Source organism: Juglans microcarpa x Juglans regia, chromosome 2S (assembly GCF_004785595.1).
Source record: "Juglans microcarpa x Juglans regia isolate MS1-56 chromosome 2S, Jm3101_v1.0, whole genome shotgun sequence".
In the NCBI taxonomy this organism is placed as follows: Eukaryota; Viridiplantae; Streptophyta; class Magnoliopsida; order Fagales; family Juglandaceae; genus Juglans; species Juglans microcarpa x Juglans regia.
The window spans coordinates 6,644,780-6,781,754 of NC_054597.1; the positions used below are offsets into that span (position 1 = coordinate 6,644,780).

Sequence of the window (136,975 nt, forward strand, 5' to 3'; positions counted from 1 at the left end):
TACCATTGCTCAACCGGAATGGTAGAAGCTGTGACAGGTACCCCGCATACTCGAGAGTTATGAATCTTGACGGTTCCATGATAGAGGACTAGTATACTATGCAGGCTCGTTACGATTATACTGCAGACGCATTGAAACACACGGCTTCGTGTTATGAACCCATTAGGAAGAACTCACCTTTAAAAACTAGCTTACAAGGGAAGGGTGCCTAAGGGCTTATAAACCATCACTCAATTTCATACTTAGTCAATGTGGGATCGTCCACGGCGGTCCAGGTGCTCACACAGGCTGGCTGTGTGCTAGGTCTTTTCCTAGTTCCAGGCGAACACTGCCATGCCGACATCACTCCCGTGTAGGACGATTGTAACTGTCGCAACATTTAGACGTGGGGTGCCTCTGATACCATTTGTTATGAACTCATTAGGTAACATTTACCTTTGAAAACTAGCTTACAAGGGAAGTGTGCCTAGGACTTATAAACCATCAACCAATCCCATACTTAGTCGATGTGGGATCGTAGTACCTCGCTTCTTAGGGAAATTCTGGCTAGTGTTAGTGAAACTGAGATCGATGCTACAATCTCCTGTCCATTCAAAAATTTGAATTTTGGTGGAACATGGATCAGTTGTCTACTTTTTTTGAGCGAGCCTCGAAGGCCTCGGCTAATGCAAAAGCAACAGCGAAAGACTTAGAACTGTTACCACTCAAGTCTCAGTAATCACATGGGGTCTTTTGGTGTCTGACTCCTTATGAGACAATTGTAATGAAGAGAAAGGGAACCTAAGATATTTTATAAGAAAACTTATGACTTAAGGTCGCAACTTTTTAAAGAACAATATTTTGAGAAGGTCTCATGTCTTGGGAGTTTAAAATACACTACGCTTTTGGGATAATAAATCTTTATATGATGCATGTTTATGGGAAAATGACAATATTGGGTATTTTGCTTAATAATGGTATCATGTACTTGTAATTGCTTATCGCATTGTCTAAATTATCCGACTTTTAATATTATTTTATAGTAATTTTATTACACTAATATATTTAGATGTATTGCATATTATCTATTATGTATAAGAGATGTATAGCCATGTGTTATCTATCCCGACATTTCAGTCGCTCTCCGATCTTAAATGGGAGATGGGGCCGCCACAGTGACCGAGACAGTCGACTAGTAAAGGCAGAGACTTCATCGAGTATGCATTATGATTGATTCATTGAAAGACAAAAAAGGAAAAATCCTAGTAAACGCGTAGTGATTATGTTTTTAGGTAAATTATGTGACACTCACGTTTTCTTTGGCGAGTGGTAACATCCCCCGGAAGACTCCAGCTCCAAAGGATAGGGACAGAGAGAGGTCCCATCTCAGAGAGATAATCTTGAGAGAGCGAGAGGGGGTTGCTACAGTTCTGGTTCGCTGTGGTGCTCGATCTGGGGGTATATGATACCCATTTTTTCTCCCAAGCTACGTATGTGTGTTCAGAGAGGTTCGTTTCCTTTCAATTTCGTCTGTTTCCGTTCTGTACTCAGAAATTTCATTCGGTTGACAATGGGTCATGATTTTTGGTTCTGGGTTTGTTTACAAGTGTGATCCATCACTTTATATATATATATATATGGAAAAAAACTCCACATGTGCGCACCGGTAAATTGCCGCTTGCCCATTTCAATTCTTTACCAATATTACCTGAATTTGGAAGTGTTGGCCATATAGATTACTTATGATGCAATGTTACTGGTTCAGTGTACTAGAGTTCAATGGGGATCTTATGAAGAGTTTGAATTCGGTGTGAGAATCCTGCTGATTTTGTACTTCAATTTAAAGATGTAATTTCAATCCCAAGATTTTTATCTCCTTTTGTTCTACAGTGTAAGTGAAATGGTATTTCTAGAATTCCAAGATGATTAGACTTTTTAACGAGCTATATTTGGTGTTCATGAGAATCTTTCGAGTCCCTACAAATTCATGAAAAGGGATTTGTAGATAAAATTGTGGATATATTCTGCATCCGTGTCTCTCTTTTTAATTTGCATCACAGCCTTAAGTTCTGCTACATGGCTCGAGCCTCTTTTACATTCGGAGAAAAACTTTGATGTACTTGTGAGTTTGTGTTGCTTGCAAACTGCTTTTTTCCATTTAAACACACAATGGGGACATTGACCTCCAGAACTTGATTAAGAAAGAATTATTTATTTAAGCCAAATGGTGCAATAATCTGAAGTGCAACTTGTGTGTTTGAATCCACAGACTCAATTACCAATGGGAAAGGAAAACTTGTTGCATACGGTAAAGGATGAAATGAGCAACAAGGATTGCTTACCTATTGAGAGTGAAGAATCAGGGACTCACCCACGCCATAGTCTAGACAAGGAGGCAGGCTTGCCATGTTGTCGTGTCTGCCAATGTGCTGAACCTGACATAAGGGGAGATGCTGCATTAGGTTTGTTGGGAATCACTCCTCCATTACAAGAAGCAAGTAAAAGCTATGGGGAGGCACGGCCTAATAGAAAAGAAGTTCTGAAAGACGTTGAAAATAAATTTTCTCTCAAAAAGAACATTGGAAGAGAAGCTGGGCTTGTGGATTTTATTAGTCCCGATGGGGAGGTTTTCATTTGTAGTACAGATTTGGAGATGGGACCAGGTCACCATCACGACACATTGGTTGAGCTTGGTTGTTCTTGCAAAAATGACCTTGCTTTAGTACACTATGCCTGCGCTCTAAAATGGTTTGTTAACCATGGATCCACTGTTTGTGAAATTTGTGGACATGTTGCAGAAAATATTAGAACTTCTGACTTCAAAAAGGTTGTGGGTTCTTTAAAGGAATTTGGATCATTGAGAGAAAGGACTGCTAGTGGAGAACCAATTCCTGCACTGGTGCCTACAAATCAAGGTGCAGATCCCGATGCTGTGGCTGCCATCCGAAGGCAACGACTTAGTGAGATTTCATTGTGGTTTAATCCGCATAATAATAATAACTATAACAATTCTGCTGCAGTTTCACAGGTTGTTTCTGAACAACCTTTGAATACTGTCTCAGAAGATGTTGTCCCTGATGAAAATCCTGCAACCAAGTGGGCTGTGGAAGGTACTGGAATTCTGCTTGCTACAGGACTTCTTACTGTTACTCTTGCATGGCTCATCGCCCCTCGTGTTGGGAAGGTGCGCTTTTTTTTTTTTTCCCTAAGTGTTGGTATGGTAGCAGATTAAGCATTGTTTTAGCTTATTATGACATAGTGCAGACAGAGAACTTTGCGTTCCCATGTTAATCCAATTAGTGTGGTTATTATCTCATCTTATGTGTAGAGGTGTTTTTAACTCTTGGTCTGGAGTTGGGACTAAAGTACATGCACAAGTATAGGCACCTTGTGCCATTCAAGGCGATACAGAAGGTGATGAAAATGATAGGAAAGTTAGGAACGTCATTTTTTTTCTTCTATTTTGTTGTTTTAAAAAGAAAGAAGAACAGTTTATATATATGTTATCATGTTAGTTATTGTCCCGCTGTTGGAGGTGCACATGCAACTTGGGATGAGAACAAATCAACATATTTAGGGAGAGGTCTTGCATATTTCAACAGATGCATCCCCAAAATTGGTGCTGTGAGACCAAGTCTAGAGGGACTAGAATGTTGACAGTTACAGCTTTATGAGCTGGAGAGTTCCTGTTGTGGACATTAATTTTGTGAAATATCTCAAGTGTTGGGATGCATTTATTTTTTGGATTGATTATGTATTTTCTTATTTTTCCATGATGAGCTACTCTTCCTGAACTTAATATGCTTCAATAGTTGAGGAGTTGAGGATGGAATTTATACAATGCAGCATTGATTCTTTACCCGCTTCTATTTGATAAGACTTTCTTCATCTTTACAAGATGTTTTATTTTCACTTGATTGCAAAATGGCGCTTTGACCCGTTTGCAAGACATGATGTAAGATTTTGAATGAAACTCTGAATTTGACCATATAGACTACTGACATATTGTTTTTTTTTTTTTTTTTCTGTCCTAGTTATCAAAACAAATATTGGTTGCTTACGATTTTGGTCAGAAGCTATTGCTTTTAACTGCTAAGAAATTGCTTGCATTTGAATGATTTTTTTTATACAATTAATGTATCCATTTATAATGATTTTGTGATACTTGTAGAATCACCTTAGTCACCATGTCTTAACCATATGCTTTATTTGATAGATTCCACTTTTATGTGCAGAAAACTGCCAGAAGCGGCCTTCATATTCTCCTCGGAGGCATTTGTGCCCTAACAGTTGTGGTTTTCTTTCGCTTTGTAAGTAGCTTATTCTCCTCCATTTCTGTGCTCGTTTGCATTGGGTTTAATATATTTTTTTTTATCAACTTGGTTTAATTTATTGGCATATGTTTGATATATTAAATAAACTTAATTAGGCTTTACAAACTTTCTTGATCAGCAAATAGGCACTAGAGTGCTTATGCTTTTTGAGGTCCTCTATTGCTAAGGTGATGTTGAATGTGTTAGCCAGTTGTTATTGCTTGATGTGAGTGACAAAAGGATAATAAAAGTAAAAGAGAGGATAAGAGATTGCTTTTAAATATTTGTTGATTAATATCTATGCTACATATTTTCCTTAATTTGCAAGTACAAAAGTGCAGGTATGTCTTAGAGCTATCTGCCATTGACTTCTCAGTCTTTAAAGCTACATCTGTTCCTTTCTCTCCAAAGAAAATTCTTAGATTCCAAAAAATAATGAATTAGAAAAGATTTGTGTGTGTGTCAGTGTTTGTGTCTGCACGGGAAAATTTCCTTCGCAGAGTTTAGTGGTTTTATTTTTTGTTTCTAGCATATTTATGTTTCTCCTCAAAAGTGCAATCTAGTACTTGTTTATACTACAAAAATAAGCGTTTTGGATAATAGAATTGTATTTTTCACTCTTGGTATCCACAGTACAAAAATAAAAAAAGAAAGCTCAGACCTTCTATGTGCACATTTCATTCACTCATTCACTCACATGTGCATCTCAAGTCTCCTCATCTGAGACAAAAACATTAGTTGGATTAAAAATGGGCAAATGATTAAGACAACTCTTTTGGAAAAAGGCCAATAATCCCAAGGGGTTGGAATCATCTAAATCTAAGGTCTCGTTTGAATAGTCAAATGAGATTAGATGAGAAATCTGTGAATAGTAGTGAGATGGTTTGTAAATAATAGTGAAATAGTTTGAGTTAAGATTTTTATTGGGTTTTGCGAAATGAGAGAGAAAAAGTTGAATAAAAATATTATAAAGTTAAAATATTGTTAGAATATAATTTTTTAATACAATTTTTGTTTTGAGACTTGAAAAAGTTGAATTGTTTTTTGTGTTTTATATGAAAGTCTAGGACAGCTGTAATGATTAGTAATGATTAGATGAAAAAATATGAAAGAGAAATTGAAAAGTGTTTGTGTTTAAGTAGTAGTGTTTGGATGTTGAGATGGGATGCAATGAGACTAACTGCGTATTCAAACGGGGCCTAAGGCTTTTTCTTCTAGGTAGGTAAAAACCTCAAGGTTTCAAAGCCCTTTTTGTCTGCCTTATGTTCCCGCTGAACCTGCATCACTGTTCAAATTATCAGCTTCCTATATTCTAGCTGTCTTAACACAGATTTGAGGGAATGATGCAAATGGGAAAGAACTCAGAACTTTATCTGGAGGACGACAGTAGAAGTTTCTTAGATAAGATGATGGAGAAAGAAGTGGGAAGGGACCAGGGTAGGGCGCTTTGTAAGTTAAAAAAAAAATAAAGGTCAATTTCATCCATTCTGTTCATGCTCTTGGTTTGTTTTCAGTTTAAAAGGGAGGTTTTATCCATCATACTACTGCTGATTCTTCAAATCTTCAAATAGACACAGTCATGCACGTACACTGATACACATAATACCCAGAGAACATAACAATAGGCCTATGAATGTGCAATTTGTTTACTGTTAGATAAAACCTGTGAGTATCTATATACGGCTGTTCATTATGGAATAGAAGAGGCTTTTTAAGGCTTGCAGGTGTTTAAATTAATATCATTGAGGGAAGAGAAGAAGATATGCTGTATATATGCTGAAAATCTTGGTTCACCTTTGGGACGTGGCCTAAAACTGTAACGTAGGTTTCCCCCCCCGCCCCGTCTTCTGTTTAATGTGTCCAGATTTTTTCTGTGAATTAAGTGAGACACTCCAAACCGAACTGTTACTTGAATTATCAAATGTCATTCAAACCTTGAAACTATATTCTAACTGAACTCCAAGTGGAACAGTACCAACTATGGACTTCCTACTGTCTGTGTACAATCCGAGTCTGATAAATTTGCTCATGAATTATGCAGTTTGTGCTTACCAGAATCAAGTATGGACCTGCACGCTACTGGGCAATCCTGTTTGTCTTCTGGTTTCTTGTCTTTGGTATATGGGCTTCACGCACCCATGGCGCTCATGCGACGTGATTATGTCAGCATAATGTTTATTCCATGTTAATCACCTTTTTGTTTCTTTTTCTTTGTTTTGGGGGGTGGGGTGGTGGTAGAACTACATTCCATTTGATAGATGTCTTCAATGCATAAACGAAAAAATGAGTTCTTGGTAGACTATTTGAAATGCGTTCGTGTATAAGCCCATTATTGTAAAGTAGCCCTTTCACGGCCAATATTATTCATGTGCAAGCTATCTCAGTGTGTGTATTAATTGCAGGTTCTCGGCTTTACTAGTTGCATGGGAAATGTTGAATCTTGAGAGTTTCTTAAGGGCTTTAAGTTTTGTAGGTAACAAATCCAGAACGCATATTTTCAATTTGGAAGAGATGCTGGGAGTAAATCGATTACTGTTTGGTTCATAGGGATTTCTGCTTGTTTCTTCTCCATATTAAAGAGATCCATGGCTCTCACTGGGACATTTTCTCTGGCAGCAGTCATCGGAATATAGCCGAGAAAAGAGTGTTGTATGTTTCTGGAAATTATACCTTACCCGATCAGGACAATCTCGCGTGGTAAATATACACTCACCAAATTCAATCAAACTCAACTTCAACGTAGTCATGCTTCAAGACTTCTAGATGCTAGCTGTTGTTTGCCATGACCTTCAAAAGCTACTCTTGCATGGATCACCCGTAGTTCGGTGGAAGATCGCTCTCCTTGCTGCAAAAAGGGCCTCATCTTTCAACTCTGATAATCTCATCCGAGAAGGTGACTCCATGGATGTCATTACAACAATTTAGAATGATTGCATGGCGTGACTGGAGAATCAAAGTAACTTGCTTTTGATCAGCTTCACAAATTCACAGAATTACCAATTACCTTGCCCACTATCTCGTTAAATGGCCATCTCCAATGGCTGCATTCCGAAAAACCTTTGAGAGATGAATATACATGTCATCCAAACCAGCTTTACTCAACAAATATTATACATTATTACTTCTACTACTAAGAGAAGAAAGTCCGGCTATAGTATTCGAGAAATCTCATTTTTTAGGTTGGAGTGCAGATCATGTGTACTGTTATCATTAGTGGTTCACACCATGTCGTGAATGGGGTGGCCAAATTTAGAGGATATTATAGTATTGTCTATTTTAAGAAATACTTTAGCCACAAAGTGATTTTACGAAAGTAAATTTACAAACTGACGTGGTTTGATACAGTATGTCAAATTGTAAAGTCATTTTTATTGTAAAGTAGATCTAATAGATCACATAAGATCATGTCAGTTTATGAAATTACTTTTATACATGTAATCTCTTTGTATCTATGATCAAGTATGGTTCACAATCTCACCCCACGGTTTTCTCTCTCTCTCTCTCTCTAATTACATGGGGACCAGCCTGAAGATGTTATGTTGTAATCAAGTTGTCCCAAATTGACTCCAACAAATCGGATAAAACCAAGAATCTTCAACGTTATCTGCATTCTCTTGTGCATGGTGATTCAAAACCAGACTCTCAATGCAAGTGACTTTTCGACACTCAAGAAGGAATATCTAACTATGATTTTTCTGTTACCAATTATAGGAGGAGGCTAATCTGCAACTCTCTCTTCACTCTTTAGTTTTCATTAAGAAGGGCATGGTCTCTATCCAGCTATTGGAAGACTGCAGGTATATGTTCTTCTTCAAATTATCAACTGTTGTTCAAGTAAAAAATACAACTTTAGACGGCTCTAAGACCTTCCAAATACTCTTCCACGAGGAGAATGTGGGCTTTTAAACTTGGAGAATATTTGTGTGATTATGGTAAGCACTTCTTGTGGCATGCTATGAAGTACCTATGAAAGATCCTAAATTTCTAAGCTTTATAATTTTTGTCGCATGTGAATTTGTATTCTATCAAGTACCTGTGGAAGATTCTAAAGTGTATAAAAATGATTTGGTAAGGATTTGCATTTATTTGTGAGAACATTTTCTTTTCGGTAATAAAAACATATACCTTTTGCTTTTGGTAATAAGAATCTATCACTCCTCAAAATCCCCAAATTAAAATAGAAGAATGACCAACCAACGACATGCATTTGCTTAAAAGAGTCCACCTAAATCCATAAAATCATAAACTTTGGACTCCAATTTTCACCTACCTATATATCCACAAGGAAGGAAGACAGAAAAAGTTGAACAAAAACAGCCAGCTAAAACCATAAAGTCGCCAACTTTAAAGAGAAGGACAATGGTTTCTTTTCGTAGATAAGATAAGATGAATTAAAATTAAAGTTAAAAAATTGAATAAAATATTATTAAAATATATTTTTAATATTATTTTTATTTTAAAATTTTAAAATATTAAATTATTTATTTTATTTTATATTAGAAATTGAGAAAGTTATAATGATTAGATGAAATTAGATGTTTTCTGAAAATAAACAAGACAACAAGGCAAGTAGCGGAAAGAAAACCAAGAATTATATCAAGTAAATACCATTAACAAGCCAGATAGAAGATATCGTTCGCCATTAGAACAATGTAAACCCGCTTACAAATACATCAAATTGCCAACCGAAACTCGCCTATCCCCGGAATCCGGAGATGGGTTTTGCTTGGTTTTGAAAAGGGTCTAACCCATATCTGCCAGAGACCGAGAAAAGCCATCCATGGTGTCTATTCGACCATCTGTGAGTAACAATTCAACTTGCCAGCGGAAAGGCTAGTTTGAAAAGACATTTGGAAAGCGTAACAAAGGATCGGAGGTGAGACAGAGAGAGAGAGAGAGAGAGAGAGAGAGGTGGGGGTGGGGAGTACAAGTCCACGCCTATGTCTCTGGCTATGGTGGAGAGTCTGTACATGTTGTTGTGTAGTCTTTGATGCAGTGATGTTGTTCTCCTTCTCCATCCTTTTTTGATTGTGATGGGAAAGAACAACATCATTGACATCTACAGCAATCTTGTCATCGTCAAAATGAGCGTGCTGTTGCCTGTTGCGTCAGAAGGAGAGGGGTAGCTATTGGTTTCTCCCAAGACCGGAGAAGGTACCAGCTTCTTTGGTGGGAGCGTGAGCACCTCTTTACTTTTCCTCTCTCTCTCTCCCACGATGCAGCACGTCTCCTTTTTCTCTCAGTGACAAACTCAATATCTTGAACGATCTTGACCACTCAACCGAATCATCTGTACATGTTGATCAAAGAGACAAGGGATAATGGTTTTGTTTATTTTTGGCAATGTCAACATGGATCCTCGTCCCTCAAATCTCGCTTTCACAAACCTCATATACTCCCTTTTTTGTTAATTTTTTTTGTTCATAACTTATCACATTTTAAGGAATATAAAAGGTGACAAATGATGATACGTAAAATCATAACGATTTAATTTATATAATTATATGTTATATAAGTCTTGAGAATTATGAGGGTCTTGGTCTACTTGTATTAGTTTGATAAATTTGATAGCGGTCTAGTTTTTTTTTTTTTTTTAGAAACACTGCTCTCACCGAATATATATATTGAATTTTTCTACCAAATTGTATTTTAATTTTTTTTTTTACTTAATAGTTAATGAAATGTTTTTTAATAAATTTATAATTTTTTTTAAAGTGATTTAAAAAAATTTATTTAAACTATTCAGTATCTAATCAAACTTTTGATGAGAATAACACCTCTCTATATTTTTTAATTTTATCTAAACAGAAGATATATGAGGACGATAAGGCATTAAATTCAGATAACAAGTACTGTTAAATGTGGTGTATGAACAATAAATATAAAAATTCAATTAATTTAGAAAGAACAATATCATACACCATACTCTCATCTTATTTTGATCATACTAAATAGTATGTAACACATTTATCACCATTACATGATAAAGAAACATATAATAAATGATCATTTAATTGTGATAAATGTGCTACATCATATTTAATGGGATAAAAGTAAGATGGTAGTATAGTGTATATAATTTTTCATATATATATAGAGTAATATTATACACCATACTATCATTATATTTTGATCATATTAAGTAATATGTGACACATTTATCACTATTAGATAATAAAAAAGTATGTAATAAATGATCACTTGATGATGATGAATGTATCATACATACTTAATAAGATAGAAATAAGATGTTAGTATAATGTATAGAATTTAATATATATATATATATAAGAAAAATAGAGAGTGAATTCCCCACCTCTAATACTCAGTATAAAACTGGCCGCTCCTGCCAAGGGTCCATTGGTTTGGTAAGCGTATGGGGCCGCTGCAAGGGACCCCCGAGGAGAGGGTTGAGTACGCGGGCTGGGATAGTCCCACATCGGTTAGTAGTGATCATGCTAGTGACTTTATATTTAGAGAGGCACCATCTCTTGCACAAGCACTTTTGTAGGATGAGTTCTACCTCAATTGGTATCAGAGCCAAAACCGATATCGCCGGGAGTAGTAGGGCCGCTCCTGGCAAGGGTCCCTTGGTTTGGTAGGCGTGTGGGGCCGCTACAAGGAATTCTCGAGGGGAGGAGAGGGTCGAGTATGCGAGGCGGGATAGTCCCACATCGGCTAGTAGTGATCTGTTAGTGATTTTATATTAAGAGAGACATCTTTTCTTATACAAACGTTTTTATAAGATGAGTTCTATTATATATATATATATATATATATATAGTGTTTTTACGTTTGATTATGAGTCACAGTTTCCCACTGTGGTCATTCGCGTCCTTTTTAGCTATCTGTCACTATCTGATAGCGAAACCCCTCAAGTGGGTGGACACAAAAAGCACCATTATTGTTTCACGGGGACTGACACGAGCGGTTAAGTAGAGCGGTAAGAATGCGTGGGATAATAGTTTTTTTTCTTATATGTTAGAAGAAGAAGAAGTAACTGCGTCAAATATTCTGACAAATCAAAGCTTCTTCGACGTTATCTTCATGTTTTAATGGCTGAGAGAGATCATTGTGTTGCGTTTTTTGTCAGGTCATACAAAACCACGTTTTCAATGCAGATGATTTTTCCAAGCTCAAAAGGCATTTAAGCTTGCTTTCAGCGACCATTCTGTCTTTCACTCACTCCCTCTTTCCATCATGGAGAGCATCACCTTCCAGCTCTTGCGGGACTACAGGTATGTATTTATTCTTGCTTTCTTAACCTGATGCTTCTGCAACAACATCATTCATGACTATCTGATTTTTACAACTTATACTGCAAGGAAGGAACCGTGGAGTTTCTGAACATGGGCATGACTTTCTTGTTTATGCAATGCTTTCGGTCTTCTTTTCAATTTTCCTTTCCTCTAGTAATTCACATGATTTTACTAAAGGAGACTTTAGATGCAGAAGAATCTGAAAACTAAAGGAGACTGTAACTGTAACTCACACACAAGGGAAGATAAGTGTTAACTGTTTACAATTGTGGCCTTTCACCCACACCCCCCAACCCCCCCCCCCCCCCCCCCCCCCCGCCGCCGCCAACTCCAAAAAGTGATCTCTAACATTTCCACTCACGGGTCCATCAGATCTCATGTGGCTTACAGTCTCTTGTTCGTTGTTTATTTTAAAACTCAACTGTTGTGTGAACTAGAGAATGATTTTGAGATACTGTAGACATAGTATATTTTCTTCTTTTTTTTTCTTAATCTTCAGTTGCAGAATTACTGCTGTATATATTTAGCAGAAAATATATGTAGTAGAAATTGAGCAGTTGAAATTCCATGATCAAGCGAAGAGACACTACTCTGTTATACACATTAAGCGCTTCAGAGAACCGAACAGAGAACGCAAGCAGATGCTCATGAGACTTTGTTTTTTGTCTTATACATACAGTGCAGTTGGTTTTGGAGCTAACAGGGCATTCTCTTACCGTTTTACAAGAAAGAGCAATCAAACACGAGTTTCCTTCCCCAAACTTATCAGAACATCATCTGGGTAACCTGTCTTTCTATCTTTGCACTTTCTTGGTATCCACAAAATACTGATTCCTGCGCGCGTCCGCACCTGTTTGTCTGTATGCTGTAGCTTTAAAAGTTGTTCAGCCACTCTGTCATTGATGGTGGAGGTGGAAGAGAAACCAAAGTTTGACGCAGACAAAGCGGCTCTACTAGTTAAGGAGGTCAGGAAGAGCTTTAACTCCGGCAAGACAAGGAGCTACGAATGGAGAGTGTCCCAGTTGAAGAGCATTGAGAAGATGATAGAAGAAAAGGAGATGGAGATTACCGAAGCTCTTCATAAGGACCTCTCAAAGCCCGCTTTCGAGGCCTTTATTTCCGAGGTACTCGTGTTTTATTCTTTTATATGAATATCAAAAGCTATCATACCGCTGGATAGATTTGGAAGCTAGAAATATATGAAATTTCTTGAGATTTACATAAAAAGGTAGGCTGTCTTTGAGACCCCTCCACATGAAGACCAAGATAACGATGGATAGATTGAACATATTATAACTTAATCTTAGTTAAGAAATTCAACTCTGTCCTGTGTCAACCTTATCTCAACTCTCAAGATTGTTTTCCTGGTACGTGTTACTTGCATGTGGTTGAAAATGGCAACTCCTCTCTCTCTCTCCCTGAAATTATGAGTAGTGCAATTTGATTAGCTTTTTAGATCAGAGCTAATTTGGGGAAGCTAGAATATAATGTTTTTCAAGGGATCATTGCAGAAGAGAACTAACCTGACAATAGATTTAAACACACACAATATATGAATGCAGGTATGTATTTGCAGATTCTCCTTTTCTTTGTACTTCTTTGCTCACCTATTTACCTCTATGAGCTTTGCTACTCATCATCCCCACACACCACATTTTTTTTGATTTTTTCTTGAATTTTTTTAAAATTGTTTTTGGGTTTTATTCTTCTTAAGCTAATTAAATTCTTCTACTCATCATCCATATACTACACATTTGGTAAAAGAAAAAAAAAGTGTGGTGTGTGGTGTGTGGTGTGTGGGGATAATGAATAGAATTTTTCTACCTCACATGGTCTGTAGTCAATATGCTTGATGTTTGATGCAGATTTCACAGGTAAAATCCTCGTGTAAGTTAGCACTAAAAGAATTGAGCAGTTGGATGATTCCAGAAAAGGTGATTAATTGTAGCTACTCTTATTGTTGTTAACAACTGTGATATGTATTGTTGGGACTGTCCTCAAATTTAAAGAATCACAAACATTACTTAATGCAAATTGTCAATATTTTTCAGGTCAAAACTTCACTTACCACATATCCTTCATCAGCAGAAATCGTGTCAGAACCTTTAGGAGTTGTGTTGGTCATCTCGACATGGAACTTTCCTTTCTGTATGTTAAAGAGAATGCGGTTTCATGCAATCTGAAACTTATTACACACCATAATTTTCGTACTTCTGAGTTCACGGCCCTAGAAATCACATTTGTTTTCTTGTGTTTATTTAAGAACTATGACTACAGTACCTTTGCTTTACTGTTTTAAGATATTGCTGATGACTCTATGCTTCTGTGGTCTGCATAGGTTTAAACTGCTATCTTCTAGACAGAATTAAACAGACCATTTTATCATGTTTAGTGGCTTATGATACTTTTTACGATACCTATCTCTAGAATCACTAGTAACTTGTAGAGGTAGGAAGGTAATGAGCGTGATCAATTTATCAGGTCCAATAGGATCCTATTCAAATGCATCATTTGAATAAGGTTCAATTCCAAGAGCTTGTAATCTAGCCTTTAAAGAAAGAGGTGCCTGTTTGTTTATTATTAATTTATACTGAAACAACCCCATACATAAAAACTGTTTATGTAGACGCACAATCAAATTTTACAACTGGTGTTCCTCCCAACTCCTTATGCAGATCCCATCTGTTACATAGCACTGATCTAAATAAAAAAGAACTGTCGCTGGAAACTGAAATTTGTTCCTACACCTTTGTTAGAACTTAGATCTCATAACCTTTGAATTTCACTAATAGCAAGAAATGTGAGCATGGGGCAATACACTTAAGACACCGGAGCATGCTTTGCTGCTCAATGTCCACCTGTTGGGATTCATGAATTTTGTGAACTTACATCCACGGTTCTATTACTAGGAACCTTAAGAACATGTAATCAGCTTCATAATTCAACAGCTGGACCTTTTTTTTCCTTCTTTGAATTGGTTAACTTGTACTCATCAATGCTACATGACATTGCGAAATAAATTTAACTTTTTTTTTCCTTTTAATTTAATTCAGGTTTTATGGTGTCTTCTGCACTGCTGACATAATAGGTTCCTATTATCAATCTATCCTCATATAAAGTAAATTTAAGTAACATGTATTGTGTCTATTTTCTAGTGTTATCTCTTGATCCGGTCATTGGAGCTATTTCAGCTGGCAATGCTGTGGTCTTAAAACCGTCAGAAATTGCTCCTGCCACATCATTGCTGCTCTCAAATTTAGTACAGGAATATCTAGACAATTCTGCCATAAGAGTTGTTGAAGGGGCTGTTGATGAAACTACTGCACTACTTGCGCAGAAGTGGGATAAGATACTTTATACAGGTTTTTTTATTTCACTTTATTGGTTTTTGTAATTTCTTCTGAATCCTAGGATGTTGAAACGCTGATAGTAGTTATACATATAAACAGCAGTTGCAGTAAGATACCCTGGCATGCCTGACTTGCTCATATTTAATATTCTATGATGTAACTTTTGAGTTTTCTGCAGGTAGTGCAAGGGTTGCTCGCATCGTGATGGCTGCTGCTGCAAAGCATCTTACACCCGTAATCCTGGAACTTGGAGGAAAGTGCCCTGCTGTTGTTGATTCAAACATTGACTTACAAGTAAGATTTTTCCTTGAGCTCGAATTATGTTTTCCGTCTTAGTTTCTATAATTGATTTCACTTTTGCATGCATAAGGTTGCTGTTAGGAGGATAATTGCTGGCAAGTGGGCATGCAATAACGGGCAAGCTTGTATCGGTGTTGATTATATTATAACAACAAGTGCCTTTGCTCCAACGTTGGTAAGGTTGTCTCTTGGAAGACAGTAATGATATGTATCAGTGGCATGTTTCTTAATACATTCCTGCTATATAGATACATTCTTTAAGGCATGAACTGGAGCAATTTTTTGGGAAAGATCCAATGAAATCAAAAGACATTTCCCGCATTGTGAGCTCATCCCACTTTGCTCGTCTGGTAAAGCTGTTGGATGAGGAAAATGTATCTGATAAAGTTGTGTTTGGAGGTCAAAGGGATGCGAATCAATTGTGAGTATGGTAGTTAATTACTTGTTTGATTTAACTTGTTGACAGTCTTATAAAAGTTAGATGAGCCATCATTCCATGAATTGTCATTTTTTATTTCAGAAAGATAGCTCCAACCATCTTGTTGGATGTCCCAGAGGACTCCCAGATAATGCAGGAGGAGATATTTGGGCCTTTAATGCCCATCCACACTGTGAGTATTATAATTACTTAAAGATTACATCTTCCTCTGCGGCTATGTAAAGGGCTTATTGTCTGTGGAGAAAACTATCTATTTTGATAGTGTCAACTAATGACTCTATCCAGTCATCTCGTGAGTACAAAGAACTGTCCTTGCTACTCTACCCTGCTTCATCCTTCCCAAATGATAAAGACCAACTTTGAATGTTCTCTCTCACTCTCCCTGTATTCTTCCTTCGCAAAAGTTAATGGTGGTGTAACCATTGCTCTTCTTCATGTCAAATGGAAGACCTTCTCCCCTCAATTCTTCTTCCTGCATAATTTTTGCTTCACGTTGCCAAGATTTGTGCACAGCAATGGATTCTAAAAGAAGTTATTGTCAGCAGTGACTTTAGTGAGATTCAGGACATGTATAAATGTTTCAACTTTTCTTCCGGTTTGTTACAGGTTGAGAAGTTGGAAGACAGCTTTGAGGTGATAAACTCGAAACAAAAGCCTCTTGCTGCATATCTCTTCACTAATGATGAGCAGCTGAAGAAGGATTTTGTGCAAAATATATCTTCAGGAGGAATGCTCATCAATGATGCCGTTATACATGTGATTATTCTCATCCTGAAACTTATAGATTAGCCAAATTTATTCCATCATGATCTTATTTCATATCTATAGCAATGGTTGGATTCTGATATCGATACAAACCAAAATAGTTATCTTCTCATTAGTTTAGTCTGATCTGGATAATTGATATCTATCTACTAGACATGTTAATACCTTTTGATGATTGGCTGATATTTAAATCAGTAATTGGGTAAGACCCTACTAGTGCATCAACTTTCTTTCTGAGTGAAAGAGCAGATTAGTAAATTTGAGCAAGTGAACAGAATCATTTAATTTCTGGATTTAAATTTCACAGGTATTTGTGTTATGCTTTGTGCAGTACAAAGCATGACATAGACATTTAAAACACTTCCCTCACAGACTTGCACTAAGTAATGGATATGGATGAGGTGTACAGATTTAAACGAAAGAGTACAGATGAGGTTCCAAGTGTCACACATACTTATCACCAATTTTTACTTGGCCACTTGTGACATTGGTATGCAAGGAGACCATGAAAATGCATGAAACATGAGTGTCTTGTCCCTTCAGAAATGATCTTCAAAGTGCTTCACAGGAATAATTTTACATACAACCGTGAAGTCGTAAACGCCGCATAATCGCTTTGAAAAAGAGTGGGGTCTACTATTAAAAAATTACTTTTTAATGTGAGTTCCATGTTTTATTCACTTTTTTTAAAGTGATTATGCGGTGATTGCACAATTCACGGTTGCAAATATCTTTTCTCGCTTCAAAATATATATATATAAAAAAAAAAGAATTAGCTTTGAAGGATTGCAGAGTTTGTCGATTATAGAATAAATTATTTTACAAATATACAAGCAAAAACTATTTTACAAATATACAAGCAAAAACGCCTCTACATGCAGACACACACACCCACACATGTTCCAACATCTGGACAGACATGCATTCATTTTTTACCTGTGTTCTAGCTAATTGGCCATTTCTTTATATGTTATAAACTTCACAATGCAGGTTGCTACGGAGGGTTTACCTTTCGGTGGAGTTGGGGAGAGTGGAATGGGCTCATACCATGGGAAATTCTCTTTTGATGCTTTTAGCCATAAGAAGGCAGTTCTATACAGAAGTTTTGCTGGAGATACATCCATAAGGTACCCACCATACTCACCCGAAAAGCAAAGACTACTGAAGGCCCTGATCAGTGGTAACATAATTTCCATAATACTTGCTTTGATTGGATGGTCAAGAGATTGAAAAGATAGACGCTGACAAATCACAACGAAGATCTGTTTTTCTCCAGTTGTTCTCTCATGCATGTCTGTTTCATATAATCAATGTCCAGATATGTTCTGCCATAATGCCTGCCAATGCACTAATGAGTCTGGAGTTTTTAGTTTCAAGGTTCAGTTTGATGCAAGGTTAGTTTATGCCAATCGCATGGACAGTTGTGAAATATTGGGATTCTAATTCTAAGCCATATCTTTGTAGTGTGCCATCATTTACCTATAGAAATTAGAAAATTCTAACACGTATAAAGAGATTATCTTCTATTCATTTCTTTTTGTCTGTGAAATATCCTGAAAAAGGATTTTAGCACAGGTTATTTTAGTTGTCGATAGACCTGGTATGTGATACACCATATGATAAGGATGAGGGTAGATGGTGTATGAGATCCCACATTGCTCGGAAAGGAGAAATTATTGCTCTTTATAAAGTTCTAATGGAACTCCAATTATATTATTGACTAGTCCGAGGCATTACATGGTATCACAAATATATTAGGTGGGATGCTTGCTATTGTAATCTGTAACCAGTATTTGGCATGGAGTTGGACTTTGTGAATTAAAGATGGGAAGTTGAAGTACTGTTAATGTAAAGTACAATGGAAAGATGTTGAAAATAGAAATGAAAGATGTTGCCTGCATGTGGCTTGGTCAGCAAGCAAGAGGACTCAAAACTCTCATACTTCTTTCATTTTCTTTCTATTTTCAACGTATTAATTCCTTTAGAATCCGAAATGGCAAGACAAGAAAAGATTTGCCTTTTTTCATGCAACTCTACTAAGATCAAGAGGGTGCAAATCTTATCTAATCTATACATATTATATATATATATATATATATATATTTTTTTTTTTTTTTAAAACAAATATTATAATCAAAACTCTTTGAAAACATTATAAAATATAGTACTTTTTTTCATTCATGATATTCCTATTCAGAAATGATATTTGAAGTGTTTGCACTTTTTTCATTTTTTGAAAAAAGTGATTAAATTTGGGATCTATAGGAAAAAATTATTTTTTAATAATAGATTCTATTTTTTCAAAGGGAGTGCGTGAGATTTGCACAACTCTAAGATTGTATCTAACATTACTCATTTCTATTCTTTTTTGAGTAATGTTGCTATGCTGCATAATTTATATCATTCACTTTATCCTTTGATGTGGCTTGACATGTGGCTTATTAAAAAAAACTTATAATATATATATATATATTCAAAATAAAATGGGGCTCGAAAACATAAAAAAATGAAGATTAAAACCCCAAATTTCCTTTACTCTTTTATATTTGTATTTTAAATTTTTTTAAAAACCATGTGGCACCACATGTACCACATCAAGAAGATAAAATGAGTGATATAAATTAGAGAACATAATAGCATTGCTCTTATTTTTTCTATCAACATATTGATATAGTGGTTATATTCTTATCAATTTTTTTTTTCAAATTTATTTATTTAATAATCTCAACCATTACTTAAAAATCATTTATGACGTTTTGCATGTATCGGCCCAATATCATGATATTAAATACGTATTTTCTAATAAAAAAGAAAAAGAAAAAAACGTATCTTCTATCCAAATCTTCAATTAAGGCGTTGAGATATTAAAATGAATTGAATTGAGTTGAGATGATAAAATATTATTAAAATATTATTTTTTAATATTATTATTATTTTAAAATTTAAAAAAGTTGAATTATTTATTATATTTTATATTAGAATTTGAAAAAGTTGTAATGATAAATTGAGATGAGTTGAGATGAGTTATAGTTCTAAATGAAGTGGTGTCGTTTGGATTCAAAGATGAGTTAAGATAAATTATGAATAATAGTGAGATGAATTGTGAATAGTAGTGAGATTTATGAGTTTAAATTGATGAATAGTAATGAATAGTAGTGAGATGCGTTGAGATAGATTGCGAATACAAATCGGAACTTTAAGGAACAGTTTAATGTGAAGGTGGTGACGTGGAGCATTTTATTAATAATTACAAAAACAAAAACAAACACAAGCAAACAGAAGTGTCACAAAGAGCGTTTCTGGGCATAGCAGAGCATTTCTGACCCAGTGGTTCTTCTTCTTCCTTCTTCTTCAACAGCCGCATAGCATTTCTAGCCGTTGGTGGCAGAGGAAGGTAATCATAATTTTCCTTTCTAATTCTCTCTGATCTAAACAGTTTTTACCATTCAAGAACGAAAGGATTGAACAGCCGCATGGCATTTCTGGGCACGGCATTAATGAATTTTCCCGAATAGAATTTGGTCTCTTTCTCTCTCCGATCTTTATAGCTCCAGTTGCATACAATGTATTTTCGATTGTGGTATTCGATTTATTAGTTTCACAGCCGTACACCATAGCAGAACTGATTGCCATACTTGAGACTTTGCCATCCTCATTTTTCCTCTTTGTTTTTCGGAAAACTAAAATTCAAACGTAAACCAAAAGGCCCTAAAATCCCTTATGAAAATCAAACCCAGGCTTCCAGTTTTACTCGGAACACTCTCTCTCTGATCTTTATAGCTCCAGTTTGATTGTGATATCCGATTTATTAGCTTCAGAGGCGTTGGCAGCCATTCCACCCCCCTCTTTTCCTTCCGCGGGTGAGCTTCTGGAGGAGAAGAAAAGGCTCCCTTTGAAATAATGATAAAAATGACAATTTACATTGCAGACGTGGAGGGTGTGCAGGATGTGTTAAATACCAAGCTTCCGAATAGAATTTTCTTTTAGGAAAGATTACCACAATCAATGGGAGCAAGGGAAAGTGCATGGCGTTTCTTCCATCAGCGCCCTCCTCTTCCTTTCTTGAGGCCACTCGTGGGCCTATGAAGGATACAGATTATTGCCATCGAACCCCAGCTGAAACTACCTTTGTTTCCCATTCTCTGTTTCCAAGTGCCGTTTGGAACGACTTGGGAATAAGATGCAGCCGGCGGCACTGTAGATTCCTTGACCCGAAAACCGACAAAAACCTAGGACGAACATCCTTAACCAAAACCAAACAATTTCAGATAACCAAACCGACAGCTCGCTTTCTAAATATGGTCGTCCACTTGAGATATGTTATCCAATTGATCAAAATTATTAACTTTGATCGAGAATTCCAATTTGTATAAATAATTGACGCTAGGATTAACATTCTGAAGTTCAGTTCTGATTCTGCTTGACAATCAGAGTGATAATGTTCGGATTCTTGTTTTTTTCTTTCCCTTTTATTTCCGGGTTTCTTTGTCTTTTGGTTTGAAGTTTTTCATATTGGATTATCTTTATTTTAACAGTCAATGCAGAACGCAGAAAATAAACAAGCAAAAGCAGGGGCGGAAACTGATGGGGGCCCGTATCATGTAGGTTTCTCCCTGTCCAATTCAGTGCAATTATTCTAAATGTGATTTTTATTTCTGGGTCTGTCAAATTGCCCCTTGTACATGCACGCACACACAGGCATACAAACATTTATGTACATTCTAAATTGGGTCGCTTGCTTCAGTTTTTGGTGCAAGTTCATATTCATAACTAAATTGTGGCTGTTATAACTCATGCTTTGATAAAATGCCCAGAATTGTGAAAATTTGTATAAAACTGGATTTGGATTGTACCTAAGATTAAAAGACAAGGCTGTATGTCTAAAAATTACGGGATTTAAAGGCCCATTGGTTGGGAAAATGTTGCTCCTGAAGCTGTATTTGGAGCTTGGAGATGAAGAGTCCATTTGGTTGGTAGAGCTGTTCCTGGGGTTGATTGGGCTAGTCCTCCTCTAGATTCATTCCTTTTACTAACATATTTTTGTTAACCTGTTTCCTTATATACTCAAGAGATTCCCCTTTTATTTCATAATCCTTATACACTCATAAATAACTCAACTTAATTTGGGAATTTCCTCAAAATATGTTTGACATTAGTAGGTATTTTTTTTTTTTTTCCAATTCCCTCTATGGAAAAGGTGCCATTGGGGTGGCAAAGAAGAATGAAAAGAATAGAGCGAATTTGTGCTTTCATTTATTCTGATCTCGGTCAATGGTCTGAATATTTGTATTTGGTTATACATAGGATTCATTTTGCCTCTGCGTGTCTATGGGCTATAATGATATCACAGTGTTCCTTGTCAATAAAGTGGTGGTTGGGCAGATTGAACACCTGTAAACCCATGTCACATTGCCAGCCACACTTCAAAGTGGTAGAAAACACATATCATTGGAGAAAGAAGAGCACGGTAATCAGAAGTTATGTTTAAAAATTATATGGGAAAGTGCATTTTGCTTACCCAACTACTACCCTTTTTTTAACTTTGGCCCCACACTACCAATTTTTGGCAATTTACAATTTTACACCCTTGATTTAAATCTGGCTGTTTAGATCAATGAAAAATAGGACCCGTGGCACAATTTTGCCAGTGAGATCATGATCGATGGTGTAAACTCCAAAAAGTGTTAGTTTGGAGTGAAAATTGATGGCTTTTGTTGTTTGGGGGTGCAAATTGAAAAAATGTTGGTAGTTTGAAAGTACAAAATGTGCTTTCCCCAAAATTATATACTCGATGCTCTCCATTATCTCAAGTTTACCCGTAAGGCATTTGTATTTAGATTTTTTTTTTGGTTTGGTTTTAAAGCAATGTGGTATCACAAGTTCACTATATTTTTAGAAGTTTGTAAGATTATTTGTATTTTACTATTAATCGACAAAAAGGCCTTTAACACTATAGGAAAGAGTCTAGCCTGAACTAGAAAGAGTTGGAATAAGTAAGATACAAATTCATATTACATTGCTTCTTGATGATGCATCTATCGCAAATGATTTTAATCCTTCCTGCTAAATTCATCTCCATTAATATGCTATCATTAATTAAGAGCCTTGTTATCCAATAAAAAGACCCACTTGTCATGTACACAGTGTGTGTCCTAACCTTTAGCTTTATTTTTATGACACAGCTTAGATGATTTAATGGCTCAGCCATTCATACAGATGGCTGAATCAGTTATTGTTGAACTGTTATATGGGCTAGTTTATATTTTGGGTTTACACATATTTCCAAAACCCCTGATGACAACATATTTTTTATGCCATGCACAGAGACTAAAGTTAAACAAGATCATTGATGCTGCAATGAGAAAGTATAGAAGTTTATACACCTACAATACCCTCAGACCAGATCTCAGGAAGCACATTGAACAATGTGTTTGCGAGAAACTCTCTGATTTGCACACTCCTGATCATCCCACCTATGCTCTGGTATTATACTTTTGTCTTTGATGGTGCTCTCCATTAGTTCTCTGATGATTTTTAGATGTCCTGCCTTTACATCTGAATTCGCGTAGATGATATGGAGAGCAATTGAAGGATTGAATGAGGAAGAGGGCTCAACTGAGGAAGCAATTTCCAAGTTTATCAAGGAAGATGTTAAGGATTTGCCATGGGCTCATGCAAGTTTTTTGAGGCATCATTTGAATAAGCTTAGTGAGAGTGGAGAGATTGTTAAAACTTCTGAAAATTGTTATAAGCTGCCTGCGGGAAACAAAAATTCTCTGAAAAGGAAGCACTGGCAGTTGAATGGAGCTGAAGGTCAAGTTAAACCAATAGAAGAACAAAAGTCTGCAGAAGAACGAAGTGAACCAGTGCCACATGCCAATTATATTGAAAAGCAGATTCAGTTACAAGAAGAACGAATTCTATTAATTGAAAAGTTAATTGAGCTACAATGGCAAAAGAATGAAGCTATTGAGAAACAAAATAAGCTGCAAACTGAAGTGAGGAGTGAGATGGTTGGCCTTAGGTTTGCCCCTTTCAATTTATTATTTCTGCTTGTTGTGCCCTTTTTTGTCTGTATTCCTGATTTTACAAGCCCCCCTTTATTTGTTTAATAAACAGTGATCCGAACCTATCCAAGGAGCCAGAGAATGGTGAAGCTGTTGTGAGATCCCAGAGTTCTTATTTTGCAGGCCGGAGATTGGAAAATGATGGCTCATCACTTCTCTCAAAGGTAAATATTAAGAATTGTGTCTGAATATTTTGATGACCACTTTCTATTCATCTTATCAAAGCTTTGGTTTTACTAAATTACACTCTGAATGATAGGATAAGTTTATAGAATTGCTGAAGAGGACAAAGAAGATTGAGGAACATCTGATGGATATTATTAACTCATCAAGTGTCAGTCAGGTGTCAAAGCATGACACTCTAAAACCTGTGATGGAAGAACAAGAGAAGGAAAATCTAATGAAGCCCGAGCACAAGCAGCAAGTTGAGTTTTCTAATCAAAGAAGGCCTCCACGACATGAAGTAGAAACATCACAGAAGAAATCTAGAAAAAAGAAAATGCAAGTTAAAAAATTCTGTGGTCGGCAAGAGGTGCCAGAATGCCAGAAAAAACCAACTAGAACTTCCTCTGATGTGCTAACAAATTCAAGACAGCTCAAAAATGAGCTGCAGCAAGAGCTTCTGGATTCAGAGAGAGTATTAGAATTTTGTTTAAAAGCAACGGAAACAGAAAATGTTGAGCAAGAGGCGTCCATATCAAGAACTTCTCTCAACGTGGCCTCAGGACAGCTTGGAATGAAGCTACTGGACTTTCCTGAAGACCATTCAGAACTTTGCAGCCACCCGATGCCATTGGAGTTGTTACCAATTATGAGTTCTCTTGATGTACTCTCAGACTCGCAGGAGCTGGGGTATGTAGAGCAACTAGAGCTTCCATATTCGGGGGGTCCCCTGTTGCTTAAATCATCAAGGCTGGAGCCATCAGGTCAAAAGGAGCAGCAGCTGAAGGCTACACTTAGTGGCAAGGGAAAGGCACATGATTACCAGGTAATAGAAATGATAATTTGTCCAGATTTCTTTACAGAGAGCTATTTACGAGGATAGGGAATAATCAGTAAATAAGTATTTTATTGATAATAGGCGAAGTCAAGTACACGGGACATATATAAGAAGAGCCACACCTAGGCATGACTGTCTAAAGTTACTAGAAAATCATGTACGTTCATGCCATTAAAGTCTATTAGAATCGACCAATGGAATCAAGTGTGCAGAAAAAAAGTTTTAAGCTCATCCATTGTCCATTCACGATCCTCAAAGCTCCAACCGTTCCTCTCCATCCATATGCATTGCCATAGACAGGTCGGTATCATCTTCCACATAGCTGCAATTTGAGAATTACCCTGGATTCCTTGCCAACTGACCAAAAATTCAACAACCCTTCTTGGCATTTCCCAATCGAGTCCCACGCTCGCGAATATATCGTTCCATAAACTCATGGCTATATCACAATACAATAATAGATGATCCACAGACTCACCACTTTTCTTATACATGTAGCACCACTCCAATACAATGAAGTGGCGTTTCCTTAGATTATCTAAGGTGAGAATCTTCCCTAATGAAGCTGTCCATACAAAAAAAGAAGCTTTTAGGGGGACCTTAGTCTTCCATATGTTCTTCCATGGGAGTGTTCTTGTAGAGTCATAAGAGATTTATAGTACGACTGTACATTGTATCTCGCCTTCTTGGATGGTGACCATATCATCTTATCTGCTCCTCCAGACATACTACAAGTGTGTACATGATTGAAGAAATCTGTAAATGTGTCAATTTCTCAATCTTGGGCGGCTCTAAGGAAAATGATGTTCCATTGGGGTGAACCACTAGAGAGATCCATAAGCTCTGCTACTGAGGCCACCTTTCTTTGTGCAATGTTTTTTAGTATTGGGTAGGCTTCTTTGAGGATTCGATCTCCACACCATAAGTCATTCCAGAATTTAATTCTAGACCCATCCCCAACTATACGAGGCAGGGAAAAATCCTCTTGAGGCATGAGGCATAAGCTTTTAGAGTTTTAGGATCCTATTGTTGATTGCATGAGAATTTCACCCATCAAATACTTGCAGATAAAATACTTTTGAAGAAGTTTTGAGAAAAGTAAATAGATCCGAGTAACATATGTGAGTAAGTCAATTTGTTGCTGGATAACCTTGTGGCAATAAGAAATTCTGATATACAGGTTCTTGGTGAAACTTGTTGGATCGAGATTTATTTTTTTGGTGGAATGAGATATTAGTAGTTAGACAGAAACAATATTGCATTTATCTTTGGTAAACTGCCCCAATTAAGTTAACCCTAGTCTTTTGGAGAAATTTCCTTTTGGGGAAAATACACAACCACCCAACAAACGACCACCAATTTTGCAATCCCCCCCCCCCCCCCCCCCAAAAAGATAGTCATCGAATACCCTTGCTCAAAAATAAAAATCGAAAATATAAGAAAGTTTTCAATAAAGTAAAAAGGCGAAAAAGATAAAAATGTTATTAATATTTTGAAAATTAAAAATAGAAAAAGAAAAATAGTTTTCTTAAAAAACAAAATATTAAAAAAATGAATAATTCCTCAAGCAAAAAAAGAACAAATAATAAAAAGTTGAAAAAATCAATTTATATCTTTTAATAATTTATTCATTTTTATTTTTAATAAATATTTTTATTTTAAAATATAATTTTTAAATGACTTAAAATAAAGTAATTTTTGTATGGACGTCAGCTTTAGGAAGTTTTTTTATGTGGATAACATGAGGAAGTGGCAAGTTGTAGTAGTTGATTGGTGTTGCATGTGTAAAGAAATTGGGGGAAATAGTGTATCATCTTTTCTGCTCAATTGCGAGCTAGCTAGTATATATTATGGAACATGATCTTTGGCCTGCTTGGGTTAGATCACATTGTGCCATCTCGAGATGTCACCAATTCAAGATTTTTTTGACCAATTCTTACTCTATTTGTGACCAATTCAAATTTTGTTTTTAAACATATACTCTATTTGTAACCAATTAGTATACGTTATTGGATACTATAAAATACAAGATAGAATATCATCTTTGAAGATATATATTGAGACGAATTTTTATGTGATTTTCTAAGAGGTTATAGAACAAAATAACAAATATTAGTTTTTAAACATCTCGATGAGATTTGCAGGACTTAAGCAAAGTATTTAAAATATTTTGCATTAATAATTGGATGTTTTACTTACCATATTTTCCATTTGAAACCAATTCGTGATTGAATCAAACTCTAATTCACTGTATGATTGTATGGATTTCTACCTATAAAAAAAATGATTGTATGGTTTTTTGTAGGCAATGTCTGTTTAACAACTTGAATTTTTAGAACGTCTGAATTTCAGGCAGCTTTGATATACTCTGTATTTGAGCTTCCTCCTCTTTTGGTGAAAGATGTCTTTGCTTATCAAAAAAGACAGAAAAAATAGGAAACAAATTAGTAATTGAATTCACAGTTCAATTAATTGATAAAATAAAGCCATAGACATGGCGACAACTGCAAAGACAGCTACTGCCTGGAGCCATCAGCTGTCCAATGGTGGCGAGTCAGAGGTACTTTAATGCTTGGTAGCAATGATGTTTGACTTCTTTTCCTATAGCCATTCGCTATCCATATTTAGTATGAGTATAGAATACATTGGGGCTCAAACTCCACCTCTGAGATTTTATGAGAGTCACTTCCTTGACTCCTTATCAGGATAACGTAGTAGTCCACTACTGTCAATCATCCCCACCACGTACTGTGTACAATAATTCACCAAAAATATTACATATTATTAATATAACAATCAATGAAGATACATGACTTCGTTTCCATGGGAAGCCGGGAATCAATGAAGATACATGACTTCATTTCCATGGGAAGCCAAGGAAATGATTGTAATTAGGCAAAGGCACTTGAGTGCAAGATGGCATCATTTAAAAGCTTCTGTTGATCTCTTAGCTAATGCCCATTGATGATCGATGTAATAGTAAAGTCCACAGATTGGAATCTTTAATTAAAGTTCAAAAGAAAATATAGAATATGCCAAACATAATTTCAAGTTCATTTATATTTGGCAGCTTGAGCACGGGCAGCAGGAGCAGCAACCAACTCAAGGCCAAGACGCATACCAAACTGAACTGGCAGTAGATAATGCCATTATAAAATCGTTGCCCTCGCAGCATCACTACAAGCTGCAACAACTAGTGCATAAAGATCAAGCGAGTCCTCTAAAGTTAAAGGCAAAGGAGACAGCAATTGGGGAATTATTATCCTCACATGATATGCATCGTCGTGAGCAACAGCCACAGGAGGGCCAAGGCTGGCAAAGGCCTCACAGACAAAACGACGGTGAAGATCACACTGCCACGCCGTTGTTTCCCCTAGCACATAGGAATCAATGTAAGCAGCAACAGCTGGAGTATTTAGACCAGGGGAGGCAGTTAAGTCATCAAAGCCAAGGTGCTTCCCAACCTGAACAGGCTGTAAATGATACCGTGAGGGATTCATTGCCTTCAAAAAATTGGCACAATCAACAGCAACAACTTGAGCGCAAAGGCCAAGCGAGGCCTCCAAAATTTAAGCCAAATTTGCAAGTGGCTTTGGGAGGATTATTGCTCTCAGATGATCAGCATCATCATGGGCCTCAGCTGCCAAAGCATCGAAGCCGAGGGAGGCCTCCTAAGTCAAAGGGAGATATAGATCCTACTACTACTGCCATGGTAGCACTGCCCACAGTGCTTCAGAACCAAAATGATCATCAAATAGCAGAGCGTCAAGGACAGACGGAGCTTCCTACAACCATGTCAAAGGCAGATGCAGATCTGCAGGTGTCAATACCCTTGGGTAATCAGAAACACAATGAATTGCAGCAGCAACAGCCTGACAGACGGGGTCGAGGGAGGCCTCCCAAACGAAAACAAGTTTTAGCTACAACTATGGAAGCATCAGTACCTTCACAGCTGCAGGAGCGATTAAAACATAGAGGACGAGGGAGGCCTCCGAAAAGGAGGTTGGAGCAGAAATCGTGATGAGACAGCCATTGTCCTTGAAGAGCAAACCGAAGCAAGCGAAGCATTGGAAAGGCCTTCAAAAGTGGACTGCAGCAATATGAGGATAGTAACAATAGTTACTTGAACGTTCTGTTTTTGTAGCATTAGCATTATAACTTGCAATTTTGTTACTAGAGTTAGTATTTGATGGGTTTTTTTGTTTTTGTAGAATCACGGACGTCAGTTTTTATTTCTTCTAGTGAAGATGTGCATAAGAAATATCTAACCATTCTCTCTTTAATGGTAATGTTAAGAGTAGCGAGTTGTTAAAGACGATTGTGTGATGAAGTCTTTCATGGCTGCAATGATAGAAATATTATATTAGTGTAATCGTTACATACATTAACATTGTCTGATTCATTTTTGCTTCTGTTGTTTCACTTTGCATTTCAAGGATCAAAGCCAAATGGAATAACATCTTGCATTAGATTTTCGCTGAGAGTTTGTTGCTATCAATAAGCTCCTGTAAACTTATGCTGGCTTAGCTTGTGAATGAAGGAGAGGCAAATCTTCCAAGATTTTCAGGCCGTGTTAGTGCTAGTGCAGTCTTTTGATCCCTTTCTACTTTCTAGAGGGCTCAACTGCCTTTTGCTTAATCTGTCAAAGAGGTTTACATGTAACTTGTGAAACTGGTGAAGGGTGATATGCTTTGAGAAGGACGGACACCTATACTTTTTTTCCTCCTTTTGATGAATGTGCATAAATACAAATGTGTTGCTTAGATTCTTGAAAGGAGCATATATTCTAACTTCTAACAGTACTCCTATCTTTACTGCTGTATTTGTACCTGATGCTGCTGCGCTGGTCCTTAGATCCATGGATAGTTGAACAATTTCATTATTGATAGGCCTTGACTTTGCTGTTTTTCCTGCCACAATAGACCTCAGAAAAATATCATCACGCTAAAGAAAAATTAACAACCCCTTGACCAAGAAGCTGAAGGTTTTTTGGGTGCTGCTCGTTTGTGACTTGTTTATTTTCCTACTCAAGTACGGTTTATTTTCCTACTCAAGTACGAGGGCTCATGATGATCAGATTTTCATTTTAAGCTTCTATATGAGCATAAAGTTGGGATAAAAGTGGAAAAATGGATAGATTTCCCATCATTACGTTGGATACTCTGGGTGGATTGAATTCATAACATATTTAGCATGTTTCAAACTTCAATGCTTTATTACTTTGCTCTGTTGGTTATCAAGAGTAATATGTACTGCTCTTTTCAAATGTATCACATGTTTAGGATCAATATTAATTTTTGATTGAGTTTCAGAGTCTTCGTTAGTTTTCGCAGATGAGATGAGTTGAGATTAAAATTAAGAATTGAATAAAATATTGTTAGTATATATTTTTTTAATATTATTTTAATTTTAAGATTTGAAAAAGTTGAATTGTTTATTTTATTGTGTCAATTTGGTAAAGTTGTAATGATTAGATGAGATGATATAAGATGAATTGAGAGGAGTTATAAAAACAAACAAGGAGCTTTGCTTCCAACTTTCCCCTCCCCAAATTTTAAACCAGAAAAAAATATTGGAGTATGTGTTTTTATGTATACAGTATCGTACGCTTAACATTGTAAAGAGCATGTAATACCTGTCTTTGTATAAAGGTTTAAAGGTATAGCAGATACTCCCATGCATCAAGGATGGAAGCTTCCTTTTCCTGCATGTGCTATTATAATAGAGAGAGAGTGAGAGAGAATGCTTATGCACAGGGAAGTTTCCGAGAAATTCCCATATTTCAACTGGAAGTACTTTTCTCAACATTGAAACCCACATGCCTTTTTAATTCTGAGGTTTCTCATCTTTCTATTTCTACCTTTCTAATTTGTGCAGAAAAAATAAACAATTGCTGACTTATTCTTTTCCTATAAGACAAAACTACTTTCAAAAGCCCACTAATACAATCCTCCGATCTCATAGGAGGGAAGGAATAAAGAATATTAGAAGAAATCTCTTCTCTTTTCTTCTTCTTTTTTAGTCCAAAGAAGGGTGTTTTAAATAAACCAAACAGCAAAGAAAAGAATGGCAATTAAACAGAGTTAAGGGAGCAACCGCCAAGCAATACCTATCCATCCTTTGATCAGAAGCAATGCTAATATCCTAAAACTAGATGACCCATTTATCCACACCCACATAGTATATATATAGCTTTCCACCCACAAATCACCTCAAAATATAAAACTGGGTTCATGCACAAAACTCCAAGAACGTACGATTCATTGATCCTGATCCATCTTATCTGTAATTTTTTCTATTTCTATCAAACACAGTTTCGGTCATTACAACTCGCTCTTTCTCATAATTTGCTAACTGAGGGAAAGAGTATACACAGAGAGAACGGGAGAGATGAAGCAAGAGAAGGTGGGGGTGTTGCTGCTGCAAGTGCTGGTGTTTGCGCTGAGTTTATGCGAGATATCATCGTCATCAGGTTCTTACTTTGATCAGCAGCAGCAGTATCATAGGAGGAAGTCTATGCTACCAACGGAAGCGTCGTCGTCCCTGATGCTCAATCGAGCTGGTTCCTCCATTGTGCTTCCCGTTGACGGGAACGTGTATCCTATTGGGTACGTACGTACTTCCTATATAATTCTTCCCCACTTTCAGAATTTTCCATTTAATGTGTCAAGACTCCAAACCCATATCCAGCAATCTGTTGAATTTAACACTTTTCTGTTGTATTGTGCAGGTTCTATAACGTTACCCTCAACGTAGGACAGCCATCAAAGCCATACTTCCTTGATCCTGATACCGGCAGTGACCTCACATGGCTCCAGTGCGAGCCCTGTGTTCAGTGCACTGAGGTAAATGCTCAGGACAAGTCCTCTATGCTCTTTTCTTGTAAAAATGACTTTCATAGCTTTTTCATCCAGCATGCACAAGTTTTATAACTGTCATGACTCACAAGGGCATTAAGTGGAGAGGGGGTTTAATTTGTGGTCGCTAATGCTTATTAAAATTATGGAAATATAAAAAGAAAAGAGGAAATTTTCATATCATGGAATAACTTGCATGTAACACCAGAACTGTGTGCAAATTTGAGCAATTTTTCTTGATTACTACTGAATATACATTGTTCACATGGATGACTTCCGCCAACTGGCCACGAATATGAGATCTAAACAAATGTTTTTGAAAGTAATTACATATATATATATATATATATATATATTATACTCTATGTTAAATATTTTTATTTTAACATCATCACCGCCTTCTCTATTTCTTGTCTTTGAAAGTTTCATATTATCCCGGATGCAATATTGTTTTAAATGCCCGCGTATCTTAGTGCAAGTAAATAGTTCTTAACAACAGCAAATTCATTTTATTTTTCTGCATTTTTTGTAGGCTCCCCATCCACCTTACAGGCACACTAACAACCTGGTAGCCTGTAAGGACCCTCTTTGTAAATCCTTGCACCCAACCGGTGACTACAAATGCGAAACCCCAGAACAATGTGACTATGAGATTGATTATGCAGATGGTGTTTCATCCATGGGGTTCCTTGTCAAGGATTTGTTTTCCCTCAACTTAACAAATGGAGGACACCTTAGACCTCATCTAGCCCTTGGGTTGTTACTCTGCTTGCTTTGTTGATCTCAATTGTTTTCACTCTCTTAATTTTTCAATTTTCTTGAAGTAATATTGGAGAATCATGTCTTTAAATGGAATTTTTCGTTGCAAGCCTTTCACGTTAACTTTGTTTTCTATCTGTTCTTATACTAAGTTGCAAATTATGATGTGAAAGGTGCTCAAGGACAAATGTCACCTCCAAATATTAACTAAAATAATTTGAATCGCATGTTTAATCTTTATAACTGTATTTCCATATGTGACTTTTATCTGAGTTCTGAGTTCTTTTAGTCTATGATGGCTCTTTTCAACTCAAGGCAGCTATCTTGTTAAAAACAGAGAAATGTAGCAATCAGCAGTAAACTGCAAGCAAATTTTCTGCTCATGTTTTCCCGGTTCATGTAATAATGGTTGCTTAGAATTCAAGGATGGTGTAACTGGAATAAATGTAGAAGTTTAGGCTAAAATTCATTTGGGTATGCTATTTCTGGCTATGTTTCGACATGATAACCAATCATGACATTGTGCTAAATTATTTTGTCTCCTCTAACTATGCTAACTATCCCCACCATGTCTTCAAGTGCACCCATACATGAAAAATCAGAAGCCTGATGTGATCCTGACATGTAGTTTTTAAAGGTATATTTGGATGGTGGATTATGATTATAACTAAGTGTTAATAGATGCTAAATGAGAAGCTTTCTTATCCTACTATTCAGGTGTACGATATGTAATTCATGTAAGCACAAATCATGAGTTTTATCAGTTGCTTCTGTACACTGTGATCATAGTGTTCTGAATCTATTGTCTACAGATGTGGATATGATCAGAGTCCCAGTCTATTTTCTCATCCCTCTGATGGAATACTTGGCCTTGGCAAGGGAAAGTCCAGCATTATATCACAACTTAGCAGTCAGGGTTTGGTGAGAAATGTCGTCGGACATTGTTTAAGTGGCCGAGGCGGAGGATATTTCTTCTTTGGGAATGACCTTTATGATGCTTCACGTGTGGTTTGGACATCAATGTCACGCGATCATCGGTAATTAGCCCTTCTGGATCACCTCTGTTCAATTTACAAACTCCCCATTATATTTCATATTTTCTTCTTCTTAAATCACTCTTTGTGATATATGTCAGCGAACATTACTCACCGGGGTTTGCAGAACTGATATTTGGAGGGAAGCCTACTGGAATTAGAAATTTACTTGTAGTTTTTGACAGTGGGAGCTCCTACACCTACCTAACTTCCAAGGCTTATGAAGCAGTAACTTCTTTGGTGAGTGAAATCTGTATCTTTCTCCAATCTTTTAGAGCTAAAATAGCACCCAGCGTTCATACTAATGATGTGGATTAGGCTCTAGTTTATCTCTTAATTCTAATCTTTTCAAGAATTTCTGAATTACTTGCACAATTCCTGAATGCTAATAGAGAATAGATGCTTCATCTCCTCTTATATCATATGGTTGTGTTGTACTCACACTGGTGCTATATTTCTATTTACCATTCACCAAATGATCGTTCCAAGATTTTCCTACCATGGTTGTTGTTCTTACTAAAAAAGTTAGTTTTACATTTACATTAAACATCAGTAAAAAAATTTTCTTTTTTTTGGCTTATATGATGTTGTAGGTGAAGAAAGAATTACCTAGAAAGCACTTAAGAGAAGCATTGGATGACAAAACTCTCCCATACTGTTGGAGTGGTCGAAGACGATTCAAAAGCATAGAAGATGTAGTGAAATACTTCAAGCCCTTAGCATTGAGCTTTGCCAATGGTGGGAAAGCTAAACATTTTGCAATCCCCCCAGAAGCTTATCTGATTATCTCAGTAAGTCCCACCTTTATTTTCTCCTCTGTTCTTTTCGATCTATGTCTCAGTAGCAAGCAAGTCACTGTGTATCAAAACACTCAAACAACATGTTTATTGCAGTCTAAGGGTAACGTGTGCTTGGGAATTCTAAATGGAACAGAAGCAGGGCAGAGTCTGAACATCATTGGAGGTAATTGTTGGTCATTAAGTCATGGAGCATTACCACAAACATAAAATCAAACATCCCCATTCTTAAAACTTTTTTTATTGTTTTTTTTTTTAACAGACATATCAATGCTGGGGAAGATGGTGATCTATGACAATGAGAAGCAGTTGATTGGATGGGTGTCAGACAAGTGTGATCGGCTTCCAAAACCTAAAACTGTTGGGATTTGGTGAAAACAATGAGTCCATTTCTCATTATTAGCACACATGTAAATATGGCTAAGAAAATAATGATGTGTACTAGTTTATGTATATGGTAAAAAGGGTAGAAGGTTTTACCTTTTAACATTAATAATTTACAGATATAGTTGTTGATTAATTCAATAAAATTTACCATCCATGCAGTGCTACTTTAAACTAGGGAAAACTTTTTAAGGAGTGGGAAAGAGTGTTCCAAGAATTTCCCCCATATTTCAACTGGAACAGCTCTCATGCATACATATTTACTTTTTATTTTGAAGTTCTTGTCATTAGGGGTGAAAAAAAAAGGGTGCACTGGTCCGGTCCAGTTCTAAATCGGTTTGGTTCGGTATCGGTATCAATTCTATTTTTTTGGAAACCGGTCGATATCGATCCAATTCCCATTTTTCTTTTTCTAACACTAAACCGGTTCATATAAATATATATATATTTTTTAATTGTTTTATTATATAAAATATTTTTTATAGAATTTTTTATATTATATATAATTTTTATATGTAATATATATAATTATACATAAAATAATATTGTATTATATGCTAAATTACTAATTAAAATAACATTAAATTTTCAAATCCTATATAAATAACTATATATTATTACTATAGTCTATAGTATTAGTAGTTATACTAATACAATATCACTATAGTCTATAATATAATTATAATATACTATAATATACTACAATATATTATCACTATATTATTATATATTATAATATATATAACATATAATATGTACTATACATATAATATACTGAAAAAACCAGACCAGAGCTTGTAAAACTGGAAGTACTGGTTTAGGGGTCTAACCAGTGTGGTATCAGTTCTTCAAATCTTAAAATCGATATATACCGATTCGGTTTTAAAATATGTCCAAAACCAGACTGGTTACACCTCTACTTGTCATTTTGGTTCTTGACTTCTTCTTTTTTTTTTTTTTTTTTTTTTTTTTTTTTTTTTTTTTTTTTTTTTACTTTTAACCAATACAATCAATCCTTTGTTTCGAAATGATGGAAGGAATGAGGAATTCTTGACCTCTTGACCAATATAATCATCATTGAATCGCATAGGGAATTAACAATTTTGTTGGCACAATTCCACTGGAGATATTCAATATCTCAACATGTTACCAAGAGTCTTCTCTCTCTTTTTCATTTGAGTAAAGAGAGAAGTGGGCAGTACTATACCTAAGGAAGATTCTAACAGAATTGGTGGTAGATAGTGTTGGGTTGGCAGCATAGAGGGAGGAAGATTCTCTGTGCAGTACTGATGGCAGAGGGAGGAGAGAGGTTGTACGTAAGGGAAGATCCCATGTAAATCTAAGAACGGGGGCTGAGGTACATTAGGCACGATGGTGGATGCTGAAGATGGAAAGCTTAGAAGAACAATGGGAAAAGCTCATGTTAATGGAAGAAGAAAAGCGAAATGTAGAACGGGATGATAGTGTTCCTCAGGAGATCAAGAATAAGGGAGATAGAAGCTTGGTTGGCAAAGTGTGGATGAAAAGAAAGATTAATCAAGGTCTTCTAGAATCTACGATGGCAAACGTTTGGAAGTTAAGCAGGGTGGCTAAGTTTCTGGTAGTGGGGAAGAATGTTTGTCATCATCTTTGCAACTCATACAGACAACCAGAAAGTATGGGGAGGGAAACCTTGGCTATTCGACAACAAATTGATGGTGCTGCAGATGTTTGATGGATTCATTCCTCCACTGAAGATGATTTTTGAACGGGAGGATTTATGGGTGAAGATGCATAATCTCCCCTTAGCTTACATGACGGAGAAAAGAGGTGAGCAGTTGGGAAGTACAATGGGTAAGGTGGTTGATGTTGACGTGCAGGATGATAGGAGTGGATGGGGATGTTGTCTCCGGGTCCTTATCGAAATGGATCTCACCAAACCACTAGCGAGAGGGAGAACAATTATAGCCAAGGTAACAAAATGTGGGTCTCTTTCGGGTATGAGAAATTACCTCATATATGCTTCTCTTGTGGTAGGATAATCCATAGTCCTCACGGATGTCCTAAGAAGGATAGACAGAGAGAAGGAAAAAATGAGAGAGAGGAACAATTTGGGGCCTGGCTAAGGGTGAGTTCAGTGGGAAGGAGAAGGATTTCTCGGGTTTTTAGTAGAGATAATAGAAGCGAAAGATCGTTGAGGAATGATGAAGGAGAAGAGGGTGTGTCAACCCAAAAAGGAGGAAAATAAATATTGAACGTGAGTCAGGGAAAGGGTCCAAGAATAGGTGGGACTGAAGACCAAGTGTATGTTGTGGATGAGGAAGTGTCTGAAGAGGAGAGATTGAAGGAAGCTGAAGGGGGCAAAGGGGATAAGAAAAAAAGGGAGTGAAGATGTAAAATATTCCAATGAGTCAGTTCAAAAAGTGCTCGATGTGGAGGAAAAGGAAGAGGTTATAAGGGACCTAGTGAAAAGTGGGAGGGCATGGAAGAGGAGGGCTCGTGCAAAAGGTAAGGTGTCTGAACTTTTACGTGTTGGTTCCCCTACAAAAAAACCTTGTGATGGTAACAGAGAGAAAAGCTTAGGAGAGAAGGTGAAAAAGAAGCTTAAGCTAAGTAGGGTGAGGCTTGAAGTGACAACATCCGAGAGTATGGCAGAGGTTGTTAAACAGCCCCGCCAATTACCATGAAAATCTTAAGCTAGAACTACCAAGGGCTTGGGAACTCTCGAACAGTTCAAGACATCTGCTCTTTAGTAAAGGATAAGTTGCCCAGTGTAGTGTTTATGATGGAAACTAAGTTGAAGACCTGTAGATTAGAGAATATTCGAAGGAGATTAAGGCCTCGTTTGCTTTCAGGGATGAAACTAAAAATTCTGAAAACTTTTCCAAGTTTTGTATGGTTAGACTGTCTCTGAAAACAAACACTCATTTTTAATCTCATCTCATTTCATCTCTCATTAATTTATTACTGTTTATAAAATATACTATACGCGAAAAAAACTGGTCTACCTGGTTCTTGTTCTGTACTGTTAGAAAAAAAAGTGGATCTAACCCTTGGTACCTATTGTTACTATGTTGTATGGTTAGAATACAGCAACACCCAGGAAAACACCGGAAAAAAAAAGTCAAGCCATTTGTTGTTACTGTTCATGCACGGGCTTCAACCATTTTGGAAATATTTTATTATAAAAAAGTAATATAATTATAAGTGGGTTCCACCAGTATTAAAAAAAATATTTATCATCCATACATCACACACCTATTTTTATTTTTTTTTCTTTTTTCTTAACGAGTGTATGGTGCAGTAATAACGAGTAGCAAAAATCATTACAAAATATTAGGAATGACTCTCTAAAATATTTGATAAAAGAAATATATTTTAGGAATAATTATGTGTAATATTTTTTAAATGAGGTTGGGTTTTTTTTTTCTTACAAATATTTCTAATGACTCAACAAAATATTTGATAAAAAGGAAAAATAATTACACACAATTGGTTAATAAGGGATGTAGAAAAAAAAACAAAAAACAAAACAAAACACAACATAGCCCAGGAAAACGCCAAAATGTTAGGAAAAAAAAATTGTACTATTCATGTGCGGGCCTCATCTCGTTTCAGTGCATCTGTAATATAATATTGTTGATGTAAACGGCTGTGGGTCCCACAACCATAAATACTTCAAAAAAAAAATCAAACTAATCTCATTTCATCTCTATAAACAAACACATATTTTATCTTATCTCATCTATACTTAACATATCTCAATACTATTCACACATATCTCAAAAAATTTTATTTCATCTCATCTCATCTCTGAAAACAAACGAGGCCTAAGAATGGAGGGTTGTTTTGGGGTTGAATCGATAGGAAGAGGAGAAGGCCTGGTTCTGTTTTGGAAAAAATGGCTAATGGGGGAGATATTAAACTTTACACAAATGCACATTAGTGCATGGATCTGCGATGGAGAAGGGAAACAAAAATGGTTATTAACAGGCTTCTATGGTCACCCTGTGACAAACAAAAGGCATGAGATCTTTTATCATCAATTAAACCTGGTGATAACCAAGCCTGGTGTGTTATTGGAGACTTCAACGAGATAGTCACTAATGATGAAAAGAAGGAAGGCAGACCTAGAGGAGACAATTTGATGTGTAACTTCAGAAATGCATCAGAGAGTGGGGGCCTATCTGATCTAGGATGGAAATGAGATAAGTTCACTTGGAATAACATGCATGGGGATGAAACATTTACGAAGGAAATGGTTGACAAAGTAATAACTAATAAAAATTGAATTGAATTGCATAAAAAGGTTTGTGTCAAGGTACTGGTGGCAAGGAGTTCAGACCACAGGCCTATGCTCCTTAAGTTTTCACAGGCTGGGAGATTTAGTTCACATGGAAGCAAAAGCTTTAAGTATGAAGCTTGTTGAGCTGCTGAAGTAGATTGTGACAAAACTATAAGGGATGAGTGGCAACAATCAGACATTGAGGGAGACCCCATGATGAAGTTACAAAGGTCGATGAACAGGAGCATCAGTGGTTTGAAAAGGTGGAGTAGGAATTTATGGAGGAATAAGGCAAAAGAAATTGTCGAGAAAACTAAGGTTTTGAAGCAATTGCAGGTGAATGAGGGTTGTCACAATATAAATGAGATAAAAGAGATACAAAAAGAGCCGGAATTACTTTTGGAACAAAAGGACTTGAAGTGGAGACAAAGGGCTAAAAGAAACGGGTGCAAGCATGGAGATAGGAACACTAAATATCTTCATACTTGTGCCAGTCAAAGAAGAAGAAGAAACTGTATTGCTCAAGACTTTGATGAACAAAAAAGATCCTAACCAATAGAGAAGACATTGAAGAAGCATTTAATGGGTATTTTGAGAAGCTTTTTCTCTCTACTAGTCCCATAGTAGAAGAGATAACAGATTGTTTGAGGGTGGTGGAGCCTAGAGCCACTGTGGAGATGAATGAAAGTATCTCTATAAGTTTTACCAGAACTAAAGTAGAAGAAGCTATAAAACAAATGGGCTCTTTAAAGTCCCTAGGACCAGATGGTCTATGGGCCTGTTTCTATCAAAACCATTGGCAGATAGTGGGAGAGAAGGTATGTGCAGCTGTTTTGTCTTTTTTAAATGGTGGCAGTTTTGATCATTTGTTGAATTATACCCATTAGTGAATTTATTCCTAAAGTGAAGTATCCTACTGTTGTTAGTGAATATAGACCTATTAGTCTTTACAATGTTTTGTATAAGATAGTCTCAAAAGTGTTTGCTAACAGACTTAAGAAGCTTTTGTCAGTTATTATATCTCCTTCCCAAAGTGTCTTCATTCCAGGAAGATTGATTACAGACAATATTATGGTGCCATATGAGGCCCTTCATTCCATGAAATCAAGACAAAAATGAAAACAATGGACCATGGCTGTCAAGCTGGACATGTCCAAGGCTTATGATAGAATTGAATGGAGTTTCCTTGAGGCTACGATGAAGTTGCTTGATTTCTGAGAGTAATGGATAAAATTGATCATGTGCTGTGTTACTTCTTTCTCATACTCAATTCTCATCAATGGTAGACCAGGAAGAAGGTTTTTACCTACAAGAGACTTAAGGCAAGAGAATCCACTATCCCCTTACCTGTTCATTATCTGTGCAAAGGGATTGAGCTCTTTGCTTAATAACTCTGATGCTAGAGGCTTAACTAAAGGGGTGACAATGGCAAGAGGACATACCAAAATTAATCATCTATTGTTTTATGATGATTGCGTTCTTTTTGGAAGAGCCAAGATTAAGGAATGGAACAAGCTATTAGGGATATTGAAGAAGTATGAAAGGTCCTCAGGTTAGTTTTTGAACAAAGAAAAAACTTCCATTTTCTTTAGTTCAAATACAAAGTCAGAAGTTAAGGAACAAATACTAAGGGCTAAGGGATCAGTGGCATGTGGTTGCTATGACAAATACCTAGGTCTACCTTCTGTGGTAGATAGATCAAGATTTAACACTTTTAAAGGTATTAAGGATAGAGTATGGCAGAAAATCAGTTGTTGGACGAACAAGTTCCTATCCTCAGCTGGCAAAGAGATATTGATAAAAGTTGTTTTGCAAGCAATTCCTACCTACACGATGAGCGTGTTTAAACTACCAAGAAATCTGAGTAAAGAATTAAATAGCATGTTATCAAAGTTTTGGTGGGGTAGTCAAGCTGGTGAGAAGAAGGTGCAGTAGCAAAGCTGGAAAAAGTTCAGAAATCAGAAGATTAAATGAGGTTTGGGGTTCAAGGATCTTGAAAGCTTCAACACAGCCCTCTTAGCAAAATAGGGATGGAGATTTCTACAGCATCCTAATTCTTTGGTTGCAGTAATTTTCAGAGAGAAATGCTTTAAAACAAAGCATTTGTTGGAGGCCAAATTGGGGTATAAGCCATCACTGATTTGGAGAAGTGTTTGGAGATCTTTAGACTTGTTGAAAGAAGGCTTGAGATGGAGGGTTGAAAATGGCAAAAGTATTAATGTGTGGGGGTCATAAATGGCTTAAGTCTCCATCCTCTTATTGTGTTCAATCTTCTATTAAGATCCTTGATAGAAATGCAAGGGTATGTGAGCTTGGATCAGAGTGGAAAAGGGTGGAATGAGGAGTTGGTGAAGGCAATTTTTATGAAAGAGGAAGCTGAACAAATATGTAGTATACCTCTTAGTAAGATGGGATCAGATGACAAGATGATATGAGATCCCTTAAACAAAGGCATATTCTCTGTGAGGAGTGCTTATTTTGTGGAGTTAGAAAGAAAGAGGTCCACAAGGGGAGAATCATGAAGGGAGCAAGTTAATGATTCGAGATGGAAGAACATTTGGAGTTTAAAGGTGCCAGAGGTGGTTAGATTATTTTTGTGGAAAGCTGGAAATGACCTTCTTGCAACAAGGAAAAATCTGTGGAAAAGAAAAATAGTTGAAAATCCCAATTGCCCGATATGTTATGAAGAGGAGGAGACTATTATGCATGTCATTTGGCAGTGTCCAAAAGCAAGGGATGTTTGGCTAGATTCTTTAAGACATGTTCAAAAATGGTCAAGCACTGAAGAGAGCTTTCTTGGTTTGTGGGAGAAATTAATAAAAAGGCCGAAAGAAAGAGGAGTTGGATTTGGTTGCAGTCACAATGAGAATGATTTGGCTCATAAGAAATTCTTTCATTTTTTGAAGAAAAGTTTTAAAAGCCCTAGCAATATAGTCTGATCAGCAAGATCAGTCCTTGAAGATTTTCAGTTAGTACAAGAGAATGAGAAGGCTCTAGTATCAGGGGCAGAGAGAATATCTGCAGAGGGTAATATTAACAAAAGAAGGTTGTAGACATGGGAGAAACCAATGCAAGGATTTATCAAAGCAAATTGGGATGCTTCTCTTAATGAACAAAACATGGGGATAGGTATTGTCATTCGTGATGAAAGGGAAAGTAATGGCAAGTGCCTGTTATAAGAAGCAACCAGTCAAAGACCCAGCTTTTGCAAGAAGCTTAGCACTACGGCAGACTATGGATTTCTGTAATGATCTTGGAAGGGGACGCCCAAGCGGTGGTGAATGCTATTAACAGGGGAGAAGAGAACTTGTCTCTCTGTGGACATATCATTGAAGACATCAAAGTAATGATGAGGGGAAGACATAATTAGAAAGTGCGGTACATCAATAGAGAAGGCAATGAAGTGGCTCATTCACTAGCAATGTAGTGGCATCGAAGTCAAGAAAATGTGATGAACTCAACAAGCCAGCTTAAAATTTTTGCAAGTATTTTTTTTCCTCTACTTTGTATCAAGCACGTTGGGGTGTTTGTTTGAATTCCCCTCCTCCATTGTTTGTATTTTACTGTGTATATCTGTATAATGAGTAATACTACTCATAGTATATTTTCTCATCATCTTTTCATCATTCTATGACATGGCATTAGATAATTGGAAACTATTTATTATATTTTACTTGTGAACCTATCATTTAATATCACATCATGAGATGATGAAAAAAAAATGACGAATAGATTTTTTTCATATATAATATATTCACAAGAATATTTTACAAAAACACATTTAATTTAAAACATAATGTTGGAAAAAGTTTTAAAAAGAATTGTATGTCCATCATTTTCTTAAAGATGTAATACTAAGATGTCGTATGACTCATTTTTGCACCACCGCGACAACCACATAAGTAAATTTATATAGTAATGTGATTTTATATGATACATTAAATATAATTTATAATAAAAATAATTTTACAATATAAAGTAACACATAAAATTAAGTAAATTTTATTTTATTTTGGTTCGAGTAAAGCATCTCTATTTTTGCGTCTACCCGTAAAGAAGATTCCCACAATCTCAAAAGGCTGAACTGGGTTCATGCACAAACGCCAAGAACGCACAATTGATTGTCCGTACCCACTCTCTTCCAGTCATTTTGTCGAACACGTACTTCATTCATTACAACTTCTGTCCATTCATTTGCCAATTGAGGGGCAGAAAACAAAACTAAAACCCGCACAGAGAGAGATGAAGAAAGAGAACGTCGGAGTGATGCTGCTGCTGCAAGCGCTGGTGTGTGTATTGTGTTTATGATGATAGGAGAAAGTCTATGCTTCCAGCGGAAGCGACATCGTCAATGGTGCTCAACCGAGTTGGATCCTCCATTGTTTTCCCCGTTTACGGGAACGTGTATTCTATCGGGTACGTACGTACTTCTACAACTTCTTGCCCACTTATATAGTGTTTTCCAGGTTACACAAGCCTATTAAGACACAATCTATTGAATGTAGCGAGCGCTTAGATATCGTATTTGGCGGGTTCTACAACGTTACCCTCAACATAGGCCAGCCATCAAAGCCATACTTTCTTGATCCTGATACTGGTAGTGACCTCATATGGCTCCAGTGTGACGCTCCCTGCGTCCAGTGCATCGAGGTAAATTGTCATGACCGGTTCTCCGTGTTCTTTCTCGTAAAAGTGAATTCTATATAACTTTTTCATCAAACAAGCATAAGATTATTTGTTGTGGTACCCCAAATCATCAAAGTCCCCATATTGGTAGATGAATTATATGTGAAGGTTGTTGTCAAGTCCGCACGAGATATTTACAGGTAGTATAATGGAGCTTTATGAGCGTATACTGTTGTTTTAATTACAAATTTGACTAATCTTTTTAAAATAAAACTCAAATGTGGACCATTAGAGCCCGGCCTAGTAAGGCCATGGGACCATGAGAGTTTCTAGAATTCAAGTCTAATTCTTCAAGCTTTTCATAGATTATTAGATTCTTGTAAAAAATCACTATCTTCTCTGTTTCTTTGCGTTTCTTATTGCTCATATATGTCAGACATGCTAGTAGTTATTAATTAACGACGAAAAATTCATTCTAGTTTTCTTTGTAGGCCCCTTATAATCCACCTTACAGGCCTGATAACAATGCGATAATCTGTAACGACCCTCTTTGTAAATTGTTGCACCCAACGGGCGACCACAAATGAGAAAACCCAGAACAACAATGCGACTATGAGGTTCAGTTTGGTGATGGTGGTTCATCCCTAGGTGCCCTTGTCAAGGACGTTTTCTACCTCAACTCTATGGATGGAATTCAACTTAAACCCCGTCTGGCCCTTGGGTTGGTGACTTTGTTTACTTTCTTGATCTCAATTACTTTTGTTTATTCTTAATTTTTATTTTCTTTAAGTGATCTCAGAGAATCATGCCTTTGAATGGAATTGCCGTAGTACACCTTAGAATTGTTCTTATACAAAGATGCAAATTATGATAGGAAATGAACTTGAGGACCAAGGACACTTCCAACTGGTAACTGTAACAATTTGATCCATACAGTCTTTGACCTCTGTAAGACTGATGGTTCTTTCAACTCCACGCCAAAATAGGGTTAAAGAAAAGGCTCCCTACAACTCCAAAAAAGCAGGAACCAATCTGCTTATTGTTGACCCAAAATTGTTTGGAGCTCTCATCTATGAAAAACTATATGAGAGAGAGGGAAATGAAATTCGACATCTAATGGCAGGAAAAAAAAAAAATGTTTTTCCCTGGTAGTGCTACCCATCAATGGGTCAGGCTGTTCACAATTGCTGTTAAGGACCAGAGATGGCAAAGCTGAAATAAACTGGAAATTAAATATAACTCATTTCAGGAGAAAAGCACATGAAAATTTGTTTGGATAAACATCATGCATAGTCAAGTACGAGGATCGTGTTTTAACAGGTAACCATGAATTAAATTTTTCTGAGTTGTTTTGTCTCATCTAATTGACCTGACTGTGCCGCCTATATCTTCAAATGGACCCATATAAGATAGATGACAAACCTTATGTGATCCTGACATCTAATTTTGAATGGTATAGCCACTTTGGTGGATGTTGATAATAACCAAGTGTTACCAGATCCTGATAAGAAGGGCTCTTCTCTGCTATTCAGGTGCACCATATGTGATGTACGTGAGAACAAATTAATCATTAGTTTCATGAGTTGCTTCTGTACACTGATATTATTGTGTTCTGAATTTCATGTCTACAGCTGTGAATATGATCAGATTCCCGGTCCATCTCCTCATCCCTTTGATGGAGTACTTGGCCTTGGGAATGGAAAGTCCAGCATTATATCTCAGCTTAGTAGGCAGGGTTTGGTGCGAAACGTCATTGGACATTGTTTAAGTGGCTGAGGCGGAGGATATTTCTTTGGTGAACTACCCTAGAATAGTACTCGTAGTTTTTGATAGTGGGAGCTCCTATACTTACCTAAACTCTCAGGCTTATGAAGCTTTAACTTCTTTGGTGAGTGACAAGACTCTCCCTCTTTGTTGGAGAGGTCGAATGCCATTCCAAAGCCTTCAAGATGTCAGGAAATACTTCAAGCCCTTAGCATTCATGAGCTTCACCAATGGTGGGAAAGCCAAAATTCAGCTTGAACTACCCCCAGAAGCATATTTGATAATCTCGGTAAGTCCTACGTTTATTCTCTCCATAGTTCTTTTTCATTCTCTTTCAGAATGCTGTCGACTATTACAGAAGCCCGAGGGAATGTTTGCTTGGGAATTCTAGACGGAACAGAAGTAGGGCAGAGTCTGAACATCATTGGAGGTAATGGTTGATGCATCAAGTCATGGAGCATTAACACTTTTTTTTTCTTTTACAGACATTTCAACGCAAGACAAGATGGTGATCTATGACAACGAGAAGCAGTTGATTGGATGGGACCCGCCTCCCTACAAACTGGATCGGCTTCCAACATCTAAAAGTAAGTGTTAGCATAAAGCTCAACATCCCAACACTTAACACCACCCCCCTTGGCCTGCGTCTGCTGCGTTGGGGATCTTTCCATTTTTTGCTTTTTGTTTTATGTTTTTTGTTTACAGACATCTCAATGCAAGACAAGATGGGTGAGATCTATGATAGTGATGAGTGCAACTTTCTCATACAATTGTCAATTCACCTTGGGTAGCATCAAAGGCATCCTTAATAGCTATTGTATCAAAGACATCCTTAAGAGCAACTTGATGTCGATTGTATCAGTTATGTAACCCTGCCTAGCTGGTGCCTATCTCCTCCCTCTTTTATTATAATAATTCTTCATTCAAATCAATCACCTTTTCAATTCCTTCAACCCAAAGGTCTGAATCTTAAACCTCCAACCACCAACTAACAATAAGAAACGCATCAGCAATTTCTTTTTAGAAATTTCAATATATGCTTGGCTACGATTTTCAAAAGATTTGAAAGATTCAACAATTCTCCTACATGGGTCAACACATGATATTAACACAGAAGATCTAACACGTCCGGTTGAGAGATTGATCTCACCGGATCATGCTGCACATATCTTTCGCACGTGCACAAACACAGACAAAGATTGTCTGGTCCCACCATGGAAGTGTACTACTGTATAGAACAATAAAACGAATCAACATGTTTTTTGGGGCCCGCCCACATTTTGGAGGGTCCCAATTCATCTAAATAGATCTCAACCGTTGAGTCAGAGTGGCTTCTGCTGGTACATGGACATGTCCAGAAGAGGTGAGAGTTGGTCCATTTGGTACTGAACTTGAGACGCAAAAGGGTCCTCTGCAAACCCATCCATAAAATTGAACTGAAGATTATCAAAATAATTGAAGCCACTCTCCATCTCGCTCTGGACCTCTTTCTCCCACGTCACGTCCGGCGACAGCACCACCTGCTCCGAGCTGCTCGACTCCGTGTGCAACCCCGGCGCCGAATCCGACGTAGTCTCCATGTGTAATTGGTGGTTACCGATCATCGGTGACGGTGCTATGTTCTGCCCGGCCGGCACCATAACTTTTGGTTTCTGCTCCTCGACTTCCGGGAAACTTGCCATCTTTTGCTCCGTCGTAGTATGGTTTTTCTCCACTTTGCCTCTCTTGTTGTAGATTCGACATAAGACCCAATCATCAAGCTGCAATGGAACCCAAAAACCGAACAAATTAGGCCAAAATTTAGGAACAAGAAAAGATCTCTACTTCTATTCTCTCAGTTTTTTTGTCGCAGTTTGATAAGGATAAGAAGATGTACCCTGGAGTTGTTTTTCTTTCCGGCAGACCTATCTACATTTGCAAGGCGGTATTCGTGCATGATCCAGTTGGTTTTGATTCCTTTGGGGGCTTTGCCGGCATAGAAAACAAGTGCTTTCTTGATTCCCAAGGGCTTTGGCTTGCCAATGGGCTTGTCGGCTCCGGTCGCCTTCCAGTACCCGTTTCCGGCCGCCCGGTTCGGCCTGGAACCGTTCGGATATTTCCTGTCCCTTGGGGAGAAGAAATACCACTCCTTTTCACCGTACAGAGCCAGTTCTGCTCAAATCAACAAAAACAACGAAATTAAACGAAAATGAAAATTGAGAGAGAAATACATAATCCCATAACTATCTATATGAAGAAACTGAACAATTCTAAGCCAATTGAAGTAAGATTAAGCTTAACCCACGACGCAAAAGTGGAAGTGAAATTTAAGAAATACCTGGGAGCTGCCATGGATCAAACTTGTATAGATCAATCTCCCTAATAATAGGAACGGCGAGAGGCAGAGACGCACATTTCCTACAGAGATAATGATTCACCAACTCCTGATCAGTGGGATGAAATCTGAAACCTGGTGGTAACTGTAGCTCACTCGTCATTCACCTTTCCGATCCCCTCAAGCTTCGCTTTTTTCTACTTCTTCCTCTCTTCTTCTTCTGGAAATATCAACAAGCTCTCTCCTTCTTCTCTCTCTCGTTCTCTCTCACTCTGTGTTTCCAAAATTGTCGCCCTTTGTTGTTTCGTCTTCCGGATAACCTGAGAGTGCAAAGCAAACGAGGAAGCCGAGACTTTTATATACCAGCAAGTAATGTTGAATTGATAAATAAACAACGTGGGGGTGGAAAGGGTTGGGGAATCGGAGGGTGGTGCGGGTCATATCTGGTGGTCATTAAAAAACGTGCTGACCGCAGCCAGAGGCGGCGCCATGCGACGACAGGCGAATCCAACACTGACGCGCGTGCTGCCTGTCCCACTCTGGAGGCGATTCTGTCACTGCTTCCGTCACCTGCTTTGTCCGCTTCATTCAAAGTCGGCTCACATGTCCCGGAGAAGAAAAGGCTGGTCGTTCACTGTTACGGGTCTCACCTCGGTGACATTGATCGTGACTTCACCCAGTCGTTCTTTGCCACGTCTCTCTAACGGGGCTGTTTCGTACTTTCAGTTGAGGATGTGTTGGCCATATGGGAAATGCCCGATTGTGAGTGGCCGCTGTGGCATTCTTAGCAGAGATGGCGGTGTAGTGGATCCCGAGGAATTCAACGTTGGAGTTGAATTACACGTCAGGTGCCTTGGCGCCCACGTTGGTGCAACAACGTCAGCGGTCGGAATGATTTTTAAGTAAGTAATTAGTCCCATCAACACCTCAATTACTCTCTGTTAATTTTAAGTAATTAATAGTCTTTATTGGGACAGAAAATATAATATTTTCAGATATTTATAGACCTTAAGTTGGACTTTTGAGCAACGTGAACAACCTTTATAATTATCATCATCATTTTCTCGCTTGTGCAGCTTCTTCTTTTTTATTTTTTTATTTTTTTCTTAGGCAAGTAAACATTTATAAATGAACTAACAAATATAAGTTACAAATTTGGTGAGGTGAGAATCTTTTATAATCTTCATAAAATCAATATATATTATAACATAAAAGTAAAAATACAAAGAAGGTGATCGGAGTAAAAAAATTAACTCCTATCCAATTCTCACAATGAGAAACTTCTTGGTGACATTTTTATACAGTCTGATGAACAGTCTATTAAATTACTGCTAGAAGTCACAGTTCAAAGGATGTACTACAACGTGTTGTCGGACTGGTTGGAAGGAACTATCACATCCGCTTGATCTTGATCTTTGGATAGGGAAAACAAGAATATAGCGTAGCAACCAAAATTGAGACGAATCACCTGCGAGGGGCCACCACTGGCTGTGGCGGCGTGTATAGTACACGCGCCATACCTGGAAAGGGTTGAAAGGACGAAAAAGGAAGATTCGACACCGCTGATCCCGAAGGTATCGCGCGAGGCGGCAAGAAGCTTCTACAAGTGTGGCAGCGCCTGAAACTCGCTCATGACATAGACCGCACGTGAGGTTTATGCGCCACTCGAATGAGTATATTTCTTCTGCCATCTTGAAGATCGACGCCTAGGGAGGCTGATGGTGGGGCGCGTGTCGGACTTTGCTCGCTGGAAAGCAGTAAATCGACTAGTTTCGGTGCAATTGGTGAAAAACTAACATAAAAATTAGGGAAAGAAAAACCTAAACTGAGACTAAGGTTGGTGAGAGAAGGAGGTGGTTGAAGCCAAAGCTTCAACCCCCCTCCCCCAGCGAACGGATCAAACTCTTGGAGGCAGCGATTTGTTTTCGAAAGCAAGAGAGAAAACGAGTTTTGGATTTTGGTAGACAAAAGTAACTTCTTCTTTTTTAATTATTATTTTAAGGATATATATTTTAATTTTTTTAGAAATTTATTCTTCTTAAATTAATTGAATTATTATATTTATCATTCACGCACTACACATTTGATAAGAAAAAAATAAATTAATATAATATATATCGTATGATATGTAGAGATGATAAGTAGAATTTTTCATTTTTTATAACAGTACAATACATAATTAATAGTCTAGTCAATTTAATCGAGTAGACCGAATTAAAACCAACTTGTATAGGATCAAAGTCTCACTTGACGCAACTTGAATCTTACTTGAAATATGAGATAGATTGGGATACGATGAAAATTATTTTAAAAAGTTAACTTGAAATAAAGAATAAACATGAAGAAAAGAGAACGATAAAGAACATTGCAAATAATAGATTTTGGGCTGATGTGCGATTGCTTCCTTTCCCTTCTTATTTTCTAATATTCCATTCCTTGGGCTGCTAAATTAAGCTCGATTTGACTATCCTTCTTGACCCAAAACAAAAGTGGAAAAATAAACAAAAGGAAAAGCAAGCCATTTTGACGGCCGGCCACAAATGAAGGAGACGGCAGAACATTCCACATAGATGATATAGTCAGAGAGATGCGGGCAGGTGTGGAAAACTCGTGTCTCCTGGTCCTTGTCCTAGAGCTACTAGCTGTAGGTAGCATCTGACGTGGTGCATGACATATACAGACACATCACATGCAGACAAAGATAAGGATGGAGAAGAGAAGTTTGGAAGCTACTCGGAACAAGGCCGACCCCTACATGCATGCATGCCTGCCTTGTCCATCACTCTATCTTCATGACCCTTAATTTATAATATAATCAACCCATTTCAACATCCCATCAGCTTTCTTCGAGATCTTTTTCTCTCCAATCTACCTTTCACGATTTGCCCAACTGTCTAGGTTGCTTTTTTTCCGTTAAGTAATTAAGATATTATAAAATATTTTTAAAATTTATAAATTATCGTAATTTGATTAAATATAATACGATATATTAAATTATAAAATTAATTTTATTATAATATAAATTTATTTTAAAAAATTATTATCTTTGAAAAAGTTAAAATAATATTACGTGTGAAAAGGCATGAGTGCATTAGTAGAGTGAAAGCATTTTCTATTTAAAATTTAGCTACAGTAATTTTTAAAAATATTTTTAAATTTAAAAAGTATTGTACATATATCAAATACATATTTTATTAATTATTAATTTCTTCTTTTTTTTTCTATCACATATTTTATTACAATTGATATATTAATTTTAGTTGGTGATATATTAATTTAATAAAAATATGATTATTAATTAATATATAATAGGTAGAATAGTAAAATATGATAAAATTAAATAAATTAATAATTAGAAAAATTAAATATTTTAAAAATTATTAGTTATACATTATTATATAATGAATAAACGGATAATTTAATGTGTAGATTTGATATGAATAATCAAAACTAAATTTATATTATATTATTTTATTATTACATAATAAAAAAATAATTATTTTAATATAAAAATTTATGTGAATAAAATAATTAAAAGTTAAATTTTTGATAAAAATATATACTTTTAACTCCATTGAAAATGCTCTGAAGGATTCAATGCAAACTAAAGAAAGAGAGAATGAATGTAGAAGGAAAAGAGGTCCGTATCATTAGGAGACAGTTGAGCAGTGGATGAAAACGAAAGAAATAAAGAAAAAGAAGGTCCAAGTGAAATGAACACGAGGGCTGGAGGTGGGGCTGGGAGGTCACTAACCTTTTGGCTGCCTTCTGTGAAGGTTCTTTCGAGTAAGTTCAAACAAGCTGTCAACATTGACCAGACATGTCTGGTCCCGAGGATCAGATACTATCAACGTTTTCATCAGTTTTGTGTCGACTATGCGTGCGGCCGGATTCATGTCCACTCCCTCCTAATTATATTTCACTTACAATTTTTTTTTTTTAAATTAAAAATATTTCTGGTTTATAATTTAAAATTACTTGGATTGGGAGAAAATAAACAAAATAAAATGAATAAAATAAAGCAATTTTTTTTTTATAAGTAAAATTAAGTTTGTTGGCAATAGTAGGAAAGATGAGGTAGACTATACATGAATATCAGAATCTGAAGAAGTCAGTTTTTAATCTGAAGACTTGTATAAAGTAGTATATTTTTATTATTATATTTTTGTATTCACATTTTCTTATCATTTTTAAATATTTTTAAAAAATATAAAAAATATATCAATATATAAAAAATTATTTTCTTAATTATTAAGTAAAAAAAAATATTGGGCGATCAAATGGAACGATAACTATTGGGCTGCATAGTAATTTTTTTCTATCTTAAATATACAGTAGGATCATTGAAGTTGACAAGTTGTTGGGTATGAATATCACAAGCCATGTATTGTAAGCCCAGCCCATAAATATATTTGTAGCCCACAGGAAGAGGTAAAAGCCCGTCAATTGATAAGATGTTTTGTTTAGTTACACATATGAAAAGCGATGAAAATTAAAAGTAAAATAAAATATTATTTTTTAAATATTATTTTTATTTTGAAACTTAAAAGAATTAAATTATTTATTATATTTTATATGAAAATTTGGAAAGTTGTAATAATTAGATGAGATGAGATGAAATAGTTTGTATAACCGAACGAGGCCTAAAGGCTTTATGAGTCTTAAAAAATATTTAAATAGACTTAAAAGTTTTTTAATAGAAAAGTTAAGTTGTTTAAGTGTTACATATTAAAGTACTTTTTAATCTCAAATAAAACTAAAAAGAACATTTGAGGAAAAGCCTAACCTCAAATATGCTTTTCTGAATAATGCGAAATGTAGTTCTAATTTTAAAAATACTTTCAATAGGCAAAAATACCTATGTAACTTTTATAATTACAACTTTCAAACTTTTAAAAATATGATCATAATTTTTAAAAAATCAAATAATCTTTTATATCACTTCTACCTCATAAAATATTTTTTAAATTTATTTCTAAATAAATGTAATATATTGGAAAATATTTTTTCATATGATTATCAAATAGTAAATAAATTTTTAAAAATAAAATTTATTACTTAAATTATAAATTATATTTCTCCCCACAATCTCAAACATATATTAAATTTAGAGGCTGACATAGAAGGACAGGACTTGACTATAGGCTATAGCTTACAAGTAGGCGACGTAAAATTGAGGGTAACTTAGACCAAAAGGGAAGAACACGCAGTTAGCTAAGGAGAGATGTATGTTCTCCAAGCTTCCAGGAGCACCGTTTATGTTCTCCTGCTCCAACCTCTCCTCTGCCCTTCTAAGCATCGTAACAAAGGGCACGAGAGACCACAAGATCTAGTTTGTACCATCATCATTCATCATAGTGAATTTTCGAGCGATTTATCAATATAAGCTTTAGTATTGAACCACGTAAATTTTAATACTGTTATCTTTTTATATCTCTTGCATTCATTTATTATAGAATTTTGCTACTTATCATCTTTACAGACTATACATCACATTTTTTTTTATTCTTCTTAAACTAATTGAACTCTTCTACTCATCATCTATACACCACACATTTAAAAAGAGAAAAAAATTAAAATTAAAAAATTATGTGTAGTGTGCGGAGACGATTAATAGAATTTTTCTTTATAATATAGAATTATAGAAGAGCATTCCAAGCAAAATCAACACTCTCCAAGCTCCTAATCGAAAAATGCACCAACAACAGAAGTAACAAATCTATATTCCTCTAACTTATGGGAAAAGGGAGGAAGAGAGGTTCCCTAATTAAAAACTTTTTTTTGGTAAATTATTGTCACACTTTATTCCTCTATCTTCTGCAAAACATGAAAGCGATCCTTGGCCAAGATATTTACGTATAAAAACAGCTTATAATCAAGAAATATGGATGCCATGGGCTCCTCTAATTTGGTGAAATGAAGAGGAAAGAGTAGTGGTCACATGAGGTCCCTCGCAAGTCGCATACTTGTTGCGGCGGAGAAAACAAAAAAGTGCATGGGTTGGGCGCGATGCGAGGTCGACCTCAAACTTTTGATGAAACTTGGAACCCCAGGCAAGCCAACATGCCGTAGCCTTGCAAAATAATTTTAATAGCTCGCTGATCAGTATGGGTGAAGTGAAAAGTGGTGGTTCAATTTAATATTAAAAAATTAAATAAAATATGCTTTTTTCTTTTTGATTTATAATTTTAATTGTGAAATATCATGTGCCAGCCCATTAGGTTGAATATTATTTTGGATGTATGTTTGCACTTTGTTAACGTCGTGCTTCACACACCTTTAAATCAGACTTCGATAACTCATATTTTTAGAAATGAGTCTACAAAAGATATGGAATGATGAGACAACAAGGAGAAGGCGGCCTTGGGGCCGAGACGTTTTCAATGCCAAAGTTAGGAAATTATCTTGGAAGTTTGTAAATAAGTAAAAGAGTCTAGAGATCAGATAGAATTTTTCATATCTGGAACTTGCTATTTATACCATAAGCCTGGGAGGGATAGATCATGTTTGCCCCCATGAAGTCTATGTCCTTTGTATTGTTCCATTTGTTAGAATTTTTTAATGCGACGTAACTCTGCGTCGACGTCATTAATGTGGCGTGTAACTCGGTAGTAGTGTTATTAATGCGGCGTGGTTTTTCGATTCCCTTCTCCCAACTGGCATTCTTGGTGGTCCATTGATGTCCCTCCTGTCAGAGGATCGAGGGTTTCCTATATATTATGCTCATATATGGACAAACACTCAAGAGCTGGATGTTACTCAAGGGGTTTCTGGGTCGATGATTCTCATCCTTTACAACACGTTTTCTCATTTTAATTGCGTTTAGAGGAGCCTTCTCATAGATCGAGTTGGAGACTTTATTTATGCCCGTTGGGACTTTTTTTTTTTTTTGGGGGGGGGGGGGATCCCCTTGCACACCCATTAAGTGAGTTTTCTTGTGATTTTATTTCTTCATTATGTAACTATGTTGTATAATTGAAATCTTCATCCAAATAATAAAATAAGAGGCCGATAATTAAATACGCTCTTCTTTCCTTCATTCTATTGGAGTTGGTTGCATTTATTCTAAACCACCAAAATTGATACACTGCGCTATCAAATTATTAACAAATTATAAAATGATAAATGTTTTAGTCACAAAAACAGTCTACAAAAATAAATTTTATAAATTAATATGATTTGATATAGTACATTAGATTGTAAATTCATTTTTATTATAAAATAAATTAAATGTATCATATGAACCTATGTCAATTTGAAGATTTATTTTTATGAAATCTTTTTTATAGTTATAACACTTCTCTTATAAAATTGTACCATAGATTAAAATTCAATGGTTAAAATTATGGCTAGTCACCTATATATTTTCATTTATCTTAACGATTATAATTACTCATTTATCTTAACGATTAGAATTACTTGAGAGACATTTTTTGAGAGTCATTTTTATTTGGGAGGCTCTATAGTCATTGCTGGAATCTCCCGTTTGGGGTTCCCAATAGTACATTTCATCGATATATATACATACTTTTTTTTTTTTACTTTTTTTTACATATATTTTTTTAATACTTTTAAATATATATATTTTAAAAAATTTACAATATTATTAAAAAATATTTCTTTAATCATTAAGTAAAAAAAAAAAAAATTCCAACGGAAGCCCTGGAGAGAAGAGTAGTATTATTCTTTTTATTTTGAGTAATGCTACTTATCATCCCAACTTCTATCATCATTTTATCATCTTATGATGTGACATTAGGTGATTAAAAATTATTTATTATATTTCACTTGTAAACCTATCATTTAATGCCACATCATAAGATGATAAGAGTTGAGATGATCAATGAATTTTTTCTTTTATTTTTCGTTTCAATGGGCAGAGGTAAATAATTATATATATTAAAAAAAATCTCATTTTCTACATAAACTGCATACGATCGAGAAGTGACTGAAAAACAATTGAAACGACACATATGGACGATGGAAGAACCGCTAGTTTTAAATATAATTAGCAGCTAGCTGATGATATTATGTAATCTTTTTAATTGGAGAGAGAGAAAATGAGAGAGATTTTGAAGATTATATCTTTGATATTTTTTCGGTATTTTTTAATACACAATATATATCCATATTTATAAGAGAATGAGAGCAGAGAGATAATGAAAATATAATCCATCAATGATACTAATTGATATTGATTAATTTACATAATAAATAAAATATGGTACATAATAAATTATATATTACCATACATATTATTAAAATAGCAAGAATATATATTTTTTCAATATTACCATACATATTAAAGTAAATTTATGATATTAAATTATATAATAAATAAAATAAATTATATTAATTATATTAAATTATATAATAAATAAAATAAATTATATTACCATGCATACATATTAAAATAGTAAGAATATATTTTTTTTTTTCAACGTGGTAACAAAATATTCTAAGCCGCCCAAACCCGACTCACCTCATGATGTCCGTTCTCACCTACTCTCCATATCACTCATTTTTCTCCTCCTAGCTGTTGATCTCCATCCTCACAACGTCTTACAATACCCGCCCAAACTAACCTATATAGTATATATGGTACTTGCTCTGCGAGAGAGAGAGAGAGAGAGAGAGAGCTGGGACGTTCGAGTTGAGATGGAGTGGTGGTACTGGTGTTGGCTGTTTGCGTTGGTGATAATAGTAGAAGGTGGCGGCCACTCTGATGATGGAGGAGGAGGAGGAGAAGTCACATACGATGGAAGATCTCTCATTATTGATGGGCAGAGAAAACTTCTATTTTCTGGTTCGATTCACTATCCTCGTAGCACTCCTGAGGTAAATTAGTACGACATTCATCAAGAATCATCTTCTTTTTTTCTTTTTTGATGATCAGCCATTAAAATCTCTTTCAAGAAGAAAGAGATGTGGCTTTAATTTGTTCGGACGATATTCATATGCTGCAAGACAGTGATTATATTCCAGTAGTAGTTGTTGTGTTCAAAACAATGCCTGAGCTAGCTGATGAAAAAATGGTTGTATTTCTCGATGGAATTGCCCAATAAAATCCCAACTTAATGACTCATTTCCCTCATCTTTACTCATAGTCTTCTCCTTTTTGACAAAGCAATCTGGTTGGCAACCATTTTCTCTGCAAAGACAAGAAAAGTCAGCCTGTTTTTGGCAGAAAAAAAAAAAGAGAGGAAGAAGCTGAACATCTACTGTCAGTACTGTGCATGCATGAAACATAGCTTACCGTAAGCAGCAGATCACTTTTTTGTCTAGTTCATCACGGGTGGCACTTGGCAGGAACTTTGTCCAACCTTTGGCTGTCTTTTTGTTTCCTTGCCACATGTTCATCGTATTCATTTGAAATGCCTTAATATGGGGAGACTCTGCTTTTTCTTTAATTTATGATGATTTTGACTAAAAATGAGCAGCACTGTAGGGAATGTGCACTGATCTGGTGTTAAATTTGGCGAATCTATGGAACATTCATGTGACCGCAATTTAATGCTATCCAGACGTAAAAAAGTATCGAAGTTGCGAATAAATTTGACGCTTCTAATGAAAGATAAAAACTGATCTACATCGCGGCAATACAGTTAGATGAAAGTAGGATAAAAATACAGTATATAATATAATCAGATATGCTATACATATATGAGAAGTGTTACGGTTACAGAGAGATTTTATAAAAATAAATCTATAATTTGATATGATTTCAGATGATACGTTAAATATATTTTATAATTTAACGTAATATGTATTAAATCACGGCTGTTTGTAAGTTTTGTTTTATTGAAATTACGTGCCTAAATCATTTCTATATATATATATATATATATATATACATGCACGTAGATATGGATAAAAGAAAGGAAAATTGAGTTTGTTGCAGATGTGGCCATCTTTGATAGCCAAAGGCAAGGAAGGAGGACTGGACGTGATTCAAACCTATGTGTTTTGGAACCTTCACGAGCCCCAACCTGGTCAGGTAATTAATTACTTTAAAGGATTTGCTAGGTACAAGTTGACGCATTAAAATACGTATTAACACTTATATAATTTTTTTAATTATGAAAATAAATAAAAAAAATGCGTTACATATAATATTGATACGTGATTTAGTATACGAAATGACTTGCAAGAAGATTTTTTCATTACTAAAACACTCTCTCTCTCTCTCTGATATATGGGGGCATTTGCTGTTGAACAGTACGAGTTCAGTGGAAGAAATGATGTGGTGCGATTCATGAAGGAAATCCATGCACAAGGGCTATATGCTTGCCTTAGGATCGGTCCTTTCATTGAGAGTGAATGGACTTATGGGTACGTACGTACGTATATTATGTGCACCTGTATTTATTTATTATTCTCATGAAGTAGACGATAATTATTTAATTCATTATAGCATTTTGAAGATTTTTTTATTAGTGTTTTTTTTAAATTTACCATAATTATTTTTTAGCATTATTAGCTATACGTATTATATATGGTGTGAATGTCAGACTTGGCTATATAATTATTGGCAATATTGGAAAATTATGGGTAAGGCTTTACTTTTTTGCTTGAAAAATGATCGACAAAATCTAGCATTTTTTTACGAGTCCGGTCACCTAAAAATTAAAAGTAATACCAAATTGTATTCTAGTAAAAGAGGTGAGCATAAATTGCTAATTAAGGCTACGTTTAGATGTTGAGTTGAGTTAAGTTCTTTATGAATAGTAATCAGTTGAGATGATAAAATAAATTTTGTAGGGCCTACTTAAGATGAGTTTAGATATATTTGGATGTTAAAATGAGTTTAAATATATTTATGAGAATTTTAAAAAAAATTATAGGTTCCGCGTGTAAAGATGTGTTGAATTAAAAAATGTTGTGGGTCTCACGTGTAAAGAAGTTTTGAGTTGAGAAGAGTTTAGTAATTTGAGAGTTGGGTATTTAGATGTTAGACTCAGCTTAAAATTAAACTGATCTGAGTTGATCTCAGTACAGTCCAACAACCAAACGGGACCTTAAGTAAATATCAATATATTTTAAAAAAATAAAAAATAAAAAACATTTGAAATTATTAAAATTGACACCACACCTTATATGGAACAGGGGATTTCCATTTTGGTTGCATGACATCCCTGGTATTATTTTTCGATCCGACAATGAGCCGTTTAAGGTAACCATCTCTCTCTCTCTCTCTCTCTCTGTCTCTCTACATGTTGGTCTTTGTTGTATTTCATTTTAAATTTTTTCTTAATTTATGTATCAAGTGCTTAATAGTTTTCAGTTTAAGTGATTGAGTTATGAATCTGCTCGCGAGAGGTGACACCAGTCAATGTAATTTGGAAGATACAACCCAAAATAAAAAGTAGCATTAATATGCTGCTATATTACTTGTGCTTGCCAATAAAAAAAATGACTATTTTTGGGTGATTCCCTATCTGTGTAGTTTTACATGCAAAACTTCACCACAAAAATAGTGGACTTGATGAAGTCAGAAGGTTTATATGCTTCCCAAGGAGGTCCGATAATACTGTCACAGGTACTACACTCACATATATATATGTATATACACACCTTATCTATCGTGTGAGTTTCAACAAATCCTTTAGTTTCTGAATCAAAAGGTTATGGTGGTATAGATTGAGAATGAATATGGAAACATTGAAGCAGCATTCAAGGAAAAGGGACCCTCTTATGTTCGTTGGGCAGCTAAAATGGCTGTTGAGCTCCAAACTGGTGTGCCATGGGTTATGTGCAAGCAAATTGATGCTCCTGATCCTGTTGTTAGTCCTCTTGATACAAACACTTCTGCTTTTACTACTCTGTCTTACATTGCAATATTGCAGCCTACACACACACACATATATATATATATATATATGTATGTATGTATGTATATATATAATTGCTTTCAATCTAAGATTGCATATTCATATACCCTAGACCTTGTTGATCTGCAATTTAATTTGACAAAAAAATTGCAGATTAATACATGCAACGGGATGAGATGTGGAGAGACTTTTGGTGGACCGAACTCACCAAATAAGCCGTCATTATGGACAGAGAATTGGACATCTTTGTACGCTTTCATCAAAATCATTACACTAATTGCATGTTTCATATAATTTTAATTCTCATATTTCATCCAGTGATTCATACACATAAATTATAAAGAATCTCAATCTCTTGCTTATGCATGTGTAAGAGGGAGGGAGAAAGATCCCCTCAAGTTCTGATCCAAACTTAAACGCATTATCGAGTGAGAGAAATAGACACATAAAGTATGATCTATAATATTTTACGGTTTTCAAACATCTACATATTCTTTAACGTGATATTCTAAACCTAGTTAAATGAGATATAGAGGGTTGCCATATCGGTGGTGGTTTAGCTTTCACAGTTATTTTACAACTCTACTTATCGCTTATACTTTTCTTTGATTTCGAAGCTATCAAGTATATGGTGAGAAGCCATACATAAGGTCTGCTGAAGATATTGCATTTCATGTTGCACTTTTTATTGCAAAAAACGGAAGCTATATAAATTACTACATGGTATGGTATTTTCAGTACTTATTATATATTTTACATACATCACAGAAACCCTTTTAGCTGTCTTAACCTAATTGCACACTCCACTTGTAGTACCATGGTGGAACAAACTTTGGGAGAACAGGCTCTTCATATGTCATAACAAGTTATTATGATCAAGCTCCTCTTGATGAATATGGTGGGTGTGGTAAATATATTTTATGCTTTCCTCTAATTGCTTCAGTTCCGACTTCTAATAATTTTGAAAAATTCTATTTGCAAGCCGATGTGAAGTGCATATCCTTTACACTGCTGGTTGTATAGGCAAGATTCAATTTGCAAGATAATTTAATTTTAAAGTACTTCTTTTACAAATTGAATTTTGTCATATCAGCAGTGTAGAGGGTGTGTCGTTCACACCAGCTTGCGAGTAAAAATATCTCATTTTTAGGTCTATTAAGGCAACCCAAGTGGGGACATCTTAAAGAGTTGCATGCTGCTATTAAACTCTGCTCTACAACTTTGCTTCAAGGAGTGGGAACCAATTTCTCTTTAGGTCAATATCAAGAGGTGATGTCCCAAAGCTTTATGTTATCCCATAAATCATTTGCATCATGTACTGAATGAAATATGAAATTTAAAAGATTGTGTTGACATTTGATTTTTTTTGCTTATTCATGATGTATTTTAACTTAATTAGGCCTATGTCTTCCGAGAAGAGACCGGAGGATGTGTGGCATTTCTCACAAATCATGATGGGCATAATGTTACTGTGCAATTCCAAAATGCATCATTTGAATTGCTTCCAAAGTCCATCAGCATTCTACCAGACTGCAAAAATGTAATTTTCAACACAGCAAAGGTAAGTTATAATCGAAAATGTTCTCTCTAGGTTATTTGGGACTTGTATATATCATTATAAGTATAGAGTTTTCCTCCATACTGAATAGAAAGAAATCTCGACCAGTCTGTTAGGTATCTAGTACTTAGTCGCTATGAGATAGTCAAATGATCCATTTAATAAGAAAAAGTTCTTATTCTCTTGACCTCTATATGATAAATATATAAGAATATGATTTTCTTTTTTCATTTTTCCTTTGATCTTTTGCTAGCTATATGTAGTTCTTATTCTCTTATTTCTCTTTCTCTTGCAAAGGTGAATACTGAGAATAACAACAGAGTCATACAACCTACCCAATTGTTCGATTCAACTGATAATTGGGAAGAATTCAAAGATGTCATCCCAAATATCGAAGATACTACTTCACTAAAATCGAATACATTTCTAGAGCACATGAATACCACCAAGGATAAATCCGATTATCTTTGGTACACTCTTGGGTAATCATGTCCCTTTCTCAGTCATGAACTTGATTTCAACACAGATATGTACCAATGAGGTCATCTTAATTGCTTTTATGAAAGAAATATTAATGGATTCAGCTTTTGGATTTCAGGTTTGAACACAACTTGTCTTGCACTAAGCCAGTGCTTCATGTTGAATCTTTTGGGCATGTTGCTCATGCTTTCTTGAACAACATATATATAGGTAGACAACTTAGAAAGATCATGCTAAATATCTAGGTTTTTTTTTTTTTTTTTGGTTTGGAATTTCAAGAAATTCTGAGTATCCATCCACTAACACTCACCTCTCTGTCTATATATATATGATTGTGTTGATCAGGAGCTGCACATGGAAGTCATAATGTGAAGGGATTCATGATGGATATTCCAATTATGTTAAATGATGGGATAAACAATATTTCCATAGTCAGTGTTATGGTCGGGCTACCGGTAATTATTTTGGAATTTCTTTTTTTATATAATATTAGCATTGATTCCACCTCTTTTCCATGTTTACTAATGAGTTAGTCTACATACAGTCCCCATTTGGAGACTGCTCATGCAAACCCATATAGTTATGTTTAAAAAAAAATTAAAATTACAATTATATCCTTTTTAAAATGATATTTTTTTTTCTTTGAATTTCATTCATCAAAGAGACTGTACATGCAGTCCCTTACTCAGGATTGTAAATAAAATTTCTCTTACTAATAATTAAAAATAATAATAATAATAATAATATTGTGTGAAGGATTCAGGAGCATTTCTCGAAAGTAAATTTGCTGGATTAACAAAAGTGGAAATTCAATGCATGGAGGAAGATCAATTCTATAACCTTACAAACTATGCATGGGGATATCAGGTTATATATCTCTTTTTCTCTTCGAACATTAATCATTCCAATTCCACCATTTTAATTGATCTCCCGAACGTGACATGCATTTTAATTCCATTCCAAGTACAGGTTGGACTGCTTGGAGAGAAGTTACATATATTTAGAGAAGAGAGTTTGGATGAGGTTGTGTGGAGTCGAAACGAAATCTCAATCAATCACACATTTACTTGGTATAAGGTACTATAATTTTACGATATTTTAAAATATTCTTCCGCTATAAATGAGGGATGAGAGAATGAATGAGTTTGCCATTAATTAGTGAAGAAGATGGTTTAAATTCACCATTTTTTGTGACCTTTTTGGGAACAAAAGCTGCATATAAATTGGGTAATTAGCTCTCTCTTTAATTATATACTTGTACTTAAAATTTTTGAAGATATTCTTCGACGCACCAATGGGAGATGAGCCTGTGGCCTTAAATCTCAGCACAATGGGAAAAGGTGAAGCTTGGGTCAATGGGGAAAGCATTGGTCGTTATTGGGTCTCTTTCCTTGACCCTCAGAGCAACAATCCTTCACAAACAATGTAAGTACACCCATTAATTAACGCTTTTTCATGAATACTTTTGTATTTAAGAAATAGAACTGTTATTACATACACAAAAAGATTATATAAAATAAATTTATAAATTAATATAATTCTATAAAATCTGTTAAATCTATTTTATAATAAAAGTAACTTTACAATCTAATGTACTACATCAAATCACATTAGTTTATAAATTTAATTTTGTACAATCCTTTTGTGACTAAAGTATTCTCCATTTAAAAAATATTTCTCTCGCGCACATACGTTTAATAAATACGTAAGTAATAAAAAAAAACTTGGTGATTACTTATCTTATATGTTTCTATGATTTTCTAGGTACCATGTTCCTCGATCGTTCCTCAAAACTTCTAAAAACCTTTTAATTTTACTTGAAGAAGGTGGTGGAAATCCTCTTCAAATTTCTTTGAACACCATTTCCATCATCAATGAAAGTGAACATGATAAAGCTTTCTATCACTTTCCTCGATAATTTTATATCCAAAAGATAAAGAGTCACAAGTACAATGTCATCGGCTCAAGAACAATACTTTCTCCACATTGTAATGTAATGCTCTTATATATGAAGATTGGTAAAAAAGTAATAAATTTATTTAATTTTGGGTCTTTGTATTAAATTTATGTTATTATGGTAATTGCAAGCACAAATCTATATATATGATTTGGATCTCTTAAACTTTAACCGAGAGTAAAAAAGGGATAAATATGGAAAATAATAGGGTTATTACCATTCTACTACCTATTTACTACTCTTTTTGTATTTAATTTTTTTAATTTTTAATTTTATTTAATGGTTAAAAAAGTGACTATTAGTAAAATTATATATATTTTTTAATTTTTTCTTAATGATTAAGAATGTTAAAAAAATACTTAAAAGAAAATGATAAAAAAAATAAATATACTATAAGTAGTAAATGAGTAGTAAATAGATAGTAATTCTATCACTACCCGATAAATATATAAAGTGGGTTTCTTAATATTTATTAAGATTTTATAATGGTTGAGAGATTTTAGGAGCGATAATAAAAGTTGTGTAGTCCTCTTTATGCATCTATTATTCTCTCATTTGCAAGCGTTTTTTTATACATCCACCACACAGCAAAAGTGAGTTCTACAATAATAATAAAAACTATTTATCTTTTAATTTTGTTTTTATAACTATAATAGGTCCTACGACAAATGGAGTATTGACACAACAAACTTGCAATTAGATTTTTTTTTTTTTTTTCATGATGAGCAAACAAAGATGAATCCTAGTGTTTGATCTTATTGTTTTGTTTTCCTATTCCTATTCCTAATCAAAGATTAAGCAAATTTGGCAATTCTTTAGCCAAGAAGATGGCATCACATGACACGCAATTAATTAGTTCAAGACCTTCCATCGTTTTTGACACAATTATATGAAATTATATTATTCCACGTGCACTTAAAATCTCATTGGTGCTTGGAGAAATTCTTTCATTAATTCTTGAGTTATTACTATATCACTAGTCATTGTTATCTTCATATGTTGGCGAGCTCAAATTTGAGGTAGACTATGAATACAAATTCAGGTGCAGTTTGGATTGTGAGATAAGATGAGATGATTTTAGATGAAAGTTGAATAAAATATTGTTAGAATATTATTTTTTTAATATTATTATTATTTCAGAATTTGAAAAAATTGAATTATTTATTATATTTTGTATAGTAATTTGAAAAAATTATAATGATGAAATGAGATAAAACGCTTTTGTTATCCAAATAGGATCAATATCATCCCGCGTGATACTTGCTTTTGAGTTAGATTTTTTAAGATTTTTATGCCAACTTTACCAAGTAGAGTGAAAAATGGATAAAAATATGAAATGCATTCTATAATATTTATTATTAAATATTATTTAAAAAATTTATCCAAATAGCTAATACAAATATTATATATCCAACTTTATCTAAAAAAAAAGAATTATTCGATTTTTTAATAGATATATAATATATATTTTTATGTTATTTAAATAATAAAAAATTAATTTATAAAATTTAAAATTTAACATTTTTCATACCAAATCAAATTGTAAAATCAAGCATTTAGCAATCATTTATCCAAAATCTGAAATTCGACCGCCAAACCGCTGCAAAGGCCACACTCAAGACTCCTCGACGATGAGCCAAAGGTGTCTTTTGGTTTGCAGCTGGAGACTGACCATGTCCTCCTCAATTTCCACAACCCCCACAACCCCATCTGCACCCACTGCAAACCTCTCATTCTTCTCCTCCAACCTCCACCACCCGCTCCCTCCTTTCACACCCCCTTTCTCTATCTCCTTCCCAATGCCAAATCCAAGCCCTACAGGCACACTCCGTCTCGCTCTCTGCCGCGCCGCCAAGCCCCAGACCGGACCTCCCAAGAAACCACCGGCAAGTAAGAGGAAGAAAAAGAGTAAGGGCGGCTGCAGTGGTTCCGAGGCTTTGAATCTCAGCGACGTTGAAGTTGTTCGTGAGTTGGGTGTTATTGATAATGACGACGACGTTGTGGAGTACTTGGGCTCCGATGCGCGCTCGTTGCCGCATCAACCTATGCCGCTGCCGAAACCGCCGGCTGGGTTTGTGGTCGATAATCATGGGAGGGTTGTGATGGCTTCAGCTGCGGCGAAGCGAATTGCCACCATTGTAAGTTTCGTTTTGCTTTATTTACTTCTGTTTATGTTATTTGGTTATCGAGTCTGCCCTTCGTTTCTGCTATCACACCGATTTTAGTTCTTGTTGGAGCCCCATTTGCTTACTTCGTGAGTATATTTATTTGGGATTAGTATAAATGGAGAGAAAAATGAACACAAAACTGTATATTTTCTCTAATGCAGTAATGCTGGTTATGAATTATTCCACTTTTGTTTTTTCACAAAGTAAATCGGTTCTAAGTCTTAAATGGAAGCAGTTTTTTCTTCGTTAATTCAATTGATGGATTTCTGTCTATTGGTATTTGGATCCAAAAATTTGAAAATTATAAATAACTCATGGACAGGTTGATCCTATGAACAATCTTCCATTAGAGTGCGTTGTACGGAGAATCTTAAGAAGTTCTAATGGGGATGAATGCATGCTGCTCTGCCCAGTTGACACGTAATAAATGTTGCTCCTGTGTATGCAATATGTTTATAATTATATTCTAAGTTATGCTATTTTTTTTTCTTGAAATTTAAAAAATAGATGATTCCTGCAGGCCTGTACAGATATTAAAGAGCACAAATATGGACGGGTGGTCAGCAGTATGTTTATTCTTCCATCTAATATTTTGGGTTTAGTTCTGATTTATTCAGACTTGATCTGATGTTTAGTATTTCGATGCTCATTTATATATGTCAGTAACGGGTTGATTTATGCAAAGGAAGAATTTGAAGAAACCAGTTCCTAAAAACTCCAACTTAATTGAGAGGTACGTATGACTCTTTTTGAGGAAAAGACAAGAAGAGAGGGGCCTAAACTAACATGAGCAATTTATCTATAGCGAGAGTAATTAATTTCAAGCTGATGGGGCGAAAAGGGGTTGACAAGCTCTAGACTAAGGCTGCGTTTGGATGTTGAGCTGAGCTCAACTCTTTATGAATAGTAGTGAGTTGAGTAGTGAAAGAAGTTATGTGAGGCCCATCTAAACTGAGTTTAAAGTATGTTTGGATGTTAAGATGAGTTTAGTACTTTTTATGGAAAATTGAAGAAGGTTGTGGGTCCCATGTGTAAGGAGATTTTGAGTTGAGATGAGTTTGATAATTTGAGAATTAGGTGTTTGGATGTTAGACTTAGCTTAAAATTAGACTGAGCTCAGCTGAGTCTTGCAACCAAATGCAGCCACGAGCAGGAGTAGGGAACAAGGATGTATAAAGCAGGGAGGGTGAAAAGAAGTGCAAAAATAGATAGTTTAAGATAATAAAGAATACATGTGAATAACCCTAAGTAGTTGATACTTATATATAAAAAAAAAAACCCTAAATAGTTGATGAGAATTTATAGTCAACTCCAGTTTAATTGGGGTTATGGTCTGGTTGATTTATGAAAACTTCAAAATCAGAGAATTCTTACGTGTTAGATAAAGGGAGATGTATGATGGGGAAATCATATGAATGTTTTGCAATAATCTTTACTGATTAACTTTATCCTTTTTCATTTCCATATGCCTTAATGCTCTATCACCTTGATTTTTTTTCCTTGGTGGTAAGAATCAAGGTCTATTAAGCAATCTTACACTGTCTTCTTTTCCTTTTGTATGCTTCACATTACGATTGCTTATAATCAATATATTTTCTCCATTTTAGGTCAACGATGAAGAAGTTGAGTCCCTTCTTCCATCTGCTGCTTATGCTCTTGCCAAGATACATATGCATCTTGTCCATAGCGGGTATGATGGTATAGATTTTCTTATTTGGAACTTCAATAATAGCAGTTCAGTATGTTATTTTTAAATTTCTTGATGCCTTTGGTTCTTTATTTGTGTTCCTGTCAGATTTTGTTATACAGCACGTGGGGGGTTTTGCTACTCGGAAGATGACCTTTTTGATTTCCGCACAGGCAACAGTCATCTCTTTTAAACTAATTCATTCGTGTAGTTTTTTTTTTTTTTTTTTTTTTGGCCCCTCCTCCCATCTGTTTGTGCAAGAGCTTATCCTGCAATTTCCAAGTTAAGGTATTTTTTTGTGGCAATCTCTTACCATAGGGTGCTAATTGTTTTGCAGACAATGGTCAAGATGTAGATGGCTTGCCAACTGAAGGTGTAGAAATCACATGCTTCCATTTGGTAATGTGATAGCCACCTATTCTTTGAGCAGTTCTTAGTTTTGTGAGAACTGACGACAAACTTGCATTTTTTGTATGTGAAAAATATGCAGTTCCAACCAACTGACTTGTAAATGTGCATGTAGCTTTTATGGAAAGACCTAATTGTTACCATATCTTATATAACTGTTATCTTCTATAATAAAATATAGGTGTTTGGCATAGAATTAATTTATATTCAGGATTGGAGCTTAGACACGATTGGTGTCTTAATCTAAGCACCCAAATTCCTTAAAGTAGCTGCTGCCAGAAAATTCCTGCGATAGACATTCTTTAAGTTTCAATACACTTTAAGCTTGATTTTTGACACCCTCCCTTATTCAATCTACAAGCGTTGTTTTCTTTTATCCACTGTTCACAACCCTAAAATCACATATTTTCAGAACCTGAAGCCATAAATGGTTGGTAGCTCCCAAATATGTCCTATGTCAGCATTTTGGTGTTGAATGGGAACAATTTACTCCACAGATTACGTGCTATGATTCAATCTGTTTAAAGTGTTTGACAATCTCATAGAGGGGAATATTTTTTTATATAAATCTCTATAAAAAGTGGGTAGTCCGAAAGCCCTGGAGCATTGTTGTTGATATGTATCAGATATGACCAGATAAGTGTGGCAACTTAAAAAATAATTCCAAATTTGAGACATGATTTGAATACAGTTACTACATGAGAGGGTTACGACTACTAAAGGCGGGAAATTAAATCCTTCACAAATCTGTTTTAGGCACTCTGTATCTCCTTCTCATCTCAACCGTGTCGCTAGTGCTCACTGAGGATCTCTGTCTCATAGATGATTGGTAATGGGTGTAAAGCCTAGCTGGCCTGTTAGATTATTGAAGAAAAGGCTGTTTTTTTTCTTACTTTTCTTTTTCATTTTTTTGGATGGTGGTTTGTAATCTTGATTGTAGTTTTCTACTCTATATGTGTATGTGATTTGTTCAACGCAAAATTCCATTTTATTGTTCTTGAAAGTACTTTTTTGCTATTATTGTTTTTAAATTACTCTTAAATACGTTTTTAAATGTCTTGATAATTTTCCCTTGTCCCATAATAAATGATTTATATAAATGGCATCGATTTTAATGAAATAAACACCCCTCCTAAAATTCCCTTAGATGGAAAAAAAAAATGGGAACAAATTCTACTTATAAAAAAAAAAAAGATGGGAACAGATTCTAATTTATAGTGCCATGGAAATTTTTGTATACTGATAAAAAAAAAAGTGCTATGGAAATTTAAACTAGACAAAAGTGTGCATTTTTTATAACTTTCACCTATTTTGGAATAGTCTAAAAAGATAAATACATCATCTATTGGGGGCAGGGAGTATGTTTCAATTAATTAATTAATTTTCATATCCTACTGTATTGTTTCCTAGTTTTGAAGATTTCTCATATCACTGTATTTGTATCTCACAGTATGCATGTCCCATCTCAGTATCCTACTCTATTGTATCCTAGTTTTGTGATGTGTGAAAATCATAGTTATGAGCTTAATTGTTTATTCCACTGTCTCTTTAATCTGTACTTTTGTTCCAGGATGGTGCACATTACATGATTTACACTCCATCTGATCCCCTCCTTTTTGTTGTAGTAAAGGTATCTTCTAGATTTTAATATTCCTGTTGAAGGGAACAGTGCTGCTGACCTACAAAAGTTGAACCTGCAATTGATTGATCATCATCACATTTTATTCTATATTTTTCCTAGAGAGGAAAAAATGGCTTTGGGAAATATACATTCAGATTTTTTGATATTTTAAAAGAGCTATATAGTTGGCTAGCTCAAGACTAGGAGCAACTAGTGCGTGGAGTTGGAAACGGAACTAAAGTCTAAAACAGGTTGGTTTTTCTTTTTGCAGAATCAGAATGGAGTGTTACAAATTGCTGATGACGTAAGCAATCTCATTGTTTTTTTTCTTTAGCTAGTTATAAGCAATGTCAACATTTCATAAGAAGCATAGTTTAGGCCCCGCTTGGATTTAGAGTTGATCTTAACTCATCTCATCTCATCTCATCTCATCTAATCTTTACAACTTTTCCAAATTCCCACACAAAATATAATTAACAATTCAATTTTTTCAAATCTCAAAACAATAATAAATTAAAAAAAATAATATTTTAACAACATTTTATTCAACTTTTAACTTTTATTTCAACTCATATCATCTCATCTCAACACATTATCCAAACATAACCTAAGAGTCTCCTCTCCAGTTATTCTCTTACCCTATTTGCTGCATAAAGGTTTGCCACTGGATTTTAACTTTTGTTACTTGCATGGAGATTATACTAGTTCCCTTATATTCTTCATAATTATGATACTTCTGGTAATACCATTCCTTTTCCATTTTCAGTTCTTCAAAATATTTTACTTCTGTTCTGCTTATGTTGGTATTGGGCATCTAGGGACACCCTGGTTTCCCTTCAAAATTTGTGAAATTTTTGAGATCATAATTACTTGAAATTGCTAATTTTAACATAAAATCAGCGAATTGAAGAAGTGCCTACTTTCACAGATGAATCGTTGTTAAGAGGTTAGTTAAGGCAGGGGACAATTGTCGCTGGCTACTTAAAGGAATGCAACAAACTAACCATTGGTCACACAGAGACATGCATACATTTTCTGTATAGGATTGGGGGATGCTGGCCTAGTAAGACTATAAAGGATTAGCTCGTGTCTGGATGCCGTTTTGGACCGAGGCCTTTATTTTGTATGCCAAAGTGTACACGTAACATTCTTGGCCTCCTGATCCACCACCCAAAAAGGATGTTTTGGATCTTTGGAGTCGTAAGAAATCTCGTTTTGGAGACAAGTTGCAGCACTATGTGTGTCTATGCGGATGTGTGTTTGTGCATCAAAGATTACTTTGTGCTGCTTGGTCCTGGTAAAACTGTTCAGAAAGAATTGCCTGCATGAAGAAGTACATGTTTACATTTAAGTAATTTTTTTTTACCATTGGTTGGCTAAAAACACACAGTGGATTATGAACCTAAACCACACCCTCCACCCCATTCTTACTGAGAAAAAGTGCCATTGCACTTGTCTGTGGCTCTTACATACAAGTAGTTTTCTTTGAAACAGGATCTCCTGGAGGACCCTGCCATTATAAGTTCAATAGACGAGGAGACTGAATTTAATGCGTTGGTGGTATGTTGCCGCCTCTTGCATAAACTTTAATTTGTTTTGATGATTATATTGGTCTAACTGACTGCTTTGGCTGGTTAATCATATTTGCAGGAGGAAGAGGCAGCTCTTCTTGAATCATTAAAATTAGGGGAAAAGTAAGCCAGATGTATCAACTTATGCCAGAAGTTTTGCCGAATTGGCTTGTTTTGCCATCTTGACAAAGTGTTGAATTATGTACACTAAAGACTTAGGGAGGGGGAGGGAGAAGCACTAATATTATTGTTTCCCCTTCGTGTATATATTACAAATTTAGTCTGCATGTTTAATTTATTGAGGAGGTCGTGTCTGCATGGTTGGGTTTGATTTATGATATCATTTGTTTTTTTGTTTTGAACAAGTCCTCAAGATGGAGCTGTACATGTTAGATTACGTTTTTTTTTTTGCTTCGCAAAAGAGGAGGCGGGGGCGACCAGAGTAGCAATCCTCCCTCGACATGACCATAGGAGCCCCTCCCTGTTATGGAATGTCCGGTTTGAGCTATAGCTATTGCTCCAAGGGCGAGTTCGTCACCACAACACTTCTAAAGTATTCAGCTGGTCCAAAGCTCATTTCATGACTCAAAGGTCAGGCTTTACTACTACATGTAGTTTCAACTTATGTCCTGATTCGAATTCATGACTTTGAAGCCATGAAATATTAACTCGTATCAACTAAGCTGACACTTTAGTGGTTTAAATTATGTTAATTTAAGTAATTTTTTATAATTTTTTTTTTACCAATCATTGATATGCTATAGGGTAAATTAAACGGTTTCTAATATTTTTCGTTACAACAGTTTTCATGATACAAAATATAGGTTGATATATTTCGGATTACTATCCCAAGAGGTTGAACCGTTCCCAAATATTTAAAATACTTTTGAGGGTTCTAAGTTCGGTTTGGATATAAGAAGTGTTTATCTAATTTCATTATTATAATTTTTTTTTTAATTTTCACATAAAATATAATAAATAATTTAAATTTTTAAAATTTCAAAACAATAATAATATTAAAAAATAATATTTTAATAATATTTTATTTAACTTTTAATTTTAATCTCAACTCTCTATCTAAATGGTACCTAAGAGTTTTAGGCTTTGTTTGCTTTTATAGATGAGATGAGTTGAGATAAAAATTAAAAATTAAATAAAAATTTACTCCAATGCGTATAAATTGAAAAAATTGTAGCATTGTCTACTCAGAAATTTTATTAAAAAAAATTACATACTGACAAAGTTTAATATGATCAATCAAATTATTAATTTTTTTATTATAAAATAAATTTAATATATTATATTAAATCACGTCAATTTATATATATATTTTTATATAAAATTTCTATGTAAACCTCACATTTTTCGTCATAGAAATGATATATATAAATTTCAAATATACAAATCTTGTACAAAATCTTTATAAAATAGTGAATTTTACTGTAAAAAAAATGTGAAAAACTTAATGACCAAATGTCAAAGGTCATCCATCACCTGCTAAAATGGGATGGTTACGCTGTTAAGGTTCTTGAAATTTGGTAGGCTCGGCTCAGCCTTCTTTCGGTCCAGCCCAATTGTGACCAAAACCCTGCCGAAAAGAACACACGGCCCATCCTATTGTTACTCCAGTCTGCTTCCACTGCTTCCATTTCCTCTTCTTCTTCTTCTTCTTCTTCTTCCTCTTTCTCCATTTCTAGGGTTCCATTTTTCTCAATTTCTATGTACTAATACATGCCAATTCACCCATGAGACCCCATATGAGAAACCTTAATCTCTTCCTTATCCTTCTCCTCTTGGGTCTTCACCTCTGCTCAGTCCTCTCCTGGAAGAGAGACGAGTTCAGAAACTGTAACCAGACCCCTTTCTGCAAGCGCGCCAGGTCCCGTAAGCCCGGATCCTGCTCCCTCATCGCCCGCCACGTCTCCATTTCCTACGGTGAGCTCACCGCCAAGCTCCTTCCCAAGAATCAAGATAATGTGAAAGACCATGACCAAATCCAGCCCTTGGTTCTCACTCTCTCCGTGTACCAGGATGGCATCCTACGTCTCAAGATCGACGAGGACCCCTCCCTCGGTCCACCTAAGAAGCGCTTCGAGGTCCCCGATGTGATCGTCCCCGAATTCTCTAACACGAAGCTCTGGCTCCAGAGGGTCTCGACGGAGAAGATCAAAGGGGATTCTGAGCCTTCGTCGATCGTGTACATATCTGACGGATACGAGGCGGTTCTCCGGCACGACCCGTTTGAGGTTTACGTGCGTGAGAAGGGTAACGGTAATCGTGTGATTTCCTTGAACTCCCATGGATTTTTTGATTTCGAGCAATTGAGAACGAAGAGAGAAGGTGAGGAATGGGAAGAGAAATTTCGAGGGCATACCGACTCGAGGCCGTACGGCCCCCAGTCTATTAGCTTCGATGTGTCGTTTTACGGCGCGGATTTTGTGTACGGGATCCCAGAGCATGCTACGAGCCTCGCTCTGAAGCCGACAAGAGGCCCCGGGGTCGAGTATTCCGAACCTTATAGGTTGTTTAACTTAGACGTGTTCGAGTACATTCACGATTCTCCATTTGGGATTTACGGGTCGATTCCATTCATGATTTCGCACGGGAAGCAACGCGGGACTTCCGGATTTTTCTGGTTGAATGCAGCGGAGATGCAGATTGATGTGATGGGAGCGGGGTGGGATGCCGATTCGGGGATTACGCTGCCGTCTGAGAAGAATAGGATCGATACGTTTTGGATGAGTGAGGCAGGAATAGTGGATACATTCTTTTTTGTTGGTCCGGGGCCCAAGGATGTTGTGAGACAGTATACGAGTGTGACTGGCATGCCCGCTATGCCACAACTGTTCGCGACAGCGTATCACCAATGTAGATGGAATTATAGGGATGAGGAGGACGTTGATCATGTGGATTCCAAGTTTGATGAGCACAACATTCCTTACGATGTTTTGTGGCTCGATATCGAGCACACGGATGGAAAGAGGTATTTTACTTGGGACAGTACGCTTTTCCCGCATCCGGAGGAGATGCAGAGGAAGTTGGCCACCAAGGGAAGGCATATGGTTACGATTGTGGATCCTCATATTAAGAGGGACGACTCGTATCATGTGCACAAGGAGGCCACGCAGAAGGGGTATTATGTTAAGGATGCCCATGGGAATGATTTTGATGGCTGGTGCTGGCCTGGTTCTTCGTCGTACCTGGATATGTTGAGTCCGGAGATTAGGTCATGGTGGGCTGACAGGTTCTCTCTTGAGAATTATGTTGGTTCAACTCCCTCGCTCTACATCTGGAATGATATGAACGAGCCTTCTGTTTTTAATGGTCCTGAGGTACGTTACTTCTCTTTTTGTGTTCCTACATGTTCCATGCTATTGTTTTATACCTGTGTGCATGTTTTTCATTTTTTGTAGTTGAATTACTGATGAAGTAATGCAATGCAGACATGTGCATGGGTTCCCTGTTGTTTTTCATTTTTCTCTTTCTGAAATAACGGAGCTTTTTTTATACGTAATCAAGATTTTTATTAGAAAACAGCTGAAATAATAGAGCTTTTGTTTTTACATATAAAAAAAAGAGTAATAGAAGTTTTTGTGAAATCAAATAAATGTGACCAGCTTATGTAGCACTCATATTGCATTCATGCTAAAACTTATTAAATCTACTTATTTTCTAAGCCAGGCAGCTGTAAGTTTGCACTTCCTATAATGATGTTTGGTGGCTTTTTGAAGAACATAGAAAAATAGGCTGCAATGTCAAATCAATGCCTTTTAGTTATTGGACCTGACCATCAAACTGGTTTGTGATAAAACCAGCTAGAACTGATCAGTCCAGTGAGGTTTCAGTTGGCTAGTTTGGAATTTTTTTTTTAACACCCCAATTGAAATCTGAGCATATTTTTCTTCCAAATTTGAGCCCCCCCTTCTTCACCTAACTAGGGGCATTTTAGGAAGTTATTATGTTTATTTTGTTTCATTAAATGTGAGCCATTTATAAGCTCAAATCTATTTTGAGGGGAGGGATTTGTAGTTTATCACCCTGTTTATGATAGTTGAATAAAGATTTTCTTTTTGAAACACAAATTGTGTCACTCATTAACAAGTCGGGCCTGTTCCAAGATTTTTTAATTTCATCATTACTGCTTATTAAGAGGAATCTGAAGTTAGAAACCTGAATTTATGTTACAGAGTCTTAGTGATGCTAGAAGATTTTGAACTTCAATGGTGTTGAATATGGATGATCTAAATAAATATGAGGTCATTAGAGAAATTTGATAAAGTGGGACCAATAAAGAGAAGAGAATATAGATAATTATTCCCCTCAAGAAATTCTGAAAGTAATGCCTTGACTATTTAGTATTGACCAGTAACTTAACCAAAAAAAAAAAAATATTATGACCAGTTGACAATGCCGAGAGATTCTTTACATTTTGGAGGTTTTGAACACCGGGAGCTACATAATGCCTATGGGTACTACTTCCACATGGCAACAGCTGAAGGGCTTGTAAAACGTGGAGAAGGGAAGGATAGGCCTTTTGTTTTGTCAAGAGCGTTGTTTGCTGGAAGTCAAAGGTATGGAGCAATTTGGACAGGAGACAATTCAGCGGATTGGGATCATCTAAGGGTTTCAGTCCCAATGGTTTTAACACTCGGTCTTACTGGAATGTCATTCTCTGGTAAGTGTTATTTATTAGTCTAAAGAAAATAAGCTTTTGCTTTCATGGAACCTCCTTGCCTGTGAGAGCAAGCTGGAGGGTGAAGCTTCTGATTTTATTTTTTTTACACGTGGTGATAGTTGTTATGGTTATGTTTTTCTGCAGGTGCGGATGTGGGTGGGTTTTTTGGCAATCCTGAGCCTGAATTATTGGTTCGCTGGTATCAGCTAGGTGCTTATTATCCTTTCTTCAGGGGGCATGCCCATCATGACACGAAAAGACGTGAACCATGGCTATTTGGGTAGGATGTCCTATTTTGTCAAATTACACTTTCCTTTTTCTTTTACTTATCCAAGACACAGGAAAAATTATTTTTTCTGTTTTCTAGGATGCTTTTCAAGACTAGTCCCCCCCCCCCCCCCCCCCCCCCCCGGGTTCCAAAAAAAAAAAAGGCTCAAGAAAAGAAGTTATCCAATATTCCAACCAAATTAGTGTTATTAGCATGTATATTTTATTTGCCGGTAAATGGGGAAATCAGAAGCATGATCCATCCCACCCAATAGAGGCCTGTGCCATTGGTTTGATGGCATTTTATGACATTCTATATTTTGCTACATGTTTGATCATTCATAAGATTTCTTCCGTTATGCTTACTTATCGGGGAAAATATGATTGTAAATATTATTTAAAGACTGCAGGGAGAAATTTTCAGGTAAGGTGGATCTTAGCATATAATAACTAGAAAAATAATCCTGCTCAACGTTGGGTTATGGGTATTATGCAGGCTCAAATTGAATTGAGCAAGCTTGTGTGAGGTATGCCGTGCCCAAGTTTTGTGTTGAATGGAATCCATCAAAAGACATTTAAAAACCACATTTTAAATGTTTGCAGTTGCTAACGCTAAAAATATCCCAATGTGGGTATCCATTTACTTGTATGCATCAGTTCCAGTTCCAGCCATCCTAGTGACTGTTATTGATATGGAAAATCCATGGTCTCTTACATCACTGCAGAGAGAGAAATACGGAACTTATCAGAGATGCCATACATGTCCGCTACATGTTGCTGCCTTATTTCTACACATTATTCAGAGAGGCCAACACTAGTGGCGTTCCTGTTGTGCGTCCATTGTGGATGGAGTTCCCTTCTGAGGAAGCTACTTTCAGCAATGATGAAGCTTTTATGGTTGGTAGCAGTATTCTGGTTCAAGGGATTTATACCGAGGTACTGTGGAGTTCCCATTTGTCACCTCTGTTGTAATTTTTTTGATCAACCAATTTAAACTATTGGATATCTTCTCAGCGCGCTAAGCATGCATCAGTGTATTTGCCTGGGGGACAATCCTGGTTTGATCTGAGAACTGGAACTGCTTATAAGGGAGGTTTGACCCACAAGCTGGGGGTCTCAGAAGACAGTGTTCCTGCCTTTCAAAGGGCTGGAGCCATCATACCGAGGAAAGACCGGTTTCGGCGAAGCTCCACACAGATGGTGAATGATCCATATACTCTGGTATGTATTTGATGCCCATACATGATACAACCCATATAAGCTATTATATAACACTCAAAATCGGCATGAATACGTTCCATGATTTTGACCTTGTAATACATAATTGCTTTAATTTATTAACAAGTCTTGCCATTAAATGGGTTAGGAAGCATAAGCCAGTTTCAGCATAATTTCTTCTAGTGACAGCAGCTGATATTGCGAACTTCTTCATCATAAACTGCTACCTTCATTAATAGCAGAACTGTTACTGCTCATTTGGCTTGGAAAAGAATTCTTATTGCTAATCTCTCGTGTGGCTACCTTAGGTGATAGCTCTTAATAGCTCCCAAGCAGCTGAAGGTGAACTCTATGTCGACGATGGCAAAAGCTTTGAATTTGAGCGGGGGCATACATTCATCGCCGCTTTGTGTTCTCAGATGGCAAACTGACATCTATGAATCTGGCACCCGCTTCCCCCGGTAAATCTCAGTTTTCTTCAGAATCTGTTGTCGAGAGAATTGTAGTGCTAGGACATGTTCACGGGGCAAAGAGTGCTGTAATTGAGCCAACAAATCGAAAGGTTGACATTGAACTGGGGCCGCTGTGGCTTCAATGGGGACGCGAATCTGCTGCTGTAACCATCCGCAAGCCTGGTGTTCGGATTGCAGATAACTGGACCATAAAAATTTTGTAAGAACCTTGATGACTAGACTGAGTTTTGTTTTGTTTTGTTTTTCTTTCAATCATTGATCATATTGTCTACGAGATTTCTTTCCATCAATTTGAGTGGACGTGGAGAAATCTGGAACTCAGACTATGTTTAAAGATGCAAAATCTTTTAGTTACCCGACACAGTACATTTATACGGAATCTCGTAATTACGGCAATGCCTCTTGTTACGTCTCGATCTATATATGATCCTGAGGAAGCATTGAAAAATATGAATCAAATTAAAGCCCCCCTTAATTTGGAACAGGTAATTTGAGACGAGCAGTCCTTCAAGATCATTTGTCAAAATTACTAGTAATATTGTTTTTTTTCCTTTCCCAAAGTGACTTCATTTGTAAAATAGCATTAGTACAAGAGTAGATTATATTACAAACCATTTCTAGTACTTAAAGGAGGGTCCTTCCCACTTTGAAAATCTAATAAACATGGCGGTATTTCTATCATAGGGATTTTTTCGAACTTATTTTTGGAATATGTCTATTGCGCTATTGAATGCACGCATCGATTTTGTAATTGATGTATCTTGACTTTTCTTCTATTCTTCCAGCTCTTTTAACAAAAATCTGGTATCTCTTGCTACTCCTTCTGATTTCCAATTGTTTGATTTTTCTAAAGGGACTCTAATATTGTTAATCGCATTAATCATATGCTCTGATCAGTTGCATCATCTTTCTAATGTTTTGCCTCATCATTAATTTCAAGACTTCCTATAAAAGTTTCTTGATAAATTGTAACTAAAAATTCTTAGATAAAAATTATATATATATATTTATATATATATATATTCAATGGTTGCAATAAGTTTGACAACCTTAATTAGTCAAATCTCCCAATAATTAAAAATCAAACCATTAATTGCTCTATAGATCAGGAAAAAACAAACCAGAAACCCTGGACTTGACTCACAAGATCAATTTCTTAATGAAAGGAACATAGCTTATGTGGAAATTAAGCTTCCATGTCATCAAAAATGTACTGGGTGTGTAAAAAATAAAACTTGCAAATAGATTCTCTCTTAATATATATATATATATATATATATATATATATATAGTTTAAGCTGATCTTAATTAGCCTTTTTGGTGATGATGATGTTGATGTTGCATAATGGGTGTTGATCATGATCAGCACCAATGTTAATTAACAATCATGTGTCATTTATATTTATATCATATCATATCTAAATGAATTTATCACTTTGTCAGTCATGAAATCTGCAAGTACGAGCACAAGTACTATAGCCATGCATGCACCATAATATATATTGATGATCATTAAAATTAAGGTCCATCCTCCAGTACTAGTACTACTACTGGTGTTAATGTTGACACCCCCGGCCATTTTCACTCCTCCCCATGCAAGTACTTTCAAAGCTCGGCATCTATATATCTTAAGTTGGAAAAAATGGGATTAATTAGATCGTGACAATACTATTCAAGCTGCTAAAAATAAAAAAAATCTTCTATATTATTTATAAATTAATATCTACCAACATCTATTTTTGTCAAGTACGTACGTACTTGATCAGTTTGTATAAATTAACCAGAAGCTAGTGATCTTGGTCGTGCGTGTTATATATAGAGCACTCTCAATGCATGTATTCTTCATCCTATCCTTTAATTAAATACATCACCAAAATCTATTTTTTCTATTTTATATAATGACTTTTACAATATGCCATACACCAACTTATCTATTTTTTCTTCATAACATTTAAATATTATACTTTTTAATATTTTTTATTCATTTCAAATATTTTTCTTAACTAGCAATGACATACTTATATCTTTTGATATTTACAATATCTCTCCATATACAATGTCATATAATTATGTTCTATTTTAAATTAATCCAAGTTTATAAGCTAAATCAAAATATAAATTAATTCAAAAAATAAAAAGAAGAGATTATATAATAAAAATAAAAAGCAGCAAATTGTGATTGATAGAAGACGAGCATGCCCCAACCGTGAGGAAGGGAAGACGTGTGAAATAAACAGATGGGCTGAAAGGGGTTAAAATGAAATAAAGTGAAATTCAATAGTAGAGAAGAAAGTACACAAATGAGAGAGAAATGATGTTAAAATGATATACAATGGTAAACAGTACAATGTAGCAATACTAATACTGTAGCAAAACTGGAATTAAATTACAGATGAAATACATCATCCGTTGGACAGGACTTTTAGACTTATTTCTTCAAATTTTACAGAAATATGGATTTTACATAACCCATTAGGAGTGCTCAAATTTCAATATACATATACATACCTACATACACACATACATATATATATATATATATATATATATACACAAAATGAAAGCTTCATGTTCCCAGATCATGGAATACTCAAAAAATGCAAGAGCTATTTGACGAAGAAAGCATAACTGAAATATAGAAAATATCCCTGCCTTCCTTTTCTCAGGGCCAAGAAAAAATAATTTGGATCCCAAGCAACTCAGGTGAATTCTCTGTTAAAACGCTTACCAAATGGTAATTAACAATCAGGAGACAGTTTCACAATTTCCCACTTTGAACATCTACAAAAGTATATGGAAATTGAAAATTCATGATCGACATAAGCTATTGCTCTGGAAGCTTCAATGGAATATACTACCTACCAGATCAAGAATCAAAGAAGCCATTCAAGAAATTCCAATTGAAGAATGTCTCCTATGCAACCAAGAAGAAGAAACACCACTTCATCTTTTCTTAAAATGCCCAGTTGCCAGAATTCTGTGGTATCAAACCTTATGGCCACTAAAGCTAGAAACCTTGCCAATTCAATTCATAACAGACTGGATAAAAATGATCATTTTCCCAACAAAAGAATTGGGATTGAGAGAAGAAGAAGCACATCATTTCCAATTATTTGCTGTGATAATCCTGGACTTCATCTGGAAGCAAAGAAATGAAATACTGCACAAACACACTTCCTTCTTTATTGAATCAACAACAACCCAGTTAAACAGAATATACCAAGAATACAAAGCAGCATGGCAAGAAAGAAAACCAAGATAGGTAGAAAGTTGGAAGCAGACTCCTCCTGAAAACTTCCAGAGCTTCTCATTTGATGCAGCTGTCAGAGATTATTTCTCAGTGGCCTTAGTAGTCTACAGAGATAATAGGGAAAAATTTTGGAAATTCAAACAGAAAAGCTCTTCACTTCCAATCCCTTAGTAGCTGAAGCTAAGGCAGCTCTTCTAGCCACGAAAATGGCATTCCAAAGGCAACAAGAAATGGTAATCTTGGAAGATGACTCGAAGCTGGTAATAGAAGCCATTAATAACAAAGAAACTGTCCCTCGCTGGAACATTGAACCCATCATTGAAGACATCAAACATATCTCTGCTTCTCAAAGGTATTGGAAATTTGCAAAAATTCATCTATCTGTAAATCGATGTGTGCACTCTATAGCGCAATGGTCAGCAACCAATCTTGTTTTTGGTTGCATACCCTCTGATTTATTATCTAGGTGTCTGTTGTTTCTTGACAGTGGAAATGATCCACCCTAAACTCTGTATCATTATTATTATTATTTTATAATTGATGCAAGCTTGCTTAGAAAAAAAAAAAATAATTCCATTTAAGATGAAGGTCGACACGGATTTCAAAACTTCTTAGTTTGGTAATTATCACTAATTAATGATTGGTGCATGTGAGAGAAGAATTAAGGACTTCGTCATGATCATATAAACTTCCGTAAGCCAATGACTACATAAATATATGCAGTGATCATATATATATATATATATATATATGTATATATAGCTCTGAAGCAAACCAGAAGCTGCTGGGACGCACCATATATCGATCGAGACAACTCCAAGCTAGCAGTGAGCTGTGGGGTACTTATATAATTATATGCCTATTCTAAATGCCTAGCTAGCATCCTCCTCTTCCCACCCACCTTTCATGCTGCAGACTTCAGATATGTATATATATATATATATATATATATATATATAGCTATGGGTACACATGACACACACAGACACATATATATATATATATATATATATATATATATATATATATATGCACTTGTAATTAGAGCTTAGAGCATTAGAAGAATGTACATCGATCGATCTTGCAGTAGTAGTATATACTGCATGCAGCTAGCTGGTCCACGTGATCATTTAGGCCGGCAATGGTATTGGCTTATAAAATAATTGCTGGAGCTGAACCAGCCTGGGCCAAAATGCATGCCAATTTGATCTAAGCCTAACAATATTCTCTGCATCGGCTGCTGGCCTGCCTGCATGCATGCATGGACCCGCCACTTAATTTTGTGGTCATTCTCTTAAACCCCCACTTTCAATGGTATACACTTCCTTGGAGTTAACCTCGATCACTAGAATGACGTCTTCCCACCCTAGCCTGCATTGTCAACATCAAAATAGAATATATATCTACTACTGCATTAACAAATTAATGAAATTAAGCTGCTAGGAGATCGTATCTAAGTTTGCCAGTCCAACTTTTCCATGAAAACATATCATGTATACTTGTTCCATATTCGAATTAATAATGTATCTATTACCTATATATATATATATATATATATATATATATATATATATAATTTCCTTCTTCTTTTGCTTAATTCTGTTAAGCCACGGCCTCAACATGCATTTACTTAATCAATTCTATTCTTTTATTATAATTTTCTTTAAATATTATTATTCAATATTATATATATATTATATCCATGCATAAATTTGGTAATTATTAAGTTTCAAGTAATTTAAAAAGTCATGTTAAATTCATGTAATTTGGAAGTTTAATTAAAGGTACTATGTGACACTACCATGCTTCTTTCCTATATATAGTTACTCCCAGTGATGTTATGTTCGCTGCAAAAGTGTAACTCAATTATAGTGATGTTAAAATCGCTGGTATTATGAGCATGCCGGCGAACTTTAATCGCCGCAATTGTTATTTCAATACCGTTAATTATATTACAGCAATTATAAAACATCGCTGGGCTAGAGTATTTCCGGCGATTTTATCTCTTTTAGCGAGGGAAATTAATTGCCGCAATTAATTTTTCCCAACGTTTAACAACTGTCTTGTATCTTATTTTGCGGCGATTAAATGTTTAATTTGTGGCGAATAAAATTCGCCAGTAAAAAGAATATTTGCCGGCGATTTTTGTGTTCCGTTGGAGTAGATCTAAAGTGAGACTTTAATACCGGCGAACTTGCAGCGATTTAAAAATCGCTGGGATAGGTATTTGCCAGCGATTTTGTGGGTTTTCCCAGCGAGAATGAATCGCCGGTAAAGGTCTTTCCCTTGTAGTGATATAGCTATATAAATTTTCATCTTCTTTCATAGATCATCTATAAATAATTTAATAAAATCAGTAATAAAAAAGACCAAATTCAAAATACTTAAAACTGTATTATAAGTAATACTATAAAGTAGTACTGTAATTAAATTGATTGCCGAGTTCATGCCAAGCTGATCTTTTGAAAGGATAGATAATTAATTTTATGCTTCTCAATGTACGTATTATTCTTTAATCTATCTAGCACATATATATATATAAGAATCAAAGTGCATGATTTAAAAGTAAAAATCAATATTTATATATGTAGAGCAAGCTATATATATATATATATAGACGTACTCCCTACAAGTATATTGATATATAGGAGCATTAATAATCAAGTTAGATAATCGAGTATGGCCAAAGAATTGGAAAGGATGATCTATATATAATGTCTCTGTAATATTTACATCTAATTAATTTCCTGATCAGTTTTTGGGCTCCAAGGTACAATAAATATATATAATGGTCATCATATATACATGTTTCCACATTTTGACTCCGGAAGAAAAGTTACATATATGATGGACCCTTTGATTCCTTGAACAAGTAAAACCTATATATACTTATTCTGTTAATTTGTACGTTCTTTGACATCTGTAGTAATACTTTTCTTAATCCATTCATAGCTAGACTGGTCTGAGAGATCCCATGCATGCAGCTGCAGCTGAGGAAGAAGTTCTACTTATATCTAGCTATATATAAGCAATTAATTAGTACTTTGTGGCTGTTCATACTATATATATTTTGGTTTCAGATATATTAAAAATATACATGCATCTTGCATGTATGTATGTATGTATGTATGTCTTTGACGGTGAAATTCAAAGTACTGGTTTATGACAATATTGATCTTGATTAATAGTTAAGTTGGAAGCAATGGTACTTGTGGCCAATGGGATAATTGGTTGTTTTATTGTCAATGCATGGTAGTGTTTGTGTGGTACTGCGTATTGATTTGTTTGTTGTAATTAGGCAAAGATCCCTTAAGCTTATCATGATATATAGGACAGATCATGATAATGTTTGAAAAAGGATATTACAATCTGCAGCTTGACAAGATTGATTTGATTTCTATTATTCCAGTTTACATTCACATTCGACTTGCAAAGGTTTAATTAGGTCCATCATAAAATAAGGCTCATCATGACTAGAAGCAACATTAACATGACAAGCTGCTTGCTTCCAAATTGAGGTCAGAACTTTTTACTCAAAATATATTTTTCATGTATGGTTTCATGGTAAAGATATCAGAAGCTAGCTAGCAATTAAATGATCTATCTATCTATATATATATATATATATATATAAGATCTTGGCTTAAATCTATAAGATATAAGATATCATCAGGAGCAGCTTGTGGTTCTCTTTGTTTCTATTTGTTTCCTATACAAGACATAAGATTTCTTTCATTGGACTCGATACATAACATTCCTATATATATATATATATATATATATATATATTATATGCTTGCAACTTTGGTGATCTTTTTGGAAGGCATGCGATCGAGGAATCACAAATTAGACATATGAGTACTTCCCATGCCAATTAGGTTCAATATGCATGGCCCTATATATATATCACTTCTCCGGATATATATAAATATAAGCACTCCATGTTACATACGTACATGCATTAATTCACATGCAGAATTTACGGCCACTAGATGATCCTGAAATAACCAAGAAGAGAGAGAGAGAGAGAGAGAGAGAGTTGACCTAAATATTTTCTTTCATGGGTTTGATGGGGGCGCTTGAAAGATTAATGTACTGGGGACATGGGGTGGGTCTTCGACTATACCCGCCAGTCATATTGGATCTCGGGATCATGCTTTCTTTATAATTTTTCTTTTTCCACATCATGAAAAGCTGCTACATATACTCTAGTTTCGTCACTCCTTTCCCTCCATTCCTTTTCTCTGTACTACTCCGCCCTTTCCTCTTCTTCCAAACTGTTCTGCTTCTCGCTCTGATCTCTCTCTTCTGCATGCATGCATGCCTGGGGTTTGGGATTGGGTAGCGCGAGCATACAAATCAACTACATCATGAGTGTCTCTCTTTGGCTTAGGTTTTGAATGCAAGTGAGACCTACCCGTCTTGGCCAACCTCCTAGCTAGCTGCTCATCCATATTAAACTCTCCTTTATTTCAAATTGGAAAGAAAAATTAATCACAGTTAAAAAAAAAAAAATCCATTTCCAACAGCGCGCTTCTTTGTTTCTCACGATTATCTTCTCTGTTTTGTATCTGTTCAATCAAATATGGGGGAGAACCACCACCACGAAGTTTTTGACGTCTCCATAGACGTTCTTCCTCAGAGTGGCTCCAAATGCTTTGACAATGACGACGATGGCCGTCTCAAACGAACAGGTAAATATCTTCCCTAGCGGCCTACAATTCAGAGTTCTTAATTTCTGCTTCTTTAAAATCTCAAATCTTTTTTTATATTATATATATTATATTCGTGACCAGGGACTCTTTGGACTGCAAGTGCTCACATAATAACAGCAGTTATTGGATCTGGGGTGCTTTCCTTAGCCTGGGCCATAGCTCAGCTAGGTTGGATTGCTGGCCCTGCTGTCATGTTCTTGTTCTCCTTCTTCAGTTACTACACTTCATCATTGCTCGCAGATTGTTACCGTGCCGGTGACCCTGTCTCCGGCAAGAGAAACTATACTTACATGGACGCAGTCCGGTCCATTCTTGGTATATATAAAGTCGAGAACTTCAATATATAGTATTTCAATCACACACACACACACACACATATATACAGTCAGTACTGGTCTTCATGAGGATCTTTCAATATAGAAGTAGTATTAATCTTTCTCAGGTGGAGCTAAGGTCAAGGCATGTGGACTTATTCAGTATCTGAATATTTTTGGAATAGCCATTGGATACACTATAGCAGCATCTATAAGTATGATGTGAGTCAAATATACGTTATCCTAGCAGCAGTTTTTTCTTTTTTGTTTATCTACTTATATTATATCATCATTATAGTCTAATTACTTGGAAATTAATGTTCGATTATACTAATGATTTCGTTTGATGTTAACTGACATGCACAGGGCGATCAAGCGGTCTAATTGCTTTCATGAGAGTGGAGGAGACAACCCATGTCACATGTCGAGCAATCCATACATGATATTGTTTGGAGTAACCGAAATCGTGTTTTCTCAAATCCCGGACTTCGATCAAATATGGTGGCTATCAATTGTTGCCGCTGTCATGTCTTTTACCTATTCTTTAATTGGTCTAGGACTTGGAATTTCCAAAGTTGCAGGTTGAGATCATCGCTTCATGATCAGTTATATATATATATATATATACACACACACACACACACACACACACACACACACACACACACACACACACACATATACCAAACTAATACTCTTAATATAAGGTTGTTCTTTACTTATAATGAGCAGATACAGGAACTTTAAGGGGCAATCTTACCGGAATAAGCATTAATACCGTGACTCAAACCCAAAAGCTCTGGAGGAGTTTTCAGGCTCTAGGCAACATAGCCTTTGCTTACTCATTTTCTGTTATCCTTATTGAAATCCAGGTATTTATATACTTTCTTCGTTAGAATTAGGGAAAAAAAAAAGGGTTTGAAACCTATATTTTAATCTATCCTTTACACAGGACACCATCAAATCCCCACCATCAGAAGCAAAGACAATGAAGAAGGCTACCGTACTTAGCGTTGGAGTAACGACCCTATTTTACATGCTATGTGGCTGCATGGGATATGCAGCTTTTGGTAACCTCACACCTGGAAATCTCCTCACTGGTTTTGGTTTCTACAATCCATTTTGGCTTCTTGATATTGCCAATGCTGCCATAGTAATCCATCTGGTGGGAGCATATCAAGTTTTTTGCCAACCTCTCTTTGCCTTCATTGAGAAAAGAGCTCAACAAAAATGGCCTGAAAGTGAATTCATCACCAAGGAAATTGCAATCCCCGTCCCTGGTTTTCACCCATATAACCTAAACCTGTTCCGTTTGGTTTGGAGAACCATTTTCGTGATCTTAACCACCATTATAGCAATGTTGCTTCCCTTCTTCAATGATGTTGTGGGAATTCTTGGGGCACTTGGGTTTTGGCCTTTAACAGTGTATTTTCCGGTGGAGATGTATATTGCACAGAAGAAGATACCAAAGTGGAGCAATAGATGGATATGTCTCCAAATGTTGAGTATCGCTTGCCTTACAATATCGATTGCCGCGGCTGCCGGTTCAATTGCCGGCGTCATGCTCGACCTTAAGGCCACGTTCTAGCTACAGGCCATTCTAAAATAACTCAATCTGCATGCTTCTGATGATCGTTTTCTGGCAGTCTTTTGGATCAATATCTCATCATTGAAAAAAGAAGGCAAAAAAAAGATCGATCATATATTTCACCAGTTCCAGTACTTTATGAAGGAAGCTGATTATATATGTTGTTAGTGTTCATGGGTGTGGTTAAAAGTAGTACAAGTACTTTGTTGTTTAATTCATGTCAGTCTTTTAAAGGGCGATTTGATCTACTTTGTAGTACGCCATTAATATATATGTATGTATGTAATTATTAGTCAAATCCAAAACATAAACCCTGGCTACTTGAATTCAGTTCCATGTAGCAGTAGCAGTGGCAGTAGCAGTACAGCCGAGTTTTTAGTGTGAGTATTATATTATTATATAGCTGGCATATTAATTGTTCAACGAAATTATTATCATTCAAATGATTAGAATTAAAAACAAGCAGTACTCATGTTGTGATGACCAATGCTTAATACAGCATATATATTTATATATATATATATATATATATATATATCCATCTGACACTAACCGCTCAGATGACTCTTTCGATCACATGACACCACCACGTAATTCTATGTTATTTTTTATTAAATTAAAATAAAAATAAATACAAAAATATATTCAAATAAAAAGGACGTTCGAAAATGCAAAAAAGGGAAATATTGAAATTTAAAGTTTCCTCTACCCCTTCTGTATGTGTGTTTTTAATTTTTTTTTCTTAATAGATCACATGGCATTACATGGTGGTATAGTACCACATCAAGAGAGTCATCTAAACATTACATGGTGGTACTTAGGGGTGAAAACCAACCCATTTGGCGTGATTTTTGGACAAAACCGACGTCGACCGATGAGAGAAAATTGGGTAGAACAACCGACGGTAACCGATCGATGAGGAGGAGGAAACCGATTGAGGCGGTTCTCGGTCGGAGTTCAGTTCTCCTAGCGACAAGATTCTTCTGAGAGAATAGAGAGAGAGAGAGAGTTGAAGAGGTGTAAAACGCGGGGGAGAAGATGACTAGGGAAGAAGATGACCCCATCTCGAAACGACGCCATTCATTTAAGTAGAACAGCGTCGTTTCATACGTACTTTTTTTTTCCATACGTGTTAAATAAAATAGCGTTGTTTGGTTTAGTACCAAACACCTTCATTTCTGTTATGTTTTGTATACTTTTAGGTGAAAAACGACACCGTTCCACTTAAACTTAAGTGGAACGGCGTCGTTTTGATTAGTGTATATTAAAAATATATATATAGTTTTATTTTATCGGTCGGTTCAGCGGTTCGGCCCTGCTTCAAACCAGGACCGAACCGCTGAACGTCGGTTCCTTGAATTTTCCACCGCACGCCGGCAAGTTTCTGACATGGCCGGTCAGTAGGGGTGTTCATCCAGGTTCTAACCCGGGTCGAATTGGTCTGGGTCAGACCCGGGCCGGAACTCGGATGGATCTAGGTTGGTTCCGAGTTGTACCCATTTTTTTTTTTTTAAGTACAAGCCTTTATTTTATTAAATTTTTTTCTAAGAAGTCAAGTTCATGAAAGCCTTTATTTTATTTGTGTTCTAAAAATACTAAATGCATGTAAAAAAAAAAAAACAAATCCAATATTCATCTATGCATGCATCACAATACAATCCACTACATATTACACTATTGGTATTTATAAATTACACTACCAAACACAAAATTACAAGAAATGAGTTACAAAATCAGCAGCACAGTCTTCCCATCAGTGAATTAATCTCACACCAAAAAAGCTCCCCAAAGAAGCTTTTGTTGATATTTCATCAGGAACTTTTCCAAGCTTGCCTAACACAAATTGTTTCATCCTAGCTAGGTTATCTTCTATCTTTTTTTCTGCAAGATAGATACATGTAAAAAAAAATGTGACAATACCAAGCATAGATTCCAGTAGAAAATTGAACTGAGATACAATATCTTTGAAGATCTGTTTAGTGATGGACTAAAAAAAAAAGATATTGATCACTGAGTTTCATTTTTAAATCAATAATGAGAAGTTGTAACTTGTAACCCTTGTAAAGACTTTTCAGACTGGAAAAGTCTACATTTTTTTCTCTCAGTACTGCAAACAATGGTCCAGAAGCCTGTAAGTTGCAACCTCATTCTGTATAATGTCTTTATGAATGACTCTTTTAAGTTGTTCTGAAATGCATAATTATTTTTATGCTCTCTCTGTCTCTCTGTACACAGGTCAATCTGTTTATATAGTTGGTACGCTATGTAAAGTTTCATTACTGGGTGATATATTTGGTGTATGATGCGTAGGATTTGTTCCCAAACCTTGGAAGATCTGGCCCTAAAAACTAGAAAACTTACTCGATAGAGGCTTTTCCTCATCGAGTAGCCAACACAACTTAAGACATGAGGCCTTGTTTCAGTTGGATAAACTATAGAGTAATATGCATTTTGAGTTTATATTCATGCTGACTTCCATCTAAAAGCTGAATTGTTGTCATTCTGTTTGGCTCTCAAGAAAACAACCCATACCAAGACACGTACACACACACAAAAGAGAGAGAGTTCCATGCCCAGACGTGCTAGAACAGGGAAAGGGTCTACGAGTAACTTAAGATCTGGGCAGATCAGTAGTAAAAAACGACCCATGTTAAAGAAAAAAGAGGAGATCTAAGAAAACATTAATCTATCACTTTCACCCCAAAGTCTAAAACACATCACAATCGAATAACCATGTTTATAATATATATGGAGTAGCTACTTCATATCTATTAAATTCAACTTCAAAATTTTCACCGACAATAGCAAATCTTCTAAAAACAAAGCTAAAGAGAAAGAATTGAATCTCACAAGACCTTCGTCGAAATAAACAAAATAAACTCAAAATCAACAAACAGAGAACAAAACATATAGAGAGAAGAAAACATACCCACGGATGAAGATAATGGCACGAGGATCTAACCCATAAAAATACTCCTCAAACATTCAAACATTCTCATCAAAACAAACTCAAAATCTACAAAGAGAGAACAAAAACGTAAACCCTCAAAAACTTAAAAAAAAAAAAAAACCCATGTTTAACAAAAGAGAGAAAATCTAGAAAAATAACGGCATATACTCTATACCCACATAAGATTTGTCCAGATGCATTGCTCATAGAGAGAGAGAGAGAGAAGAGAGACTTACCGATCGGAAGTCTGGCCAACGGCGATGGCGAGAGAGAGAGACGGCGGCAAAACTTGAAGGAGAAGGCTAGGGTTTCAAACTTTCATGGCTCGAGGGGAAAAGAGAGAAAGGAGAGAAGTGAGGATAAGATTTAGCCAATGGGAACTTAGTTAGGCTTAGTTTTTTTTTGGGTTATTAAAACCGGATACCGGGGTTAAAATCCGGTACCCGGATGTAATACTATAATCGGCCCGGGTTGGGCCGGTTAGGAGTGATGCGGGTTCTGGCCCGAATGGCCGGAACCCGGTTATCCGGGTTTCGGACCGGGTCAGATAAAAATCCGACCTGGATGAACAATCTTACCGGTCAGTTCCCGTCGATGGCGGCCGGTTGCGTCAATTTTTGTTCAATCCTAGTGGTACAGTACTACGTCAAGAGAGTCATTTGAACGATATGTTTCAGGCAGCCAAAATAATATTATTTATATAGATATATATAGCTACGTACGCAGGTACAGTACTACTAGCGCATGCAGACTTAATTTGTATGTACTCCACAATAACTTAGCAAACTTTAAGATTATGAATTTAATTGATCTCTAACTTATAACTGGTAATATCTCATAATTTCCTAATCGGATATTTGCAGTTACATAATGATAAAAATCACCAAAGCTTGTCAACTTTGGAGTCGTACGTGCAAATACGTTGTACGTAGGAATTATAGTTCTGTAACAAAAAAGATTCACTTATCGATCCCCATCCAAATTAAAGAGGCTGCTAATATATAAGTACAATTATATATAATATTACACAAGAGCTAAGAAATCTGAAAAAATTATTAAATATTCCTTTTAGTTTTTTCCTGTGTATTTCTCTTTTCTTGTCAAATCAAGCTAAATTAATTTAGAGATGTATTGCAAAAACACAGAAAATTTCAAACAAGGCAGCATTCACAAAAGCAATATACACAAGATCATTATGATGATCAAATTCTCAACTCGATAGCACACTGGCTTGTTCTTCATGTTTAATATCAATGAATCGTACTATATCACAGAGGTTAAAAAAAAATCATAATAATAATAAAAATAACTAACAAAAAAATATATATAGAATGGCCTTTTGACAGAATGAGATTGGCAGATATTGGTATTGTACATCAACTTAGCCAATTCTGAACTTCAAACACAACCTGGAGAACCCATAACACCCGGATGAATATCAAGAATGGCACAGTATAAAAACCATGCAGGCATCTCAGTTGCTAACCAAACCAAGCCCTCCTTCAGTCTCAGTAGATACGTGTCGGCTTCGATCAAAATTCGGCAACTCTAGAGAGAGAAGTCCCAGAATAGATGTCAGCCTCCCTTCCCAGCAAATGCAGTCACCCACTGATCAGTTAATGTCAAGTGAAAATCCCACACAAAAACTTAAAAAAGCTCCTCTGAATTGAACTTATTCCAAGCTTCCTGTGACAATATTATCAAATTGTTTCGTGAAAACCAAGCCCAACAAAATGAAACAAAGGGTACTATTAACATATCCAACAATAATCAATGGAACCAAAATTGAAGTGCTTCCACTCAGCAAATGTGCCTTCGGAGTTTGGAGTTGACTTAAGAACACAAGTTGAATATCTATGCGAATTACATAATGGAAGTTCTCCATTAATGATGGTGACTGAAAGCAAAACATTCATGGAAATGACATATGCATCATTGCTACGTAAGCAGCAGCTCCAATACCCTGTGGTTGTTTAGTTTCTTCCAGTCATAATGCACATAATGAACTCAATGTTTGACCAGTTTACTAGCAAAAGATATGTACACAAACACTGAAAAGTCAAGGATTCCCAAATCTCTATATAGCTGTACGGACCATGGTCAATCCCTGTGGTTTTCTTCCCTTTGTGTACCCAGGAAGACTCATTAGAAAATGGGCATTAAAACCATCTAGATGGATTCCATATTAAGTACCTTAAGGAGATCGAACACTTTCTCCGCAACATATTTTTGTTGAAGAGTGGCGCCCTTTTGTTGCACCTTATCAGGGTGGATGGACAACGTTGCCTTCCTATAGACCTTTTTAACTGCAGGCGCTGTGATCATATCAGTCAAAGAAACGGGCTGCCAACCACATTCTGGCCAGAGCACCTGATCAATACAGAGAAGAGAATACAGTCAATATAAAGGTCAACAATTACAAAACAATAGGACAAGCAATACTAACCTTTTTTCTTATGATATAAGCTATATACTAACTTACAACATGTAGGAAATATAAAACTCACTGAAAGAAATCCAGTTCATCAAATCAGTAACAAGTTTAGAGCAATTAGTAATTATGACACTATTGAATTATAACTTACCTCCTAAAACCCATCCATCAGAATAGCAAAAACTTAAGAGACAACAATAACTACCCTGTGAGTGTAGGTTCTGGTTTAGCCTGACAATCTTCTCTCCATACTCTTGCTCTTACCCTCAAAATTCTAAACCAAAATAGCTTGAGGTAAACCACAAAAATTGTTTGCAGCAGTCTGACCTTACAACATTAAGTATGAGCAATCTCCCATATATCTTGAACCACCGCAACCAATACCAACTCGTGCTTTCCTAAACAGATTTTTTAAACCAAAGGAACTTCTAAGAAAAACAAAATACTCCAATATCTAAGTTGCTCTGGATATGACCCAACTGAAAATAATGGTAATGTCCACAAATATAATATTGGAAGTAATGATCAATGATGTATTGAAGGCGTTCAGCTAAAAGCTAAGTATCATGTAGCCCTCAACTTCTTAATTTCAAATAAAAAACTTCCTTCTTATCACACTTTTCAGGGCATGCACTGCATGAAAGAAGAAAATAATGAAGAGAAGAAAATAATGAAGAGAAGAAAGAAGGTAATGAAGAAGAGAAGGAGAGAGAGGAGAAGAAGAATATCCTGTATCAAAGATGGAGTTGTTGCCATGTTGGAGAAGGAAGTTTGGAAGCCAAAGCAACTCAGAGATTCGGTGGATGGCTTGCTTATGCTTAATGTGGATTGTAGTGTATCTAGAAGGAGTGTAATTCTGATAATTTTGAAATTAAGAGAGGCCGGTATTAGAACTACAAGTCACCATGCTAACCAACTGCATTTGGATGACTACTGATAATAGTCCCTGCTGTTTTACTTTCCTAGATTTTATGAATTCTTATTTTTCCTTCTCCCTAATCAGGTGTTCTCTCTAGTACACTTCCTAAGTACTAGGGTTGCAGCTCTTTTGCGTTGTTGATGAAACTGACATTCTTAGTTTAAAAAAAAAAAAAATCAGAACTGCCAAAGGAAAGAGAAACATGACCATACACTAAGACTGAATCATCCCAAGAAAAATTTTTCAATATCTCATTGATCCCCCAAGTTTCGATGAATGCCATCGGCAGGTCACTACAAGTAATCTAGGACAAATAAGCTTCAAATTCAATTGTTTTATTTCCCCAAACCATCTTAAACAGCATATACAGGGGAGAGAGCATTCAACAATCAAACCCCTAAACTCAACATAAGTAGTCTAAGTAGATCACAAATTCTGGTTGTATCAAAACACCTAAAATAATATAAGTAGCAGCAAGTTGGCCATGATTTAAACATGGCCATTTAAATGGTCCTAAACCTAGTGGTTAATGGTTATTGAACCCAAGACCTCACCCTCCATCCTGTTCCTATGAAGGAGGGTGTGCTGTTTGAACACCTCATTGGCTACAACTTAGCAAAGAGAGTTCTTTTTATAAGCCTATTTTATTTTCTTATAAAGTAATAATTCTTTATTAAAAAGTGCCAAATACACAAGAAGTATACAAAAGAGATGCCTATCTAGAAGAAGATAAAGATGCAACAAATTCATGAAGATTTAGCCCGTTAAGGCTGCGCTTGGATGTTGAGCTGAGCTGAGTTCTTTATGAATAGTAGTGAGTTGAGTAGTGGAGAGAGTTATGTGGGGTCCATCTAAATTGAGTTTAAAGTGTGTTTAGATGTTAAGATAGTTCTAGTACCTTTTATGGAAAATTGAAAAAGGTTTGTGGGTCCCACGTATAAAGATGTTTTAAGTTGGAAAAGGTTGTTGCTCCTAAGTGTAAGAAGGTTTTGAGTTGAGATGAGTTTAGTAATTTGAGAGTTAAGTGTTTGGATGTTAGACTCAGCTTAAAATTAGACTGAACTCAGCTGAGCTTGGGAATCAAACGCAGCCTAAGTTTAATTAAAGCACAAAGGTAGCACCAATATGTTAAAACAACTGACAAATAAAAAACATTTAAAGGAATGCAGACCAACATTTTTAAAGAAAGAACTGAGCACAGAGATTTTAAAAATGCAAAACAGTGTGGCACCTATATGTTACAAACTCAAGCATATGCACACGTATAATGTACAAAGGGGCTACAGGCTAAAAGACTTGTAGGCATCAAATGATGTTATATGAGAAACGTATAAGAATAAGTGAACTGTAGAACACAAAAACATACATATTGCAAAGTCGAGAGCAAAGCACGCAAATTGCCCTCTTTCCCTGCAGCCCAACGCTTGATCTCAGCATCCAGGGTTTCAGCAATCCTCTGAAATCAGTGCATAACAGGATTACACAATGAATATTTACTGCAGTAATTTCATGTGAGTTTCAGTGTATCATAGCATCTAAGACACAAAGGAATGAAGTAATATGAACGAAAATATGAAGTATATGAAACACATTGAATGAAGATAACAAAATACAGCAACTGTATAACAATTTTTTCAAAATTACATAAATATGCCATCAATTGAAAACAACAACAATGGGACAAAGTAGGGATATTAAACAGGAAGGTTAGCTGGGATAGATGGGTCATAAATGGGTTGGGTACATGAATATCCATTTACCCATTTAATTGATAGACTAATACTAACACCCTGACCAATTTATTCAGTGTGGGCACCCAGCCATTGACATTTTATATAAAAAGTGTAGTCAGTTTTTATTATTTTCCGGGAAGTGAGCCCCGTGAGCCCTAAGTGCGTGGTGTCGCATACAGTTGACGGCTCCATTGGCGATGTCGCCACAGAAAGAGTTGATGGCATCCGGCGACTCTTTTGGGAGTACTCCCAGCGTCAAGATCTTCCCCAGTGACAGAATCTATCTCTCGTCGGGCCTTTAGTGGAGAGAACGTTGGTAAATCACAGATCTGAACCGACGAAACTTAGGCTGTATTTGGATGTTGAACTGAGTTGAGTTGAGTTGAGATGATAAAATATTGTTAGAATATTAATTTTTAATATTATTATTATCTTGGGATTTGAAAAAATATAATTGTTTATTATATTTTGTGTTGGAATTTGAAAAAGTTGTAATGATAAGTTGAGATGGGTTTAGGAACCAATCGAAGCCTTACTGTCTCACTAGGAGTTTAGACCCACAACTATCTCTCTCGTTGTCAAAGCTCTCCACACTCAGACAGAGAACGTAGTGATACACAGATATGCGCTGAAAGAAAAAGCTTCCTGCATCGCTGGGAGTTCAGATCTGCAATGCTCTATCTCTCTCCTTGTTGAAGCTCTCTTTTGCGGCAATGAAGAGGAACGGAGCTTAGGGAGCCTTTGCATTTGAAATCGAAGGTCTAATTGAGACGGGTCAGTTTGTGCGCTTTTGGGTAGAATTAAAGGTTTTTGACCTTTCACCAGAAACATGGAGGTCCTCAATAAAAATTATGGAGAAGAGCAGCAGGGTTTGGAGGTCTATAGCTATGGGTCGTAGCGGTATAGGGTGGCTGGTGGTTATGGTGGAAGCAATGTTACAGGCGGAGAGAAACTTGGAATTCACAAAACACTTGCGCAAAGGAAATAGAGCCTTCATGGCTCAACGAGGCTCCAACATACATAGTGATATCTAACTATTACCAAATATGGTGGAGGAGCGAGGCGGAGTGATCTAGTCATTCCAAAAGGGTATGAAGGGCTGGGTTGCAGAAATTTTCTGTCAAGCTACGCAGAGTCGCCGCTCTGTTTTTCTCAAATCTTGATGATGGGTCACGGAGGGAAAGCCAGGAGAAGACATTCCGTCATCAAAACATTAATTTGGAGTTGAAACAAACAAACCCAAACACAACGTGGTGGCAAGGCGATCGTATGCAGCAGCTCTGAAGATGGGTCACGCTTCGGTTACTCAATTTGATTCCAGGGGCAAGAAGGGGAACTGTGAAAGTGGACTGGAGACTATGCAGACCACGCAAGGTTAGAACCAGCCGAAGGAGTTTGACTATGGTAATATGATTGAAAGAGAGATGCACATTACATAAAAGGACATGAAAAACCAGCTTGTCAAGTTGGAGGCAGCGATTGCTTTTGTTTTATCTACGAAAATATACTTGCTTTCAGCAGGAGGTAACAGAATTGTAAGGCCCAATAAGAGGGAGTTCAAGATAGGCCTGAATCCATTAAAATCAAATAAAGGAAAACAGAAAGTCAGGTTCAGCCTAGTCCCTATAACCAGATCCAAAAGATTGTGGCGGGTCAAAAGGAAAACCAGATCATTTGAAGTGGGTTCTGCGTCGGGTATCAGTGTAGAGACAGCTGAAATGGAATGCCCTTCACCATGGGTGACACAGAAAAGGCTGATGGTCAGTGTTACACCCCTGGTCAGCATTCTCCTCGAAGAAATGAGGACACCCACACCAGAGCTAAAGGAAAATGGTGTAATGCCGAGGCCTGAGGGAGATGTAGTGTCTATCGAAGTGGCACAAAAAGGATTGTCGGGAGGTGGTGCATCTCCAGTTCTCGCCGACGACACCTATAGGTGAAGGAACTTTATGGGTTTGCCGCCAACCCAGAACCTCCAAAGGTGGCCATGGCCTAACCACTCATGACGGAGAGAACCAATTTGTCAATATCTCTTCAGGAACCTTGTGACAACAACAAGGGTAATGCTAAGGAGGTACGGCAATTTGAATGCAGGGGATGTTGCAAAGGAAATTTTGGGCTTCTTGTTGATGTCTTGCGAGGATAAATGTTTAGGGCCTGATATACAGTTGGGAGCTGAGTCTGGGGAAGATGATGTTCGGCTATCTCTTCCTCCGTTAGCTGGTTCATCATAGGATTGGGTTTTGCAAAAGGCTACGAAATACAGCAATGTGTGGGGATTACATGTGGAGGATTAGATGACCAATTCACAGCACTACTCACTGCTATTGAGGCGAGTCACTTATTTGCAATGAAATTAGGACTTAAGAGAGTAGGGAGTTAAAGCGTCTTACTTGGACAATCAACTACGATGCTAAGGGAGGTAATTCAAGTCAAGGGAGGACTAGAGGGAGGGCAGGACCAGTTGTGTTATGAAGCCTTCCTCCATCCTCGTAGGAAGGGGTGGAGTATTAGTTTTGGGTGTAGTATGTAGGGTGCAGTATGTAGAATGGTCCTATTTAGCTTCTAAGGGAGTTTCGGGTGGAGTCTTTTTTGTGGAAACAAGGGGTTGGGATAGTTACAGTTATTTGCTTTGCTGTGGTGAGGCGCGTTTTGTCCCAATCGAGCTTGGTGTATATTGGATGGACTTATTGTTCATTAGGGGTTCTCTATTATGGATTAGGTGTTCTCTTTTGTATACACCCAGTGTACTTGGTTACACCTAGTAATATTAATAAATTTTGACTTAGAAAAAATGAATTATTTTTCCGGTTTGGTAAAAGGGAAGAAAAGAAAGATATTATTTAATTTATACGATAAACTCCTTACCATAGCCCGGGTTTTAGTTTTCACACCATCTCTCTGAGTTTCTTACACACAAAAGGAAAGAAAAAGAATGAACTCGGAAGAGAGTCATTTTTTATGGAGTAAGAGAGATCCCAAACACGCGCATTTGCTCTGTGGAGAGTTGCAACAGACTCCAAGTATCGGAGCAATAGGGGGGGATGATGTTCTAATGACATTAGGGGTGTGCATGGGGTTGGGCTGTGGAAACATTAGATATAGATGGGAGGGTTTTTCTAAATATTGCAGAGGTCGGGGAAGGCTGTAGAGTATGTTTTTTTCATGATACTTGGTGTGGAGATGGGGCCCTCACGATCGCATTTCATACACCCTATCGGATTGCACACGATGAAGAGGCTTTGGTGGCAACAGCTCTAGTGGCTCATTTCAGTGGAATGCTTGTTTTCTTAGACCGCGTCAGGATTGGGAACTACATGCCATTTCTGAAATTTTCAGCTTTTTGCACACTATGAACATGGGTGATGTTCTTGTGTACTTGGACTTCGCCTTCTATTATGAATAAAACTTCTTGATTACCTATAAAAAAAAATGAACATGGGTAATGTTGAGGCAAATAGGCTGATCTGGATTCATGCTGGGAGTTGGAGACTCATAGTTCGGTCCTTGTACAAGGTTCAGACGAATCAGAACCACAACCCTTTTCCTTGGAAGTGCATTTAGAAATATAAGGTGCCCCCAATGGTAGTTTCTTTGGCTGGACTACTTCCCTTGAGAAAACCCTTAGAATCGATAATCTGAGGAGACGTGGGTTTTTTGTTAGTGACTAGTGTTTTGTGTTTAAGAAAATTGGTGAAACTGTGAATCATTTATTATTACATTGTGAGGTGGAAGAATCTTGTGGGATGACATCTTTATTAGCACCGGATTGGCATGAGTAACACCCAAAAGGGTGGTGGATCTTTTGGCATGTTGGAGAGGTCCTCAGAATAACCCCCTAATTGCTGTTGTGTGGAAAATGATCCCTCTATATCTTATGGGGTGCCTTTCGATGGAGAGAAACAGTTGCTGCTTTAAAGATCAAGGAAAGTTCCTTGGATGAGCTAAAGAGGTTCTTCTCCAACACTCCATTTTCATGGGCTACTGTCATTGATTTCAATGGGGCTTGTTTTCATGATTTTCTTATCCATTTCTGTCTTAACTTATAACTAGGTGTTCTCACAGTATACCTCCTATGTACTTGGGCTATACCTCTCTCATTTTAATAAAATTTTATTTTAACTATGAAAAAATAATGCTGAATTGAGGTCCATGGAGGATTCAGGATCAAATAGTTTGACAACCCAACTCAAGATGCACTTTTAACGATCTTAATTGATTTCCCCTAAAATTCCTTCAAGTACCAAACAAAGTATAGATTCATGCTGATGTGTCCTGTAGCTTTAGGTTTTCAAGAAATAAAATGGTCGACACTACTTGAAAGAAAGAAAAGTTAAATTTTCAAAAGTTTCCATCTCACTCTCACAGCCTAGACTTTACTCTCTCCTTTATTTTTCTGTTTGGTTCCCAAGAAAGCTCTGGACTAGGAGAACAATGTTCTTTCTCTTTTTCTAATAATCACATACTCAACTTATACAAATGTTTTTTGATCAGTAAGTTAATATGTAAGATTAAGTTAATAAGTAAAGAGTGTAGAACTGATATAGATGGGTAGAGTGACTATAAATGAGTATTCTTCATGCCTACAATCTAGGGCGTGTAAATGAACACAGGTTAGTTTGCCATCCCAGCCTAATGGACCTAGGAAGAATTATTTGGTTCAGTTCTTGCTTTATAAAATAAAAATCACTCAAAAAAATAAAAATACATGCATTCATATACATGAGGAAGTAATACCTCTATCAATGAAGTCATGACCTTTTTCTTTTTGAATGGGGAAGAGGAATTAGAACACAGTTGTACTGAGTACTAGTCGTAAACCGCATGATGGGCAGGCTGGAATAATTAAATTGCTAGAACTCTTTAGTCAAGCACCTGAGTTGGAAACTGAAAGGTTTTTTCAATTATCTGAAAAGGAGAGGAAATGTTCTTTTTCAATAAGAGTAGAGGAAAGGTTGAGAAACCGAACAGTTTATATCACAGGAGAAGAAAGGTTTTTTTCCAAGAGGATGGAAAAGTTGAGAAACAAAAAGGTTTCTGACAGAAAAGAATAAATAAATAATAAAATTTATGAAAATGGTTGATGATGTGGCTCATTCTTCTGTGATGGCATTGCTTCAGCTTTTATATAGGTAATAGATGTATTACTGGTAAAAGGGCATGACCAACCTCCAATTCTATAATAATGGCAAGCATGGCTTCCATCCTAGGATGCAAGATATCTCATTTGCCAATGAAATATCTCGGCCTCCCCTTGGGTGCCCCATTCAAATCGAAATCAATTTGGGAAGATGTGATTGAGAAAATGGAGCGGAAACTGGCGAGTTGGAGAAGTTGTACCTCTCCAAAGGTGGTAGGGTCCCTTTGATTAAAAGTACCCTATCCAACTTGCTGAATTATTTTCTATCATTATTTCCACTACCTACCAAGGTGGCTCAACGCATGAAGAAACTTCAGTATGTTCCCCTATACCAAAATGAGGCCTAGGTATCAAGCATTTGCAAGCTTTTAACAAGTCCTTGTTGGGCAAATAATTGTGGAGATATCATCAAGAACAGGGACCTTGTGGAGAAATATCATATATTCAAAATATGGTGAGGAATGGGGAGTTCAAAAGAGGCAAGTGGGCCACAGGGGGTGGGGCTTTGGAAGCACATAAGAAGAGGATGGGATACGTACTTTGGAAATACCTGCTTTGAGGTGGGTGACGGATTCAAATCAAATTTTGACATGACATATGGTGTGGCGACAGGGCCATAGAGGAAACTTACCCAGAACTTTACGGCATAGCAAGAATGAAAGAAGCCTCGATTGTTGACCAGCTAGTTACATCAAATGGTGCTCCTCAATGGAATGTCACATTCATTAGAAATGCACATGATTGGGAAGTAGACACAATATCGAAGCTCTATCATCTCATATACTCAACTTGCAAGAGAGGGGAAGTTGAGGACAAGATCTTATGGCGTCATTCCAAGAAAGGGAAGTTCATCTTCCACTCCTTCTATCAAGTTATGAATTCACATACAACAAACCCTTTCCCCTGGAAGAGATTTGGAAGACAAAGGCACCCTTAAAGGCACTCTTTTTTGTATGCACAGCCTCTTTGGAAAAGATACTCGCACATGATAATTTGAGGAAACGCCGTATCATTGTCATGGAGTGGTGTTTCATGTGTAAAAAGAATGAGGAGTTGGTTCATCATTTATTACTTCATTGTGAGATTGTCACGGCCCTATGGAAGGATTTCTTCACTTGAGCAGGAATAACTTGGGTGATGCCGAGACGGGTGATCGATCTCCTAGCTTCTTGGAGAGGCCTTCAAGGTAACTCTTATATTGCAGCAATATGGAAGATAGTTCCAATTTGTTTATGGTGATGCATTTGGAGGGAAAGAAATGACAAAAGTTTTGAAGATCGAGAGCGATCAATGGATGAGCTTAAGAAATTGTTTTTCAATACTTTACTTCATTGGTCGGTTGTAATTGATTTCAATGGAATGAGTTCTCATGAATTTCTTGTATCACTGAACTAGCACACTCAGGTGATGCTCTTGTATATGTCCCATATACTTGGACTTATGCCTATTCGCTTAATAAAATTTGTTTATCGATCAAAAAATAATAATGCCAACATGACCTAAATAAAACTTAGTCGCAAACCTATAAAAAAACTTAGTCACAACCTCGGTTGATGTCCAACCCACTCAGTCACTTGGGAAAAGAGGCAAGTATAAACAGATGATAAATTAGAACATTTTAACGAAACAACAAAAACTTACATGTCTCTCGGCTTGATCCCTCTGAGTTTGAAGGTCTCTCTGATTCTTCTCAGCCAATGCTTTTGCCTAACATGAAAAGTCAACAAAAATTCAAAGAAACTGACTAATGATAAACTCACCATAGAGGAATATGTAGATTAACCTCACTCTTCAAAAACTCAAAGCAAATAGATTAGTTTATATATGTAAGTAAAAAAAAATTAGGTCCTCATAATTAGGCAAAGCAAATAGATTAGTTTCAGGATAGACCACATACCGCACGCTCCTGGGTCCTCTGGTGGCGTTCCAACCTAGCTCTTCGTCTATCTTCACTTTCCCCTTCAACTTCCTGGAACTCTCCAGATGATGGAGCAGCTTTCGACAAAAAATTTATATATATAATTATGATAATACAATCATCCCGTCCAAATAAGAGGAGAGAACCACAAATATTCCCATTTTAGTACTAAATGTGCATACAACCTACCTCCGAAAATTGAAGAAAGGTCATCAACAAAATTTGGTGTTGGATTCACCTTCCTGATATTTGAGGAAGTTGCAGCAGATTTCCTTGTCACTTCAGGCTCTTGCCTGTTCTGAGATTGACTATCGAAAACTGGGTCCTAAAATATAAAATCATGGAATTAACAACTTAAAATTGCAAAACTGAGTAATTTTAGGTTTCAACCTCGGGTCCTCACCGAAGAGTTAGCCCTAGGCCTTGGTGCACTACTAGCTCGAGAACCCATGCTAAAGAAGGAATCAAGATCATTTTCATTCTTTTGTTGGTTCATCCTTGCAGCAGCTGCAGCCCTTTCTCGAGCCTCTGCAGCAGCCCTTTCCACAGCAGCTCGTTCTGCTCTTAGTCGTGCTTCGGCCTCAGCCCTTGCTACAGAAGCTCTGTCCCTGGCTTCTGCTGCAGCCTTTTCAGCTCTTTCCTTCGCCCCTGCTGCTGCCCTTTCACGAGCTTCAGCTTGGGCTCTCTGGACAGCAGCCCTTTCAGCACGTTCTCGAGCTTCAGCATTTGCCTTCTCCACAGCAGTTTTTTCAGCTCTTAGACGAGCTTCAGCAGCTGCTCTTTCACGTGCTTCCCTAGTGGCCCTTTCCACAGCTTGTCTGGCCTTTTCCCTTTCCCTCTCAATCTCCCTTGCTCTCTCCCTTTCCTTCTCAAGTCTCCTTTGTTCTTTCTCCTTCTCCTCCCTTTCCCTCTCTTTTTCAAGTCTTTTTTGTTCCTTTTCTTCCTCTTCCCTTTCCCACTGCAACCGTTCACGGTCTAACCTTTCTTGTTTTTCTCTTAGTGCTCTCTCATCTTGCATAGTTCTCTCGTCTTTTTCCAGCTTCACAGCATCTCTACTTCTAGCAGATTTTGTACTCTCTCTCCCCCTAACTTCCCTTGCATGCCTGAATTTAGCCTCAGCTCTATCCATAGCCTCTTTCATGGCAGCAGCAGCAGAGTTCATCCCCAATTCTTCAGAAAGACCATTTGCATGTTCTTCAACATTATCTTGACTCCTATCCATCGGAAAGTCTTCAAGGTCATTGAATGGAGATGCAACTGATTCTCTTGCTGCAATAGGAGCTGACTTAGGACCTTGATAGTACTGAGCAGAATTTGGGAAAGAATTATACTCGTTCATCTTCTTTCTTGAATTTGTGTAAGCAGGGGAACCTGATCGTCCCTTTGAATTTGTAACTTGTACTGGTCTTGGAGGAGGGGGTCTTGAAGGTGGTGGAGCACTTGTTGGTTGTGTGAAGAGAGGAATCTCTGATACGGTCAACCATACATCATCAGATGATTCCAATTTCTCTTCAGATCTAGGAGACATATCTACTTGAGTATTTGCTTCGTTAGAACTAGAATTTCCGTAGGAAGGGGGAGAAGCTGTTTGACCAAAAGAGTTATGAGAATCCATTGAAAATGTTGGCATCTCAAACAAGTTCTGATGAGACTCCTGATCACTTTCAACAGGCAGCTTCTTCTGTGAGTGGGTTTCAGAACTCCTAGCGGAAGTTTTCACAATTGGGTCTTTACTGGTGGAAGTTCTATTCCAACTTGTGCTCATATCTGTCCTTACAGGGCTCTTGTCCTTGACCCTACTCTTCCTCTCCGATGAAAATGCTGGTACAGCTTTCCCAAGGCCATTAAAGGGATCCATATCATCAAATACTCCCCATTAGCAGCATATAAACCCTCACTTTTCATGCTTTGTGAATTGCTGAATCTACTGAATTCTTCCAATGGATTGGCCATATGCTCAGGAGATGAAACGGCAGGACGGGAAGTTGATTCTGATACATAAAAGGGGTCTTCCATCACATTGGAGGAAGATCTAGCTGCACTCACAGATGGTTCTGAGGACCGACTGGCCTGTGAAGTTGGCCTGTAAAAAAACATGCTGCTGATACATATACCAACCGACACATCGGACAAAAATATAGAGGAATGTTGGCACAGTCCCACAAAGCAACAGTTACTAAACAAACCTATGGAGTAAAAATTATCACATAATACTGGTGATTCAATGAATTTTTATTTTTTTGTTTGTATAAATACATAATAATGGTTCCTGGGAAAAATACCGATGAATGTAACTGCATTTGTTCCATTCTAGATAATCTTTGCTTTTTAACATTTATAATATTTTTGGGACTACAGAAATGGGGCATATACTCGCATGTTAATGCCAAAGTAAAGGTCAGTCCATGTCTAAACTCATATCATAACTTATGAAAAACAAAGTCAACTCATAACAGAGTACCATGTAATGACATGTACAAGACACATAAAAGACTTTTAGAGGCTCTTCAGTGACTCTTTTGTGCCAAAGAACAAACTCATTCACATCCAAGGTCACTATACAGGCATGTATATTGTACCTAATAGTTCTATCCTGACACTTCCTTTGCAAGGCCTTTAAAGTTCCTTATAACCAAAAGTCATTTTCACAAATTCATCGTCAGCGTGGAATAAACACACAGCCGACCAATAGCCACAAAATGGCACAAATGAACCAACAGCACTGCCTTGTTTTGCACATAAACGCATTCATATCTTGACATCCTTTATAAACTCAATTGTTGCGATATCTAGACTTAATGATATAGACAGAGACACAATCCTTCTTCAGCTTACCAATAGGAAACAAGCACAGCGGCTGGACACTTTAGTCGATGAACTTATTCTTATGAGCACACTCCCAGATTGTTTCCCTTAGATCATATAGTCACTTCATGATTCCCGGTACGTTAGTTCCTCTTTATTTAATTCAATTTCAATAGCACAAAGCCACTATGTCATCTCTTAGACTTACTGCTTAAATATGTGTTTTCAAAGTTTTCCCACGCACAAAATTAAATCCAACATTGACCCGCATAAATATCCAAATCATGTTACTTAATCTAATTTCACTCCACCAGAAAAGGCTAAATGGTTGTGAATCCAACTAAAAAATTCAAGCTCGTCTAACTTAATTAGGCAACAAACTCGGCCACAAATGACAAACCTTACCTTTCACTAGGGGCACTTGTACCACCAAACCCGGGTATCAAATCATCGAAAGCTGCCGGCACACCCTTAGCCTCTCTCTCCGATCCCCTTACGCCCGAACCCTTTGACTCACGCTCCGACTTCCCAAATCCCGCCAGAAGATCATCAAGCGCATCACTGCCCTTGGCCGACGACGCCGAAACCGACGCAAAAACGTCTTCATGCTTCGCCCTCGACGATGAGCTCTTCAGCCCCGGCACGCCGTCAAAAATGTCGTCGTCGTACACCGGCTTATCGTAAACCGGAGGAGCCGAAACATTGGGGGCACCGGAATCGCGTAAGGCATCGAAATTAAAAGACGTCGTGGTTGCCGTGCTCTCAGATTTGGTGGAGAACCGCGCGGAACCGAAGAGATCGCCGAATTCGGAGCCAAAGTCATGGGATCTATGTTGTGGTCCGGTGGAGGTAAACAGGGAATCGCGATCGTCGAAAGAATTGGAGGAGGGACGAGTGCGCGACGATCTAAGATGAGAGGAAGAGGAGGAGGATTTGGAGGCGGACATCGGGGCGGCTTTGCCCTGGGGCTTGAAGCCCAAATCGGTGGTTAAGAGGTTCTCGAAGTCGTTCATATCGGGAGGGGAAAAGCCGCCGGAGGAGAAGGGAAACAAAATCAGAGGATGAATATTGGAGGGGATTTTAAGGATCTGATATGTTGGGGAGAGGAATGGAGGTTTGGAGGAGAACGGGGGAGGAAGGAAGATGGTGGAGACTCTCTCTCTCTCTCTCTCTCTCTCTCTCTAAAGTCTCAAGCTCTCCAACTCCTCCGATTTTTGAAATAGTCTATTTCTTTAATTTCTCTCTCACTCTCTCTCTCTCTCCCTGTTTGGAAGTTTCTTCTTTCGGCCATTCGTGGTAATGGAAATGTCTAAAGAGGCAATCCACAGTGTGCTCGATCATGGGAGGGTCATGACGTGTCTAATCTTGGGTACAACTACAGCTTATATTTTTGACAATGAAATCGGACCAAACTCATTTTTCACTTTTACCGACAACCAAAAAGTTTCACACCGATTCACCATTTCTTATGATTTCTGTGTATAAATTTTATGGCCTAAAATTAAAATAAAAGAGAGTTTCAAGTATTACAATCTTTCTAGTATATTCTTTTCTTATTCATCATGTTATTTTATTATAATTAGATTTTGTTTAAATATAAAAAATTATTTCATCTCATCTCATCATTATAATTTTTTTTAAATTTTTACATAAAATATAATAAACAATTCAATTTTTTTAAATTTTAAAATAATAATAATATTCTTATAATATTTTATTCAATTTTTAACTTTAATTCCGACCCACTATCCAAACGCACCTTAGAATCTTTCAAAATTATTTTTATTTGCTGCATTCACCTTTCTTATTCTTAACACTAGATAATGCACTTTCTTTCTCCCTCTTTGTCTCTATTTCTTTTTCTTTTTGTAAAAGAAAAAAATTTTATCGTTAGTCATTATTCACCACCCCCACATCTTATAAAAAATACCGCACATCCTATTAAAAGTTATAGATGTAAAGTGAGAATAAATAGTGACTGATGTATAACATTCATCTTTATAAAAAAATCATTCTTTATGATTGTTTATTTGCAAGGTACATATTTTTAATGAGTCTTTTTTTTGTTTCCTTTTTCTACCTTCTGGTACCCTCATGTGAAATTTACAATTACAATCACATGGTCCCCATTATCATGAGTGCGCTAAAAGAGTAATAATTTTTTTCCCTTTGTTTGATAATCAAATAGTGCACTGAGTCAGATCTGAAACCAATCTCATTAGCTACAACTCACTCATCCATCATCTTATTGCCTATGATGGAGGGTAGACAGTACATTATGCCCAAAGGTCATTTTGGCTTCATCAAGGCTTCGCTTCAGCAGTATTGTTTGTTGAGTTACTCCTTAATTTATACCACTTGCTTTATCATTTGATGTGGCACCACAATGCCACATGGCTTACTAAAAAAAATTAAAAAGGCAAACATAAAAAGGTAGAGAAAATTTAGAATTGTAGTCTTTATTTTTTTGTATTTTCAAGCATAATTTTTTTAATAAACCACATGGCACCGCCACATCAAGAAAAAAGTGAGTAATATAAATTAGGAGGCATACTAACATTACTCTTGTTTATATAGATATTTGAGAGAGTATTAAATACTTAAATGTCTCAACATATGATGTAGCACTACACCATATCTTTCTCTTGTCAACAATACTTGCTTTAACATATATAATTTTCCAAACAAAAGTGTTGATTTTATTGGGTAACATAATTTATTTCTACATTTATGGGAGTAAAAAATGTAAGCCAAAATACCAAATAGAAAAGATTGATTTTTTATTTTTTATTTTTTATTTTTATTTCACTTGTATAACATAATTTGAGAAGTCTAACATCACTAAATATTATGAGAAATGATAGTTACAGACATGAATGCGCAAACGCATCGCAATCACTTTGAAAAAAATAAATAAATATAAAACTCACATAAAAAAATAATATTTTTTTAATAATGGGCTCTATATTTTTTTCAAAACGATTACACAGCGATTGCACACTCCACGATTATATGTAGCATTACTCAAATATTATACAATATAGAAGTTTAGAAGTCAATCAATTTCTTTGGTGCAAAGTCCACAAAGTGCATGCCTAGGCGTTTTAGTTAAGAAACAACTAAGATCTTTTGGAAAACCTGATAGCACAGTAGCAACACATGCTTCAAAACACCCTTTTCTCCATAGCTTCTATTCAATCTATTTTAAGAACACTTGAAATTGCATTAGACTCTGGCTAAATAGCAGCTTTGCCTTTCTTTTGCGAATACCCAGAGACTTTTGCAAAACATCATCGGATGCTTTTCCATAGCCATAAAAACAAAACACAACTACAGCATTCAACAAAATCTACACTCTGCACATCAGAATCTACAGTTCTAGACGATGACAGCATCATCATGTCCTTCGTGGTGTTGCCTTGTCCCCAAAATGGTGACTGGTTGTTTATAAGCCAGCAAGTTAGGTGAATCTACCATTGCATTGATATCTAAAATATCATAGTCGTAAACGTTTGACATCATTTCCAGGGACGCTCGCATCACTCTCCTTACCCCTGGTTGGAACGGTTGTTTGCCCTTGGATCTGGAGAAGCAAAGGTCTATTAGCTTTCCACAATGAAAATTAAGACTCATTCCATCCACACAAGAGAAAGAGGGGCGGGGGGGAAGAAAATGCCTATTTCTAACAGGCCTAACATTAAATTTTTGGTTTAGTGTTCTTTGTCAACACATTATAGAAACTATTTCATTTATCAAAAAAATATTATAGAAACCTTTTAACCACTCTTCAATTTTTTCTGAATCTTTCATCCAAGTTACATTTGTCATTGCTCAAATTTCAGTGGGATCATTTGTTCAGAACAGATCCAACTTTGATATAAAAAATTATTGAAACAGGATCTTACAGTTTCGCCAGGAACAACTGCATATCTCTCTGTCGGTGAGATCCAAGTTTTGCCTATCCAAAGAAACATTTACAACAGATTCAAAAATCAAGAAAAATATAGTTGAGTTACGAACCAAAACGAAGTATTTAGGTGAATGCAGCACCTGATGATGGATCAGCCTTGGAGGACTCTATCTGTTGTCCACTAGATCCATCAACACTCAAAACCTCTATGATCTTTGGAATGTTCCTATATATTATAACATGAGAAAAACATCATTAGTTGGAGCATTTAGTCTAGAGATTTCAAGAAGCTTAAAGTAAACCTGTTCTCAGTTCCACAAACTTGAACAGTGGTAAAGTGGGAAGGATAAATCATTTAATCAAGCTTTAAATGAACATTCCAAAGCTCACATTCAACCAACAGTGAGTGAGTTTTTGTTTTTTGACAAGTAAAAATTTTATTGACAGCAACTAGGCAAAAGCCCAAGTACACAGGACTGCAAGAGGAAATACCTAATTAGGAAGGAGGGGAAGAGATAGATACAAGAGGAAACAGCAAGTTAGTTTAGCATGAATATTTCTAACAAACATCTCTAAAGCAAGAAAAAATCCAATACATGTTTGTACATAAGCTTAAGATGTAACGGTTCCATTTCTAGCAAAAGAGTAAACAGAGAGACAATCGTAATACATGACATTCAGATCTAAATGCTATTACCGGTCAACAGATTCCCCATGCCCAAGCTGTCCATTGGTGCCTCTTCCCCAAGAAAATACATTTTGCCTCTCAGTAACAGCAAGTGTATGCCTCCATCCACAAGAGATTTGAATTACTTTCTGCCAAGTGCCAAACAAGAGTAAGAAAATAGTTTTTTTTTTTTTTTTTTTTTTTTTTTTTATTTTGCCCAAGATGAGAAATCAAAAGAAAATCTCTATGGAAATGAATATTAAAGCCATGGCCTATCCATATTAAATTTGGGAGCTACAGTAATAAGAATGTGCCTGCTCATGGGGAAATTTAACTTGTACAGGAGAGCAATGATCGACATTGTCACCAACTCCAACCTGTCCAAACTGTAAGAGAATAAGTTAGCAAATTCAGATTAAGCTATCTCAAGTTTAGGGACATAAAGGTTCAGAAGAAGTCTGAAAAAATAGATGGTCATCAAGTTTCCATCACAGAGAAAATTAGTAATAATATTGTACCCCTGTTGTGATATGGGCAAGGATATGCTATTGACAACCTAAAATGGTAGAAATCTTAGCAAATAGTAATAGTCTGACTCTTGGACATACCCAAAGCCAACACCCACACCACGTCCATGTAATATGTGCATCAATACTAATAATTTTTTTCATCTATACAATAGATAGGTAAAGATCTAATGTATAGATCTATACATTAGATATTTTGACCCGCATTCTTCTCATCTATCAACTATTCATGAACAAGAGAACTTGCAATTTTTTTTTTTTCAAGTAAAATAAAATTTTATTGAAGCAAGTAACAAGGCATAGACCAAGTACACGGAAATTGCAAAATGTTTTGAAGATGAAAAGTAGAGATGTAGATTGCTAACTTTATTCCAACCCCAGCCATAAAGTTTTCCATCAGATGTAAGTGCCATAGTATGCCTCCAACCACCTGATATCTGAAAAGCACCAATCCAAGAAAATTTCAGACAACTCAAATTTAAGTACAAAAACAAAGTCCATATCTAAGTCAGCATATATCTTGTATCAAATGTTCTCATAAAAGCATCAAATATAAATAAAAAAGTGGCCAATGGTACAGCCTAGCACAAACAAAAAAAAGTAACTTTTTTTCTGGACTAAATATAATGAAGTTTGATGCTTTGACACAGAATGCAGATACACAAGCACAAGCACAAGCACAAGCACAAGCACACGTGATTGCACATACACGTGTAGAGCTCAATGCACTTGATGTTCTATTCCATTTGGAAAATAAAATGATGGCGTTGTTGCTTTGTTTGCTATCCTTGGAAAATAAAGAACAGAGACACAAAGGAGGTTTTTTGGGCCAGTTTCAGTCTGTTTATTCATCTTTAACATATTGGGATAGATGCCCCTAGGACTTGTTACTGTGATGAATGCATAGGTGTCTTTTCACACCTATCCTTATATATATATATATATATATATATATATATATATATTCCTTCCATATTTATACACAAGGATAGGTGTCTTTACACACATAAAAATGTATGCAATTTCATTCTGTCATTCAGCACTAATAGTTGGCACATTCATGAAGAAGACAAAGAAGAAGTAACTCAGAGAAGGTCTAGATGCAAGTTTTACATGGAACCAAAGAAAAAGTGCCCCCAAGCTGCAGTATAAATTGTTCTGGGCAGAGACTTAACTAGATGCAATTGATAAACATGATCCAATTCATGCGAATCACAAATTCAGTCCACGAGGCATGTGCAGAAAGTATTTCTTTTTTTAATCAGTGAATATGCAGAAAGTATATTAATACGAATGAGAACTACCCTCAATTGTACCACTAAAATACGGTATTATTTAATTACTTGCCAAGGCAATGGATGGTGCAAAACAACTTGAATCTCAAAACTAGCATCCCAACGACAGAAAGTCTTAGTATCAAGATTCGTTTCTAAACATAATTAAGAAACCAGAACAATGGGAATAAGAGATCACCTGAGAAATATTCGTGTCATGCAAGGCTTCCAGCTTGTGAGGAACAAGGTGATCCTCAAAATCCCCATGTCCTAGCTGGCCATATTTGCTCCAGCCATAAGTGTATAATCCACCTGAAGAGGAAACAGATATTGTATGCCGCCATCCACAAGCTACCATAATCATCTTCTCACCCTGTAATTTTATTTAAAAGAGCATTAATCATTCAAAAAACTCTAAAAGGTGAACAGGGGAGGGAGAGAGAGGGTGTGGGTGTGAATGAGTATTGGGAAAACGTCAGAGTGCTAAATGAATGAGGCTTTACTCTTATCTTCTAATATGAAAAGTGCAGAACATTTCATGAGAAGAATCCATAATTGAAAACAAGAGATTCCTGTCGAGTATAACCCTTCTGCTGATAACAAGATAACAGCACATACAGAATTCCGTTGAATATAATCAAAATTATTACTGGCTCACCAGACAGCTTATGAACCTTCTTGGCAGTTTGTTTGACATACATTATTATATCTTATCATAGACAGTGAAGAACAGGGATTGGTTTAGAATGCTTCAACCATAAATACAATCTGTAATAAATCCTACAACTTGGAATTCCAACTGTGCTCTTCAAAACAGAAATAAGCAATACCATATTTTCAACATACATCAATGGCAGAAACTTTCTCAGGAACCAAGCGATCACTTCTATCACCCAAGCCCAAGTTTCCATATCGGCCCCAGCCCCATCCGTATAGCTCTCCATCTTCTGTAACAGCAGCAGTATGTTCAGCACCAGCAGCAACCATTTTGATAGAGACTCCCTAACAAAAAATAAACAAAAATTAGACGCGTAAGTTATTTCATAAGAAGAGTTTGTTTAAGAACCTGATCGAAATTTATGTTTTGTATTTCATAAGCCATATTGTTGTTTAATATAGGAATGTAATAAATACCACAGTATTGCTGGGTAATTCTTTATCGTGATAAATTCATTAGTTATTGCTTTTCTCTCTCTGATGGAAGTATATTGAACTATCAGTAAATGTAATTATCAGATGGATGGTGTAGATCAAAATAGTTGGCAGCATGGTAATGCCTGTAGTTCATATAAAAAAATATTGCAACAAGCATAACAAAATATGAATACACAAGAAACCGAGCAATTGAACATGTACGGGCTTGATGCTTGATGGTGATATTTCTGTTGCATAAAAGTCCTCTTCGTTATGTGGAATTCAAATACCAATCTCTACTGGAGGTTGTTACTAATTTATGTATTAGCTGTTTTATTTCTAATTATTTCTACAATTAAGAGAGAATAGGAAAGGATGGGGACATCCATGCATGCCACTTCTCGACTGTGTCTCCAAGGGCCAGTTGAATAAGAAACCAGTGTTGCCTCACCTTCACCATGATACAGAATCCAAGTTCTTATGGGAGAGCATGGGGAGATTTATGTTTTTACCCATGGGGGTTGGCTCAAGTAGTAAAGGCCTTGTGCTTGGGGGTATGCTCCCCCCCAAAAGGTTCAAATCCCCTTGGGTGCAAACAATCTCTAGGGGCCATTGGACTGAAAAATTTTTCCCTTGAATTACCCTAGATGCACTTGCGGGAAACTTCTTGCCAAGGGCTTGTGCACCCCTGGAATTAGTCGGGACGCTTTTCCCAAACACCTAGTGCTAACAAAAAAAAAAAAGATTTATTTTTTGATAAGTAGAGCACGAGGACATTTATCATCAGTATGATGATGGGAATGGAAACCAGAAGCACATCAAATGACTGTCCATAAATAATTGTTACTCGATGATCTACCAAAAAGGAATTAATATATTGCTAAAAGGATCACGTCAGTGTAGGAGAACTGTTCCCTTTTGATCTTAAATCATTGCAATTTTAAAAGTCATATGTTACTTTGCTCAGTCTGATTCGTTCTCCCCTACCCCGAAAGAATGCAAAAAAAAGAGGGAAAAAAAAAAAAAAAGAGTCAGGGATTTATGGATGCACCTACAAGGGACTATCCTTTCTTATCGAAAACCAAATCATAAAGTGCTAAAAGAAATATACATCTTCTTAAGTTCATTTTTTTTATAGGTACACATCTTCCTAAGTTTATGTTTCGACTTGGCGAGGAAAGGTCTTGGACTTTAAATGTTGACAATCAAAAGGACGGTGGTGTAGAGCATCTAATGAATGTCTAATGGGAATAACTAAATGACTTAAGAGTACCTGAAATCCTCGAATTTTCTGTGGGACAAGAGAGTCCTCCGTGGTGCCAAGGCCAAGTTGACCATTTTGGTTTCGCCCCCAACTTCATTGAAATAGAGACAGATAATTCATTAGAATTCCTAAGAGTTAGAATTGATATGCACAAGCAGTGATCCTTTACCTAAAAGTTAGAATTGATATGCACAAGCATTAAATCACCCACACAAAAGAAGCAAGAATGCAAAAAATACAGAAACACGCAAATACTGGAAATATATACATTGGCAATATTGGTATGGCAGCATAAGTTTCATGCTCAAGATATTTCTGTTCAACATTAATTTGGTGCAGAAACATTGAAGCAAATATAGAACTTTGCATGAATGAATGCTTGGCAGAATGATTCTGGATCTGCATGTGTTTACCCTCCTAGACTGGAGCTCAATGGAAATTTGGTTCCATTTTGTCATTAGGAACATAATTTTCTCAGCCCTTTTACTAGGTTCAAGTGTGGTATCTGTTTCTTACACTGTAAACGGCTTTAGATGCTTACTTTGGCATTGTGACTACTATACAAGTGTGCCTTGCAAATCAAGGTATAGTTTTACCAAACAAACTTTTCAGTTATGAGATTTTCTCTGTATTTTTCTTGTTTGCATTATTTTTGCCATCCAAGTGTGAGGGAAAGAAGGAAGGCTGGCCAAAGAGGAAAAGAAAACCACCTTTGATTGGGCCATTACTCCAGCTATACTGAATAAACTAATATTATACTCATTTCTTCAAGTTGTAAAATTAAGAGAGATACTTATCAAAAATAATATATATATATATATATATATATAGAGAGAGAGAGAGAGAGAGAGAAAAACTGTTAACCTCTGCACCTCGCCTTCCATAGTCACTGCCAAGCAGTGGCTGTCCCCACAAGCAATTTGCTTTATCCTTAAACCATTTAATGCTTTTATTGGCTGAGGAGTGAACAAGTCACTGGAGTTTCCATGGCCCAACCTCCCAAAGTCACCCCTGAAAAAATAGGTAAAAGCACAAGATGCTTACAGGCTATCATGGAACATAGACAAATCCAAAGGCAATGATAGATCCAGAGCTTATTAAATGACACAAATGAAAAACAAGACATGTGACATGAAGAACTGCCTAGGACAAAATATAAACAAAGAATTCTGTAAATGAGATTAAATACAAATGTTTTGCAATAAATCAGTAATTTTAAAAATCAATATATGTATCTCTAATAGCCTCATAACAAAAATTAACCTCAAAACTATTAACAAGTACAAAATTTCAAGTGCTTCCATTATTTATGAAGGATTTCAAGCTAGAGTTAACTTGAACCAAGAAATGGACTACAAACTTTTATCCAAATAAAAGTGGTGACAGCCAAATATGATGCATTTCCGATACCCCTTGGAGTTGATTTATTTAAAGGAAGGAATCTAAGCCCAAGCAAGCGCCGCACCCCTGCAGTCTAAGGAACTGCATGGCAGCCCAGAAATGCCTTAACTTATGCAAATGTGAAAGGAGTCTTGTTGCCATTGGTAGCCCAACCCCATGGTCCACATGTTTATTCAAACTAATTGATTGAACACCCCTTTCAAGCTTCTCGAGGGAAAAAAACAGAATAATTAAAATCAAATAGAAACCTTTCTGGGAAAAGAAAAACAAAAGAGCTCCCTTCAATGAGACAATATGACGAGAAACCAAAACTCTCCTTTGGGGTACTGGAAGGAGGAAGAGGATGAAGGGAATTAAATAATTTGATCAGCCAGGTCCTTTATCTCGTTTCATGAATGTCCCTCATCTGATGCAGGATGTCTTCTCCATTTCCTCAGGCCAACAATTTTCTCCTCAATATAATTTTTTGTTCATTCTTAATGGTACCATTATTTCCATATGATCAACTACGTTCTTTCGAGCAGAGAAAAATAAACGAGGGACATCCATTGAGCTTTGTTGTAGCCAACTTCTAAACCAACTAGTGTTTTTAAACCTATGACAAATGCAACAATGTGGCAAAGAAGACATCTCTCTCTCAGTAAAAAAGTCTATAGTGGATTTTCAAAAGAGAACATTAAAAGATAATACACGGACCATCCCCAGCTATACACTTCCAGAAGTGACTGAGAATATGCAGTTGTATGATCAGCTCCACAGGTAACAGATACAATTTCATAGCTATCCAATGCACTCAATTGAGTAGGCAAAAATCGATCTTCAGCATCTCCATGGCCTAATTGTCCATCCTCTCCTCTTCCCCAAGAACAAACAATGTTTCCAGCTGTAAAATGTCAACAAAAGCCCAACAAAGAAAATTCATTGAATTTAAAATATAGGAAAGAAAATGACGCTGAAGATGTTTCCAAAGAACAACTACAAACTGAATGTGTGCACAACAAACTAAAGGCAACAAAGAGCCATCAATTAACATAAGAATAAAGGAAGATAGGCATAGTAGAATAATGGGCACAGGAGTCATTTAGCAAAAAGTAAAAACGACCGGAACAAGTTTTAAGGAAAACAAAACAAAATGTGCTTCTCAAAATATTTTATTATGCAGTACTTAACCAAAATCAAGTAACCGTCTCTTCCAAACTCATCTTTATAAAACAGAAAAATTCACCAAAGACACTGCCTGGCAGCAGTAATTCCCCCTTCAACAAAGCCACATACAGCTCTAACTGGGAAAGCAAATTTGGTAAGCTGAGTTTCTAAAATGGTGCTTCGGAACATTCTCTTATCGAATTTCATGTGTTTAACTGGGAACATTGTGCTAAGATCTTAAGCTTAGCTATCCCAATGACCTACTTAGGACAAGGAATTGACATCAATCTGATATAATATTCAAAGATTAATAAAACTTTGTTTACCGATAAAACAAAGTATATATTCAAAGATTAAGAATGGTTGAAGAACTTGGTGTGAAGATGAACTGGCACCAATGCCAGGGCTGATTTGAGCACCCAACTGAAAGGAATTAATTCATTGTATTCCCCATATAAATTATGTATAATTCATTGCACAGAAACAGTATCCAGTTACCAGCAGCAAAACTTTGGTACAGACACGGCTCTTGAAATCCTTGACTAAGCAAATAAAATCAGCAGTGATTATAGCTCTAGTTTTTTAGTATAAATCCTTGGTCTGATGAACAGTGTACACATAAGTCCTATAGCCTCAACAGACAACCAAAAATACCCTAGATCAGCTGAGTGCTAGTCGGTTGCCAACTCCGACTCAAATCATTGTGGAATTAGTTGATGGAAAAAATTGCTGCAGATCATAAATAAGAGCCCCTGAGAAAATGAAGAAGCCTATACTAGAAAAGCAATTGTCACGATGTTTCTCCGGACGTTGAGGCTAAATTCGAGTGACTATATCGCATTTCACATTTTCACTCGTTAAAAGGAAGAAAAAGAAATTCTAAATCCAAATTGAAAAACAAAGAGTACAAGAAAGAGAATAATAATTAATCATAGGACTTCATTACCAAGATCAAGACTTGAAACATTTTGAAAGTCGTTTCTACCACGGCTTTCTTTTTTCGTGAATAGGTACAACGACTTTTTTAAGTAAAATGAGAAAGGAACCAAAATGAGCATGTCGATGTAATACAACAGTTGACAAAACAAAAAGTACAAACTGTTACTTGGAAAAGAAAGAAATTGCTGAAAATTTGAATCAGAGATTTTCGACTTATCGTCACTTGAAAAGTCTAAGAAATAACAACTTCCAGTCTACTCATGTTAAAACTCTAGATTGCACTCCATTGTCCACGATACGCAGGGAACTTTCCTCAGATTTTTCAGCAAGCAAGAAAGAATGACAACAATCACTGGACCAAAAAAGTCAATGGCTTGAAAGCAAGACAACCCAGAATTGCGAAAAGGGGATTTTGGGAGCTTACAAAGAACAGCAACAGAGTGACTAGCACCAGTGGAGATGAGAAGAACCCGACGAAATGGACCAGTAACTTCACCACCTCCCTCCTCCGCCATTTCCCACGTTCCAAACCCCCTCTCTTCCCCCAAAAACTCAAAAGGGACAACGGAAACGTGCCAAAAGCAAAGAGAGGGAGAGTGTTGATGATATCTCTGTGGTTGACTTAAAAGCGATTAATGGTCGTCTGAAGAAGCTGGAGCAGAGGCAGGAAAACCAATTTATAGCGAGAGAGAGAGAGAGCCCATGTGCAACGCAGCCCGTTTGTTGAGCACTGAGCAGGGCATATACTTCCAAAGAGGGAGAAGGAACGGGGGACATATGACGGAAAGACGGTGGAAACATCGGCAGGCACAATGCAAGAAACAACGGCATTCAATGCTGGATGGTCCCATTTCTTCTGCTTTTAGTTCTCTTTTTTACTCTCTTCCCTCCCTTCTAACTCTCTTTTAAATTTTATTTTTATAGAAATGCCTTCATTTAAAATAAAATTGTAAAAAATATTTATCCTTTTCTTTTTTATTTCTAGCAAAAATTCTACTTCGAAAGCATTTAGGCTATGTTTAAATGTTAAAGTGATATCAGATGATTAAATTAATTTTTAAATATTAATATTTTTAAATCTCGTTTAAATTTGTTTGAATATAAATAGGAGTGCACTCTTACCGCTAGGCGTACTGTCTAATAGTTTTTTTTTACATTTTTTTAATACATTTAAATATTTTTTACAAAATAAAAAAATACATCAATACATTTAAAATCACTTCTTTAATCATTAAATAAAAAAAAATTGACCAACAATCAAATAGAGCGGTCAAAATAGAGAGGCAAAATAGTTTTATTCTATAAATAGATTGATATACGTGTTTGAATATATGAAATAAGTTGAGATAAATTTAACGTTTTTATGAGATGTTGAAAAAATAATGAATTTCATCCATAAGATTAGTTTGAAATGAATTGAGCTCACTCCAACAACTAAACACAACGATACATCTTCATCCCTCGCTAACATTCAAAGTCATCAAATTAATAAACTTTTTTATATTTAATATAATAAATATTATCATCATGCCAATAATATTAAGTAAATATTATGTTTGGATTATTAAAAATAGTGTGACTCATTTTCTTTTAGATCCACGAGAAAAAATACATGGAGCTTTTTTCAACAGAATAGATTGATACACAAAATTTTTTTTATAAATTTTTACACAGTTATATTTTAAAATGAGAGCATTTAGATAAATTAGTATTATTTTTATAAGTTATTTTATAAAATTAATCTTTATTTAAAATATAATAATATAGAAAATATTATAAAATATACATTGTAATTATTATGTTATGAGCAATACTACATATAGTTTCTATTTGAGAATTATAATACAAATCTAAGAAATTTTATTTTTAAAATTACAAAAATATTTCTTTTAAAATATATTTTTTTATTTAATAAAATATCTATACATACGGTCTCTAAATAGGAATTACAAATAGAATTATCCTTGTGTTATAATTTCGTTAATTTTTGTTAGATGACGACACAAGGTTCTTTATCCACCACATCATTTTTTTTTTTTTTTTTTCTCAAACCAACCATCTCTCCGCCACATCTTGGAAGGCCCCATCCCTCGTTTTCTGAAACTTCTTTTTTATTTCTAGAGTTTTGTATTTTATAATCTTTTCTGATCTTCCAATGCTTTCTATTTTTTTTATTAAAAAAATAATTGTACTTCCTTGTTCTCTATTTTTTATGTTTTTATTTTTATTTTTTGGATTTTCAAGTTTCTTTTTCATTTCTTAATTGCTTTTATTATTTTACACTTTATTATTTTTATATTTTCAACGTCAAATTTGAAGGGATACATTTTCATATCACCATTTATATATATACTAGTTGGAGGGCACGTGCAAGGCACGTACACAGTTCTCCTTGTTCATTGTTTAATATATATATAGGAAAGGACAATGTACCCGACACGTTTGTCTAGTTTAATTTTACGTAATTTTTTATTTTCTATAATTTTACATAATGAATTATAGAAAAAAAAAATTCAACTCATGATCTTTTATACTATACAATAACATATGATTTCTTATTTTTACCATTCAATTTAAACATATATATTAATGTTTAAATATGAATGTTTACATATCAAGAAAAAAAATAAAAAATCACATATTGATATATGGTATAGAGATGATGAATAACATTTCTTTAAAAAAAATTATTTTAAATCTAATATCTTTATTTTAAATCTAGCCGATGACAATCCTAGTTTTATGTGTTTTTATTTATTACTACCATTGATGGTTGTGGTATTATTTGTTATCATTATTATGGTTGATGTAGATTCTATTTTATTTTATTTTATCTTGTATTTTAGTTTTGGTAGGGTCTTTGTTTTTAGTGGTTTGTGTCTAATGTTTTAAGTGAGATTTGTTTGTTTGGATTAATATATGTGTAAATTAGGGCCTAGCTTGTTTACACTTTGAAGCTTGGCTCCTCTAGGCCAACCTCAAAACTAAGTCGTTTTGGGGGATTTAAGAATCAAATAGAACCCATCTTATTCTTCTCCTCTCCTTCATTACACTGTTAACCTCACTTTTTGTTTTTTTTCTTCCCTTCTTTTATGCTTCATGCTGAAGGCTTCGCCTACTCCACCGTCGCTCTCCACCAACAGCTCACCACCACGCGTGCGCTGAGCAGAGCCATTCCACCTCCGACACCATTTTAGCAGAAAACGTTATCTCTCCCACACTTCATCTTAGACATTTCTGTCGGTTTCTCTCCATTTTCGGTTTCTCTACATTTTCGTTTATCATCTCATCACCATTTTCATTTCTTGTTTCCCACACTTCATCTTTGACATTACTGTTGGTTTATGGCTGAGCAACTGTTGTGGAAAATGGCTGAAATTGGAGAATGGGAAATGGAGTGGAGTTGCCATTCGAATGAACTATGGCTTTGGTTACGACGAGTTAGGCAAAAGTTAACGGAGTTAACGGAAACAAGACTTTAACGGGAGGACAAGAAAAAACACTGTAGCAGTTAGATAGACACTTATATAATAAAGATAGATAAATATATATATATATATATATATATATATTGTGAACTTTTAATTAACTTCGAGACATTAAAATCACGCAGAGGGAAGTTATAATTCACGTCCCAATTGCAACTCCTTTTTATTCCGTCATTTTAAAATGAGTAATACTATATACAATCGTGAAATAAGTAAGCGTCGTGCAGTCATTTTAAAAAAGAGTAGATCCACTAGTAGAAAATTAATTTTTTTCGTGTGGATCTTGTATTTATTCATTTTTTGACATGTTTGATAGATATATTCACTTTGATCCACTTCCTTGATTAAGAAAAATTGAAACAAACGTACCAAAATGTCGATAGTCACTATAAGAAAACTGCTTATTTGTGACCAGTTAATTCCAGCGAAATGACTATTTACAGCCAAAAAGAGTCTGTTTTGGTCATAAATAATCTTTTCGTCGCAATTAAATGGTCACAAAAGTCTATTTTTCTTGTAGTGAGTTCATATATAACTCCACTTTCAAGTGACTATAACGATGTGTGGATAAAATAAAGTGAGTCAAATCTTGAAGATTTGAGATCAATCAGTCCAAAGGTGCATTAATTTTCTTTCTTAGAGTGTAACGATTGCATATGATGTTTTATAATATTTATAATTTAAATAATTCTACTATAAAGTATTTATAATCCATATCATTCACATGATATAATTTGATTTAAAAGATAAATTATTGATATTCATAAATTTTTCAATTGTGTTGTCATTTTATCATCTTCTCACATGACATTAACTAATTAAATTTTTACTACTATTTCTCACTTATCTCTATTTTTTATATTATATTGGGATGTTCTTAGGAGAATAATACTTGCCTCTTGATTGTGTCTCCTCAAAATTACCGTTAGGATATTTTAATTTTTTTTCTTAATGGTTAAAGAATTAATTATAAATGAAGTGATGTATTATTTTTAAATATTTAAAAAATGCTTAAAAAAAAAGAAAAAAAATTGCAATTACGCTAATATAATAATAAATTTAAGAGAGCAAAATCACGAGGCTGAGTAGCAACTTCCATTTTCTTAAAACATCACCAATAATAGACTAGACCATGGATGAAAATAAAGTTTCGTGAGGGCAAGAATTCTCCCTCATGAGAATCGACCCTCTCCATTTCAAGTAAAATAGGTAATATCTGTTTATTAAAAAGTATAGGATTTTGTTTTTCATTTAACTTATCAATATAATATAAAATGATAAAAGTACTTCATATTTTACATTAAATAGATAAGAGAAGTGTTACAAACATAAAAAAAGTCTCACAAAAGTAAACTGACGTGTATTGCTTCATATGATCTGTTAGTTGATCTATTTTATAATAAAAATAATTAATTTTTTAATCTAACGTACGACATCAAACCAAATCTACTTGTGAGTTTATTTTTATATAATCTATTTATAACTAAAATATTTCTCAATAGATAATATCTATTTTTTAATGAAAAAATAAACGTATTCCCGATAGATAAAGATTCTCCCCAATTTTTTATCTCTCAAGCACTGTCTGCACTTAGAGAGAGATAAAACACAGCATATGGATCTTGCAGTATTTAATGCTAGCTGCACATAAACAATATACAAGCTGCATTATCAAAATGCTATAAAATATACCGATTGTGTTTAAAATAACTCTATTAAGTATCCCACGCATTACACATCTTTTAATTTTTTTTTTCCTCATAACAAGTATGTAGTATATGCATTAAAATATGGAAAAGTCTACTTGCAAGCGAATTTTAGCACCAAATTGTGCACCAATGCTAACATGTAAAGCATCCGTTTAATAAAACGGTAGGAATTGAGACAAAAATAAATTTCGTGAGAAAGAGGCCAGATCTTCTTCTTCTCTCAAAATTTTTTTTATTTTGTTTTTCTTTTCAATAAAAAAAGTCATGTCAATGTTGATACATAATGTCAAATCATTTGTACCTAGTAAAACTCTTAAAATATATATGATGTATAGTATGAGATGATGAGTACATAACCCTTGTGTTTATTAGCTATTTTCAACAATGAATCGTGCCGCCTTCCTCGAGATATCAGTCCAGGCTTATCAAAATGGTTGCTTTTTCAAGTTTCCTTTCATTGTGGTCTTTCAAATTCAAGGCCGCCTCCTGCTGAACAAACCTTCAGAGACTCTATTCACACCTGAAAGTCAGGTGCATGAAAGTTTCCTTTCATATTGAGTGGTCATCATGTATTGCAATTAAATCATGTACTTCCTGTGATCGTTTTTCTTGTAGTTAATTAATTATAATACGTACTTTTTATTCCATCCATCTCTTTATTTTATTTTTATATATCTAAATTATCTAAAACCCTAGCTAGCTAGGGAGCATATATATCAAAAGGGTACGTACTAGAACAGGCTAATGATCGATGGTCTCAATTTTGCAATTTGCATAAACGTGAGCACTACGAACCAGAGCATGATATTGGTGGATGATAATGAGCAAGGTGAAGCTGAACGGATTCTAAACATTCTCATAAGCAAAACGTACGGGGTGTGGTGATAAAATGCATGCTTTGGGGACCTATTAAATCTGGTGCTTTCACAGCAAGGAGTGCCTGTTATGTGGACTTGTCAAAGAAGAAGGAGATCAAGATGGGAGAGTCCTGATCCAATGGTAATAAGCTGGCCGATGATTTGTGGAAAATGATATGGAGCTTGGATGTATCAGAACTTTCTTCGGAAGGCTTCTCATAACACTCTCCCAACTAGGAAAAATTTATATCAAAGAAAAGTACTCGGAAACCAACTTTGTCCGATTTGTAAAGCAGAAGATCAAGAATCAATGATTCATGCACTTTGGAGTTGCTCTGCTACAAATGATGTGCGGGCTGATCAAGCATCGAGCGTTGTGCATAAGTGGGCCACCAGAGAAGAAGACTTCATGCAATTATGAATGAAATTAAGAAAAAAAGCTTCAAAAAGAAGACCTGGAACGACTTTCTTCAAAGAACCATTGACTTGCCCGAGGAATATTATTTTGTCAGAAACTGAGAATTTGTCTGAGTTTCGGCGATCAGCACAATTAAGCAAACTGACAGGGCTGCTGAAGGAGGTGCTTCTAAGTGGAGAAAACCATGCCCTGACACTACTATCAAAGCCAACTGGATCGATGTTGCTGTAGATATAAAAAACAAGAAAATGAGGATAAGGATTATTATTAGAGACTGCTTTCCAGTCAGTCGAGTAGGTCTGCTGTTCCCAGGGTGTTCGAGGATTATTATTAGAGACTGCTTTCCAGTCAGTCGAGTAGGTCTGCTGTTCCCAGGGTGTTCGGGGTGTTCATGCTTCCCCCTCTGCTAAAGTCGCCAGTAGTGCAGATGAACTGGTTTTTGACAGTTGATTGAACTCATTTTATTTAATTATTATAATTTTTTTAAATTTTTATATATAATATAATAAATAATTTAATTTTTTTAAATTTTAAAATAAAATAATATTAAAAAAATATTTTAATAATATTTTATTTAACTTTCATCTAAATTTATCTTATCTCATCTAAAAAATCAAACGAGTTATTTTGCATGCTCAACAGTCCTTCAATTCTCAATCTTTATCTGAATGCAAAGGCTTATAGAGAGCTTTGGAGCTGTGTGAAAACTGAATCTCAGACAAATTATTTTTATAGGTGATGCTTAAGAGGCTATAAACTGTGTAGATGTGAACTAGAGCTGGTACGGGCATATCATAAAAGATTTCAGGAAAGTGTCAAGGGGAAGATCATATTAGCACACTCGATTTGTCCGCAGATCATAAGGTAACAATTAACATTGCTCACAAACTTGCAAAGCTGCATGGGACTTAATATTGAAGAGGAGAAAATCTGAATTGAAGAATATCCTCTGTAATCTCTAGTGATATACTCACAAACTTTGTAATGATTAAATTATCAATAAAATCATGGTTGTTTATTTATAAAAAAAAAAAAAAAAAACACGATCATCATGTTCTATATATATATATATAGTCTTAACGTGTGTTTTAATTTTTTTTATTAGATTAGTATATATTTTTATTTAAAGAAGAGGATTAAAAAGAAATCTTTTAAATAAAAGACGATATATATATAAGTGTTACAATTATAAAAATAAATTTATAAATTAATATAATTTTATATGTTAAATTAAATTAAATTTATAATTTATTATTATCAAATCAATTTATAAATTTATTTTGACTGAGTCGACCCGGTGGGATGTATCTCCTGACAATTCTTATCGCATACAAAAGGCAGATCACAATCATAGGGGACAATGACCTAACTATAGCCTAGCTCGGGGTGTGAGTATGAAAGCTCCAAGTCATCATAGACTGGAATTAAGGACATGCACACTGCAGCTTGGTACCTAGCTAGGACCCATGCATATACGCATATAATTAAGTACTCGTGTCTTCTACGTTCGGCTAGCTGTTCCTGAAAAATCTGCATGCGTACAAGCTAGCTAGACTCGGACCAAACTGTATAGACAACCTGATGCATGTGATGACGTTCGTTAATCGACACCCTGGCATGCATTCATGCATTCACTTAGATGTAGTTTGTTTTCGTAAATAAAATAAGATGATTTGAAATAAAAATTAAAAATTAAACTAAATATTATTAAAAATATTTTTTTAATATTATTTTTATTTTAAAATTTAAAAAAGTTGAATTATTATTTTAATTTGTATAAAAATTTAAAAAATTTATAATAATTAGATAAAATGAAATGAGATGTTTTGTAAAAATAAACAAGATCTTAAACCAAATGTCTTTACATTAATAATTTTTTAAAATTATTTGTATTGGAAGAAACAAATAGTTTGCATTTGTCTTAAATGTTATATTAAGATACCATTTAGATAGTGAGTTGAGATAAGATAAATTGATATGAAAGTTAAAAATTAAATATAATATTGTTATAATATTATTTTTTAATATTATTATTATTTTAAGATTTGAAAAAGTTGAATTTTTTATTATATTTTGAGTGAAAATTTAAAAAAATTGTAATAATGAGATGAAACGAAATATTTTCACTATCTAAACGGGACAATTTCAAATATGTAGAGTTACTATTCACCGATTAAATTATGTTATTTTCTCTCTCTTCGATCTCTTTTCCTCACACTCAAACTCTTTTCTCTCATCTCTCTTCTCTTGATAGGTTTTATGTATTTTGATGTGTAGATTATTAAAAATTATGAAAATTAAAATAAAAAAAATTAGGTAAAAAAATATAAAAGATATATATACATTAATGTATAGATAAATATTAAGGCTCACCTACAACCTGCCTCAGCAAGTTTCACCTCACAACAGCAGCACTTCAACAAACTTGATAAAGGAACGACAGCAAGAATAACAACCCACGCACAAAGGAATATTGCAGCAGCAGGACTAACAAATCGTGCACAAGGGAATATTACAGAATCTTCTAGATGTTCTACACAGTGCTGAGGTGTCATTATTCTGATTATGAGTTGGTTATAAATAACAACGTTCAATAGGTTATTGTATCGAGGAAAATTGAGTCTGTCAAATGTATTCAGAAATACAAACAATTCTATGAAGTATTTTCTCAAATACATTTTCCACATACACGTCTATTAGCATTTCCTCTGTTTTATACTTCTTTATGGCATCAGAGCATTGAAAAAGGACAAACATCCATATTTTTTTCTTCCTTTCCTGCACCTGTTCATGGATTCTTCAAGAACCCCATCCCCATCCCTTAATCCCACCATTATTAACTCTGCTTCTCATCTTATTACAGTCAAACTTGGCATCGAGAACTATCTCCTTTGGAAGGCTCAAATCCTTCCTTTTCTCAAAGCTCATCAACTCCTAGGCTATGCCGATGATTCCATCCCCAAGCCCCCTTCCACCATAAATGATAAAGACAATCTTGAGTATCAGAAATGGGTCCTTCAAGATCAACTTGTGCTTTCAGCACTTAATTCCTCTCTCACCAACACAGTGTTATCCCAAGTTCTTGAATGCTCAACCTCTTATGAGGTCTAGGCCACTCTCCATAGCCTTTTTTCTGCCAAAACATCAGCCCACATAATGCACACTCAGTTTAGTTAGTTAACCTCAAGAAGGGAGTGGAAACTGTTGAGGAAAAATTTAGTTGATTGGCATATTCTTGTGAAAACCTGTGTAAAATTGAGTTGTAACAAGTGTTGAAGCGGTTGTAACATGAAAAAGATTGAAGTGTGCTCAACATGGCTCAACTGGCGCTCGACTAGCGCTCAAGCGGGACCTTCCAGAGAGGTTCGCTCGATGTGCGCTCGAGTAGAACTCTTCCAAAGAGGTTCGCTCGACGTGCGCTCGACGTGGCGCTCGAGCAGAACTCTTCCAAAGAGGTTCACTCGATGTGCGCTCGACCCAGTGTTTGAGCAGAACTCATCCAGAGAGGTTCGCTCAATGTGCGCTCGACCTAGCGCTCGAGCAGAACCCATCCAGAGAGGTTCGCTCGATGTGCGCTCGACCCAGCGCTCAAGCATAATTCTTCCAGAGAGGTTCACTCGATGTGCGCTCGGACCAGCGCTCAAGCCAATGGTCAAGACAACGTGCGCTCGACTTGCGCTCGACACGTCGCTCGAGCCAATGTTCAAAAAAATCTAAAATTCATGATTTCGAGCTTCGTGTCTTACTGGGACTATAAATAGAACAGCTTATTTCTGTTCTTTGGTGTGGAGAAACAGAGTAAAAACCCTAATTGCTTCAAGAGCCATAGAGAGAAACTTTTCCTCATTGTTGAATCTCTCTTGGACAAACACATCTCTACCACACCACACTCAAGATCAAATCTTATTCAAAGTCCATTGAAGTGGACGTTTTGTTTGGCCAGAAAGTTTCCGGAGCTGCTGTTGATGCAGAGATCGAGAGGTTCTCGTGGGATGCTATAGAAAGGTCGGAGTTCCGACACTAAATGCGTGTAGAGTTCGAGTGGGTCACTCGTGATGTTGCAAGCCAAGTTTAGGAACTACAAAGGTTTTGCGAGTGTCTCTATATTGGTTGTAACAAACTTTTTCTATAGTAAATTTTAGGTGGTGGCTTACACTCAGAGTGGTTTTAGAATTTGAAGACGTTCTTCAAATGAGTTTCCACTTCGTGACCAAATCTCTGTGTTGATTATTTGTATGATTTGTGTAATCTTTTAATTGCTTCTTGTCATTAAATTTTATTAGATTATAAAATTTGAACTGCACCTATTCACCCCCTCTAGGTGTTGTATGGGATAGAACCACTGTTTTTTCAGAAACTATTGTAGACTATTTTCAAAAAGCCAAATCTCTGGCCAGCTCTCTCAGTGCCGCTAGGCATCCTCTCTCTGAATCTGAATTCACTATTTATCTTCTTGCTGGCCTTGGGACTGATTACGAATTATTGGTCACTTCCATCACTACTCTGCCAGACCCTCTCTCGCATGCTCAAATCTTCAGTTATCTCCTTAATCACGAAGCTCGATTTGCCCATCAAATCACTTCTCTTCTTTCTAACACTTCTCTTTCCGCAAACACCACTGTCAAAACGTGCTCTCCCTCCAATTCCACAAATTCCAATTCGTCTCCCTCTTCTTTTTGAGGTCGTGGGTGAGGTTTTCGGCATGGTCGAGGATCAGGTCGTGCTTCATATCCCACTTGGCCTCCTTTTTTTCCTCATTCCCCTTCTTCCAAACTCACCTGTCAGATTTGTCACAAACCGGATCACACAACATTATTTTGTTATCATTGTTTTGATCATGGCTATCAGACTTCTGCTCCATCATCCCTCGCAACCCACTATACTTCCATTATGTCTACCCCTGCGGCTTACACTCACTGGTTTCCTGACACCACTGCCATAAACCACTTCACATCTGATTTTTCTCATCTAAATTTAGAATCCTTCCCTTACCAGGTCCAGATCAAGTAAGCATTGGTGACAGGTCTACTCTTCCCATCCAAAACACTGGTTCCACGCAGCTCAACACACCTTTTAGCAAATTTCTACTAAAAAATCTTTTTCATGTTCCTTTAATTACTAGAAATTTATTATCCATTCGTCAATTTTGTTTAGACAATTCTATCTTTTTTAAATTTAACTCTTCTGCTTTTTTTGTGAAGGATCTACATACTCAGGAGGTGCACTTCCAGGGCTCCATTAGGAATGGACTTTATGTTCTTTCATTTGATGAACTGGCCTCAACTATTGCCTCCAACATACCATCTCCATATCAGGCCTTCATTGGTGAATGGACATCATCTCAATTGTGGCACTACCACCTTGCTCACCCTTCTCCACGCATAACCACCTTCACTATACAAAAACTTCACTTACCCATCCATACCAAATTTGCCTTAACCTTTTGTGATGCATGCTCCCAAGCCAAGTCCTATGCTCTTCCTCATCCATATTCTCCCTCTCCTTTGCACACTCATTTTCAACTTTTATTTTAGATGTTTGAGGACAGACGCCTGTGCTGTCCTCTAATGGTTCTAGGTTTTATCTTTCAATTGTAGAAGACTTTTCAAAATATATTTGATTTTTTCCTTTACATGCTAAATCTGATGTTTCTAATATATTTCTTGCATTTCTTCGATATGTGAGTAACTCATTTTCCACTAATGTAATTTCAATACAAACTAATTGGGGATAAGAGTTTAGACCCATTTATCCATTACTTAAAAATTTTGGCATATCACATAGAATAATATGTCCATACTCACATGCTCAAAATGGTAGCATTGAATGATGACATCATCACATCGTCAAAACGGGTTTATCTCTTCTTTTTCATTCATCTGTTCCCCAAAAAGTTTGGGTTGAAACTTTTCAAACTGCGATTTTCTTAATTAATCGAATGCCCTCTCCCATTTTAAATAATAAATCTCATTTTCAAATTTTATTTAATAAAATTCTAGACTATTCTTTTTAAAGAATTTTTGGATCGGCATGTTGGCCTAATTTGAGGCCTTTAATCGCCATAAAATGGACTTTCGTTCTCAACTTTGTGTCTTTATGAGCTATAGCCCATTTCTCGTGATGTGCGTTTTAATGAAAATAGTTTTCCTTTTACTGAACTACCCAGTCCCACGGCTCAACCCATTTCACAAACAAATCCCTCTCCCATTCTCATATCCATTCCCTTAGTCTTAGCCCATGTCGCTCCACCTCAATACCAGCCTAGAAATCTCATACTACCCGACTCTCCTTCCTCTCCCTCATCTTTTGCACCGCATCAACCAACTTCATCAAACCTTAATCTACTCAGCCAAACCTCAACCTCTTCGATCTCCCCTCTCACCACCTGCCAATGTTCATTCCATGAGAACTCGGTCAAAAAATAATATCACTCGTCCCACTACACGGTCCGATGGCACCATCTCCTGGCCTTGTCCCCAACCATCGGCCTCCCTCGCCATCTCCGAACCTTCTATTGTTCCTGAGGAACCTCAGAACTACACCGAAGCTTCTAAATTTCCTAAGTGGCATTCGGCCATATCTAGTGAATTCCAAGCACTTATCCATAACCACACTTGGGATTTAGTCCCGTGCACTCCCAACCTCAATGTCCTCAGATGTAAGTGGATCCTCAAAACCAAACAGAAAGCTGATGGAACCTTTGAGTGTCACAAGGCTAGTTTGTGGCCAAGGGTTTTCATCAAGATTACACGGAGACCTTCAATCCTGTTGTAAAACCAGTAACTGTTCGACTCCTCATTTCCATTGTAGTTACGCGTAGTTGGCCTCTTCATCAACTAGAAATTCAAAATGCCTTCCCACACGGAGATTTGGAGGAGGACGTCTACATGAGTCAACCAACTAGGTTTGTAAATTCTGACTTTCCTAAGCATGATTGTAAATTACGTAAGTCTATCTATGGTTTGAAACAAGCCCCTAAGGCTTGGCTCTCTAATTAAGTTCAAAATTACTTTTCTTAGGATTTCACAATTCTGTTTCGAATTCCTTTTTGTTTATTTTAAACATTGTGTCTACATCCATCTATGTTTTAATTTACATAGATGCATCATTGTTATTGTCTCTAATTCAAAACTGTTTGCTGGTTTTATTAAAGATTTAGGTACTCTTCATTATTTTTTAGGTGTTGAGGTTACATAAAATTTCACTGGTTTATACATGTCTCAAACTTGGTACATTGCTGATTTGTTAATCAAAACAAACATGAACAATTCCAAACTTGTGTCAACCCCGGTGTCTACCTCATCCAAGCTTTCGGCTCTTGATGGAACCTCCTTTGAGGATTCTCAACTATATCATAGTGTCATCGGTAGCCTCCAATACCTCTCATTTACCTGTCTTGACATCTCATTTGTTGTAAATAAAGTTTGTCAATTTATGCACTGCCCTCGTCTTCCTCATTGGCAAGCTGTCAAGAGGATTTTACGTTATCTTCGTCTTACTTCTACCGATGGCCTTTATTTTTCTCCTGGTTCCTCTTTCTCACTTATTGCTTTTTTAGATGCTAATTGGGCTGGTTATCTTGAAGACTGGAAATTGCTCGCTCATCTACTGAGATCGAATACAAGGCTGCAGCTAACACCACTTGTGAAATTTTATGGATCCAATCACTCTGAAAAGAATTGGGCATTTTTCTCCCTACTCCTCCAAATTTGTGGTGTGATAATATAGGAGCCACTTATCTTTCTATAAATCCAGTTTTATATTCTCGGATTAAACATGTTGACCTTGATTATCATTTTGTGAGGGATCATGTTGCTGCCAAAACCCTAAAAATCTCCTTTGTTTCAAGTAAAGATCAAGTTGTTGATTCTCTCACCAAACCGCTCTCCACTGCACGGTTTAATTTTCTTCACTCAAGCCTCACACTCTTCGTTGTGCAGCTTGAATCGAGGAGGGATATTAAGGCTTACCTACAACCTGCCTCAGCAAGTTCCACCTCACAGCAGCAGCACTCCAACAAACTTGATAGAGGAGCAGTAGTAGGAATAACAACCCATGCACAAAGGAATATCGCAACAACAAGACTAACGAACCATGCACAAGGGAATATTGCAGAATCTTCTAGATGTTCTGCACAGTGCTGAGGTGTCATTATTCTGGTTATGAGTTGGTTATAAATAACAAGGTTCAGTAGGCTATTGTATTGAGGAAAATCGAATATGTCAAATATATTCAGAAATACAAACAATTCTATGAAGCATTTTCTCAAATACCTTTTCTACATACATGTCTATTAGCATTTCCTCTGTTTTATACTTCTTTATTAGGGATGGTGTTGAGAAATAATCATACATTGTTTGTGGATAAAGTCTTGGGCATATTTATATGGAATGATCCTCTCTTGTAGAACTGGTTTTATGAGATGAGTTAGATCCATGAATTTCTTCATGATATCAGAGCCTGCCACAATACGAATGGGGGCCCACACTACTTACCCTGTGACAAAGACAAAAAAAATATACTAGTCTGCACATGAGGGAGAGTGTTGAGAAATAATTCCACATTGTCTGTGGACAACGTCTTGAGCATGTTTATATAGAATGAACAATCATTTCTTGTAAAACTGGTTTTATGAGATGAGTTAGACTGATAAATTTCTTCAATAAAAGATTTAAGAAAATAATAATATTTTATTATTATAACTAGTGATATGACTTATTCAATGTGGTATATAAAATTATTATGGATAGACAAAAGGCAAAATGTGACATTTTATTCCAAATTTACTTAAAATTTTAACTGCACTAACACTAATGCTCTTACGTGTTACCACATTATATGGTAGAACATCTCCAACTCATTCTTTGGATTTATAATGTCGGAGTTTGCATGTTGATCTAGACTTCATGAAATTGTGGTTGCCTAACTAATGCATGCATGCTTATCATCATTATAAGGTCCTGAAGATCAAAAAGTCTACTTGCACCCTGCGTGGGAACCCCCCGCGTACCCATCGCTCCATGTGGAAAAATTGAAACGGCGCGTTTTGTGTTTAACCCAAATAACAGAACACCAACGCAAGTTACTAGGCGAGAGTGTGTTGTGTGAAAGTGGAGAAGGATGCCTCGGAGCAGGTTTTCTAGTTCTGTGACTACTCCTAAAGTCGACATCGCGATTGATATGGGCAATCCTTTCCTCAACCTCACCGTCGATGGTTTCTTGAAGATCAGCACCGTAATATTATTCCTTCCCTTTTCATTCTCTTTCATCTCTCTCCCTCTCTCATTTTCCTCCTCCTTCTTCTTCTTCTTCTTCTTCTTCTTCTAGGTAATGTTTTTTAGAGAATTCGATGACTTCCTTCTACATTTTTTTTGCTCAGGTTGCCGCTACCAACAGCTGCAGAGGATGCCTATCACGTCCTCAATAAAGGTATATATATATATATATATATCTCTCTTCCAATGAATTTTGTCGCTGAAAAAAATGGCTGGTTTTGACATCGTTTTGGTTCTCGACATCTTCACGGAGAATTCAATTTCATCGGAATTAATGCTACTCTAGTATTCTATGCTACACTGTTTTGCCAAATTAAATAGATTGGACCGATGAAAAATCTCATATTCAACTTGTCTGGTGCTTTTTTTCGGTCTCTCTGAAATTTTCACCTACTAAGATGATCTTGTTACAATTTCTCTTCTAATATAACATGCCGATTGCAGGGAATATTTCTCAGCACAATCTTGAGCACACGATGAGGATCTGTTGACTAGATCTGATTTTTCAACCATGATGACCTCGTGAGTGTGTTCTCCACTTTCACGAACAGAGCAAGGTTCGTCTTCTTCCTCTACCCACGAACAGAGCAAGGGCTTGGTCTTCTTCTCATCTTCTTCGTCTACCCACAAAGACGAACACAAGTTAGGTTCTTCACATCTTCTTCTTCTCATGCCCTAAAGAGCAGTACGTGGTCGCATGCCCTAAAGAGTAGATTCGATGATTTTGGGTTGTCTTCTCATCTTCTTTGTCCACCCACGAACAGAGCAAGGTACTGTTATTTGATTTATCAATTATTTTAGTAAAAAAATTGATGTAAAGAGCAAACTAGCATTAGAAAGGCACTACGTGCAAAGCACAAGCTCGCGAACACAGTTTCTGGGCATTGAAAATTTGAAAGTATGATATTATGCAAACAACTAGTTACAGTTCATCATGGAAACATAGTATACCTCCGGAAAAAATCTAAAATAAATAACACCCAAGCTGCCTATCAATGCGGTCTCCTTCAAAGCACAAATAAAAGTCCAAATGGAAATGCTGCACCTGAGGCACAGAAAAGGCAAGAAATCTGACTTCTGAGGGCACTCCCTCCTTTCTCTTCTTCAGTTGGGTTTCATTTTCCCTCTATTTTTGTGTTTTTATTTTTTTTTTAACTTTATAAATATATCAGCTGACTGACACGCCAGCCGATTCCCCCATAGGTACCCAATGCCGGGTACCTATAGCAGAACTGCCTAAAGATAAAAACATATATATGTATGCATGGCTTGCCCTCTAAATTAAAGGGGTCATTTTTAAACACTTCAAAGATTTTTTATACCCTCCCCTAAGCCCCTTCCATTAGTAATGTCTTCTTTTTTAACACCCCCATGAAAAAATATGAGAAATCCAATGTGATTTTTTATTTATATTTTGAGTTTTGATACTCATCATGATTCCCACACACCACACACAACATTTATTATTATTTTTTTAGTCTTTCAAAATTAATTGATTTCTTCTACTCATCATCAATACACTACACATTTAGTAAGAGAAAAAAATAAAAAAAAATTATGTATAATATGTGATATATTATATAAGAATGATGAGTAAAATTTTTCTTTTATTTATATTTAACATGTCCAATTGTCAATTCTTATATATAAAGATATTTTGTACGTTAAACACTTAGATCATGTTTGGATAGATAGTTCATATGAGATGAGATGAAATATTTTGAATAATAATTAAATAAAATATTGTTAGATATAATTTTTTAGTATTATTTTTATTTTAAAATTTGAAAATATTGAATTATTTATTATATTTTATATAAAAATTTAAAAAAATTATAATAATAAAATAAAATAAAATGAGATAAAGAAGTTGTGTATCCGAACCCAGCATGGGTATATATGACAAAATATGTAATGTTTTGTTGACCCAAAGTCTCCGCTAGAGTGACCCACTGCATGCATTGCTGCAACTACCATAATATATAAAAGGAAAAGACGTGCAAACAATATTTTTTATAATATTTTATGTAATTATATTTTAAATGAGAAATATTTTTATAAAAATAATATTATTTTATAAAAAAATTTCCAATCTTATAACATTATTATAGAATATATTATAAAAATATATTATTTGAATATCATTAATCATGTATAAAATTGCTCACCACTTGTTTGATATGCATTTCAAAATCACAATCATGGTTCTGATCATCCTATGACCCGCACATTAATGGACTGCTCGTGATGAAAGAACAAACTCATCTCGTATTTTGTGAGATATTTTGATGTATTTTATGAACAGTAATAGAATATTAAATAATAGTAAAATAATAATAAAATTAAAATAATAAATAATAAATAATAAATAATAAATAATTATTTTCAAAATACTTTATAAATATCCAAACTAGGTCTTAAGCTAGTCAGCCGCCTCCCATTACTCATCTACAGACAGTCCCATTACATGATCATGATGACCTTCGATTCCCTAGCTCGCTTCCTCACCTAACATCCATTCTTGACTCCATTGCCAATAGTCCAAATTAACCCACCCTCATCACCATGATCATGCATTTGACTGGCCAGATAAGAAGAAGAACAAAAAAAAAAACGTGTAGATTTGGAATCTCAAGCATTTTGATAAAAGAAAAAATGATAATTACAGTTGTGAGTGTATATATATTATATAATTATCTTAAAAAAAGTGAATAGATATGTATCATTGCTCCTCGCAAAAAAATTTGAAAATTTCATATAGTACGATGAAATAGGAAAAGTTCAGGACAGGATCACTATATATATATATATATATTATTATTGAAAAGTAGTAAATTTACCCTTTTCTTCTCTTTCTTTTTTATCTTTGTTAGTGGAGGTAGCCCCTTACTCCCTTGGATACGTTCCCTAAATGTCTCGTCCCAAAATAAAATAAAATAAAAGTTATAGAGAAAGTATTTTACGAAATGATCATACGATTCGAAATGTACATGATCCTTAATACTTTGACATTCTACATCAAGTTTTGTAAGTTTTCTTTTTATCAAGTAGACCGATCAAGCACTTGATCTTTAAAGAAAACGAATTTAAGAGAAGGTAAAAATGTAGCACTTGCGCGGATGTATGTGATAACACACGATTGATTTTCATTAACGCACCTCCCATACCAATCTCGAAGGACCTTGATCTGTTAGGTTTGTGGAGTGTAGTTTTGTTGGTGTGTCAGTCTAATTTATGTTAAGCAGAAAGTTCGCTCAATATTCACGGAACAGATAGCTCAAAGAAAGTTCAAGTAGAGAGTTCGCTAGAGTAAAAATCAGACAGAGATCTCACTCAAGGTGCGCTCGACACTCCGTTCGAGCAAATAATGCAAAAAAGAAAATTTAAGATTTTCGTCGTGTGACACTATAAATATGTACTTAATGAATAGTTTAATACATCTTGAGTATTCTGAACAGTGAGATTTTGTCTCAAAGTGTATTTTGTAATTTTTTAGTATAATAAAATCTCCTAACTCTGTAAATATAGGCACATTGCCAAATTACATTAATTTTATATCGTGTGATTAATTTGTTTGTGTTTACTTGTTTGACTTCATCGTTGGGTCTTCACAACATGATCATCCCCCCTCCCCCCGGGGGCCAAAAAAAGAAAAGAGTTCACAAGTTGAACCATATATGCCTAATGAGTAATGTTAGAGAAGTTATTGTAGTAGTGCACACTTTGCACTCACTACATGGCTGCTTCTAGTTGATTATTCCCAACACTCACTTGGAGAGATGTGTGGTGTAAATGATACCACATCATGTATGAAAAATAGATGTTCCCAAATAGTAACTTCAATCTATATTTATTCATGCCTAACTTAGTGCATAACCCACGCTCATATATTATATGAGACCTTAATTCATTGTCTTTGCTCATATATATATATATATATATATATATATATATATATATAATATTCAAGTCCCGCATTATAAAATTAACGCAACCGCGTCAGCTCTCTCAGCTC

At 35.9% G+C, this 136,975-nt stretch overlaps 10 protein-coding genes, 2 long non-coding RNA genes and 2 pseudogenes across 17 annotated transcripts; 10 read left to right on the plus strand and 4 right to left on the minus strand.

Moving 5' to 3' along the window:
• The first annotated feature begins 2,260 nt into the window (after positions 1–2,260).
• Positions 2,261–6,450, plus strand: LOC121252478. Of its 2 annotated transcripts, XM_041152149.1 has the most exons (4): positions 2,261–2,515; positions 2,555–3,163; positions 4,215–4,289; positions 6,334–6,450. In XM_041152149.1, the coding sequence occupies exons 1-4, from the start codon at positions 2,261–2,263 to the stop codon at positions 6,448–6,450; spliced, it is 1,056 nt and encodes a 351-aa protein (XP_041008083.1). The 2 variants fall into 2 exon arrangements, with proteins under 2 accessions (XP_041008083.1, XP_041008082.1); XM_041152148.1 differs by having other exon boundaries at positions 2,261–3,163.
• A 4,679-nt stretch (positions 6,451–11,129) lies between these two features.
• On the plus strand, positions 11,130–17,781 carry LOC121252477 (aldehyde dehydrogenase family 3 member H1-like). The gene is made up of 13 exons (XM_041152147.1): positions 11,130–11,235; positions 11,386–11,530; positions 12,231–12,332; positions 12,423–12,675; positions 13,417–13,485; positions 13,603–13,699; positions 14,707–14,913; positions 15,080–15,195; positions 15,272–15,376; positions 15,450–15,622; positions 15,722–15,812; positions 16,247–16,396; positions 17,396–17,781. Exons 2-13 carry the CDS (start codon positions 11,493–11,495, stop codon positions 17,633–17,635), a joined length of 1,641 nt encoding a protein of 546 aa, XP_041008081.1. The 5' UTR covers positions 11,130–11,235; positions 11,386–11,492; the 3' UTR covers positions 17,636–17,781.
• On the minus strand, positions 17,776–18,423 carry LOC121252479. Its single transcript, XR_005938225.1, has 2 exons — positions 18,143–18,423; positions 17,776–17,844 (listed from the first exon to the last, which is right to left on the minus strand). It is a non-coding gene; the product is annotated as an uncharacterized LOC121252479 (long non-coding RNA).
• A 1,239-nt stretch (positions 18,424–19,662) lies between these two features.
• On the plus strand, positions 19,663–28,841 carry LOC121252550 (interaptin-like). Its single transcript, XM_041152248.1, has 7 exons — positions 19,663–19,799; positions 20,941–21,006; positions 22,730–22,888; positions 22,975–23,429; positions 23,525–23,636; positions 23,732–24,460; positions 27,543–28,841. Exons 2-7 carry the CDS (start codon positions 20,944–20,946, stop codon positions 28,491–28,493), a joined length of 2,469 nt encoding a protein of 822 aa, XP_041008182.1. The 5' UTR covers positions 19,663–19,799; positions 20,941–20,943; the 3' UTR covers positions 28,494–28,841.
• A 1,521-nt stretch (positions 28,842–30,362) lies between these two features.
• On the plus strand, positions 30,363–34,458 carry LOC121252551 (aspartic proteinase Asp1-like). 2 transcript variants are annotated; one of them, XM_041152251.1, is made up of 8 exons: positions 30,363–31,080; positions 31,203–31,317; positions 31,862–32,085; positions 32,901–33,125; positions 33,224–33,362; positions 33,716–33,913; positions 34,016–34,085; positions 34,182–34,458. In XM_041152251.1, exons 1-8 carry the CDS (start codon positions 30,863–30,865, stop codon positions 34,292–34,294), a joined length of 1,302 nt encoding a protein of 433 aa, XP_041008185.1. In that variant the 5' UTR covers positions 30,363–30,862; the 3' UTR covers positions 34,295–34,458. The 2 variants fall into 2 exon arrangements, with proteins under 2 accessions (XP_041008185.1, XP_041008183.1); XM_041152249.1 differs by having other exon boundaries at positions 33,716–34,085.
• An 8,182-nt stretch (positions 34,459–42,640) lies between these two features.
• On the plus strand, positions 42,641–45,963 carry LOC121253073 (annotated as a pseudogene).
• Positions 45,964–45,974: 11 nt separating this feature from the next.
• LOC121253074 (NAC domain-containing protein 2-like) lies at positions 45,975–47,692 on the minus strand. The gene is made up of 3 exons (XM_041152965.1): positions 47,275–47,692; positions 46,834–47,108; positions 45,975–46,717 (listed from the first exon to the last, which is right to left on the minus strand). Exons 1-3 carry the CDS (start codon positions 47,432–47,434, stop codon positions 46,280–46,282), a joined length of 873 nt encoding a protein of 290 aa, XP_041008899.1. The 5' UTR covers positions 47,435–47,692; the 3' UTR covers positions 45,975–46,279.
• An 8,050-nt stretch (positions 47,693–55,742) lies between these two features.
• LOC121253709 (beta-galactosidase 6-like) lies at positions 55,743–63,242 on the plus strand. Its single transcript, XM_041153719.1, has 18 exons — positions 55,743–56,109; positions 57,173–57,268; positions 57,491–57,603; positions 58,378–58,444; positions 58,718–58,810; positions 58,911–59,054; positions 59,256–59,350; positions 59,720–59,825; positions 59,916–60,000; positions 60,253–60,371; positions 60,502–60,663; positions 60,958–61,142; positions 61,259–61,350; positions 61,486–61,595; positions 61,897–62,007; positions 62,110–62,217; positions 62,417–62,565; positions 62,905–63,242. Exons 1-18 carry the CDS (start codon positions 55,870–55,872, stop codon positions 63,056–63,058), a joined length of 2,229 nt encoding a protein of 742 aa, XP_041009653.1. The 5' UTR covers positions 55,743–55,869; the 3' UTR covers positions 63,059–63,242.
• A 1,421-nt stretch (positions 63,243–64,663) lies between these two features.
• LOC121253079 lies at positions 64,664–70,870 on the plus strand. 4 transcript variants are annotated; one of them, XR_005938344.1, is made up of 11 exons: positions 64,664–65,235; positions 65,588–65,685; positions 65,786–65,831; positions 66,873–66,955; positions 67,061–67,125; positions 67,290–67,423; positions 68,931–68,990; positions 69,253–69,285; positions 69,910–70,314; positions 70,476–70,541; positions 70,632–70,670. XR_005938344.1 is itself a non-coding variant. In XM_041152972.1 (10 exons), the coding sequence occupies exons 1-10, from the start codon at positions 64,729–64,731 to the stop codon at positions 70,677–70,679; spliced, it is 1,068 nt and encodes a 355-aa protein (XP_041008906.1). In that variant the 5' UTR covers positions 64,665–64,728; the 3' UTR covers positions 70,680–70,870. The 4 variants fall into 4 exon arrangements, 1 of the variants encoding a protein (XP_041008906.1); XR_005938343.1 differs by having other exon boundaries at positions 67,290–67,351; XM_041152972.1 differs by lacking the exon at positions 69,910–70,314 and having other exon boundaries at positions 64,665–65,235; positions 67,290–67,351; positions 70,632–70,870.
• A 1,335-nt stretch (positions 70,871–72,205) lies between these two features.
• On the plus strand, positions 72,206–77,506 carry LOC121251980 (probable glucan 1,3-alpha-glucosidase). The gene is given in 7 exon segments (XM_041151417.1): positions 72,206–73,884; positions 74,954–75,227; positions 75,372–75,507; positions 76,220–76,430; positions 76,509–76,715; positions 77,021–77,099; positions 77,102–77,506. Coding segments are annotated over 7 exon segments (2,781 nt in total). The 5' UTR covers positions 72,206–72,297; the 3' UTR covers positions 77,389–77,506.
• A 6,945-nt stretch (positions 77,507–84,451) lies between these two features.
• LOC121251983 lies at positions 84,452–114,664 on the plus strand. The gene is made up of 3 exons (XR_005938154.1): positions 84,452–84,473; positions 88,043–88,069; positions 114,559–114,664. It is a non-coding gene; the product is annotated as an uncharacterized LOC121251983 (long non-coding RNA).
• LOC121251981 (amino acid permease 3-like) lies at positions 84,673–87,285 on the plus strand. The gene is made up of 7 exons (XM_041151418.1): positions 84,673–85,129; positions 85,232–85,465; positions 85,593–85,686; positions 85,831–86,045; positions 86,197–86,336; positions 86,417–87,055; positions 87,105–87,285. Exons 1-6 carry the CDS (start codon positions 85,021–85,023, stop codon positions 87,050–87,052), a joined length of 1,428 nt encoding a protein of 475 aa, XP_041007352.1. The 5' UTR covers positions 84,673–85,020; the 3' UTR covers positions 87,053–87,055; positions 87,105–87,285.
• On the minus strand, positions 91,202–106,210 carry LOC121251979 (annotated as a pseudogene).
• Positions 107,999–118,057, minus strand: LOC121251982 (ultraviolet-B receptor UVR8-like). Its single transcript, XM_041151419.1, has 12 exons — positions 117,638–118,057; positions 115,825–116,011; positions 114,592–114,738; positions 113,737–113,818; positions 112,176–112,331; positions 111,529–111,702; positions 110,421–110,492; positions 109,843–109,914; positions 109,559–109,677; positions 109,002–109,087; positions 108,857–108,909; positions 107,999–108,534 (listed from the first exon to the last, which is right to left on the minus strand). The coding sequence occupies exons 1-12, from the start codon at positions 117,726–117,728 to the stop codon at positions 108,448–108,450; spliced, it is 1,326 nt and encodes a 441-aa protein (XP_041007353.1). The 5' UTR covers positions 117,729–118,057; the 3' UTR covers positions 107,999–108,447.
• Between the last annotated feature and the right edge of the window lie 18,918 nt (positions 118,058–136,975).

Excerpts from the sequence above, each read along its gene's own strand:
- LOC121253079 (XM_041152972.1), top strand. The coding sequence starts at position 64,729 with ATGAGCCAAAGGTGTCTTTTGGTTTGCAGCTGGAGACTGACCATGTCC. Across the intron at positions 65,686-65,785 it reads CTGCTCTGCCCAGTTGACAC|GCCTGTACAGATATTAAAGA; the intron begins GTAATAAATGTT and ends TGATTCCTGCAG. Across the intron at positions 69,286-70,475 it reads TGTTACAAATTGCTGATGAC|GATCTCCTGGAGGACCCTGC; the intron begins GTAAGCAATCTC and ends TCTTTGAAACAG.
- LOC121251982 (XM_041151419.1), bottom strand. The coding sequence starts at position 117,728 with ATGGCGGAGGAGGGAGGTGGTGAAGTTACTGGTCCATTTCGTCGGGTT. Across the intron at positions 114,739-115,824 it reads GAAGTGTATAGCTGGGGATG|GGGTGACTTTGGGAGGTTGG; the intron begins GTCCGTGTATTA and ends CTATTTTTTCAG. Across the intron at positions 110,493-111,528 it reads ATGACACGAATATTTCTCAG|ATATCAGGTGGTTGGAGGCA; the intron begins GTGATCTCTTAT and ends GGTGCTTTTCAG.
- LOC121252551 (XM_041152249.1), top strand. The coding sequence starts at position 30,863 with ATGAAGCAAGAGAAGGTGGGGGTGTTGCTGCTGCAAGTGCTGGTGTTT. Across the intron at positions 32,086-32,900 it reads AGACCTCATCTAGCCCTTGG|ATGTGGATATGATCAGAGTC; the intron begins GTTGTTACTCTG and ends TATTGTCTACAG. Across the intron at positions 33,126-33,223 it reads TCAATGTCACGCGATCATCG|CGAACATTACTCACCGGGGT; the intron begins GTAATTAGCCCT and ends GATATATGTCAG.
- LOC121252477 (XM_041152147.1), top strand. The coding sequence starts at position 11,493 with ATGGAGAGCATCACCTTCCAGCTCTTGCGGGACTACAG. Across the intron at positions 11,531-12,230 it reads CAGCTCTTGCGGGACTACAG|TGCAGTTGGTTTTGGAGCTA; the intron begins GTATGTATTTAT and ends TTATACATACAG. Across the intron at positions 16,397-17,395 it reads TCAATGATGCCGTTATACAT|GTTGCTACGGAGGGTTTACC; the intron begins GTGATTATTCTC and ends TTCACAATGCAG.
- LOC121253709 (XM_041153719.1), top strand. The coding sequence starts at position 55,870 with ATGGTACTTGCTCTGCGAGAGAGAGAGAGAGAGAGAGAGAGCTGGGAC. Across the intron at positions 61,143-61,258 it reads TATCTTTGGTACACTCTTGG|GTTTGAACACAACTTGTCTT; the intron begins GTAATCATGTCC and ends TTTGGATTTCAG. Across the intron at positions 62,008-62,109 it reads ACTATGCATGGGGATATCAG|GTTGGACTGCTTGGAGAGAA; the intron begins GTTATATATCTC and ends TTCCAAGTACAG.
- LOC121251981 (XM_041151418.1), top strand. The coding sequence starts at position 85,021 with ATGGGGGAGAACCACCACCACGAAGTTTTTGACGTCTCCATAGACGTT. Across the intron at positions 85,130-85,231 it reads TGGCCGTCTCAAACGAACAG|GGACTCTTTGGACTGCAAGT; the intron begins GTAAATATCTTC and ends ATTCGTGACCAG. Across the intron at positions 86,046-86,196 it reads TGGAATTTCCAAAGTTGCAG|ATACAGGAACTTTAAGGGGC; the intron begins GTTGAGATCATC and ends TATAATGAGCAG.
- LOC121252478 (XM_041152148.1), top strand. The coding sequence starts at position 2,261 with ATGGGAAAGGAAAACTTGTTGCATACGGTAAAGGATGAAATGAGCAAC. Across the intron at positions 3,164-4,214 it reads TCGCCCCTCGTGTTGGGAAG|AAAACTGCCAGAAGCGGCCT; the intron begins GTGCGCTTTTTT and ends TTTTATGTGCAG. Across the intron at positions 4,290-6,333 it reads TTGTGGTTTTCTTTCGCTTT|TTTGTGCTTACCAGAATCAA; the intron begins GTAAGTAGCTTA and ends TGAATTATGCAG.
- LOC121253074 (XM_041152965.1), bottom strand. The coding sequence starts at position 47,434 with ATGACGAGTGAGCTACAGTTACCACCAGGTTTCAGATTTCATCCCACT. Across the intron at positions 47,109-47,274 it reads TGATCCATGGCAGCTCCCAG|AACTGGCTCTGTACGGTGAA; the intron begins GTATTTCTTAAA and ends TGATTTGAGCAG. Across the intron at positions 46,718-46,833 it reads GAAAGAAAAACAACTCCAGG|CTTGATGATTGGGTCTTATG; the intron begins GTACATCTTCTT and ends GTTCCATTGCAG.
- LOC121252550 (XM_041152248.1), top strand. The coding sequence starts at position 20,944 with ATGCAGAACGCAGAAAATAAACAAGCAAAAGCAGGGGCGGAAACTGAT. Across the intron at positions 21,007-22,729 it reads CTGATGGGGGCCCGTATCAT|AGACTAAAGTTAAACAAGAT; the intron begins GTAGGTTTCTCC and ends TGCCATGCACAG. Across the intron at positions 22,889-22,974 it reads ATCATCCCACCTATGCTCTG|ATGATATGGAGAGCAATTGA; the intron begins GTATTATACTTT and ends GAATTCGCGTAG.